The sequence below is a fragment of the Osmerus mordax genome, chromosome 22 (assembly GCF_038355195.1).
Source record: "Osmerus mordax isolate fOsmMor3 chromosome 22, fOsmMor3.pri, whole genome shotgun sequence".
In the NCBI taxonomy this organism is placed as follows: Eukaryota; Metazoa; Chordata; class Actinopteri; order Osmeriformes; family Osmeridae; genus Osmerus; species Osmerus mordax.
Window position 1 is genome coordinate 6,748,451 of NC_090071.1, and position 143,045 is coordinate 6,891,495.

Consider the following 143,045-nt stretch of genomic DNA (forward strand, 5'->3'; position numbering starts at 1 on the left):
TATTCTCCTGTATCTGTCTGCTTTCATTGAGAAGTTCCTCCGGTGTCATGGGTAGTTCCATGGTGTCACGTATCATCGTTGCACCATCCAAAGCCCCTTTGCCCATCACAGTGGATTTCACTTCCCATGTATATTTCTTTCCATAGCGGTCGCATATCTCTTGGAATGACAGCGTATATAGCCTCTCTGTATCTGTAGATCAAAAGACAATATGAATCACATATGATATGCAACAGTAGTTTCTTATTATAGTATGCCTTCATACCTACTTAAAAGCTAATTCGTTACAAATGTTTTGTCATATATACGCCATGATATGTCACACAAGTTAGGTGTAGTGTAGCTACTGTGACTAGCTGTTGCTGTGGAAGATGCAAGTGTCACTGACAAACAGCACATCACAACAACAAATAAAGAAGACACTACTAGCTAGCTAATGAATCAGTACTGTTGCTGCTAGCGCGTCTCTCGCTACCTTGTTTGTATACCTGTCTCTTAATGTATTGTATAAAATGTTACTGGACCTAGTAATAGTCCGTCCATGTCGAAAAGAACGTGACTCGCGGGTTTAAAGGTCTGTTTTGATACTGACATGTCTGCTTTTCTCTATTATTGAGTTGTTTAGCTAGTTGCACACGTAGCAAGTCCTACAAGCTAGCAATGTTTTGAACTGAGCTGTGTGTGACTGCATATTCAAAGTTCAATGGACAACCAAAAGATGGAAGTAATTTTTACTGCGGAAGTGTTCGATATCTTCTTAAAGCATGTTTCAATTAAACATCATTAGTCATTTGATTTTCATTTGTGGAGGTTTTAACTATAACGAGAAATATATAAGTGTTACGTTCACCTGCAAAATAGTTTCTGAAATATGGACAGTATGTAAAGCTTTATAGTCGTCCGAACTCTCAATGGCTTATGGGAAATGAAGTTCTACAATCATCCCAATGTTGTAAGTGACGTCTGTTTTATTTATTTTTGAGCGTTCATTGTTGTGAGTAACCACATGAATATAGCCTATTGTAATTTTATTTTATCGATATAATTTTTTTTTCTTTCTGACCAACAAACAAGGTTGCTGATTAAAGGTTGCTGATGCATGGGTTGACTGACTAGACCTGTATGTTATGTGCTCTTTTTTGAGCATAATTCTCAAGGGGGAATCACATCCAGGAATGGGTTGAAGATTGAATTAGAAAATCTTGTGGACCAGTTTTATACTGCCACAGTGAACAAAATAATTGGAACCTCAACGTTAACCAAATTTGTCTTGTTAGTGTAAAATAGATGTCAAGGGAATGAGGGACTCCTCCAACCTGGCCGGTCTAATGAGGCTATGGATTTCAGGTCTCTAATTGGGTGAGGGTGAAACTGCGGCTTTGTCTCAGTCCTGCAGACTTGTTCTCTATCCAATTGTGTTGCATGTACCTTTTGGGGGGATTGCTCAGCCTGAATGTTCTCTTTCACATGAAGTTTTAAATGTGAGTGGAAGGATAGGGTTCAAGTTAATTGCCATTCATAACAAGGTACAGGTACATTGAAATTATTTGGTCCTGTTTTTCTTGTCAAACCCTAATGGCCTATCTAAACCTATAATAAATCATCTAAACCTATAATAAATAGGGTTGGATCAAATAACATCTCACAATCATCAATTCAATCATTTTTCAATATAAAAAGTATAGCATTGTCTACTTATCATGTTATTGAATGTTATTAAAAGCTATTTTTGACAAGGCACTTTATTTAGAATAAAATATTAATATATAAATATCAGGAGTTCAGTAAACATTTCTACTGAACATGCCAAGGCTTACATGGCTTAAATGTTTTTATGTCTGTGTTGCAATGCTACAGTAAAGACATGGGGTACATTTGTTTCCCTCATGGAACACAGGATGAAACTTGGAGTCACCTCCAGTTAATTGTATTTCTCCCGTCAGATAGGATACGAGTCCTTCATATACAGGGAAGGTCTAAAGCAATTAACATCTGAACTATTTACATTATGCTGATAAGCTCATTAATTGTGAGTGGCTGATTGGTATCAACCTTAGCAGCATTTTCCCCATCATTCTTTGGCCTCAGAGAGATGTTGGCAATCACCATTTTAAATGAGGAATAGTGAAATGAAATGCAAATTCAGCAGCAAAGATCAATATAGTTTGCTCCAGGGAAAGCTAACCAGAGGAACTCTTGCATCACATGTCCATGCTGAGGAAGTGCTCAGTGAAGGCCTGCTGTAAAGTAAGTGAAAATATTTTGTGTTGAGAAAAATGAAATATTTAATCTTTGAAAAATATGGTGCGTTTTATTTGTTTGAAATACTTGTTGTTCTCAATTGAACATGTATAGAGAAACAGTTAAAAGAACAAAATATACCATTTGTAGTAGTAGTACATTTTAGTAAAATGATTGAAGTACTTAATCTTTTTTACAGATGGGTGAACGATATACATTATGATGTACTGTATGTGAAAAGACTACACATTAACTGTAAATCCAACAATACATACTGTATGTAAAAAAAGTCTATGTTAAATAGCATGAAGACAACACAATGGCTGTAAGTCAACCGTATAAAGTATTTGCTGTACAGATAAAGCTACTTTTTCTGTCAAAAATAAGGAAGACTGGATGCAAATGATGGCCCAGCATGCGTAGCTTATTTAGCCTTTTCTCCCATGGTTGAATCAACCATAGACGTTATACGCACTTCACTTGAAATCAAACAATCCTCTCATTTAACTAGTCTATGTTACTGATAATAGTGATTAAGGCCTTGGTTGACATCTCTTTACTTTCAATTACAGGGTAAATTCAATCTCTTTACTTTCAATTACAGGGTAAATTCAATCTCTTTACTTTCAATTACAGGGTAAATTCATGATATGCCTAGAGGACTGAGGAAGGGATATCAGGTTTGTTTTGTGATCTTACTTAGTACTGTATCAGGGAATAGTCTTGCTATATTTCTAATCTTATGTAGGCTGCATTCAGATGCCTCTGCCTATACAGCACATATGCCAGAAAGGCTATGCAATATCATCAAGAAGAATAATCATTATCCTTTCATTGGTAATCCTTCAAATCATGGGGTTGTTCAAACAACCATCTCACCCATGGTAAATCCGAACAATGTTTTTTAATTCCGTTTTCAATGTCTTAATAGATGATTGATTCAAATTAAACACAAAGGAGTAAGCTCAGCATACTGTTTGTGTGTTCTCAACAACTCTAAAGACGAAAGGTTTGACAGGTTTCAAACTCACCACAGAAGAATTGGTAATTGGTCTCTGTTGTCTTCCCTGGTCCAATTAGAGCTCAGCCCCTGCATGAATGTGAATCAGGATCTATGCACCTTTGAAGAAACACAAAGGTATGATTTTGTAACCAGTATTAGTGAAAACCCACTAGGTGTATCAAGGCTCAAACATCAGAGTGGATTGTTCAACACTGCAACAAAATCATTCCTCTTAGCAGATATTTCATTAGATTAACCCAGTAACTGTTTTGTTCTGCACTTCTGACAACAAAAATGTGAACACTAAACAGACTTGTTGTGCTTTGAAAAATACAGTACATTGACTCACAAATGTATCAATCATCCCCCCCCCCATCCCCCCCAAAATATAATTTTTTAATAAACACAAAGTAAGACCCATCAACAGCTTAACTTGCACATAAGGTGATTGTCATTACAAAATCCATCTTTTTATAGATTTTAGTGTACTGGTGTGTGCTTTCTTGTTTCTGTGCTCTGCTGCAAACCTAAATTCCCCAGGTGGGACAGTAAATAACTTTGACACATCTAGGGGATCTCCTTTCTTTCCTCACATCATGGAACCCAATCTGCACTAGCGGACCAGCGGACCATCACCTGACATACTGAGTCGTCAACACTGTGTTTTCTTAGCTACCTTGAAGGTTCATAGCATGATGATTATTATTTACACTGTCTTTCTATTAACATATGAATAAAGTAACAAGAGCACACCCATTTTTTGCACAGCAATCTATCAGACTTTAAATTTACGTATATACAATATTATATATCTAAAAGCTGAAAGGAATGGTAGATTATGTATTAAGAATGAATTTTAAATGATAATAAATGGGTGAGCCATCTACATTAATACTAAGCAACCAAGTCCATTTTGATGCGGAAATTACAATCACATTGATGATGTGGTGAACTTAATGTTGAATGAAGGGTGACTACTAATAAGTTTCAATCCTCAAGAGTAGCTTACTATACTGTAGTTGTTTGCATGTGTATATGTGCATGAAAGACAGAAAGAGAGAAGAAGAGAGAAAAGAAAGAACAGGGGTGCCTGGCGACTGTAGCCCTGAATAAACAGTGCTTCAGTCTACTGCACCACAGATACATCCTGCTTGATATGCCACTTGATTTACGTGCCTGTCACGGATGACATGCACCGACCCATGAGCACTCTGATAAAATATTCATATCTGTGGGGGGCACACTGGTGTCCTTGTATCTACCCTGGCTATCTGCCTTAGTCAAAACATTAGGCTCTTTTTCCTTTACACCATATATGAAATATCCTGTGTAATACCACATGTGTATACAGTATGGCAATGTGTGTATGCATTTGTCCATGTTTTTTTGAGGAATCACCACAGCCCGAGGGCTTCTGACACAATGTAATTACATGTGTCAAATGAACCCACTGTCAGGACTCTGGAAAAAACGGTGTGTGTCTAATTGAGCCTGAGTAAAAAGCCTCAAGGCAAGGCTCTCCATTATGTTTTGTGGGAGGCATCAAATGTGTCACTCATTCTACAGGTGTACTTGCTGTGAAGCTTTCATACTCAAAACGAAATGTTCAGGACCAGTTTCTGAATCATGGTGATGACAGATGACATAGACAGTCTATAAGTCTGATGATATGAATAACTCAAGTGTATTTGACTTTCTTTGTTGTCCAACAGTAATTAACAAACCTCAACCAATCTGATGCCCATCTGCCTCATTAAGTCCACATAGCCAACTGTATCCATCTCTCACACGAGATCACATATTTACACTCCAGTAATTTGAAATTAGAGAGTCAGATCTTCGTTATTGCATCTTTTATCAGATAGATTAATTGTCTTGTCACAAGTGCACTATTTCATTGGTTAAGTGGAGGCAAATGAATGGAAAATACAACAGTGGGACCAAATTATTAAATTATTTTACAGTCAGTCTGGCCGTTACAGTGTTTTAATCACCAGATTGAATTAATTACATTTAAAACAGAGAAAGGGGGTGGGAAATTGGACAGATATGTATTAAATAAAAGGGAAAGTAAGTAATAGATCAAGTGGGCTGGATAATATATCATATCATATTCATTGTAAAAAAGAGCATAATGACATCACTCACAAACAGACCTACGTGGAATGGAGCTTCCTCTAATCCTCTCTTGTATGCTCTCATTGAAGGAACACAGAGACACAAGACACAAACATGGTATTGAATCAAATCAAATGTATTTGTATAGCCCTTTTTACACGCAAGCATGTCACAGAGGGCTTCACATACGCCCATAGAACTGCCCCTCAACCAACCTAAACCCTCAAGGAAGACAAGGAAAAACTCCCAAAAAACTCTCAACAGGAGAAAAAAAAAAAAATGGAAGAAACCTTGGGAGGAGCAATTCAGAGAGGGATCCCCTCCTCCAGAGACGGTTGGTGAGAGAGAGGAGCAGAACACAGGCTAAACATAGTCATACAGTGTCGATGGGTTTTGAAACACCAAAATCCATTGTTCAACTGACTGACGACCAGGCAGGTGCTGACAACTCAAACCCCCCACACCACAAGGGATGTGTGTGGGGGGGGGGGGACAGAGAGAGGAGAGCAGGGATTAGAGAATGCCAGGAGCAGCTAACAGTTACAGTCATAATAGAATGAGATCCCCACCGGTCAAGTGTGGACTGGTGCAGCAATTTGAACAGAGTGAAGTCGTCATCACAAACAATAGTTGCGACATGCCTCTTCTCATTGATTCAAACACCCGCCCACCCCTTGTCAAGCATCTTACCAGCTGCATGGGATTCCTGTTGCCAAGAGTGAATTTTTGCAGAATGGCTGATCATAAATGACTAGAGCTTCCAGTGGGTGAAGACAGGGCTTTATTAATAGCATTTCAAATGCATTGTGGTGTGTGTGTGTGAGTGTGTGTGTTTGCCACCTCGCATGTGTATGCGTCTGCGTGTGTGATTAAAGGGAGGATGCAGAGCATGAGTGATTAATATGGTCATAACATAAACTCAAGGGGAATGTTGAGTGGTGGAGGCTCCATATGAAAAATTGGATTAAATATACAAGGGGACAACAACAAACTATCAAGTCATCATCAATCACCAGGTAGAACTCACATTTACGCAGGGACAAGGCTTAAGAAATCCCAATTTAAGAAGTGGGTCACTCTCCAAGGTGCTGAAATTTATGACAGAGACGAGTAATTTTAATTACCACTGCAATGATTTCAGTTAGAAAATATGAATCCCTTTAAGCACCCTCCCCAAAGATATCCTCATGCTGTCTCCCTCTTGACAGATAAAGGTGGGCAGAGAGTACTGCTGTGGCCCTTTGAAAAGCCTAATAATCAACTTATCTAATTAGTATCAACACTCCAGTTCTCTGCACAAAGACTCACACAAGGCCCTTTTCTTCAAGACAAAAATATAGCTGTGTGTGTGTGTCTTTAAGTGTGTGTAAAAGAGAAACAGAAAGAAGCTACCATGATGAGAGTGCACCATGTTGTGTAACCACATTGGCTGATGAGTTTTGAATGGGCCACCTCCGGTCTAGAAAGTTCTGCAGGGGGAGTACAGTGAAGTTGAGTAAGGACATGGTGCATCTGTGTCTTCTTCTCATTAACACCCGGTTCACTGGTCACTCTTTTTTTAAATAATGTAGAGGCCAATTAATGAGAAGAGGCGTTTGGGGTAAGAGTCCCAAAGAAGATTCACAAGAGCGTTTTACTCTGAAGGTCACACTTATTAATGAATACAGCAAGTTCAAAGGAACGACTTAATGGCTCCAGTAAATTCAGAAATAATGTTGAGAGTCAAGCTGCATCCCCTGCATCTGAGCTGGGCTCCAAAGATTTACACGATGGTTTTACTAAACGACTGACGCCGAAATAATTTTGCTACTACTTATCCAAGCATGATTACGAAAAAGAAAAAAAAAACGTCATTTATATCAAAGAAATCTTCTCCTGCATCTTCCACCCACGCTATCATCTGAGATACTTCAATGTACCATATTTAGTACAGCAGCAAAAATATGTAGGAAATGACTAATATTGAATTATTAACCTTTTTCAATTAACTCTCTCCTGCACACACCATATGGATTGGCAGACTTAACACTTGTGTAGCAGTAAAATTCCTTGTGTATAAACCTGTCTGTTCTTCTGAAAGGGGTGTAAAGCAAACTAAAAGATAACATTAAAATGTGCCCAGTCCCCTGCGGCATCATGTCTTTACACTTACAGACAAAATCTTTCTCTAAGCCTACCACATATTCAATTATATTACATTTAATTTAATATTAATTTTACCATACAAGCAACATACAAGTTTTATTTCATTCTATTTTTGTATGAAGTAAGCCTACTGTTGGACTTTGTGTCTTTCAGATGGCACCTGGACTTCACATTCTCCAAGCTATCCTGGAGGGATAGATTCGTGGCATCACCATTTAAACTGGAAGAGATCAATGACAACATTTCAGAGAAGGGAGAAATGAGATGGCTCTAACGGTCAGATTTAGTCTCTGCTTGGGGTACTTCACTGCTTTTGCAGTTGGGTTGTTTGCATGTAATATTACTTTTAAACTCCAAGGGGCTGAAGATCAAATCAAGGAAGACAAGGAAAAACTCCCAGAGAAACTCCCAATAGGAGAAAAAATGGAAGAAACCTTGGGAGGAGCAATTCAGAGAGGGATCCCCTCCTCCAGAGACGGTTGGTTGGAGATAGGAGCAGAACACAGGCTAAACATAGTCATACAGTGTCAATGGGTTTTGAAACACCAAAATCCATTGTTCAACTTTATAGATGTAGGACAGGACCGGGAGACTCGCGACCAGGTCCCAGCGTTGGCCGACCGACGACCAGGCAGGTGCTGACAGCTCAAACCCCCCACACCACAAGGGATGTGTGTGGGGGGGACAGACAGAGAGAGGAGAGCAGGGATTAGAGAATGCCAGGAGCAGCTAACAGTTACAGTCATAATAGAATGAGATCCCCACCGGTCAGGTGTGGACTAGTGCAGCAATTTAACAGAGCAAAAAGGGGTATTTGATGCAGCCCCACACACCAAGACAGCGACAGCCCCCGTCGGTTGGAACATGAAATCTGTTCCAGGGGAAAGAACTCTAAAATAAGTTATACTTATAGAATAAGGATGGAAACAACCCGTCCCCCGTTGCCTCCAACTAGTAACAGAAACAATAACAGTAACAGTATACAGCAACGGAAACTATAACAGTAACAATATACAGTAACAGATTTACTTTATTTGTAACATCTAGATGTAACATCCAGATGGGGCAATGTGAACATATAAGCTATAATTACAATTTAAAAGTTACATGTTACATGAAGATATAGTTCAGGGTCATGAAAGATGATAGACTTCACTCGCCTCGCTGGGAGGAGTATTTAGAGAGGAATGGGGGATGGCAGGGAGGGCGGTATTAAAGCACTGAGTGTCTCACACGTACAGTTGTCAGAGATGCCATGACCACTGAGCACTATGTTACATTACATGTTTCAACTGCCATGAATGACCTTGAAACAAAGAAAAAGAGACGTGATTTTTTTAAAGATGTAGCCCACTCTGTTTGAGGTTCATGTTTCAACATCTCATTTATTCTGTTTCTACGCATTCTGCAGTCTGGAGTGATACTCTGGAGTGAAGGGGTACTTGTGTATTACATCATTTAGGGGCACTATGTTCTTGGCTCAGATTATCTGTCACCAAATATCCAATCATTGCCTTTTAATTCAGAGGGCTCATGAAATATGCATTTGGGTAGCTGAAGAGTGGTGAGTGAAATATGGTGCATCGTGTTGAGGAAGCTGTGGCAGATTTTTATTGCTCTGCGAGAAGCCAAAACATCAAGGCTGATCCCTGGGACAGAGATGGAGCGAGATGCCAGAAAAGCAGGACTTCCACCAGTCAGTGTGTTTGCAACCAGTCAAGCTTTGCGTGTGAACTCACAGGGAACGACCACGCTGGCCCCTGCAGGTGTGCTTTACACATTCCTGAGCTGCCTGTCATCTCAGCTGTAAATATGAACCTCTCAAACTAAATCTGATTGCTTACCACAACCTCCCTCCCCCCACACACCTCCCACCCCAGATCAGTTGACGCGTGGCTCAGGGCCCAGAATATGGCCACTAAATGTTCTTGTTTTTTTGATGCAGAGGTACTGTTAGGGGAGCAAGTGTGGTTTCACACATTGTAGATGGCACACTACTTTATTGTTATTTAGTGACTTAAAGATCTAGTTATAACTTCCCAAAGCTTGTGGCACGTTTTGGGTGTTTCTTGGCATTCTTTTCTGCAGTCTAAAACTAATACTACTGTAAAATAAAACCCATAACACATAACATTTTATAAAGGATAAAATATGTGTGGGAAATGAAGATGACCAAAGGCCTGAATGTATATTTAAATTATTTTCAAAGATTGTTTTGAATTGAATGAATTGTATGAATTGTTTAATAAATCTACTTTTGAACAATATTTACTATACCGTGAGAAAACTGAGATTGTTGCAAAAAGGCAGATTACAACTGTGAGTTATTTATCTATCACTGGAACTGATAATCAAGGTCATTAGACCATGTGGCATGGCGGATGGGAGTTAAAAACCTTGAAGAATGATTATCAGACAGCATATCTATAGAGGAATGAAGTGATACACATTAATGGTGATTCTGTTAGAATCGAGACATGAATCGCATAACATGAAGACATTACGTAACAGGAAACACTAACATCTTCTTGTCCTTGTGTCCAGGAATATGTCCCTGAGAGTTATGTGGTGTTATTGTATTAGTAACATACAGTACATTATTTAGACATGTCCCACATTAGATGTTAGTCTCAGATTTCTAACTATCAACAATTGTGTTTGGGAGACACCCTCATGCATAGTGTGTCGAGCATGATTGGGCAGTAGGGCTTGAAACAAATGGCACAGTTAAAATCGAAGTTGTGAAGTGTATCTACTGTTGGAAGTATGGAGTCATAATTCTTACATCCCCTCTGACATAAAGTAACGGCAGGCAAGGCGAAGATAGTTATATTCAATCTTCAACTCCTCCATTAGGTTTTAATATAAAATGGTCGGGAAAATTCATTACAGTCTAATATTGCATGTTCCATGATATGCTTTTTCTGTGATCTCCTTATAAAATGTATAATTCACTTTGCCACCATGGGGAGCCAAATGATGATATGAATGTGCTTATGTGAATGTTTTACAGCATTGCAGTGTGCCTGAAGCAATGCCCTTAAGATGAGAAAGAACTACCAGCACTATGATTACTATGATTAAGAAAGGTTTTTGAATACCGTCGACAACTTCACAGAGATTTTGTTGTTTATGCCCCAAAATTCTATAAATCTAAATTATACACTGACACTTACAACAAGTCACAAACAACCCCAAAGAACCAAGAATCAATATGACGATGAAGTGAAATTCATCGAACTGGACTCCAGCAGAAGATCAATGAAACGTTAAGTCCGGAGAAAACCTCAGATTTAATTTGGAGTGGTGAGATCGACTAGGCAAGCTATTCCATCCACAGCAAGGGCCTAATGTGAAGAGTTGCTTGGGGAAAGGGGGAAGCATTTAGAAAGACCTGGTCCCTCAAATGAAACAAGAGCCTAGAGTGTAAGTGGGCCAGTTTAAAGTTCAAGTCGATTGCAAGGTGCAAAATTACCTCTTTTTGCCAAAGGCAGCCCAACCCTACACATTGATATGTCACTTAGAGGTTGGATGAAGGGGAGGGCCGGTCTGCTTAGAGATTGGGCCTGTCCCTGTAATAAAGGGTCCTGACACTCAACACTTCTAAAGCAGGGAGAGCAGGAGAGTTCTTTTAGTGGAGTGCCACTGAGATTGAACGTCTGGACAGGACGGAGAAAGCCAAGTCAGTAACTGTGGACTCTAGGGAGAAACGATTTTATCGATTCGAGCCATCCTCTTTTCTGAGTGAAACCATGTGAAAGAGAAAAAAACAGAGAGAGATAAATAGGTGTGTATGGTGTGTAGGTATGTGAGAGAAAGATGCCCCCTCTTCACCTAACGTTTTGTAAACACTGTGAATGTTTTTAAAAGGAGGCCTTGTAGACTATACATGAAAGCTGCACATGTTCTATTGTGCTTCTAACTGCTGAGATTATGTTTTATATCTAGAACTTTAGCCAAAAACCATGGTGATAGTTTAAAGTAGACTGTCGACAACCATGCCTTTAAACTTAAATATACTGTATCTTTTTCTATACAGAAAGCATTTATGCATATATATATATATATATATTAATTGACATGTCATTATTCTGTTATTAATCATATAAACATTAATATAAATCACTTTATAAACATCAACTATATATATATATACATATATGTATATTGTTAACATAATATATATGATGTTTTCAAAGTGATTAATACCAGAATAATGACATGTCAATGAATGTATTATTAAATGGGTGCTGAACTGAACATACTTGATTGATAGCAATATGACATCAATTTAAAAGACACAGAAAACAGGTGGGTTCTATAGAAAAAGAAAGAGAGAAGTGACGTGGAAAAGGGGAGAGAGATAACAGTGGCCTTAGTATGCTGTTTCATGTCTGCATCTTATGTGGTTCACTCACCCACTATCTCCACAGCCTATTCTGTAAGTGGTGAACATCAGAAGAATGTGATAGCCTTCATTCTCATCACACACCACCAAGGTCTACATGTAGTTAAGACCGTGTTGGAGAAGCTCCCATATCTTCAAATCAGAGTGCCTTTTAAAAACTCATTCACAGATTATAATTAGTTTTATGAGTTGAACACATTTGGCAGAAGTGAACTCTTTTGAATCCAAGCCTTGTGTTGTTGAAATGGATCGATATGGTCTGGATCTCTTTGTGTTTACAAAGAGAACAACGTCAGGATGAAGTCCCCTGTCAGACTTGCTTTGTCTGCACTATTTCACCTTGTATTTACAGCACCAAGGCGAATCAGTCTGCCAAGCTTTAAGACAGGCACAGTCGTCTTTACACAACATGTTTCTCAGCAAAGGATGTTCCTTGGCACATCTCTGTCTCTCAGTGAAAAGAGATGTTAGTGAGTCTCCTGTCTTAAGAGTGGTAAAGTGAATGAAAGCCGCCTGGAGAGTGCTGCATGCATTGAGTGGTGCAAGCAAGAGTTAAGGGAAAGGGTCTTAATGCAGTGTCACTTAGGGGACAACATCAGCGCATACAATTCATTCATTTTCTGTACCTTTGAGAAGCAAATAGAACATGTACATAATTTGCAGCACATGGAGTGTTGGAGTCTGTGTAGCAAATGTTGTGTGGAACCACAGTCATGTGAGGAGTAGCACTGTGAAATTACAAAGCCTGGTCATCTAGCATCTCTGGGACTACAGTCTGGACGTAGAGGTTTGGGTTTCCATGCAGAAGGACAGTGGTATAATCAAAAACACAACGCAAACAAGTGTCTATTTGAGAAGAACTCAACATGAAACTAAATGTGAATATCTGACTCACGTTTCACTAACAACATCGTTTTGTCAGCATAATGTATTTCCTTGTGTAGCCGATGTGAATTGGTAAACTCACTCCTCAGTTTAAGTGCAGTACATCCGTGCCAATGAAAAGTTAGCTTGGGTGTAAGTGACTCTGACGAGCAGCTTGACTATCCCCATTGGACTTGGTGAGACGTTCCACAAGAAGTGCACCAAGTCTGACGTATGTGGATCGAGACCCAGTCGAGGAATTCCACAAACAGTAAGAGCTTCACTGTCCGAGAACTTCTCCAAAATTTTTCAAAATCAATCGTTTCTCACAAATGATTGTAAAAAAAACTGAAAATAAAAAGGAGCCACCCACAAATCGTGTTGTTGATAGAGGAGCAGAATAGTTGGAAAAGATGGTGGAGTTTGCTGACCTTGTGAACTTGTGGTAATTAAGGTGAAGCGCTTACTGATTTGTATAAATTAGCAGTTCGATCATTGTTTTTCAAGACTTCTATCTCGCTCAATGAGGAACAAAAAATATCCCCCACAGCATTTTTTGACAGCCCTGAAATCAAAGCTTGGCAGTGGTCCCCAAACATCAATAATGCTTTAAATATCCCATTGTCGTTCTTAGATACATAATTTGCATGCCTGTGTCACCCTTTCCAACTCAATAGTGTGTCTAGAGTACAGTATGTGTGCACACAGATAGGGTGTGGGTGGGGGAGAGCATTTCCCACTAATGAGACTATTAGGTATAACAATTAAAGGACTAGAGTCAGAATTCTAAATATACTGTTCATCTGCCTCCCTGGTAGCTCAAACAAAATAAATCCCTAATGATGTGCTTGAAGAGACAGCCTGGACATATCAGGCCCACAGTTTTGACCTCACCGTTACAGAGGTTAAATAATAATCAAATGCAGGTTGAGTACCAAGTTTGTCTGTCTTCTTGTTGCCCTGAGGTCACTCAATGACTGAGACTGTAAGGAACAACGGGAGTTTGTAGTGTTCTACAGTACATTTGTAGGTCTTTAAAACAGCGGATGAATCAGGATTGCTGTAGGCGAGGCGAATGAGAATGTTTCCTGCTGTTTTTAGTGTGCAGGTTTGTGGTCAGTCCGATTGTGGGTTTCCAGGCAGGGTAAGTAAGGCCTTTAGGGGCTGGGACCATAGATTAGAGAGCAGCTCTCAGAACCAGATCAGAGCCTGAGCTTTATCTGATCACAGATCTGGCTCAATGCTTCTCCATGTCCTCCTCAATGAGATGGGAATCTTAAACACTCTGTTGTGTTGGCTTTTATCTGAGAGGCCATTAATGGGCCTCATTACTTCAAGAAACAGACCCTTACAGTCACCACACATTTCGTAGTCTTATACATAGATTAAGTCAAAGCATTTAGCGTTGTTTTATTATCTGAGTTGTATCCTGTCTTCAATGTGAGCTTTTTGTCGACAAACTTGGTTGCCTCTAGGAGGCTTCTCAGGAGTAAAACACACAGCTGTGAAAGTGGCAGAAATTACTTAACACATCTGTTCCAAATGTATTCAAACTGTTTTCTTTGCAAGCCCTCTCGAGAGGTTCTAGGAAAGGGACTCTCTCACCTTCACATATTCCTGGGGGAAGTTTGAGATGGAGGAGGGCATCGCTTGGGAAGGTGTGAAAGCTTGTTTCACAGCAGAGTGCACACCAAATAAGCACTGAAATTGGTGAGTGTGCTCCAGAACAGATTGCAGGAGAAATGCAGTACATTCTCCCCTCACACAGCGGAACTGCAAAAGGTACTGGAAGCTGATGGAATTCACAGTTTAGCAAAGGATGGAGGACCAAACGGGCAGTGTGTCCTTTGCACCTCAATTGTGGTACATAAACCAGAACAGCCAGCACACTGGAAACAAACACCGTGGAAGAGACTCTTGTGGTTTGGCCTTCAAGAAGTTGTTTTTATTTGTTGTGTCATAAATAATAAATGCCTCTCTCTGTGAGTGCTTCCAAATGATATCAAGTCAATTCCTGGACCATTGGCTTTGACCTTTATCCTTTTAAACATGTTGCCTAGCTGAATAATTAAAGAGTTCTCAACACGAGCTGTTGGATGTAGCAACACTGGTTACCTACCGCTCTTCTGAACTAGCTTTGCCCATTTCTTAACAAATTAACAGCATGATGTTCCATAGTCATGGCAAGATGGATCGCTGCCTGTGATTACGGGACATTTTACATTCATAGCGAGATCACCCTAACAGCACAGACAGATATCTGAAGCGTCTTTCACGTAAGTGATTGTATTACGCCAGACGAAGGTAGAAAGTACATCAATTTCAGAGCAATCCAAGGTTCTTTGGGTTATATATAGCAGAGGAACTGCATGTTTAAAAATGCACCAATACCAAAGAATCCTGAATGCAACAGAACTACTGCTCCTCCACATGGTAGAGATAGGTACTGCCTCCACCGCCTTTGGCAGTAGCTTTTTTTGCTATCAAAAGGGGGATGTCTCATAATGAACGCACACACAATCACACACCACAGTTTTCTGCCAGTGGGGGTACATTACTTCATAAACTTGTGCTGTATTTTTTTTCCAATCCTCAAGATCTTTAAAAAAAACGCAACATGTAATTCCTGAACAGCTTAATGTTCCTTGACTTCAACTAAACAGGACCGGTTGTCACTCTGTTGGTGCTATGCAGAAAATAGGATATTGAGGACACTGCCATGAAGAACATAACCTTGTCCAGTTCTGTCCCTCGTGTCTGTCGACATTGCAAAATCTCCTTGCCTCGTCTCATATAAAACCTAGATCAACATGTTCCTTAAATACTGTATGACCTTGACTTGTCAACAAGGAAGTACTGCCATACCAGCCACTAAGAGCTACGGACGGCTCACTGGCACGAATCTGTGAATAATAAATGCCCTCAGCCAAAACGGTCTCAATGAGCCTGCTAATATTGTAGTGTTAATCTCATGGTCAGAGCCATCACTGCTGTGGTCCGCTGGCACACAAGCCCGGCTGCCTTGGCAACATTAAGATTTGTGTTACATAAATGTACAAACACATAATGAGCCAATCTTAAAAGTCCAGTAGACAAGTCATCTTTGTGGCCACAATTCACCCACATTTTGGTATAATATTGTAGAATAATAATTATGTTACTTAATGTTCTCCATGGTATCCATTCTTCTCTCAGTGAAGTGTACTAAATACTGACAAACTGTTTTGCTATTCAGTACTGTAAGGACATTAACATCTCTACTGTGTTATGTCTCTGGAGAGACTATATATACAAGCACATACCGGTACTGTAATTCATTGTCAATGAAAACATCTGACACCAGTTCATTAAGAATAGATGCCCATCTTCCAAGAACCCTTTCTTACATATAATAAAATAATATAGAAGTTCTGAAATGTTGTACCAAGTCCTTCTGAATTATAGAACAGTAGATTTGAGGTGGAGAAAATGTGGTGGAGATGGATGTAAAGACAGTAGAGTAGGTGATCGCCAAGAAAACACAATAGATACCCAATAATCCAGTCACTAGCAGTAGCATAAAAGCACTGGAGAAGTATAACATGAACCCAAAGCTTGATTGAAGATCATAACTCTGCTTAAAATGTTTCCCGTCCATGTAGAATTCCGATTCCTTTCATGACATATCAGCCTGCTGAGCGGCTGTGCTTTTGAAATGTTGTGGTAACCCATCTAAGCACCAATTATAGTATCTGAATCCATAAAGAGCTCTACAATTTTTTCCTTAATCCATAATCAATGGCATCGTCAAGAAAGAACCTGTGTGCCTGCAACCTTCAACAAAACATCTCATCGCCAGAGTTAATGGCTGCCTTGGTCTCTCCCAGTACCGATCACACCCCAGAAAAACAAACATGTTTATTAGACACAGTGAAAAACTCTAGAATAATGGCCTATTAGGGGCTCTTTTGTCTTTTGCTAGTGTTAGTGGAAAGATTCCATCCATCACAATACACATACTGTGCATCAGGTCAGTGTGAGTACTACTAAAATGAATCACTCAGAGGTAGACTTTCTCTGCTTCGTTTTTCTCAAATGTCACTTCAGACAACATTGTTTGTCTCCACCTTCATATACAATTCTATGAGAAAAGAAACATTGCAACGCAGGTGTGTGTAAGAAGTCTGAACGTTGTGTTAGATCCAATCCAACACAATAAACCATCCAATACAATACATCCTGTGAAGCGAAAACTCCAATGTCATATCATCCAATTAAGACAACTTAAATCTATTTAAGTTGGAGAAGAACCGACAACAAAAACAACAATAACAACAATGTATTCACAAGCTAGAGTGTACTACTGAGGCCCCGAGTAGGAAAAGGCTCAAATGAATGTGTCTGAACATAAGGTATGAATAGAACAACATCATGAGACACAATGAGACAGCTGTGTAATTGACAACATAATCTCAAGTATTACATTAAAAAGTGAGACGCTCATTTAAAATGGTAAATGAGCTAAGCACATTATAGTAAATCTGACTCCTTAGGGTGTTCCCTGCTAAACTACCATGTGCATTGGTTTCAGCAAGCAAGATACAGACCCAGTCTAAGGTTCATCAAGGTTCTAAGAGATATGTTCTAAGCATTTAGAATGTAGCTGATGCTGTTTTAGTAAAACCAGGTTGTCAGGTACAGTGTTTGTCAGAGGACAAGGGATGATTAAAGCCATTTTATTTCATCTTCTGCATTCAGAAATAGATAGTTTTATTTTTGGAACAAAAGATTAATATTTGATTAGGCCAAAAACCACAGTGATGACCGAGTCTTGCAACAAGATTTGAGGGTTGAGAAAATGCATGATTAATGAACATTTCTTTTTGATGTTCATTTCATCTTCAAGAGGTTATGACTCAAATGAAAAATATATTTTACAATATGTAAAAACAATATGTTTAATGTGACACTTTTTCCGTGAGTCAGTTCATATCTTGAAAGTTTTCTCTTGATCAAAAGATGGCTCCACTGAAAGGTTTATTGCAGTGCATTCAGCAGTCCATGCAGTCTTTTTCAGAATTCAGGGTCACAATGTGAACAAATTGCACATGATTACCATATGAAGTATAATGCTCTTTGACAACAGGATTACAGCAAATCAAAAGGAAAAATCAATTACTGCCCAGAGTGACTTAACCCCAGGTCAGTTTTTAAAGCTTGCTTTGTAAATAAGCTGTAAAGAGCAGACTTAAGGTTTTAAAAGAAACATTGTTTCCCTTAGCTTTGAATCAAGGTGTGGGAGGACATTGCTGTTGTATCAGCTCGAAGACTGACACTGTAAGTCTTGTTAGTTGGATTTGAAGCTACCCAATCACAGAGAGGGACAAACTTCTACCCCTTTCCTTTCTTGGAAACTTCTCCCATTTCGGAGAGTGATTGAGTTTCGACTTGGTCTAGGCCTAAATGTGATATGGAGCACTTTTCCTGGCCCGAGCATCCGTTCAGAGCATCACAGTTACTGGGTTTTCGGCCTGCCTTCAGAGGGATATCCAATTTTTCCTTCCTTAAATAGTTTGTCCTTATTTTATCTTGAGGACACAGTAAGATTATAGAAATTGCTGAAGACTTGTGAGGCCCACTGCATATTGCTGTGGTCACTAAAGCTTTTCTGTTGTGATGGGTTTCCTTTACCTGTGCTGTAAGCGTTTAAAGCTGGTACATGTAAGGCTACCTTCACTGTTTTCCTGTTTTGCAACACGACAACGCAAAATATGTCTGACACTGTTTTAGATCTTGCTAGTACTAGAAGTACGTATGTACAGTCATCTGGTAATGTATGATTCAGTTCTACAATCTATTATATTTAAAGTATTTCTTTGACTGTACTATATGATAATGCACACTCAATCGGAAATCTATAGCCTACACTGCACCTACTTTCATTTACATATCTATATAAAGATCCCTGGAATATTCACACCTTCAGCCACAGTGCATATAATGGCCTGTCATAGATGTGACACCTTTTCACCTGCCTCGGTCACGTTCATCTGCCTGTTGTCCTTCCATCCTGTCCTCCACACTGCTTTCCATATTTTCTCGTTCCATATCCTGCCCATGAATCACATTCCCTTTCAATCAACAGGAACCATTTGATCTTTTAAGAGATTTATTTTATCAGCACGACCTTGATTTGTCTTTGCCATGGCAGTTACACTTGTGAGGATGGTGAATCTTCCTCCAACCTCAAAATCCTGCCGTAAAAAGCTTCAGAGTTTATCTGTAAACCCCGAGAGCAGTAATTACCTCTCATTTTCAGGCTCAACACAGGGCAAAGAGGGTGCCACTCCCCAAAAATCTTTTTTTTTAGTACAGTGTCTCTTGTCTGAATCATAATTAAATACTGATAATAGGCTTGGTATCTAAAATTGGACTTCTCTCATCCTTCACCATCAATGGCCACAATCCAAATTATTTTTGATGAGAAACAAAAGGAAGAACATTTGCTAATTTTGCTAATTCTTCAAAACTTTGTACTAGACTAGTCAAGTAATACTGAGTTGCTTCCTTGATTCATCATTATTCATGTATATTATTTTTTAAATTAATACTTTCAATAAGAACACATTCAAATGATCCACAAAGGAATTATTTTGTTCCTCTATGTTGTAACATATCTTACCACTCCTTTTCCTTTGCTGTCCTACAAATCTACAGAAATCTCCAGTACCTGAAAGTTGAAACCCTGTTAGTTCAGCCACAAATAAATATTTTACCCTTGAATTTCATAAATGTACTCTGAAATAGTATAAATATACTGTTCCAGAGTATGGAGGCAGGTTCTGGAACAAGTCAGATATTATTTTCTCCTGTGTTTCAAGGATGACAACAAAAAAGGTGTTTACTGCCTCGCTACAGATAATAATGAAAAATCTTTACATCACCCCAGAAAAATGATCCATTATTTACAATATTTACAACAGTTCATATCACCCAACCTCCAATACTGTAGGTGAGGAGCTGTGCCTTCTCCAGAGAGCTTAACCTGCCTAATGCACATTATACATAACCATAAGCAACACTGAAAAAGCAGGACACTTGTGCTGACACCAAGTATGTTGTGCCAGACTTGAGAATTCCCATTGTTCTGGGTCCTTGGGAAATAAATGCTGACTGAAGTTGTTGCAGAGGAAGAATTGCACTCAAGGGGCAGTGTTTAAGGGAAGAAACCGAGCCAGTTTGATACTTGAAGTTTGTGTACTAGTTCATTATTTGACTCACTTGATACTTGATAAGGTTACCTTGACCCTTGGGAGGGAACTGGGTGGTGGTGGGGGGGAGGGGAGGGGGGGGGGGTCGCTATTAGAATGATTAGGCTAACTGGTTTGAAATAGTGCAGTACACATATTAGGTGGCGAAACACATCTCAAGCATCCATAAGAAGACAAATCAAAAATAAATGCAGTTACCGGTAATTGGGAATAACAGCGACTCAAAGTGTTTCCTGTAATCATGGTCTCACCAGGCAACAGTGGACTATTTGTCGGACCTATATTCAGAATTCTTATCTGCAGAAATCACAGACACTGGTTCAGTTCCACATCATTAATGTGCCCGGTATATCTTTTTTTTAACACTGTCTGACACGTCTGTCTGGCCGTAGCCTATGCAGTTTTGAAAAACTAAGCTAGTGGGGTTGGAATTAATGTTAGCTGGCAGCTAGTTAGTTTACTCATGTTGGACAGCTAATAGGGTAGCATAATTGCGTATTATTATTATTATTTGGTAATTAAGCATACCGAAAATAGAATGTGTTTACCATATTGTTAAACGTCTGAGTGTAAGACTTTTATTTTGAAACCATTTTGAATCCATTTTGAAAAAAACGGAAGTTAACTTTCAACATGCTGAATTGCTGTTCAGACTCGTGAAGCAAAAATGCAGTCATAGTCATGAGGTATGGAAGCTTCACTGCGAAATCATCACAATTGTGTTGTGCCAGACAAACCTATGTGCAATCTATCCAGATTATTTAACTGTAAAATCTAATATCGTCGAGTTAGGCAGCCCAGCTATTTGAGCTCACGAAGGCAGCCACGTTGTCTACTATTAAAAATATGTTAAACAATGTGTAGCCTTATCAACGAGTTATCGTGGTCTGTATCACATAACCCGTTGGATTTCTATTTCCCCATTGTTTTAGTGGTATTTTCCAATTTTATGCAGAGTGCAGTATGGCAGTGCTGAATTTGTCATTTGCGGCATGTGGATTCCTGGGAATCTACCAGTTAGGCGCTGTTAGAGCCATACTGCGGCATGGAGACAAGCTGCTGGGCTCTCTTAGGGCATGTGCAGGGGCATCTGCTGGAGCCCTCGTGGCTGCAGTGCTTGTCACTGCTCCAGACAAACTGGAGGTAAGGTAAAAAAAAGGTCACAATGGTCACCTACAGGTGGCTCAGTCAGATGTCCAGTCTCTTTCTCTATCTCTCTCTATCTCTCTCTCACATAGTGATCCATAAGGCTATCCCTCTTTAAACATCCCCTATCTCATACAGTCTGTTTAGTGGATTAAAATAAAGACACAAGGAAAGTCTGTCAAGGCAAGGTTCAATCATTATTGGATTGAGGTCAGTATAGTAATGATGTCTTTGACTTTGTCACCTACCAGAATTGCAAAGCTTTTACATATAGATTTGCCAGTGATGTCAGGACCAAGAAGCTTGGAGCCATGACACCAGGATATGACTTCATGCTCACCCTTAGGTACAGGAGTACACTTTTATCATGACACTCAAAATTGTTTACAATGCTCTTTTCATGTATTCCTAGATCAAATAGGAAACATCTGTTTAAATGATCCATTTTAGAATTAGCATGTTACTGTACATTTGCATAGCTACTTACAACACTATAATAATTAGGATATTACCTAAAAATACTCAATGCTAATAATTTATACAACTTTACACATGAGCATCTGCTGCTGTGCCTCTCCAGGGAAGGTATAGAGGACATTTTACCCAGTGATGCCCACAGCCTGGCAGGTAATCGCCTTCATGTCTCCATAACACACTCCAGAAGTGGCAAGAACAGGATCATATCCAGCTTTTCCTCCAGGGAAGAGCTCATAAAGGTATACTGCTGCCCACACATCAAGGGACATTTAACCTAGCTTATCATGAACTTCAGCTTTTCAGATCAAAAATTGTTGTCAAGTTTTATGATAACGGCAGCATTGTTTGACTTTTACCTACAGTACTGTCAGTTTGGCTGATATTTGCGATATTGTTGGTCCAAGTAGAGAACACAGGATGTTAGCAGTGGCTCCATAAACAAGTTGGTCTTTTATGTTCAAATGGCCCAATCGATATAGTTTGGCTGAAAGGATTTGATTATGTCATATTGCTTATGTCATTCTCTCCTACTGTTAAAGGCACTCCTAGCAAGCAGTTTTGTTCCAGTGTATGCAGGATTTAGCCCAGTGGAATTCCAAGGACAGGTAACTTTTTTTGTAATCAAAAGACTTTACAAGAGCGCTAAGATCAACTTAACACAACCCAAAACCCCCACGCTACATGTAGTTACACTGTGGCTGTCTGTGAACTATTTTTTTTCGTTATTAACAGAAATGGATAGATGGAGGGTTCACAGACAGCCTTCCTATTTTGCCTGAGGGTCGTACCATAACAGTGTGCCCCTTTGCTGGACCTCAAGATGTTTGTCCTCACCACAGAGGACGCACTAACCTTCGCCTCAAACTTGCCAACATGGACATAATGGTGGGTAACACAAATCATGCTTGGTTCTTTTATGTTGGGTTTTGTACACTTGCAGGAATAGTGTTATTTTTTCCCCCTTTTTTTCTTGTGTTGGTGCGTCCCCTCCTAGTTTTCCAAGGAGAACATGTTACGGTTGAACCAGGCATTGTTTCCGCCTCCGGCAAGTCGCATGAAAGAGCTCTGTCAGGAAGGATATGAAGACGCTGTGAGGTTTTTAAAGAAAGAAGACTGGATGCACCAGGATCTTGTTTGAGTACATTTCGTCAATCATTTATCAACATCATTAATTAAATGGACACAATAATCAGGGTCACAAACACTGAAATTATTTATCTTTGTTATAATTTTTTATAATTTTACCTACATTGAGTGGATTTTACAGTTTTGAACTGAAAGGAATGTAAATTAAATACATTGTTTTAGCATGTACCAGTTTTTGTAAAGTTTTTTCACATTTCTTCCTATTCATGTGCCGTGTTCAAAGGTGGGACAGTGAGACCATTTGCCCTCTCAACGTGTTCATATCTTCATATTCCTGAGGGGCAGCATCACCTGAGGCAACATTAAACCTCTTTTTGCTGGTTTTGCATTTTCCAACCTGTGGGTGGAGACACTAATTACATTGTGATACAAATTGTTTGCTGCACCCTCTTACCGTGATTTGAATTGTAAAAATGTTACAACATTTTAGAGCTGTGGAGCATATTATGAGAGACTATAAGTGTTGGTAAGATGCTGTACTTACTAGAATAGTTATAGAAGCCATTAGAGCTATACTACAGCTACCCGATAAAGCAGCAGCAACACAGATGTTCCACCAGTTGATTGAGTGTTGTGTAGCCACCGGTTGTTCTGTGTAGTTCTGGTGACCTGACACACACACAAAACAACATGAAAAGACAATTTGAAAATACCAAATTCTCACACATGGAGAGAGCCTTTTCCATTAATGGTTCCTAATACTTCATATGAAGTAAGCAGACATGATGGATATCAGTCTTCTGTAAACCTCTCTTACCATCAATTTCCAACAGAGTTCCATTTCCCCGGGCTAGTTCTGGCGGTGGGAAAATCACTAGCACTTCACACAAGTACATAACGCCGTCATGGAACTGGATGTCCTCCAGGACAAGGATGGAGTACCCCTTTGAAGTGTTACCATAGAAATGGATGTTTGAACTCTGCACAAGTTTCTCTGTACCCGAGGAACCATTTGACTTTCTCCGGTGCCATGAGACGTGCACTGTATTTGGATCATTTTTCTGGTGGTTGAACTCGCACACAAGAGCTACATTTCCCCCAGGGACAGTCCGGATCTTCTGAGGATACTGCTTTACGAAAATCTGGGATCCAATTGAGCCTGAAAACAACCAAGACACAAAGGTCCTGTTTCAACCCCCTGAAAGCCCTCCACAGCATCAAAGACATACTTAAGCATCCTTGACTTAATTCCATGGCATCTGTATCTTTAATAGTAAATAAACTCACCAATGATGATGGAGAGAAGCGCAACTACACACCTAACTGATGACATGAGAGAAGGCATACTTAAGATGTAGATCTCACTTATGATTCATAAGTGTGAGGACCGATACCAGTGAAAGACCAGATTTATTGTCTGACAATTTATACACAAAAGTATATTTCCTGTGTGAGGATGTCTGCCCTCTGACATGCATCGTTTCTACAGGAACTCATGTAGACAGAAACCAAACCAGTCCAAAGGTCATCCCTTTTTGCAGGCATAGTGAAATGTTTCTTGCAGACATACTATTAAATGGAAGTAATAGTCTGCGTTCTTCTAACCCACTACTTAAAAAATAACCAGAACCTTTACAGTACCATAATCTTCCAATTGGTATTACTCATGTTGTAGCCTCCTGATATGAAGCTTATCCACAGTTTCTTATAATGAGGCTCATTTTAGCCCACTCCTATTGTATACTTTACACCTGGGGGCAGAGATTTCCCATCTCAAGGTATTTCATTGTTTCGGTTCCTCTCCGAGGAACATTCAGTCTAAATCACTCTAAACATCAGAGGGTCTATTTGAAAACATCCTAACACCCCTTATCATTTGTTCTGGTAATTATCCTCCAGCTGACTCTAACACTATAGAAAAACACATCTGCACACAATTTAACACAGTTTTTGTTTTACAAATACACACTGATACATTGATTGATAAAGTGTACATCGCTGGATTTCTCTATGTTTTTGGAGGTGAATTAACCATTGTACAAATATATATAGCAGCACTCACTCACCCTCTGTAGAGTGCACAAGTGTAAATCTGTGAGGAGGGTGCTTTCACATTTTGGTAACTTCAGTATGAAAATGCAAAGTATCCTAAGCAGCAGTTCTTTTTCTAGAAGACTGAAGACAGATGGTCCTATGAACAGGCCTTAGAGGTATACTGCACGGCTCTCCATAAGTAAGAGTTGCAAAACCTCAAACTGAGGGACACGGCCCTGTGTTTGCCGGCTGGATATCTCGGGGGCACACATGTAGGTTTATAATGCTGCGAGCCGCGTTCCTCTGGTGTCCGGCTGTTTGTGATGGACCAGCAGCCAAAGCCGGGTCAGAGACGAGATAAACAGCTGGCTTCTATCAGCGCCAACCCAGCTGCAAGTCCAATACTGATCAGCCACCACGATTACAGCCCGGCTGTGGCGCACCTTGCTGTTGCAAATTTGATTTGTACATGATCTGCGGATATCAATCATACCTCATTACTACTGTAATATGGTTAGTAATAGTGGTTATGATAGGATGAATCAATAGCAGGAGACAAGAAATTGTGAGCAGCATATAGAGTGCTACCATGAGTCAAAATGCTGGTGGATAGTGGTAGCAATGCTGTCCATATTTGAATTTAAACCTAAACATGTAGGCTGCCACATTGTAATTAGAATCGTTTTGATCAAGGGTAGATATTACCCTCAGTCACAGCATAAGGTTCAAACATACCATTTGTTTTAGAATTATTATTTTTCACCGTTTTACAAATATAAACACATATTTGATATGACGGTTTACTGGCAGGCTGAAAAGAACCAATGAAGAGTAAATTTGGCTGCAACACACTTTACTGCACCAGTGAAACCCTGGCAAGATAGTTCTTCCACAAGGTCTAATAGGAGAAGTGCAACATGAAATGGCCTTTTCCGCCCCCCCCAACCCACGGACCAGTAGAAGTGTTAACTGGTGGGCTGCTCCTGTGGAGGGGTCGATATGCTGCGCTGACTGTCCCTCTCACATCTGCAGAGCTGGGCCAGGGAAGAGCAGCAGGGCTGCAGCCAGGGCTTCCACACCAGCTTCCCTGGGGTCATCTGGGAGAGGACAGGCACCACGGAGCCCGTGTGGCGCTCCACCGCCACCCGGATCTCCTCCAGCACGGCATGGAAGGCGGGCTCAGAGTCTGCCGTCAGGGGCGTGGTCTCTGAAGGGTCCCTGGACAGGTCAAAGAGCAAGGGGGGGTCGTGGTAGGTCACGTACTCTGGAGTGCAGAAGCAGGCGTGTGTGTGGAAGCAGCCGGTCCCGTTTTCAGGATAGAGATTAGGAGTGAAGAAGAAAGCCTTCCAGACTGAATGGCCTGAACAAAAAGAACATAATTTCAGTCTCCCATAGACATCACTAGGTTAAGTATGAGTCGTTTTTTCTTCATACAAAGGGTAGACTTTGTCAAATTGCTGTATTTAGACATGGGACAAGGCTTACTGTCAGGAGGGCACCACCTCACAGCATTCAGGTAGGCATTACAGTAATGGAAGAGAAACTCATGTCTTGACCTCTTGACTCTCCCCTGCAGCAAGGGCAGGAGGTCGTGACCATCTATTATTCTGAGAAAAAAGAAGACACATAACTCAAAGAAAAATGATCTTGGAGAAAAAGAAGACTTGGAAAGAACTAGAAATGATTTGCTGATGTCAATGGAGTCCAAAGACACTAAACATTTGATCAAAGAAGACAGATTATCCTGTTACCTCTTAAAAAACGATAAAAAAGATTCAGAACTTCACCAGCATAGATTTAGGTGACAGCTATTGTGAATATTACTGTCTCAGGCGTGATAGAAAAACCACAGAGAGCAAGTGTATTTTTCCACGGTGACCTAGATTCTAATCGACTGTTATTTTTTGACTGACATGTGCGGCTGCTATGGCGCTACGTGCTGTGGGCTCACCTATCCCCTGGTGTGCTCGCTCCAGCTAGCTTCACCACAGTGGGAAAAATATCCATGTTGCTGGTCGGCTCGTCGATCAGCTTCCCGGCGGGTAACGTACCGCTCCAACGCAGCACACCTGGGACTCTAATACCTCCTTCCCAATTGGTGGATTTCCCTGCTGCTTACACAAAACAGACAGATGGTTTAGCAAGCAGACCAGCAAACAGACAGTCAGGTAGACAGACAGACAGACAGACAGACAGACAGACAGACAGGCAGGCAGGCAGGCAGGCAGGCAGAGAGAAAGACAGACATTGTCACCTATCAAATTCACAACAAATTCTGCATATGTGAGGAGGCTGCCACTTAAGACAACCCGGCTGCTTGAACGGAGCATACTGCACGCTCATTACGTCTAAATACATTACCAATGTAGTTAGATTTGTTCCCAATGCATGCAATGGAAAATATGCACCACCTTTTAATTGGTTATTTATCATTTCATATTCAGTACCTTTGTAGATGCCATTCCAGCCCCGGTGCACTTCCCCCCTGACAGAGATCTCTTCCAGGTGGGCCCCCTGGTCTGAGGTCAGGTAGAGCAGTGTGTTTTCACTCACACTCAACCTGTTCAGGGTCTGCATGATCTGACCTGGGAACAGACAAACAAATAAGCTCTGGAGGATTTACTTATGAGGTACAACAGAGCAACATTATGCAAATTAAACATGTAAATTGTTTCTATGCTAGCAATCTGAATGATACCACAAGACAGCCCCTGTATACAATAGGCTTCTCAGAAACAAACAAGTCCATGGCACCCAAAGTGATTCACAAATCCTTTATAGGCAGGATAGTGTGCGGGTGGCATTTAGAATAATAATACTCACAATTCATTATAAATGCATTGAGGGGCAACATTATGAACAGTCAAGCAAATATGTATTTAAAGTCCCCATTGGTACTCAGGGAATGATAAAGACTCCCTAAGGCTTACCTTCACACAGCATAAATCTTCATTTCTTGGCAGGAAACAAGAACACATCCAAAGAACCAAAACTTTGTTTCTATATGTGACAAAAGTGTTGTCACAGTAGTAATTTGTGTAATTTTACGACCATATAGAACGTTTCCAATCCTCACCCTTACCCTGCTGTTATAGTCCTTTACATTTTAGGAAAAGGCATGCGTATATTTAAAATGTGGTTCTAAAGCTACATGGTAGTTTGGAAAATACTACTGCATCATGTGAAATACAAAAACAGACTATTATTCTCTTTTCTGTGGACTTGAGTATCCTCTTGTCTGGATACAATTTAACCTTACCTAAGTCAAACAAGACACTTACTCTGTGGGATCAAACGATTTTGTCCAAAACACTATGCTGGAGGGACCTAATGGTGATAGTCTGGGACTGAACAGTGTCATGTTATAACTCAAAGAATATGTGACTCAATCTACAAGTGCGAAAATAGACCCAGAGAGGAAGGCAGGCTGTACCTACCGACACTCCAGTCAACCTCATGGACAGCGTCACCATAGAGACCGTGCTGGCTGGTCCCTTGAAAGCGAGGCGAGGCAAACAGAGCAGTGTGCACTTGAATGAAGGAAAGGAAGAGCAGGAAGGGTCTCTCTGAGTTTCTAGAAAAATGGAATCAACACTTCTGTTAGTGCAGTGCATTATATTTTTGTTACATGTACAAGCAAATGGTATAGTACATCTTGGGCCCTATCTTGCACCCAGCGCAATTGACTTTGTCCACTTCAGACCAACCCATTTTAGATTTGCGTCAGGCGCAACAGTCATTTATACTGCCGGTATAATAGCAACAGCGCAGGAGTCCCGCTCACAAAGTTACTTGCGTTTCGCGTTTGATACATGCGTTTCAGATTGTTAAAATGGAGCCCCTTATGTTAAAACATTTGCGCATTACATTTTTTGGCTTAGGTAATAAACTTCCATGTATTTTCATATTCTTGTACTGTAATCATCAACTGGTTATTTTTATGGTTACAATAACAGCTACTGTAAATCATATTGCAGGGAAAATGTGGTACAGGAAGCTTGTATTTTGATATTTTAGGTCACGTGTCACATATACAACAATGCAACAACCTCATAAAGTAATGTGAAAGGTCATGAACATGAACAGACACACACAGGGAAAGTGGTTTGGCCTCAATCTTATCACCAAACAGATAGATCTGAAACAAGATAAGATTTAAGAGAAAAAATAAACACCTTTCAAGAAACTCCACAGCCTCGCGTGTCATTCTTTGGGTCAGGTTCTCAGAGACATAAGGCTGTTCAACAATGTCTTGGTTCCTCATGAGGAAACAGTTCAAGTTGGGAAACGTGAGGACAAACATAGTAAAGGATGCCGCAGCCACGCCCACAAGAGATGCCAGGCACAGGGCCAGCCTCCTCCTGATGGGGACCACGCCCCTGATGTGCAGCAAGGCCACGGTGGCCACCCCCACCCCCAGGGCCCTGTAGGGGATGTGTGCGAGGACGTTTACGAACACTGTGCCGTGGCCCGTCTGGCAGTCACGCAGGTTGGTCATGGTGATACCGTAGAAGTGGTCAAATCCGTGAACGCTGGGGTGGTGACAGTGATCATTGCTCCACTCACAGTTAAGCCCCAGGTGCCATTTTCCTACAGTGGAGAGACAGGTGTTAGGGTAGCAATATTACCAATAAATGACTAGCAGTGACTCAGCTACTAAGGTCAGCTGGAGGGTTAGGACAGTGAAAGAGGAAGATTTTGTCTCACCTATCAGTGCGGTCTTATAACCTTGCTGTTTGGCAATCTTGGCAAACGTGACCTCTTGATTAGGAAGGCCCCCAGATGCTGCGGAGATCACATATACTCCTAGCCTGCCTTGACCCACCATGCCTGTTCAAAATGAAAGCAAGGCATTTGATTAGAAATGACACATTTTGCTAAAGGCGAGTCCTTGCAGCCTATAGCTGATTCTTTAATGTAGATGAATCACTGGAAAGGATGTCAGTTGACAAAACATGTATCACACCACAGGGTGGTTAATAAGTTGGTGAATCTGTTCCCCCATCCTGTGAGCCTGTTTATGCTTCAGTAACTGAAATGAATGCATTATAATACATGACATACGCACTCATAATTACTCATCATGATCTACTGCATGACGACTGTGTGGTCATGATGCTAAATAACTAGTCAAAGATTTTTCATGATTAATTACAACTGTCTGTGTAGCCTTTGATAGGTGGATTACATACAGTGCAACTCATAATGAAAGTGTTTATAATACATTATTTAAAAGGGTTGGTGACCTTGATTCCCCTGGTGGTCTCACCTGATCTTATTGGGTATCGCCCTGTGAGGAAGGCCGCCCTGCTGGGTGTACACAAAGGTGCTGCGGCAATGTGCTGTGTCAACTTCACTCCCTCCTGAGCCAGCTTGTCAATGTTGGGGGTCCTGCAGACAACAGTAATTACCACCACGGTTATTTCATCACAGCCAATCATCAGTAGGGGGGCTATTACACTTCAGTGAACACAGCAACAGTACAATGAAATATTAATCTGTCTGGTTATATGAGTACTGCCTCTGACCTAAGCAACAAGCCTGCATACTCCAACATTCAGACTAGTTATGCACTAACAAGCTTTACCTCAGGGTAGTGTTCCCATAGCACCCCAAGTCTCCAATACCCAGATCATCAACCATCATCAAAACAAAATTGGGTCTTTTTTCCAAAGGTGAAGCACTGCCTGCCTTGAAGAACAATATACTCAGGCAGCAGGGGATCCATGTAGTCTTCATTTTCAGGGGAACCCTGGGAAGACATGCAGCAATAACGTAATTATACTCTGTTCAGGTAGCACGTCTTTAAAGGATAAGCCTACATGTTGTAGCCAGTCTGCTGGACTATAGTTATTATGAAAAGGAAATAAAGAGTCAGGGTACAAAGTCTAATGGGGAAAACATTCTCCACAGAGCTTTCCTGGTTTACACGTTTTCATCACAGCTAAAAAATGGTCTAGAAAGAAAATTAGGAGTTGACTCAAGGGGTTTGTTTATTTATAATGTACCCTCACGTAATATTTTTAAGCCTAAACATGCATGCTACCAATATAATTAGAGCGCAATGGCACATGTCCTTGTATAGATTATGATTACCGACTAAACCAATTCCAAAAGACGCATTTTACTTTCAGATTTACCAGTAATATCCCGTAAAACGAATGTACTGAACTTGACAGCTAAAATTGGAACTTCATTCAATTTCAGATTGTCGGTAGGTTCAGGAAGTAGTGTTTTTGTCATGTGATTAGATCACGCATTTTCATTGGATACAATTAGTTTCCAACTTTCAGTTAGGGTTGGGGTTGGTTTTGCTCCAGTTTGTCTTTTAGTGGGCTTAGTGGGCGTTGAGTTGAATAGCTGACCTTTTCTTCTTAATACAGAATGTATTGACGATTTCTGACGACGCTTGTAACCATACTGATGGAGAAATACTGGCATCTATTGATTGAATCTTACATTGCAGCGTAGTAGGAGAGACGTAAGAGTCCATCCAAAAGTAGAGTTTGGAATGAGTAAACCAATAGACAAATTCAGTTCCTAGCTGTCCTCTGAGATTGAGTAAGCATTTTTCTTTTCTTTTTCTTTGTATAAAATGAAACCTGCAGTGTAGCACAGGATCAGTGTATGTGAACATGTGTAGTAATGTGTCTATGTCTGCCCCACAGATCATTCCTCTATGTACATACTATATACATTCAGTCTGTTTCAGTAGATTAAATCAGTATGGCATGACTCATGCCATAAACAGCATTAGCTTTCAAGTCACATCCGATTGGGTGTCTCGCCCTTGCAGCGCAAGCAGCATTAAAACACCACTCGGCAGTTGTATCAAAGCATTAAAGCCAGTTCTTCCAAGGCCCCTTCAAACGAAGAGATTCATTGACAGCGTGCGTTATCACAAAGACTTGTTCTTCTCAGCAAGCACACTGAGATGGTTGCAATCTTGGCTACTGGGGTTGTTTGTGCTCACATAAAGAAATGGAGAGCACTACTGGTTATCAGATGCATTCCAAAGCACTCACATCACAAATGCTGCTTCAGACCTTGCTACGTGGAATGTAATCCTAAACTCTCTATCTCTATTTCTCTTTTTCTCTGTCTCTCTCGATTTAGACGTAAACACATTATAACTTCCTTGGTCTTTAACCACAGATTATCTGGATGTTATATCTACATGATAGAACCGTTGCCAGCAGGGAGCAGTGTTGCTTAGCAAATTCATGAGATCATAGTTATTTGGTCATAACATATACATTTACATGTGTTCATTTAGAAGACACTTTAACCAAAGCGACATAAAAATAGTCAATAGATCATTAGGCTATTTAAATAGACAAGAGAATATCTTAGACATTGTACCATATGTTCATACCATTTTATGAGTTTGATTATACATGACTAAATCTAAATTCAACATGCAGTAGTGTGAGTGTTTATGAAAATGTATTACATTTTTCAAACAATAAGTGTTTAAACCAATTTAAGTCAATGTCATTTTAAATTTTTGGGGTACAAATTACTATAATTCTGCCATTCGCAGACATCACCCTTCCCCCAGCAAATACATCTAGCTAACTCACTCACCACCTTGTGAGGTCCAGCTATCTGCTGAGGCCAGGTTTCATGACAATGACTGGCCCCTTCTGACAGCAGATGAACTGTCGAAATAGGCCTGGCCCCCAAGGGCCCTGAATCTGTCCCTAGGGCCCATCAGCCCCATGTATGGCCACCCAGCATGCCAACAGACAGCTCAGTATCAGGTTAAGGACCTGCCTTTCTGTCTGTTTGTCTGTCTTACCTCTCTCTGTCTACCCGTCTTGCCCCCCTCCCTCTCTGTGTATACTCACTGACCTCCCCAAACAGATCTTATCTCTCAACGGTCACTGACACCACACCTGGGAGACTGTTTGGTAGACTTCTGGAGGTAGTTTGAGAAGATAGTTTATGGAGGCTTTGTATCCAGTCAAGTACCATGTTTTTTGTCTTTTGAAATAAAAAGTAAGAAAAAGAATCCTGCTTTATGTACATGATGAATCAAGGCAAAAGTCAGAATCAAACTGTTGGAGTGGTTTACTGTAACACATCAGGCTGAGTCAAAGGTATTGAGGCAAACGGTCTAATTCTCTTGATGTTTGAATCAGAGAAAGGCTTTTGTCTCATGCAGAATGTCTGCTACCCTCTCAAAATGTTAAAACAACAGATGGCAAATGCTTTTGATTACTTCAAAGCCATGAGAGGTGTTAGCTATAAGACTAATCAGACACCCTTAATAAGAAAAGGCATTATGAAACCTACATTCCCAATAGTGTGTGTGTGTGTGTGTGTGTGTGTGTATACACAAAAAACAAATGTGTCTGGCATGTTAGATTTTTTGAGTGATGTTTTTCTGTGTGTGTTGTCCAGGCATAGCCCGAGGCTATTTGGTGGTTTTCAGTATAGTACAACAAAACCTCATCACTCACCACCAGGCTTTAGGTCGACACCATGAAAGACACACGCAGCCTCAAGCTGTCAGGATGAGCTGCATGTGTGATTGTCAACAGAATGAGGGCAAAGCTGGGCAGCAGGGAGGACGTGCTTCCACACGTGCTTGAGAATCAATAAGGGACTGCTGTGTGGCATACATGTATTACCAGCTAGAAGTAAGCACCTTCCATGAGAGCTTATTCCTGTGCATTACTTCCACTTGAAAACAAGTTGTTTTCATTTAGATTCATAGTCACCCTACGACAGTCCAGATAGGCCTTACTTGCAGTCCTTTAATCTCAAACAATTGGAGTAAAAAATAATAATAACTGGACTGAAATGCCTGAAACCAATGATTGTTTTTTAGAGAATACAAATTTGGAGTCAGTTCATGCAACCTTCACATTATCCCGTACCCTAATGCAAAGCACGCCAAAGACAGTAGGTGAAATGAGAGCAGCTTTCAGCTCAGTGTGTGATTTGCCCGCTGGCTGTCTTGCTTATGTGTACGGAGGTGCAAATGGATGCTTAACGCTCCAAGGGGACATCCTTTCAGTTTGAGTATTCATATTCAGCAACATGCAACCAGGCGAGGGGGAGATGTTGGCCCACTTCCCCAGGGAGGGGAGCAGCGGGGTGGGGGAGAGAAAAGAAGAGAACAGTCCGGGCGATCAGAGCACATCAACACCCTGTGGCGGAGGACTAGGAAGAAAACTTCATCATTTACTCTGGAGAAAAGGGGAAGGTGTGAATGGATGGTTTGAGGAATGCCAAGCACATTTGCAGCCTCAATAGAAGCATTGTTGTGGATGTTATGTAAACTACTACATGCTAGAAAAACATATAATTGTTTTTTGGTGTGACATTATTGAGTTGATGTTTATGCGATGTCTATTAAGTTATAGTGTAAAGGGTTTTACACATGTATTTGCCGTTCCAGAAAGGTACATACTGTATCAAATTTAAATGTTTTATTATTTGTAAACATGTCTGTTGTCTCTCGGTTGTGATAAGCCCAAGGCATGTCTCTCAGAACCAGGCTCCTAAGTGAGTGACACTTGGGAGAGCATGAATACATTAAGCTGTCAACATGTCTGCCCTCTGTGCAGTTTGCTTTAGATATACCATAAAAAGTACAAGTACAGTAGGCTACCAAAAGTAGATTTGAATGCATCAAATTTACTATTGCTCATTTGCTCACTCACTGTGACCTATGCAGTGGATAAAAGGATTGTAGGTACATGTGCTTTTGACTTGTTTGGTTAAAAAACAAAATCGAAATAGACCTTTTGTGAATAAAGTCAAGAATGAAGATTCAAAATTATCTGTAAAATAAGACACTTTAGCATACAATGGCTTTGTTTTTTTTCCTTTTTTATTGGATATTTTAAGATTTCCTGGGTATTTTATCTGAAAGAAAACAAACCATTGAATATTATGAAACAATATGTGGGTTATGTCAATAATTATGACTCATAGGATCCATTAGTTCTTAACTGAGCTGTGTGTGAGACAGCACACCCTTTATATCGACGTACACACAACACATTTGGGGCTGATGTATTGCTAGTGATGGCTGACATAAATATCAATACCTCATGATTAATTGTCATTAGGATCACACTACCAAGAGTAATAATGAGATCAGAAAATGAATGGGCCTGCAAAGCTATCCATCACTCGCTCACAATGAAGGGAACAGTGACATTTGGCCCAGAGCAGAATTTCTGTGCCTGCAGTGTGGTTTTGAGGCAAGGAAGTCTAATGTTGGAACATAGTGTATAACCGTGTTGGATGGAGGGCATAATAAACAATTTATGACACCATTCCTGTGATCCTGATATGTGTAACAACATCATTAGAATGAAAGAAGAATACAGCCAGGTGACCCTGCCACCAGATGATGCATCCATTATCTCTTAACAAGGCAGTTTGGACTGTATTATCATTCAAAAGAGCTGCATGTGATGTCTCTCAGCTGAATGCTCGTTTTTGCGTGTGAACAAGGATTGCTGTTGTTTGCATTTTTGTATATATATTTTCATTTCCCAGATTCTGTCCAATTACATTTATGTTTACATGAGGAATTATGATGATTCAATGATATGGAGGAAGATCATTCTAGAATCCTAGTTCATAGCACATAACAGGAAGAACACAAATTCAGTGCCTGTATGTGTAAAGGACTTTATCTCCACCATTTGTGCGGCTCACTTTCGATTACTGGCCCTGGCAGTCTGATTAATGAAATCCACTGAGAATCAGCCAAATACCATGCAACACCTTCTCCATTAAAACTGTGTCAGTATCCATCTGTTCCGGCACCCACTCCTCAGCTGAGTTCATCAGTGTTAGAAGCACCATTTGCTTTGGGAGTATCTGCTACAAGGCCTCTTCCTCAGTCTTCAAGAGATCCAAGTTATGGATCCCCAAAGGATCATGTGCAGCATATCCGTCATGAAGCATTAATTCAAAATAATTCAAAAACCGCCAAATGCTTTTTCCAAAGACTTCACTACTCTTTCGGGGATTTTAGCACGCGATCCTGTGTCTGGGAGAATGTGTGTGTGCATACTTTTGTGTGTCTACATTTATGCGTGGTTGTGTGCATGCGTAGACTTTTGGTATCAGTTTCACACTTTCAGTGATATTTTTCATCCATCTGCTACAATACTTCAGTACTTCATGTTCGCCGATGAAAGGGTTTGAAAATGTGGCACAAAATGGAATGCTTGTTTGGTCCAATATCTTAGAAGGCAGAGCAATCTAGGGATGACACACTTATTCTTTAGAAACACCAAACATATACATGTACTGTATAGTACCGCAACCACTACTATGATATTTAGTTACTGGTATACTGAATGAGCCTTGAGAATAACAAAATCTTGCGTACTGCTCATCTCACCCAAAGTTGAGTGATTGGCACTCTGCAGTCTGTGGGAGCGCAAAGGGTTCTAAACCATTTTTACATTTTTAGTCATTTAGCAGACGCTCTTATCCAGAGCGACTTACAGTAAGTACAGGGACATTCCCCCGAGACAAGTAGGGTGAAGTGCCTTGCCCAAGGACACAACATCATGTGGCACGGCCGGGAATCGAACCAGCGACCTTCTGGTTACTAGCCTGATTCTCTAACCGCTCAGCCACCTGACTCCCCACCATCTTTGTACCACAGAGCACATGAGTCAATAACCATTTCTGATGAATTGGCTTGAACATTGATGTCCAGCATGGCTGGCTTGTTGCTAAGTGATAGGGACATGGATCAATGTATCCAAGGTTGTTTCCAGCTGTGAGATTTAATGTGGTGGCCTTTCATTATCACTAATCAAGGACACACCAGGCTGGCTTATGAAACAGTTAGGAGAAAATACATAAATGCGTGGCTTCTTTCATTTTGAAAAAGCAAAATAATCATTGCTGTTGGACATTTGACTTCCATCTTTTCTGATTGATGGATTTGGCACCTTGTTCATAGTGTGACATGACAAGGAATGGACTTGGTTCTCCACTCCACTATAGATATCTCCCCATGTGAACATGCCGAAGGGTGAAACCTGGTATCTGATCATTTCAGTGTGAGAAAGGTTCAAAGTTTCCATTACAATGTATTGATGGGAGCTGCATAGAGACTCCAGGAGGGTTAGGAAGACGTCCATTTTTTGTTTATCACCCGGAGTATTCATCTCCTGTGACCCTTGCCAGAGCCTCTGGTTTTGATTAAGTGTCAGTGTGTGCTTTATCAGCACTATCACAGTAGCCATCTCTCTCATGCTCTGGTTTCATCTCTCTTTTTCTGTCTCTTTCTCTCTCTCTCTCTCTCTCTCTCTCTCTCTCTCTCTCTCTCTCTCTCTCTCTCTCTCTCTCTCTCTCTCTCTCTCTCTCTCTCTCTCTCTCTCTCTCTCCGACTCTCTGTTTCACTCTTTCTCTCAGACTCAATTTCTCTCTATTTCACTCTCTCTCTTTCTCTCCTTTTCTCTCTCCCCCTCTCTCATTCTCGGTTTCACTTTTCTTCTTTCTTCCTTTCTTCCTTTCTTTCTTTTTTTCTTTCTTCACTCTCTCTTCTTCTTTCTCTTTCTCCAACTCTCACTGAGGTAATTAGCTTTCTTTCTTCAGTTTCCACAGTACCATTGTTGGAAAACGTCAGAGTGGAACACCGTACTATAGTGGAGTGAGTTGATCACCTTTGACATGGCTTCTCCAAAACAATGGGAGACAGTGCTTGAAGGTGAAGTATGGAGTTCAGCTGTCTACATCCAATCAAAGATGGAGTGAACTCGTTTACTCACTGCACAATCAGATTTACAGACCCCAGTGTCAGCATACACCTAAAGAAGGGAACTGCATCTGTCTATAATGATTTGTTCTTTTACAAGCATTTAGTTTTCCCACATTTGTAAGGATTATAGTAACTGCAATATGCTGACAGTTTATGCTGCTTATTTGAGTCTGTTCATTTGGGAAGTATATAGTAACATCTGCAAAAACCCACGTTCCATGGTAAGCTTATAAAAGTCAGATATATAGCACTGTTTAAGTCTCCTTCTCAGTGTTACGTTGGATACTGTACACTCTAGTACCATAAAAGTATGGGCTTGTGTATTACATACAGCATGAGCGATAAATCACTCTGTGGCCTCTTGTTGAGTCTGAAAACAATGAGCCATAAAACGTTTCATAAATCGAACCTAGAATTTCTCCTCTACTAAACTGCATCCCTTTGATAACAGCGGGTAGAGTGAGGTTGTATCGGCCAACTGTCCGGGACTGGTTTGTCCTGCCCTCTTTAGGGTTGGGGCTCTGAAGAAGAAACACTTCCATTCAGCAGACCAAAACAATTCCAGCTCAGTTGTTGGTTATTTTGCTCTTAATTGTAATGGTTCATGTCCACAGTGCAACAGGCAGAAAGAGTGTAAGAGAGAGCGAAAGATGGAGAAAGACAGCGAGAAGGGTAGAGGAAAAGATAGAAGTAGCATGAAACAGAGGAAAGGAGGGGAGAGGAAAAAATAGAGTGGGAGAGAGTAAGACGGGGGAGCGAAAGAGAGAAAGAACTACTCGTCGGGAGCACAATCCTATTAGATTACACTGTAAATATAATTTCCATTTCAAGGACTTTTTATTCATTAGCAGTGGAGCATTTGTTATTAGATAATTTTGTCTGGCATGCCCTTGTAAATTGTTACAATGTTTATTACAATCAAGTGGGGTACTCAGAAAGCATTGCAACAGCTTCAAGTTCATCCCTTTCACAAATCTGTCAATGTCTGTTTGGATTCGTATTTTAGTTACTTACTTTTAGCTCTTTACGTATTACGTAATGGATACTTTTCCTTTATACGAGTGAATGACACATTCTTGAAACACATCTTCTATACATAAAAATCAATTGTCTATATTTAAAAAAATGATTGGGATTGTGTGGGAGGTGTATTCTAACACTTCAGGCCTGCGTGTCCGCAACACATGGTAAACACACTTTGAAGAATTTTTTAATCATCACATGAATCCCAGTCTAGAAAACATTGTGACATAAAGCATTCCTCTCTCGGCAACATACTGGCCTGGGCTTTGTGTGCTGTCGGTACATTTTGATTCATTTAGGACATACATTACACACGGGGCATTTCAAAACATGCCAGAAGTACTTTGAAGTTCACACCACAGAATGGGTTTGAATGAAGTTCCTCTAAACCACACAAGACTTTATGTGTTTTGGAAAACGGCGCAGAAACAAATTACAAGAGAGATATTGAACACTTGGAATATCACATGGGATATTCTGTGCTCGGAAATCCTCCTGAAAAAATGAATTTGAGAAAATAATTGATAAGTCAATCAATCTATTTGTTAAATAGATTGTCCTGTAGATTTAGTTGGCATGTCACAATGATCACCCGTATTCAAGGGAACAAGGTAAGAGGCAGTTGATTTAGTAACTGTTCTGTGTTGAAGTCTGTTCAATTATACAGTACATCTCATATGCGATGCAGGTTTCTGACTCTCTCTCTCTCACTCCCTCCTTTCCTACTCTCTCTAGGGAGGGTCATAAATGTGCCTATACCAGTAGAGGAACCAGGGCCTTTGAACACCCATAAATCCTTGGCAAAGATAGAGGGCTTATGCTCCCAGCAGGACAATTTTTTATCCAAATGGACTTTGAGTGCAGTGTACCCCAGGGCATTCATCCATTTTACCTTCATTCAAGTGCTCTATATCATATTCCATCTTGCTGAACAAATCTGATGGACATCATTTACGTAAGTGTAATCATTTCCAAGCCATTTTATAGGACATGCTGTACAATTATTGATTTGACAAAACAATAACAAAGCATCTTGTTAGACGTGTTATGAATTAGTGATGTGCAGCTCTGGGTAAGTGTGTGAGTGTTAGCATACAGTGATTTCATCCATTAGACCCACTGGAGAGGTCATGTAAATATATATTGTTTTCACGTTATACAAAATGAAAGATTAACATTGCAGAGTGACATGAACAACATGTATGCCCACCCAACCGACCACTCTCTTTCCCTCTCACTCTATCTCTCTCTTTCTCTAACACACACACACACACAGACACACAAACAAAACACACATATATAAACACATACTCAATTAAGAAGTGCTATATTTCCATGCATGGACAGCAAACACCCACAGCCAGACAAACTTAAACACAAAGACCTGCTTCAGTCTGTGTATGAGACCATGTGTGTGGAGCAATGCCTGTGTTCTCTGTGTTGTACATACCAGAGCCTATGAAGCTTGGGCCTACTGTTTCCACACTAACCACTGCATGGTGGTGAACAGTGGTTTCAGAGTTAGCTTTTAGATGTCCATACAGTCAAGGTAATGAAGAAAAGCTCTCTAATTAGAAAATCCAAAACCAGAATAAGATGTGTGTTTAGGGATGCACAACAGCCTACACAATTTAGTTCTATACCCTTTGGAATGAACTTTAATAAAAAAACGTATTGTTTTACAGGGTCTCTCACAGTTTACAAAAGGGCAAATTAGAAAGAAACTCACATCCAGTGAAAGATACACAATAACAGTCTACTGTACAATGCTTATCCTTACATATGAATACACCACTACAGACATAAATAAATACCGACAAGCACTATTATGTACAGTATTTACAAAGCAGATGGTTGGCAGTATATAATATTCAGATCTTTGACAACATATAGAGTAACATGGTCATCATAGTTCTGTTGAGTGACAAGAGGAAAGTAATACAAAAGGCATCATGCCAGGAACATTGGGTTCTTTCATGCCGGATCACCAGACTGACTGAGTAAACATCATGTAATATAAGCTATTGTTTACCATAAAACATACTAATTAACATGTCCTCATGCGAGTACAGGGCTTGTTCCACAACAGACACACTATGGGGTATAATATGGTCATCGTCATCAGTAATGGGCTGGAGCTGTGTAAAACCAGAATGCTTTCCTTCTTCAATCAAAGCGGACCCTCATGTTTGACAAGATTATTTACTCTCTCAGAATGGCACTATAATTTAACAACTGTGGGTGTGGGGAGTTATTTGGCTTGTATCTGAGGTGATTTGGGCATTAAATTTGAGCCATTCACGGTATCTCTTTCAGAGGCAGTACATGTCGTTTTTTTTTACAGATCAGTTTGTGAGGGAGAAACCTTTCAGTGGCAACACCACTGGTAGTTAAATATCTCCTGGATCTTTGTTGTGTAACAGGTAGGCCATTCAGTGCCTCTCTATCATAGGCTGGTGCTGCTGGTGATGTTTCCTAAGTCTGGGTCCTGAAAGACACAGAAAGTGACTTCAATCTACTGATGAGTAACCGGTGGCAACATGACCGTGAGGGGCTGGGAGAGACCGAGTCATTGTATGAGTGTCTGTGTGTGTGTATACATGTGTGTTTTCTTACGGTGCTGCACAGCAGGCATGGAGATCGGGGTGTGGAAGGTGCGGGTGACGGCGGGACCCTCCCCTCCTGTCCCGATCACCTGGACCTCCAGTCTGTAGAGGGTGGCCAGCCTCAGGCCAGACACCACCAGGAAACTACGCTCCTGGGGAGGAGGGGAGAAAAAGACGTGAAGAATGCGACAAGAACTACGAGCAATATGTTCTGTTTCATTTCGAGAACGAGCGGCATTGTCTTGTCTTGGAGGGCTTACCGGGGGCAGGATCTGGGACTGGGAGATCAGGCTGTTGGGCAGGTTGTTGTGGCGGCTGGAAGGGGAGACCTCGGCCCATGTGACCTGAAAGCCGGTCAGCTGTGGGGAAGCAGGAGGCGGGGCCAGCTCCCAGGCGAACACCACTGTGACGTTTCCTTTGTGAGCCATGAAGGACGCCGTCAGGTTCTCCACCTTGGTTGACAGCTTTGGAGGGGTCACCACCACTGGAGCAGATCATGAGAAGGAGGGAAGATAGAGAGTAAGTGGGTGAATCCACAGAATAAAGGACTCCTAGGTATATGAAGGGACAAGATGTTTTGGGTGTTAAGATTTAGGCTGCCACAGCTCACCCATTGCCCCAGGACAGGCGATGGTTTTTGGGCTCTTGGCTTGGATGGTGGCACAGGAGGGAGTGAAGAAGCTGGTGCTCTCGACTTGGGGCCGACCCTTGGTGCCCAGAGGCTGGAGGAGGACCTTGTACTTACAGGAGAAGAGCAGATCTGGAAGGCTGATGAAGTTCTCCTGGTCCAACAGAGACAATAAAGAAAATAAAGTGGAGGTCAGCCTCCAGCTTAGAAACACGGGCAAGCTGCATTGCCTCATGCTCTTTCACCGGGTTTGTTTTTTTTGTTTTGGGTGGACTTGGGTTACCTGGGTGATGACCTTCTCCATAGGCGTGGTCTGGTTGTGTCTGCAGTATTCTGGGACCCACTGGACACGGTAGCGCACTATAGAGGGGTCTGAAGGAGAAAAACACGTCACTTTTCTAAAGGACCATGGGAAATGCATGTACAGAACAGCACAGGGTGCAAAATAAGGTCAATTGAATACAGGAGGACGTAAAAAAGGAAGCATTAAATCTGATTTCCTCATGCATGTGTAATACTACAATGTGTTTACTATCTTAATCATTGGTTGGATGGCAAATATGACAAGATGGCAAGGAGGCTGACTCTCTGAAATCCTGTTCATACACATCACAGTCTCAGGTATCTACTGTACCTTACCAGCTTTGAACAAGGCACCCTTTGTGTCAACGGCTGTTAAAAAGGAATTATAATCTCTCTGTTTACACGACCACAGAGACAGGCGGTGTTCTGCGTGAGGCTGGAGGATTTCCTCTGGGACTGTTGTGGATTAATATCGGGGCAGGGTTATGTCTGGGGTTCCCCTCGCAGAGCCTGGCTTGTGTCGCAGCTTACCTGGGCTGCTCTGCCAGTACACTCGCACCTGCAGCTGCCCGCCCTGGTAGAAGGGCGTGCCCACATCAAGCACGTCTGATGGGGGTCCCACTGGCGTAGTACTGGAGCTGGCTCGCCGTTCCTCCTCTGAGTTTTTCAAAAAGGACCAACATAAATCTCATCAAATCCAACATTGTGATTTGAATGTCCAACCTGCAACCTTGAAATTGGAATCCTAAAGGCTTAAGCCGGTCTTGTCTGGACTGGATTGATCTGTGTACATCTTATTTGAGTACATAAGTGAAGACAGGTTTTTAGCTGGGTGTGTGTGAGACATACTGAGCTGAGTGGAGAAACGGAGGCTGGCCTTGGGGCTCTTCAGGGGGGTCTGTCCCCAGTAGGACACAGCCTGGACCTCCACACTGTAGCTCCTGTTGGCCCGCAGACTGTCCAGGTCCACATAGTCCTGCCACTGTACACAATACACACACAGACACTCAACACATTGATGTAATATGTGTATATTGAGAACAATATATGGATGAGTTTCTCATGGAATTCCTCTTCTTTCTACATTCACAGTCGAAACTTGTCTGAAAGGGCCAATAATTACTGCGAAAGAGATAAAAGGTAAAGTAACTATTTGCATGCTATTATAATTTCCTTTTGTGAAAGAGAGCTGAAAGAGAGCTGACTTTGGCTATTCCAGATCCATAATTTGCAATGAATTTGCCATAGGGGACAACAATGTGGTTTCAGTTGGAAGCATCCAATTCAACAGTTTCATGCCATCAGAACCACACTCTTGTTGTTTATCTTCTCATTCTTAATTGTGGCTCGAGGACAGACAGGATTGGCTGAGGAACAGACCTCCACATTAGTCCTTCCCCAGGGGAAGCTGTGATGTGCCAGCGTGTCTGAACAAAACAAGGAGAGACAGGGACTCACCCCTCTCACAGTCTTCCTCCTTTTCATCTTGGATGATGTGGTGGCATCCTCGGTGGCAGTCCAGCTCCAGGCCACCTTTATGTGGTGAACGGGGACATCCAGGTCTGGGGACACAGCCCACTGCACCCTGACGAACACAACCCGGCCAGTGCCAAAAGTCATGTTGGTCACCCTCAAGTCAGATGGGACAGGGGGTTTGGAGGGGTCTGTGAAGGATATCACTGTGTTATCAATTGTGAGTCACTGTCAGTCCCAGGACTGGAGGAACCAATAAAATGACAAGCAAATGTCCATTAAAGCCATGTAGGGTAACTGTGGAACTGTCGATGGCTAGCAGCCAAAGTAATTAGTCTGGATTCAACTTCATTACAGTCAGTGCATATTGCCTCAGGGTGTTTTAGCCCATCTCTCTGTCTCTTTCTTTCATGCTATTCTCTCTCTCTCTCTCTCTCTCTCTCTCTCTCTCTCTCTCTCTCTCTCTCTCTCTCTCTCTCTCTCTCTCTCTCTCTCTCTCTCTCTCTCTCTCTCTCTCTCTCTCTCTCTCTCGCTCGCTCTCTCAAACACACGCACGCACACGCACTCAAACACACAGACAATGACCTTTTCTGGAGTGGATGTGGCGACTGGGAGTGGTGAATCCTCTTGTGCCATGGATGTTCACTGCGGCAACTCTGAACTGGTACCACCTGCCAGCACGCGTGTCGGCCAGCCAGGCTTTCTCCTGCGTGGTCTAGGAAGACAAGAATGGAGGGAGTTGTGGGGATGCAGAGAAAAAGACAACAATAACTGAACAAGCAAAATGAAGACAAAAGTGTCACCTGTGCTGCTGTCTCCCAGGGGGTAGCCGCGTCCTCGCTCGGCTGGATACCGTAGTTCCACCTCCTCTGGAGGACATAGACGACGGGGTCGGCAGATACATTGAACCTAGAGGACCAGCGCACCTCCAGTGGGCCTGAAGGAAGCTCCTGGAAGATCAACTCCTTCCTGGGCTTCAGAGGAGCACCTGGTCGGGGGGTTAGAGTGAGCAAAACACACCTTACATTTGGAGGGGCCTGACATTGCGTAAAAGTTCCCCAGCGTTTGAGTGTTCAGTCCTTTGACACCGTCTGCCTGTGGCCTCTCTCGTTCTACCTTTGTAGAGGTTCTTGGGGGGCTGGCAGGTGTGCCCACAGCCATTGGAGCAGCACTTCTTTAGGGTGGAGCATTCTCCGTCCTCCTCGCATGACTCCACGCAAGCCGCCGCGAAGCCGCTAGCTTTCTCCGGAGGGGGGCACTCCCCCTGTTTCACCACCACAACCGACTGCAGAAACTCACAGCTCGTGAGGCACTCCCCGTGTTTCTTCTGGAAGGAGCGCTGAAAGGGTGCGGAGGGGGGCAGGGAGACCAAGCACATGTGCTTTACTACTAAAGCCAGATGACTTATTAAAAGAGAAAACTGATAGAAAAGATCAGTGTCTGATTACTTTGCTTTCTGGGAATAATAGTGGACTGAAGAGGACTGTGGGAAAATATTTTTAACATTATCACTTTATTTTGCCTGGATGGTATAATGCTTTCGTTAAACACCAACATGTTTAATGTATTATTATGTACATATGACAAGTATGGCACTGTAAAGCTTGTTGATAGGTCATTCACAAAAGAATGCTACACATTATAAGACAATAAGTAAGAGTGTTATACCTCACAAAGGTCCCAACACTGACTTCTCCTCTTTATCTCCCAGGAATCCTTGCAGGGCTCCAGACACTGTAAGCAAAAAAGAAACTCTTGACACCGTTTGAATTGTCTTAACTTTAATACTGTTGAAAATGAAATAAAACAACATCTTGAAGTGTGTTTAGAAGTGAGTTTGGTGTAGCAGGTTGTCGGTCAGAACTGTTGTCCTCTCCCTCTGAGAGTGTCTCCCTGCATGAGTAAGCAGGACCGCCAAGGGGAATACTCCTATTTCCAATTTCATGCTGTAATGAAACACAGTGGTAGCCATGGTGGAGGTGGAAAACTTTGCACAAGGGCAGACTGTACAGAGACCATCTAAATGTTACTGTGTTGCCATTGAGTCGTATCCCCCACAGTACAGTACACACCCTGTGAACATGTAACCCTCAGACATGTCTTTTAGTATTATGGAGGCAAGAGGGACACAGTGACGTTTTAGGGATGTTTGAGAGTGAAAGTAAGAAACACGTTTGACTTTTATTACAGTCGAGGAGTGTGTATAAGTGTGAATGTGAGTGTGTATGTGTTAAGGTGAGAAAAGGGAGAGATGGGTGTTGTTATTAGCGATGGTTGGAAACTATGAATAATGAGAGAGAAGGAGGCGTTTAAATGCAGCTGAGGTGCTCACTTTATGGAGCAGGAAATGCAGAAACCCTGCTGAGCCCCAAGGCCCCATGGCAAGGACTGAGGGGGGCTGGAGGGGTATCCTGACATTGAAATAACTGTTCCATTCCAATCATCACTCCTGCAGCACTCCGACAAGGTCTAGCTTCCACATCAGTAATGCTCATACATCACTCCCAGGCTCCTTGAGAGACGTCCCTGAATAGTAGCTCGTACAGTGCGCACCGACAGATCTCAGAGTGTATAGAATCCCAGAGTCTGGCATTCTCGTGGCCATGTCTGCTGTGAGTGTGCCAGTCCTGCCACCTCTTATCTAGCCACACTGGTCTCTATGAGGAGATGGCTCCTCTAATTCATACTGACGGTATGCCACCCCCCCCCCCCCCTCACCCCCACCACTATTGTGCCCCAGCGTCAGTTAGTTTTCCGCCCCATTTCAATCTCTAACCGACCATTTGCTTTTACCGACGCAAATAAAGCTGACTTCTGGGACTCTGACTGACAGTGAGTGGAGGAATGCGAAGGCAGATTCTTTTTGTCCTTGGTGCATAAATTGGATGCGAGGCTGGAGGTCAATCCTGATTTAACTGTTCACTTAGCTCGAAAATGTTGACCTGCTCCAAATTGGACAACTATGCTCACTCTGCAGTGTGCATGTGCCCATTCTGCCGTGAAAAGGAAAAACAGCTCTCTGTAAATGTCCAGCAATAATGGGCCGAGCAACTTTCTTGCTGATCGAGCATAACGTTGCTCTTTTTGGTGCCGGCACTAACCCACAACAATGTTTGATTCTCTGCCTAGATTACGCCCTAGAGGAAAAATCCACTGTCTATGTCGTTTCTTCCAATTTCTCCAAATTGCACCAGCTTTGAGTGGCTTCCAGAAACCATTCTCATGTCAACACCAATCTACAGTTTTCTGTTGAGAATACTCAATTGTGTCATGCAGTACGGTCATGTTTGAGGCGAAGAAATGTAGCACCAAAAATGGATTCTAGGCCAGGGAGTGTGAGGTGACTAATGGATGCCAAACATTGTTGGACCGACTAAGACAGTGACGTGGTATGCGCTAATGGTTCATATAAGCATTCTTACTTAGGGAGCTGAGAGGCCAGTGTCATGACATAGCAATTACGACAGTCCGTAGCACATAAATGAGGAGTTAGTATGATACTCCCATAGCACGCTAAGCTCCCAAATGAAGAAGTGACTGGACTTAGAGTCAGAGTGTGCTAATCATCCACAGTAGCTCTAATTGACTGTCGGCCTGGAGGAGATAGTGACAGCAGGATTAGCATTCAGTCATTATCACAGGACTCTGCAGACAGCATGACATCGGGGCAATTGACCATGGGCTGAGTGAAGGACTAGCTGACAAGACATAACTACCATGTAAAACAGTTAAGGTTTTTTTACAACATTGCTTTTTCCACTACTTCTGTTACACATGCTGTCAATTAGGAGAGTCTTTGGTAAACATAGTTCACACACACATACATACAGTATGCGGGTTGTGTTACCATCAAAACAACATTATGCATATTGCAAAGGAACAAATTGAGCCAGTTCACTTGACATGCAATGATTTCTTCAACGAGAACTCCTTTGATCAAATGCTGCAACACATGAAAGGGAGTGATATTTGTTTGTATTTGTAGAGATATTTTAGGAACAGGACAGATATGAGTCAAATCTTGGAAGCCTATCAAATCCCTGTTGAAGTAGTATTACAGGTATTGCAGGAATAGACTTAGTAAGAATACATGTTTTCTCAACAGTCTTTTATGGCTTAAAATTAAGCAATTAGGTGCCATATAATTAATTTCTATTTTCAACAGGATTTTAATTGAGAGGGCTCGTTCTTAATGACTGAATCATTAGACTTAACTGAACATTGATTGTGAACAAAACAACGAGAGCCAATACACTAGCATGGCCCAGAGACGACAGAGGGAGATTTGACCTTGGAGATGAGGAGAGATGTAGAATACTTGCTGAACAGTTGGACACAATTATTTTCTCAAACAGAGGTCAGGACCTGACTTTTGGACCTTTGAATCTATGGGGCTGTCATATGGACAGCCACCACCAAACAAGCTTTTACAGCAAAAAGAATAACCAATCGAGATGCCATTAAAACTGACAGCATTTTGTCTCATAACATTAATTAGGTACAATTAATGGACTAAATCATTCACTCTGTGATGATCTTAATGCAGACATACATCTGTATCTGCAAGAGGGAGCTTTGATAATGCAGTTTATGGGAATAACCTTATCAGCAACATGTCGGCAAAATTTCACAGTCTTGTAGAGAAGACGTGGTTATCGAACTGAAGGCCTGCTACAGCAAGTTAATGTCTTCATTAACACAAATAAAAATACCTCATTAGTCAAACGGTCAATTTGACTATATTATGGTATTCTGGGGATGGCAGGGGTGAAATGCTGAACCTCTATGCATCTCTATCCATCTATGCTGAATCTCCACACATGACACATAATACTGTATATATCCACATAATATATACGTTGTGGAGAAATGGCGCAATCCCAGCCTGCAAAGCACTTGTTTGTGCCTGTAGTGGTTGACATGATGAATGAATGTGCACCCAATGGGCCTAAATGTGATGTATAGAGGTACAGTACATTACTGTACCTTGTTCGGTGATGTATGGTATTATGCTCTTCAGAGAACTAGGTAATAGCAGCAATGGCAAATGCTTGTATAGTGATTTATGGTACTATTTTCTATCATGGTGACTTACCCTGAGGGTTCCTTTCTGAAAATAGACTATTTCCTCAGATTATTTCACAATAGATATGATTTCATTCAAGCAATGGTTTTGTATGGTATGATGTTTAAATCATGTGTGTTACCTTAGCACATTGTTTATGGCTTTGACACCAGCTGAGGGACCCGTTGACCTGTAGAGAGCAAGGAGAGGATGTGAGAGGAGAGAGGGAGAGTGAGAGGAGGGAAAGGGTGTGATGAGTCAGGGTTAAACTGTCAAATACTAATGAAATCAAATTAAATTGTATTCTGTAGTACCACTGATACAAGATTGTAATATAATCTGAAGAGACAGGATAGAAAATAGAGCATGACTGTAGGAGGCCAGAACCTCTTCTCCGGAATTATACTCTAGTGATATTGACCACCAGCATATCATAGTTGAACATTCTATGAAACACATTCTCTTTCAAAACCCTCAGACAGGAGCTTATCAATATGGAATCAGTGAGAGTTCTAAGCACTGAACTTGCTGGCTGGAATCTGAGGAAACCCGAAGATACTATCATCTTAATTATGTCTGACAAAAGATTCAGTTTATTGGCCCCTACTGCTGAAAATGAGCATTCCCACTCTGTCAAGTGGTAACAGTCAGTCATTGTTATGCAGTCTGACATAGTATCCACTGCAGATAAGGACATATCTGATCTATGTCCCTCACAGATGGAGAGGGAGGGATTGACTCGTCCATTTAGCAATGACCCCGCCACATCCTTCCAGGGTAGTCATAATACCCGTCATGTCTTGACCTCTGCAAAAGGTCATAAATGAATTTGTGGTTTCCATTCCTACGATAATGTCTTTTACAAGTGTCACTTTTCCCTGATACTCTATGGATATACAATGCACACTATGTTTCATAATAGGCTACTGGGAAAATACAGTACATTCTTGTTTTGCATTACAAAGAATCTAGGGCTACTTGTTATAGTGGAAGCAACTTTGTACTGTAAATAGGCCTGTAAAAAGTACATATGTTTTGTATGGGTGCATCTCCCATATGTAATGGTGGCCCTCAATGTGATCATGCATGTCTTTGTCAGCTCTGTGTGGCCTAATACAAAGATGGACCAATGTTTTTGCAGTAGGGCACATATCTGGCTGAGGGGATCGGTATGGATGTAATCAGGATAACAAGAGTGTTTTTAGTCAGGCCAGCATACCCCAAATGGAAAAAAAGTATGGAAAGAACTTTTAATGAGGCATATACACGTGCAAACGCACATACAAACACAGGAGGCATCATCATGTCAACATCAATCTGCTTGAAGGTTTGAGATTTTCGCCATAGCTGTCTGTTATGGATAAGGGATGGATGAAATGTAATCCACGTTAAGGAATTTATCAAATGAGTATTGAATTATTTAAAGCAAATTCATAAACACATGATTTAAAGCACATTTAAAGCAAATTTAATTGGGATATACTTGAGCCTTTAGACTGTCACACATAAATGATGATGAACGCATACGTTGTGATACTATTATCCTATAGTTGGGTCGATTTCAGTCAAATTTACAGGAAAGTGCACGCGCTATTTGAACTTACCTGAAAGTGTTTGGAGAACGTCGTGATGCTCGTGCTGTGTAAACTGAGGCACCGTGACGCGCACCTCGCGCGGAAAATACTATTCATAGACGAAGAGTCGTCCTGCTTCTTAGCATAAACATTCCCCAGGCTCAAGAAGAAAATAGTCCACAAACAAAGTCTCGTAAAAGCATCTATACCTTTAAGCAACATGATTTTGAAGCACTGTTGTCTTGCGTTGGTGTAAGCAGGTTGGGATATCGGACATTTAGTGGATGCGGTCAGGGACTCGGATGAAACTTCAACCATCACTAAGGGAGGAGCCACCATCCCAGGCCGAACTTCCAATGGGAGTTAAGAGAAACGCTGAGTCTATTCAGGTATTTTGTTTGCAGGTTTACCTGGTTGTCCATTAGGGCTACAGTTTGGACTCCCAAATGCTGTTGGTGGTATCTGTTTCAGCCAGACCACCCAACTCATTCCCCAAATCCCGTTTGAGTTTTGTGTTGTTAGGAGTGTGAATCTATGAGCTGTAATGCCCCACTTTTACTCCACAATTATTGCTGAGTCTAGGCACCATTATGAAGGTTACATTAACGCAACAAATGCAATTCTATAGATTCAAATGACTCAAAGGTGGTGTAGGTTGACACTAAAGTGTAGGCCTGTTTTATACACAGATCTTGTTTAATGAAGTAAGACAAGAGAAGCATGCATACAAATAAGAACAAGTTCAAATCATTGTATTCAAATGAACTAATCTAATGTAGGTATTTCATACGTTAATATGTGTGTCATATTAATCTAGTTATCTAGTTCATCTATATTACAGAGGCACGTGAATATAGATGTTTGTGTCCAACAGAAACCTTTCTAGCAGGGAGGAAGTCCTTTTTTCCAGGGAACCCCATAATTTTCAACGGTAGCTGCAAAACAACTATTTTACGGAGTAAACCATAAAACTAAACACTACCATATCTTGCAAGGTATCTCTCCACATTTTGGCACTCATTTACCTTGCCCAAGGACAGGAGGAAGCGTGACGTGTAGGAAATACTGAAGAAATCCTCTTTCTCACAAGTATGCTGTAATGGCCCCTGCTTTGTATGGGAGTTTCCTAGGGTGTTAATGAGGTACCCATTCCTCTGCCCTCTTAGGATTTATGGGGCAGAATGCTTCATGGAATCACAGCAGCTGTTCTGTCTGCAAAGTAATGAGCGTTTACAGGTGAGGGATTTTAACACTAGATTTAGAGCCAGTGTCGGGTCAGCTGCATTTACCTTCTTCACTGAGAAAATCAACAAACCAAGTGTCTCTAGACCCTAGTGTTGCTTGGTTCTCAAATAACTATCTTTGGGAGCTTTGCCTGCTGTTAGAATGCCATGTAGCAACTCTCTAATTCTTGAGAGTTGCTTTTTCAGATAAAGCTGTAGAATAACGATAGGCATGGCTCCCCTGGTGGTCAACCTCAGGTGACTGTGAGAAATGCATCACTTCATTTTCTCCGACTTCTCTCCAGTTTTGAAAGTTGCTCACAGTATGTTTTTCTTACAAATATAAAAAAAATAACTTAGGGGGGGGAAAAATTTATGACCTCATTACGGTCCTGTGTGTATGCCAGTTATTATATAGTGTTTAATGTGCGTGTGTGTGCGCAGACCTGGGGTGGGGAATCCTAGCAGGTGGTGGAGGGAGCATGGTGTTGGTGTGGGGTCCTGGGGTCTCCTGCTGACTGCTGAAGGATATTTCCACATCCCTCCCAGCGCCCTTAAAGGGGGAAGCCTCCTTTAATAGAGATCTCAGCTCATAAAGTTGGGGATCCCCTGTGATTATAGGAGTGTGCATTATGACCTCCTTGGGCGTGACACAGGTTTGTTAGCTACTTCAGCTCTCATTACTCTGGTGGGGGGGGATCTCTAGTGTGGTGCCTTTACACTCACACAGAAACAATGTGCTAACAGTAGAGTATTCCGTAAACAATACACAATTCTGCTTTCTGTCTTGTCTAGGAAAGGTTACAAGTAACATTATACTAAAGGCTTCTTGTGATGTATGTGAGTAGTTATCACTCAATATATTGATACTGTAGTGACATAATTATTGACATGGTGCTTGTTCTATGAGTAATGGCTTGTGGGCTTCAATACAGTGTCCTATTGATTGTAGGAGGCTGACATCTCCATAGGAAAACAGTTTATCTTCATAAGCAGGGTGAAATATTAATGTATTAATGTGAAGTTATTTAGATAATAGTGATAATCACAGTGCCAATCTTAAACACTCTATATAAAATTAATCCTAATCAAGCATGAATATGTGAGACACAAGGCCTGATCTGGGCAGTCTTTATACTGTCTGGCAAAACAGTGTGACACGTTACATTTGTAAGAGCTCTATTGACATCTAGTGGACGGAAGGTGTCATCATAGTTTTCAAGGACAGCAAATATTAGTCTGTTACATACTGTATGTGATGTGGCATAATGACAGGTATGACACAGAGGGCCCTCTACTTTCCAGCCACATATGTTACAGTAATCCTGCTCCAGCCAACTGCTTCTTTGATTTATTTGGTGAAACCACTATCAATCCAACTCAAACAGGAAGAAGGTGAGAAAGATCAGACAAGAATGAGGTGCATTTCTCATATTTGAATTTATATATGACAATTTTGGGGTGTAGTAAGCATTAACACACAGAGAGGCTAGAATTCTATGAACTTGGAAAATTACAATAGGTGTAATTCATACATGTAATGCAGTCAGATAATCTGAAACGTTCCTTGGTCATCGATTGAAAAAAATGGATCAAATATCATAGATATTTATCAGTTGCAGCGATCAAAAGAGCAGCATCTGACATCGATGCTGGAGTTAAGTCCCAGAATTGTACAATCTGATTTCTTCATGCATCTCTTGAAATATGAGATAGCTGAGGAGGAAGAAGAAACACAAAAGGTTAATACACAATACAACACAGAAACATTTTATACTTTAAATAGTACTGGTTTACCAGTTACGTAATCATTTGTGACTGGTTACTACTGTATATCAAGGACAATTCTGCTGTTCATGGATAATACAGTTACAAAACTATTATGATATAAAAAACAAAATTAATAAAATACATCACTGTCATCTTGGTTAATTACATTCCTTGTAATGTATTTACATGCAACCAAAGTGTCTGTGAACCGAGTCTGTTATTTTATTGCAACTGATGAGATACATTTTGTATGCTGAAATATTTTGAACTATTTCAAATAGTAATTAAAACGGGCCTGCTGGGACTATACACTATGTTGACAGAGTTAGATAACTGTACTTACGGAGTGGAGGCTTGAAAATAACCGAGCCACACACGTCAAAGCCAGATGGGCAGGTCTCTATGGTGTTCGTGCAGCGTGAGCCTGGAGAACCTGGGACACATCGATTGCACTTCAAGCTGTCTCCTGGAGAAACAAGAAACCAGCCTTGTCACTTGCAGCCTAAGGAAGATCATATTAATCATAAACAAACTGAAATAGCAGGGGAAAGTGAAACTCTTCTAGAGTAGACTTACCATAGCTAACTGCCAGGAGGAGGAGAAGGAGAGCCGAATATACAGCTTTCATCTCACTTGCTATTCAGGACTGTCATTCCAGAAATAGAGAAAGCCATGAAAGACTTGCCACACAGAAGATACCATGTATTATTAGTTTCACAATGGCCAGTCACAAAATCTTTTGACAACACCCAAATAGCTCATGAACACATGTATGTATTTGTTCAGCTCATAAATTTATGTCTTGGTGCTGCTAATGCTGAATGCCTCTGAGGATTTTCTTTTGATTAGTAATTTACTATTTACCACACTGATCAAAGTCATGGAATGATTTGTTGATGTGATCTGTCATTTAAATCATAGTATTTATAATATTTCTGATCTCATTTCTGATCTCATAAGGCATGCAAACAACATAATTTTAAAAATCACAATATCCTGATTGTATTTATTTGTGAAGACGTCTTTGTTCTTTCACAAATAAATAAAACTTTGTACCATGAAGTTAGTGGTTATCCAGTTTTAGATAAGATATAGACAGGATCTCACCTAACTGTTCTTCTTGGATGAGTGAAATGTTTTCTGTAGTCTCAGTCTTTCAACTATATATAATGTTCCATGTGACTGTTGACACGTTATCAGAAAATGAGTCATGGAATGTTCAGGTTTGTGTTCATGTCCGAGTTGCGGGGGAATTCCAGTATTGCACAATAGATTGAGCAAGATACAAAAGAAACCAAATATTGCCAAGAACAGTGTACACAATACGTTAATTTATAATGGGTAACATGAGTAGGTAAGTCACAATCAAATACGATGACCCAACCTTATTGAACACTGAATTATGATTTGTAAAGTGGTTTAGTCACTTGCATATGATGTTACATGTATTCAGTTTGTGTTTGTGTGTATGTTCATGTCCCTGATCATTGCTTTTAGAGTACCCTAATAAGGTGAATGAAAAAACCCAGATATGAGGACAATCAGAAGATGACAATAAATCAACCCTATATAGGAAACATTATAGCATAAATATGCATATCACCATGCTCTCATTATCACTTTGTAGTGTTCTGTTGAGCCGCTTTCATGGAAAGTAGGCCTATTCTTTCACAAGGACACTTTCAAGAGGCTCTTCACAAAAGGTCACATTAGTCACTTTGAGTCCAGCTGACTGAGGCAACACACTTGCAGCTTATTAGCACTTTATTTATTGTTACATCAATGGCTGTGGCTCAGACAATCCACAGATAGGGTATAGATAATCTTTTAAATAAATCTGGCTCTAATCTGGTCAGTATAAAACATTTGGTAATTTGAATTAATGATGGCAAACCATCATATTCATTATTTTGTGAAAAATAATGCATGTAAATTCTAAATGACAATTTGTCATCTGACATATGGTTTGAGCTGTTTGTTCTTTACTTAAACTAGCACAGTGCCTGTTTGACAGACCTATTTCAAATAGATGTGTTCATGTTCACAGTTCCATATAAAACCACTGGGAGGCACTGCAAGGCCAAATAGCCTAATTGAGCATAAGTTACATTAAAAAACTGTTACGTATTTAGTAATTTAGGTAGTAATGTACTTTCTATATGGTACTTATGTCAGCTATTTTCATTGCGCCATTTTAAAATGAAAGCACCAGAAATGTAATAGCTAACATGTTGTTATTTGCAGCAATTTTATAGAACCTAAATAATATAACTTTAAAGGCAGAAACGAAAGAAAATAGTCCATAATTACATGTTCCGTGACTTGTATTATTGATTGTAACACATTTGAAACTACATTCTTCAGTGTTCAGAGCTACAACAAACCCCTTATATATTGCTGACACAAAACAATAAATTACTGAAGTACATAACATTGGCAAAGCAAAGTTCTGTCGCAAAAAATAAATGCATGACAGGGCACATACATAAAACACACTGCTGTTCAAACAATCTTGGCAACATCGTTTACTAAGAGTTAATCTCTGCAGTCCAATAACTGCAGTCAAACAATGCAGTTAGAAGTCAAACTAATACAGTGCATTGATCTTTACTATTTACGCAACCACCATGGAAAAGCGAGGTACTTATGACATACTGTACAGTAAAGTGCTTTTGTTAATGTGACTACATTTCAACTAGTTTGTTTGAAACCCTCCCTGTGAAAGCTTTGACTGCCTCCCAGACTCTGCTGCATTGTGCCAGCTGGGAGACATTGGGACAGCCAGCTTTTCTCTTTCCTCACTTCCCCTTCACCCTGCTGCTCTGGCAGGCCTGCTGATCCCAACACAAACAGACACATCCTCTCCCTCTCTCCCTGCTCCGTACAATGCAGTAGCTGTGGGATACGGAAAGGACTACCCTTACAGACGTCCATTGCTTGCATCTTCATTTAATTACTCGATAAAACACAAATCACACATTGGCCACATTACAGTACATTCACAGGCCTTTTCTATATAGATAGCCTTTGTGTGCTCGTGACCAGTTTGTGTTGAGGAGTATGAGTGCAAGACCAATTCCCTCGATGTAGAGTACTGTCCAGGTGGTCAGGTTGATCTCCTTCCTATGGAGCCTCTCCTTCTCCATATAGGGCCATTCCCATGCTGCCTGAAGGCACGCCTGCTGGGTCTGAGTCACTGGCCCCTGTGCCAGGGAGCACCTTGGCAGTTGGAAGAGTGTAAACACTCGACACTCTCACCTCATCCCTCTTTCTCAGAGAGCCCCGGAGCAATCATAGGATGACACAGTGGTGTCTGTGAGGTCCGGTGGATCTCTCGGAGCGCCACTTGGTTTTCTTCTTCTTCTTCTGGGTCCTGTCTGGGATCTCCTGCCTTGGGGGAGAGGTTGGGACGGGAGGTGGCAGGGAACAGGGTGCAGAGTTAAAAAGGGAAGTTATTTTAAATATTCCTAATCAGAGGATTTCTATTTTTAGCAACCATTTATTGGCCAGTTTCAATTCAAAGTGGTTTCAACTTACCTGATGACTCTGACAAGCTCGTGGAAAGCCTTGTCAATGTTCATGGGGGGGTCCTTGGCACTTGTTTCAATGTAAGCTATCTGTCAGGGTGGAATATCACATTTTTATGAAGAATCTAGTCTGAATTATGAGAAGAATTGTAGGTGCAATAAAACCTTTACAGGGATTCTTTTACACTCACATCATGTTTAGAAGCCATTTCCTTCCCCTGGTCACTGGAGATTTTCCGTAAGTGCAACAAGTCCACTTTATTTGCCACTAGAACGATAGGGAAAGATTCCCTGCAAAACAAGAACAAGTGAGAGTCTGTATAGTTTCGTCCAAGTCAGGTCAGTGTCATTCAGTAGCACTTCAGGTCCAAAACATTTGAATTATAACATGCACATGTATGAGGTTTTAATTCAAATGGACCTTTCCTGTCAGAGAGGTGCACTATAACTGATAGTGTGTCCTAGTACACTGGTCTGGCCCTGTTGGGACAGACAGGAGCCTCACCTGTCTTTCACCCTGAGGATGAGCTGGTGGAAGCGATCCACATGCTCAAAGCTGGCCTTGTCTGTAACAGAGAACACTATGAGGAAGCCATCGCCCGTCCTCATGTACTGTTCCCTCATGGCGCTAAACTCCTCCTGGCCAGCAGTGTCCAGAACTATAGAGACAAAGACATAGACTCACGCATTGACACTTACACACTTTGAAGATACACTTTAAAATGTTTCAGAAGCTTTATGATTTGACTTACATTAACATATAGTCATTTATTTAGTCATTTGCATGTACTTGCGTGTGCTTACCATCTAAGATAGCCCACTGGCTATCAATCTCAGTGTGTTTCAGATAAGAATCCTCGATGGTAGGGTCATAATCAGGGACAAAGATCTTCTGAAAAAACTGGATGGTGAGAGCACTCTTCCCTACGCCCCCATCCCCCACCACAACCAGCTTATAAGTGGGTAGATTGTCACTGGGAACAGCACTGGTTGCCATAGTGACAGTTATACCTGGAGCAGAGCGAGAAGATGATGTCAGTGAGCCTGGTACAACTTGGATTAGGACATGGAGTGTAATTCTTAGGCACCTTCTTAGGCATTCATATTTGCAATTGAATGTTTAATAGGCCTACTACTTGCAAAGCATGAAAAAAAAAACCGAGATCACATCAAACTACACTAAATGTTTAGGAAAATCGTTTACAGACAACTAAATGGCATAATTACACAGCGTACTGTCAACATGTACAAATGTGCAGTCTACTATGTCCTTCTTTATGGAACACAAAGTGATGTACACATTTCCAGTAGAAAATCAATTAAAAACAAATGCGTTCACTATTATTGATGTGCTTAATAAGACTTCTTGAGTTCAGTAAATGTAATTAAGCTATTATTTCTCCATGTTCAGATTTTTGAAAAGGTCTGAAACGGTCAAACACACTAAGCTGATAGTCTCAAACATTTTCACAGGGAGAGCAAGACACGGCCCTCATTCCCCCGTTGCATTGGAGAAAGTCTGATATCAATGGCAAGACATTCTCGCTCCTCGTCAACAAAATCATACTGTATCTCCTCTGCAGAACAACACCGTAGGAGTACAATAAACAGCTCACCCTATGTCTACTGTTTTGTACTACTGATGTGCTAAAATCATAGGGACAGGTTATCCTATTCTCTGCTATTGGAATCTATCATTTTGTTCTTTACACTAGGGTTCTCATGTTTCTACATTGTTTTAGAAAAGCCAACTTCTGCTTTTGCTGCACTGTATCATTTATCTATGTACATGCAGCCTTTAACAAACAATACAGCACAATTGTGAGTAGATCTATTTCATACTATATTTTAGTCAAGCACCTGTGTCAAAAAAAAGGTTACCATATTTGTACATTACAGATATTATGAATTAAAACCAGTTTCCAATATGGAAGCAGTTGAAGTAGCACATTTCATTCTACGTTTTTAAACTCTGCCCCTTTGTCAAACAATTCAATCAACACATTGTATTGCGCTCATTTGAGATCATGCTGTTATTTGGCTGAATTCTTCTCTTACTTTGTTGATGGCCCCTAAAGTGTTAGGTCAGAATGTAACAAATATTTACGATTCCAAACGGGAAATATGGTGCCAGTCACCAAAATTAAGTAATGTATATTGGTTTCCATCGTCAGTCAATGCAGAGTAACCATTCATTTGATTCTGTGTTGTAGGCTACTGTTCAAATTATGAGCACAAAGTATATGAAATAGGCAACATATAATTGCAACTGGATACGTAGCTTATGGTAACACTGTAAATGACAAAACCCTGAATTTACATTGAAAACCGGTTGTACAATGGTGCTGATAGGGTCACACGGATGTCCTGCCATCAACAATGGTGGGAAGTTGAGTGTTTCCTCTGCTAGTCTAACTTGTGCCTCGGTCATTGGCCTGGACCCGAAAAGGGGAAAGGGAGAAGAGGGGATCCGGGCAACAGCTGTGGAAAAGGCCCTCCCTGTAGGCAATAGCATTTAAACATAGGTCTTCCAAGTTAGTTGCAACAGGGCCACATGAAAAAAACTGATCTTCAAAATTAGATCTACTTTTCTCAATTCTAATAGGATTCATTGATTATTATTGGGTTTCATAATCCCATATTTTGTCAAATATAGGTTTACTTGTATAGGCATACTAAGGTGAGAAGACAACGTACAATCACTTCACATACAAAAAGCCCATGACCCCCAATAAATGTAAAATTAAGTTATTTTGCACTGTACCGTTTTTATCTAGTTTTTATCACGGACTCATGCAAAACATTACGTTAATGTTTGTATTTCATAGATTCTTACTTCTACCTTCATCAACGATAGGCGTATCTGTCGAATTCTCTATAGGCAATGTAATAGCCTAATCATGTAATTTGAATACTCTCATATCGACTGCGTTCCTCATACAATAATCCCAACTCTATTTGCACCAATTCTGTCCCATGCAAAAGACAAGCGTACCTTTAAAAAACTTACCAAGATGTAACTTCCTTAAAAAGTTACGTGTACATGTCAGTTAGTGAACAGTATTCCATTCAATACTGACATGACTTCATGTGTTCTCTTGTAGGCTAGAAGACGCTGCTATCCCAGAGCGATTGTACTCCCCTTTCAGGAGCGTAAACCATCTTCTCAGATATTTTCCCTATGTCTCCACCCACCGAATATTTAAGAAGCTAATAATGTGTGTATAGCTTTGCCGATGTAGGGTATCAAATAGGCTTATTGTATGAATTACCTAGTTGCATATGGCTCTTGCGACACGGGAATGTATCTTATCAAACGGAAAATGTGTTTCTTAAACTGACCACAGCCATCTGATTACGTTGACGCAGTAGTTGATTTTGTCCAGTAGATGGCTGTATACACACACAACAAAATGGAAAAATCCAGTCCTCCTGAAATTCTGTCATATTGAATATTTGACAGCGTTCTTCCTCCAGTAGCGTTAATGTGCTTCTGGCCTAAACAAAGCCGTATTCTTCTTCATTTGAGGATACATATTTATGAAAAATAAAAAATCTTCAGAGAAAAATGACACGCCTCCTAACTAGTTTGACACCACCCCCGCTCTAGCCTAATGCAGAGTTTGCGCCATGAATATCGGCAGACAAGCAGGACTGGCTTGCAACATTGTTTCGTTGCGGTCTTTCCGCTTCTGCTGCAAAGTCAGTGAAGTCACAATGATCAAAGCCGCCACTGATTGTCTCTGAAGGCGTTGGGATCAAGACAGGCTCCTTCAACGTAGCCTACTGGTTCTGTACGGTAGCCTACCTGCTCTTGCTAACATTTAAGGATGTCTTCATGACGTTTGCAACGGACCCAACGCATCCATCGCTGTTGCTAGAGACCAGTGGGGCCGCGTAGCAAGTGTAGCCTATCGACTGTTAAAGAAGCCGTCTGGCAAGCTATGCTGGCCAGCACCATAACGAGGTGTATGTGGGTCTGCAGCGGCGAATAGATCTGCACCACCTCTTCTGCTGATTTGGATTCCTTCATTCAATTCATCCTTCAAAACCTGGACTCTATCGGAGCTGTTTATGAAGGTAAGCGTTCGAAGCAGAACTACAGCTAATATTCTTCCTAGGCCATAGGATTTTAAGAAATCCTGTAAACCTGGTTTTTAACAGCTCAGAGGCCAGCAAGTTAAGTCAGGATACAATTAATAGTTATATTCATAGGCCTTACAACACCCCACATCATGTCTGATATATCTGTTTTTATTAATATTTGAATGATGATACTGTTAAACACCTGAAAAGAAAGGGATGATGCTCTCACCAGTTGTTTTGTTGTCATATAGCAAACTGTAAAACAAAACAAAGTGGGCCCTTTAGTATTAGAAGATGAACATTGTCTTCCAACCACACAAAACCATTATGCTGGACTAGGTTTTTTGAACATACCCCAGCCCCTGTATATCCTGACACTGGTAGTCAGCACCTTCTTAAACAAACCTATCATATCACCTCATCCCTTACCCCTACCACCACCAACTCTACCACCACTGATTTCATAGCATTCCACTTTGCCTCCTTCCTAAGAGGAAGTGGAGCAGCCATTTGCCATCACATAATCTTTACCATCTCTCTTATAGGAACTGCAGGGTTGAGAATGAATGAAGAGGAGGATTGTCTTCACTAAGCTCCCCTTTTCATTCTTAGCGACTGGGCTCAGTTAGTCCAATCCGTGCTCAAGACTTTTCCCACTCGTGAATGAGAGCTGTAAAGAGGTTGTGTGATGCAGCTTTATCTGCCAAACCCTGCTGTAGATGGTGGAGAAGTGGTGGGCTAACCTAAGTAACAAACTCTACAATGCTGTGAATCGCCGTAGCTGATCAAGTCCCCTCCTCCACGGCTGGAGGTTGTGAGATAGTCAGTGGTGAAACCATGAATGAAATCACCTTGATACCTAACCCTTATCTGACACGGAACACATGATGAATGAAAGTATCAAGCAAGTGCTGTTATGATTAACAGTCTTTGATTGTTCACTTTATTTGATCAATTTGGTGGCATGTGGCAATGATAGGGAGTTCGGTATGAGTGTGTGTTTGTGTGTGTGTGTGTGTTTGTTGTGGTACAGAAAATGTTCGCAAGAAGCTGAGTGACGTTTATGTCGCTCAATGTTCTTCCAGTGTTCGAGTGGAAAGATACTGTATCAGCAACCTAGGTTAGACAAAATAAATTGCTAGATTGTCCTAATAGAACACTGGGTTTCATTTTGAGATGAATGTAAGTACATCATTATATCTCCCTTATCTACAGTGATTGCTGTGTCATCTGGTAAACAGTTTTATTGTATCATCATTCTATGAGTACAGTAGGCACATTCAGACAATGCAGGTGTGGTTACATGTTATAACAGCAGCATCAGTTTAAGCTCTGTTTGAACTATTATAGCTGATTGAAGAACATGATCTGACCCAAACCATTTCAAACTATAGGATTAGGCTTGTTGCTCATCGTGTTGACCACCAATGATAGTGAGGATAATAACACTGTATCGTTACCCAAAAGCAAAAAAAGAAAAGAAAAATCTTTGTTTGTTTATCCGTTCTGCTTGTTGGAGCAATTGATGTAAGTTGACTGATCTGTTTTAAGCTCCCTCCCATGGGGCTAGGCCTCTGGTCAATCAGAAGTGGTTCCCTACAGGGGAATGTTTTTCAGGAGCATTGGTTGAGTGATTCTACAGAAGGCCAGTTGTGGAGTTATAGACATGCAATGTGGGCTGTTTGATCCAAAGGATTGAACACTGTCCTTTTACCATACTACTTTGCTTTTGCATATCCTCCAATCTTTGAAAAAGATGGTCCACTTTTTATCATGATCAGTTCAAATTGACCTCAGCTCTCAGGGGCAAGTGAAAGAGCTGTCCGCTGGTAAACAGTCCCACATGACTAGAAGTCATCCAGCCTAGTATTGATTAAAGTAGCAGTGCTTAACATGTACAGTAGAAGATGATGAATAGCTTGTGTCTGTGTAGCCTGTGAGCAACAGAGACCCATGACAGTATGTAAAGCATGTGGGAGTTCCAGAGAGGTGGCCATTATGACAGCCCTTCAGTGTGGCATTGTGCATTTCTGTGACATTCACAGAAAGCCATTGTCACGCACAAAAGCTCAGCTGGTGTGGGATGTTTGATTTCCAGACCCTTCTCTCGTATGGATGATGTCATGCATTAAAAAGGTCAAAAGTGAAAAGCATTCCCTGATACTGTATATCTTGTAGGTAAATTAGGATTTTACTTGACATGTAATTGTGGAGTTTAGTTATTTATCGAATCCATTTTGACATAACTATGCAATAGGCTAATGTTGCTAATACTCACTGTGTTGTGTTGGTTAATGTTCTCATGTTCTCTTCCTTGGCTCTCTGTCTCTCTGTTGCAGACATTGTGTGGACAGTAATGACCGCACGCTTCCGGTTGCCCGCTGGCAGAAACTACAATGTCCGAGCGTCGGAGCTGGTACAAGACAGGCAGCACACAGAGGTGGTCTGCAGTGTACTCCTGCTGGATAACACAGTTCAAGCCTTCAAAGTTGATGTAAGTATGAATAAGTCTGCATGTCTTTACGATAGCATTCAATCGGTGCTACAATCATAGCATTCAATCGATGATGCTAATTTCCCAGTAATGCATAGCCTTGTGAACGGATGTGCTGTAATATGTAAGAGCCTAAGGCTCAATTCCGTTTTGATAGGACATAGATGCTGTCAAACGTGACAAGAAAACATTGTTATACAGATGTAACGCTACAACGTGTGTGTTGTTGTGTGGAAGTAGCAGCAAACTGCAGGACAACATTTGTGGGAAGCACACATGCGGTCCTGCAGTCCACAGGAGCAGCTGCCTCCTCCACCCTGGTCAGTGGGGTGTGTCGGGGAATTGTACAGTTGAGGCTTTTCATGGCTGGACCAGGGGCTTGGGTGGGCAGGTGGGGAATATCTGGGGTTGGGATGGGGGAGGGGGCAGCAGGCCCAGGCATTAGTGTGTTCCCCTCTGTGAACTGTCCTAATTACTCCACACGCTGCAGACACCAAACACACCCTGCACCTCTAACTGGCCCCAAACCTCTACACTGTGCCCGACTACCCCTTTTCTGGGCTACATCTGCTCATCCCCTAATCCCTTCGTTTTGGAGATCTGTTACCAAAGACCAAAGAACCTCCATTAGAAGTCTTTTCATATGTAAAGGCAGGACAATGGCAGTGATACTAGGTACATGTTTGTTGGTCAATGGTAAGGTCACAATTACAGATCAGATATTTATATTGATTGCTTTACATCTATAGGGAGTGTTAAATGGTATTGACGCAGTTTTGTATTTGTGCATAAGTGTTCAATACGCTTGGTCGGCTCTGAGTCCAGTTCTATCCCCTGGGAAACAACCATAATGCTGCTCCCTGCATTATGGGCTAAACACACATCTTTTCAGGCTGAATGTCTTCTCAATATCCGTCATGATGCTGAAAATCGGGTCAGCTTACATGCATTTCTGACAGAAGTTCTGTTGGAGGAGGTGCAGTCTTTCAGTCCTCTTAAGATCACGGGTTGGATACTGTAAAACAGCGAGCCAATAACTAATTGCAGTATTGTGAAACTCTGCATCATTGGCCTCAGTGGACTGCCCACTCTCTTTATAAAAAGACGAACAAGACAAAGGAAAAGTTGACGAGAGCATTGCAGGAGTTGGTCCTACACAGACTGGGTGGTGTTTACTTATTCATACAGACACGACGCCTTCAGTTGTTTTTCATGTTCTCTGCATAATGGACGACCCTGTGGCAGTGACACATAGGCACTGAGGAGGACCTTTCCAGAGCAGGGTGATGTCAGAGCGAGGGGCCTTTAAAATCAAACAAATCAATGTTGTTCACTAACCATCAGTTATGTGCTAACTTTATCAAATTGGCTAGGGACTGATTCAGTCAAGTCCGTTTCCACTTTTATCTTGACCTGGTTGAGTCAGCTGCATCACTGAGTTGTCATTGGCTGCTTGACTAAGGAGCCTGAGCTGAGAGGTACGGTCCACAAGGCCCCTCTCAGACATAGGTCCAACCATGTTGGCCAATCAAATACAGACTGCAGAGGAGGATTGGTCCTTTCAGTATGTACAGTAGTACACAGTATAGTCACTGTAGTCTGTAGTCTCTCCAGGCCTTGGCTAGGTGTTCATTCCCCCAGAAGCTTGTGAATAATACATTGTCTCTGGTCCAGAGACCCAGTGTTTGCACATTGCCCTGACACTTGCAGAAAGCTGTGACTTGCTGCTTGCTCTAAAAGGCATCCATTCAGAAACCCACTTTTGACAGTCCGGAAGTAGGAAGTTGTTGTACAGAGACTTACAGAAGTACTCACAGTTGGACAGTAGTTTGTTGTTTTGTAGAACATTGGAGCTCTGACCATTCACCTCCATCCTTTAGGTGGTTTTCGTGGTGCACAGTTTGGCGGTAATTCTTAAACATTCCCAGGACATAAGGATAATGCGCCTCCCTTGATCTCTCCTCCCTTCAGAAGCTCGATCAAGGACAGATCCTGCTGGATGTAGTGTTCAAACACCTGGAGCTGACTGAGAGAGATTACTTTGGCCTGCAGCTGGCTGATGATCCGTCTGACAGTCAGGTGAGAGTTCAGCCAGCATCCTGTAGCCTTACAGCTAGCAGGGCTCATGTCCTGTCAACACAAAGAGGTAGATGCAATGACCAGTTATGATCTGCAAACAAAGCGTTGAAGCAGATTAGTGGATTTATTAGGTTGTTAGATATGTTTTTTTGTAAGGGTTCGCAAGTTTGCAGAGCAATAATGATGTTGTGTTGTTAGTGTGTTATTATGGTGTTTGTAGACAAGTTGGGGGAGGGGATTTCTTGCTGTTATTTATTTTTAAATATATGGTTATTTCTCATAATATTTCTTCTCATTTTACAGAGGTGGCTTGATCCATTAAAACCCATCCGGAAGCAGTTGAAAAGTATGTTGTTAACCTTCAGTTTCAGAAAACACTTAATTGTGATGTTACTTAAGTGGTAACGTATTGTATGGGATACAATTGTTTACTGTTCTTTTCTTCTATTAGAGGGATCTCAGAACTGTTTGAACTTCAGAGTCAAATTCTTTGTAACCGACCCAAACAAACTTCAGGAAGAGTACACAAGGTGAGCGCTCAAAGGGTTGATCTAAGCAACTTCATTTCAGTTTGTGAGGGTCTTGTTATTGACCCTACTCTCTTTTTGTCTTTCCTCAGGTATCAGTACTTTCTTCAGATTAAGCAGGACATCCTGAGTGGAAGGTGAGTGGAAGGCTTAGAAAGAAACGCTTCACCGTAATAGTCCTCAGCTTTGTTTGAGCAGGAGTGTGACTGTATCCCTCTCTGTCTTGTCTCAGACTGCCCTGTCCCTACAACACTGCAGCTCTCTTGGCATCCTATGCTGTTCAATGTAAGTGTAATTCTTCTAAATGACCAACACTATTAGACTATTGCACTCAGTGTCAACTAAGTCAAGGGCATGATCAGTCTAGCAGGCTTTCCTGCACTGGAAAATACCAGGTTTTCCATGAGTGCATGTTAGTGAATCTGTGCCAAAGGATTAGTACCTTCTGAAGCATTGACTGCCTTAGCCCCGTACTGTATTTACCCCTTTCATTAGTCTGGCACAGGGTCTTTGTTTACAGATTGACCCCAATACGCTTGGAAAGGGGGAGAGAGAATACAATAACCATACAAGCAGGGTGGTAGCAAAAGCCCAGCTCATTGGTTGTTTACCTAATAGGAAGGCTGTGCCCTCACAACGCTGTCAACATGCTGTGTAGGAGGTAAATAGGTCACGCAGGAAGTGGTCATGGCACCGCACTGCATGAATAACTGTTGCCGCGTAGATCATCTCGCATTTTCCAACCTGTCACGATTATGAAGAGAATATGTTGCCCTATAAACACCTCCTACTGTTTTCACATAGGCTCGTTGCTCCTGTTACTAGTGTGGCGTTGAAAATTGTGTGGAGCAAAAATGAGCAGAAGCAAAAAGGGAGCTGTAACATCAACAACTGCCTCATTTTAAATAAATACTGCAGCCCCTGAATGGCCTTGTCCCCTTTTCATTCCAGTCTTTTAATTTTATTTAGAAAAAAGGTGCTAAAGCATTTCCATTCAGAAGCTAATTCCATTCCATTCACTTCTCTTATTGCTGAATCTGTCTTGAACCCTTGGAGTCCATCTTCAACCTCAGAGTTTATTATCTTTCGCTGTGGGAAACATTCTCCACAGTGTTGAATCGATGAGTAGGACCCATCTTCCTCAGTTCCTTTTCAACAAAAGGCAAATGTTTGGATCATTTAAACTGCAGAAGACCCCCTTCTTTCTTGATGCACAAAGGCGATGTTTAACCAGAAAATGAGTGAATGGGTGGTGTGCTTTTCCTCAATTTGCACACTGTGCTCACACACACACATACACACACACACACACATACACACTGTCCGCTTTGTGTTGCAGCGGAGCTGGGAGACTACAACCCCGCTGAACACTTGCCTGGTTACCTCTCAGAATACTGTTTCATCCCCAACGCGCCACAGGACTTTGAGAAAGAGGTCGCCAAATGTCATCAGCAACACACGTAAGCAGGCTTTGGGAATAATGAATTCTCATGGTGAAGGATGTGTGAGTCAAAAGCTATTCCTGTTTATTTTCGAAACCCTGAAATGCTCGGTGTAAATGTGATACGGAAAAAAAATCGAACCAATCAATGATTCAGTTCATTCATCTCTAAGTAGCAAAGCACACACACACACGCACACACACACTGTCTCTCTCTGCCACTCAGTCAGTGGAGGGCAGCTGAGGCTCTGGCTGAAGCTGCTCCAACTGGCCCATGTCAGAACAAGCCAGCTCATTGTTAGGCTCTCTCTGGCCTCTCTCTGCTCAATGGGCTGGATGGATGGAGCCCGAGTCTGCCAACTTAGACCTCTCTCTTTCTCTTTTTTTTTCTCTCTCTCTCTCTCTCTCTCTCTCTCTCTCTCTCTCTCTCTCTCTCTCTCTCTCTCTCTCTCTCTCTCTCTCTCTCTCTCTCTCTCTCTCTCTCTCTTCTCTCTCGCTCTCTCTCTCACTCTCTGTCAATCTGTCTTACTCTATATATATGCCCCTCTCTCTCTCTCTCTCCCTCTCTTTCCTTATCCTTTCAGAGGACTGTCTCCTGCCCAGTCGGAGTTCAACTATCTAAACACTGCACATACACTGGAGTTCTATGGAGTAGAACTGCACTATGCCAGAGTAAGTATCAAAGCTACCACTTTACTTCTAGTGGGACACTGTGGACCAGAACATAGTCGAGAAATCAACATGAAGTTCTCACACTGAACAGAATTACTATCATGATTATATCATTACTTCTGGTGTTGCATCAGATGAATGTGGCCAATGTTTACCACATCATTTAACCTATGTGGACTTCAGTTTGGCCACCTGGTACCATTGGTCCAATAGAAATTGTGCGCTGTCCAAATAAACAAGAGAGGAAGTCAATATTTGTGTAGATAGCATGTGATGTGTACACAGCAAATAAACACTGACTGCCAATGAGGTCCACACTTTTAAACATCAAATGTAAGACTTTTCTGGAAGATCAGGAAGTCCTTTGGATTGCTACCCAAGCAAAACCATACACTGTATATTTCATTTAGTTCCAAAGGTGTGAGATTAATAAAAACCAACTCAGCTTCCTCAGTGTAGCGTCTCATACCTCAAAGGGATATTCCTATTCACTGCTAGTCTAATCAGGGCCCGTTACCTACAACAGTAAAACCTCCTCCATTCTAGTAGGCTCTGTTGTCAGTGTTTTCTTCCTCTGCTGTAGGATCCAAGTAACACAGAGATATTCATTGGAGTGATGTCTCTAGGCATTGTCATACATAAGAACAGGCTACGAATCCACACTTTTCCATGGTAAGTAATAACACAGTTTCACGTACACAGTTGTATCAAACCTCTATTTACTTTAAAATAAACCTTTTGTGGGGTAAGATTGTTTAAAAAAGAAAAGAAAATCAGCCTTGTTACGCATGTTGTACTGTATGAGTCCATCTATAAAATGAGACATAAAAAAAAAAAGAGTAATAGACTAATTATGGCAGATTGGGACTGTCTAGTTTATATTTAGGCTGTCTCTGAGTCATGCTTAAAGGAAAGAGTGAAATAGGTCAGGCAAAAAAAGAATTGTCATTTACAACCAAAAGATTTACATGTCTTTGAACATGCTATTCTTTTTATGTCTTTCAGGGTGAATATAGTGAAAATTTCATTCAAATGTAGACGATTTTTTATTCAACTCCGGAAAGATTTAGTAAGTATTTGGACGATATTGACTTCCATCTTCTCTGTGCGTGTGTGAATTTTCTTTTTGCAATGGTGATGAGGATTAGGATGAAGATGAGGATGGGTGTAATGATGATGGAGGGGAATGACACCCTGCAAAATAAGCACTATCGTTTTGGTCAAACATGTGCTCCTTTTATCAGACATGGGCTCTATCCCCTTAATTTAGTTCACTTCTCTACTCACTCAGCCAGTCCAAAGGGCATTTAAGGTAAGGGATTATTATGGCTGACACAATGGCGTCCCATAAGGCAGCATCGCGTGTCAAATGTGAGGTAATCAAGTGAGATAATCCAGGACCCACACTGTCCCGCGTATGCAGAGTTTAACATTGACACCCCCCTCCCTCCCTCTCTCTCTCTCTCTCTCTCCCCCAGCCTGAAAGTCCTGAGGCTCTGCTGTGCTTCAACATGGCCAGCTACCGGGCTTGTAAGAACCTGTGGAAGGCCTGTGTGGAGCACCACACTTTCTTCCGCCTGGAGAGACCCCTGCCCCTACAGAAGAACTTCCTCACTCACTACTTTACACTGGGCTCCAAGTTCCGCTACTGGTAAGTGACAGGCGACTTTTAGCACCACAAGGTTTCTTTATTGTGGAAATTTGAGGGGGTCCAGTTGGAACATGAACATAATCGTAAACATAACATAATCATAAACATACTGTATTCATGTATTATTTCCATGTTATAATTATAATTTGAGAAATTATGTTGAGTTATGTTGAATTGATGGCGTCTGTTTTGTATACCCCAAACATCGCTTCTCAAATAACTGAAATGCATCCGTCTAAACCTCACAAGAGAGCCCATGACCCAAACATGAACTCATCTCATCCTCTCAATGTCAGTGCTGAGTGCGTCAGCTACAAACAGCCATTCACACCCCCTATCTCCCTAATTGCTGTCAGCATAACACACCGTATGTACTGTGTCTAGAAGCCTATTTGCAATTTGTACACAGCCCATGGGATGCACTTGACCTGCAGAGCTGCTGTATCACAGCCAGTGTGTGGGCAGGATTGCGTAACGGTCGAACGGAATATCTTTGGGGGCCATAGAACGTTGCACAATAGCCATCGAGAAAAACCGTTTCCTCTCACCGGGATATTATTTCTTAGAAGAGTCTGATGTGGCTGGTTCCTTCTCTGGTGCCTGTCTCTGATTGCCACATTTCCCCATGTCCTCCTCGCTCCACACACAACAGCCCGGAGAGGGGAAGATGGAGGTGGTAATGGATGATGTGTTTGTGTTTCCCCAGTGGGAGGACGGAGGTCCAGTCTGTCCAGTACGGGAAGGAGAAGGCGGTGAAGGACAGAGTGTTTGTCAGGTAAGACCCAGCTCTGAAAGCCCCTGTCTGCTCTGTAACCCCCGTACATGAGAATATCTAACAGAGAAACCTTAGCTGACCGAGTCATCGTAACACACGGTAGAACCACAATTCAATTAAGTTACGGAGATAAGAAAGGACGTTTACTTTCACCATTTCAGTCATTATCTTCGATGTGGTACTTGACTGGTGGTATGACAACTATGTAAAGCAGCCACACATTTACATTTAGTCATTTAGCAGACGCTCTTATCCAGAGCGACTTACAGTAAGTACAGGGACAAGGCAAGTAGGGTGAAGTGCCTTGCCCAAGGACACAACGTCAGTTGGCATGACAGGTACTCGAACTGGCAACCTTCGGATTACTAGCCCGACTCCCTCACCACTCAGCCACCTGACTACACACACAGGCTATTGCACGAGAGGGATCCTCAACCACTTCAGTGAGGTTTGGCCTCGTAGAGCACAGGAAGTGACACTGCCAAAACCACAGCCTAGAAACCGGGTCAGGTGTTATAGCGCAGAGAGCGGGGGTAGCACAGAGAGCAGGGTCTCTGCAGCGTAGGCTTTGTCTCCGATTTATTCGATACCCACCTCAGCGTTTAGACATGCTAAAGACCTATCCCGTGTCGTCCTCTCGACCACCCAGGTCTCCCAGCAAGCCCCTGATACGGAAGCTCATGAGCGGGATGGACTGGGAGTCCGACAGCAGGACCTCGCTGCAGGAGGACCGCATGGAGACGCAGAGTCTGCCCACACGCTCCCCTCCTGGCACACCCAACCAGTGAGTAGAACCACACACACACACACACATTAACACGCACACACACAAACAAATGAATGAATTTGGATCCGTCTCGATTTTTTGGCCCGAAGCACAGTAATGTGTTTCCTGTCCCCTCCCAGTACGGAGTCCCGCCCTCGCCCGTCCTCGGTAGGACACCTGCTGGATCACGTGATCAACACCTCGCCCCGCCAGGTGTTCGCCAATCACAAGTCAGCCTCCTCAACCCAGGCCAATAGCATCAGTTTGGACTCTACCCTGTAAGCATGCTCTCCTGTATGCACTGTATACAGTCTACATCAATACTGTACCCACACTCACATACACATGCATCCCTACAGTATATTCACGAGACATTTAGCAAGATCCATCCATTTGATTAGTCTATATTAGCTGGTCCATGGTTCTATGGAGGCACATGCATTTTCTCAGCACAAATGATATAATGCTAGTATTGAAAATACTTATTATTACTGCGGGAGTCAGTTGGCTGAGCGGTGAGGGAGTCGGGCTAGTAATCCGAAGGTTGCCAGTTCGATTCCCGGTCATGCCAACTGACGTTGTGGCACTTCACCCTACTTCACCCTACTTGCCTCGGGGGAATGTCCCTGTACTTACTGTAAGTCGCTCTGGATAAGAGCGTCTGCTAAATGACTAAATGTAAATGTACTGCACTGTAAACAGTAACTCAAACTAGCATGAGCGAAATGAATGCTCAAACACCTTTCCCCCCTGGGCTGAGCACATGATGTTAAGTTGTTCTGCCACTGTGCCAGATAACCATGGCAGACATATGTGCTGTGAAGTCCCTTTTGATCCTGTAGGACAACAAGAGGTTATGTGATGCATCTATGTTCGACAGCACGAAGCCATCCTATTTCCCAACCAATAGGAGGTCCCGCTTCCTCTTTCATCAAGAGTCTATTGGGCTGAATTTCCTCTGCCTCTCTTTTCCCACCCCAATCTCTTCTCTATTCTTCTGAACCATTTTGTTTTTATTATGTAAATAGCCCGGGGCGTTAGCACCAAGCCGTGCCTGGAGACCAGAAAATAGACTTCGTTCATGGCTGTCATTTAGGCATCCGTAATGAGATTTGAACTTGGCAGAGCGGAGAAGTCACAGTTTAAGCTTGAGGCACATTGGTTAATGCTTGTTATGCTAATATTCCATAGTGGGCTATCTACCATTCAAATGTTGTCCTACACCAGCAAGACATTATGGGTTTTTCTCAACCCCTCAGAGTTTCTTACTGTCCTTTGCCTGCCCTTTTATGACAACAGATAGATGTACAGTAAATGGCTTTGTTGCTGTTGTGTTAGAGAATCTTGTTTAGTTAGTTTTTCTTCTTATTGTTGGTACAAACGCAATGTCTTTTTTCCATGGCCTTAAAACTCCATCTGGTTCTATCAATCCTGTGACACAATGGGACAGAACAGCTGAGTGTGTTTGTGTGTGTGCATGTGTGTCAGCGTGGGTGTGTTGGTTTGTGTGTGTGTGTGTGTGGGCACAGTTTACCCGAGTGTGTGTATGACAGCATTTTCCTAACAGCTGTCCCTGGCTCGGTTGGCCCGTGGAGGTTGCGATCTCAAAGGGATGCTGAGACACAGAAAGGCTGTCAGTCAGGACTGGGACAACTCTTGAAAAGGAGCTCAACTCTCTTGGCTGCACTCAATGCTGTCAGCTTTGGTGAAATCTCTGCGTCAGCCAGACCAACCAAACAGGCAGCGAGCACCACGCCAACTGTGTGTGGTGCGTGGGGGTGGGGGGTGGTAGTGTGTGTTTTCCTTGCATGGGAGTGTTGTGTTGTTTGTCATGGTTCATGAGGTACATCGTTGCATCCTGACAGTAGGCAGGGGGGCTCTCCTCCTGTCCCTGGAGTCCCAGATGGATTCCTGGCGTTTTCTAGGTCACATGATTTCTCTCTGTCTCTCACTATCTCGTTTCCTTCTTTCTGTCTTTCACTCTCTATCTATCCATCCATCCATCTCTCTCTCTCTCTCTCTCTCTCTCTCTCTCTCTCTCTTTCTCTCTCTCATCATGTTGTCGCTCACAATCCTTCCTCTGACCCTGTAAATCCACCCCCACCTCCACCCCGTCTTCAATCTCTCCTCACTACTCCCCTAGCCCTCCTCCTCTTTTTCCACCTCCACCTCCTCCTCCTCTCCTCCTCCTCCGCCCTCCCCCTCCCCCCAGAGAGAGTCATAGACCCACAGCAGGCTCATAGCAGCCCAGTCTGTTTGTGTTGGGGGTTGGGGGGGGGGGGGGGGCAGGGGGGCGCTGTCTCCGGCAGTTGACCTCAAACAGGGCTGGTGCTGCGCCGCGCTTGCAGGCCGACGGGAGGCCAAACAACATGTATGTGCCGTGACTGGGGAGGGGGCATGACCCCATCAGGCTGAGCGTAATGTGTGCTGCCAGCACACCGACTTTCCACGGTCTCTGCTCCCGCACACCGCCGTTTTCCTCCGACCGAGTCGTGTGTTTTGATGCCAAATTCCCCCCGAACGAGTGGTGAACCCGTTGAGCGCCTGGTTTCCACGTCGAGATTCATGTTCACAGAGAGCTTCTGCTGACGGTTTGGGAGCTGATGTGTGCCCTGTTTGTTTGTCTGTTGGTCGTATGTGTGTGTGTGTGTGTGTGTGTGTGTGGATGCATACATGTGCATGTCTGGCTGCGTGCGTGTGTCCAGGTCACCTGATACCACAATAGATGGCCAGCCCCCGGCCCTGCCCCCCAAGCAGAGCAGGAGGACCCTGTGCAGCCAGACCAGCCAGTCGGCCTCCCAGCTGGAGCTGGACAACCACATCAACGAGCTGTACAACGTCCCCGGGGCAGCAAACAGGACAGTGGTGAGCCAGATCAGTGCCTCTCCACAGCACACGGACTGATGTTCAGACTCGGCACGCCTCGTGGTTTTGGATGTTTGTAATTTCGCCTCATGAAATGGACTGGGACTTTGATTTTGATTTGAAGAAAAATATACGATCCCTCTCACGCAAACGATTTGCATCCTAAACGGTTGATTCTTCTGTTCACCCCTTCAGTTGAATGGAGAGGTTCCCCATGACAATCTAGTGTTGATTAAGATGTGCCCTGACGAACACGGTCGATTTGGGTTCAATGTGAAGGTATGTGCTTGACAGACGATCATGACATACCGTGAAAGTAGTCCACAGACGCGGGATACCAACCTCTTCCTCCTCCTAACCCCTCTGTCCCTCCCTTCCTCCTCAGGGTGGACTAGACCAGAAGATGCCCGTCATCGTGTCGCGAGTAGCCCCAGGAACAGCGGTACGCCGACAACAGCTTTTGATCGAGACAAATAATTGCATGCATCCTCCTTCACCTTCTCTCCCGGCTCACGCTGTGTTGTCCCCGCCCCCCCCCCCCCCCCCCCCCCCCTCAGGCGGACCTGTGTGTTCCCCGCCTCAACGAGGGGGACCAGGTGGTGCTGATCAACGGCCGAGACATCTCCAGCCTGTCCCACGATGAGGTGGTGCTGATCATCAAGGCCAGCTGCGAGGAGCGCTCCGGGGAGCTGCTTCTGCTGGTCCGGCCCAACGGTGAGAGAGAAAGAGTGAACAGGAAGGAGAGAGAAAAAGCGAGAGAGCCCAGTAGCCCGTCAACATCCTGCTCAGATGCTTCTCCACTTGAGACCTGGTTTCACTTGCTTGTCATTGCTTCGGCGTGTGCCTTTGCTTATGTTTTCCGTTCTTTTTATTTGCATGCTTGAAAGTCTTTCTTCCTCCTCATTCCTCCGCCTCTTCCTCCTCTCCTGTCCTGTTCAGCCATTTACGACGTGGTGGATGAGAATCTGGATTCGGAGCCGCAGTTCCAGTACCTGGCAGAGAGGGCGCCCCAGTACCCTGCCCAGTGGGACCACGATGCCTGGAGGGACTCCATGCTGCAGCTGAAGCAAGGCCTGAACACCGGGGCTGTCCTGTCACAGTTTGATGTTAGTCTGCACAGACAGCACTCTTGTTGTTTATGTTGTTTCTACTCTTATATGTTCATTGCTGACATCTAACCCTAACCAATCTCAGAGGAGAAATGTTACATTTTCTCAGAGGAGAAATGTAAAACTCTGTATGAACTCTACCCATAGGCTTTAAAGCACACTCTCATGAAGAATTCTAGAGAATGTAATTGTCCAACGGTTTTTACAAGTTCAGCATTTCACAATCCAATCACAAGTGGCAGACCAGTGTTTCAACTGAGGGGAAAATACCTGCGACAGGAAAATATTGTAAAGCTTTCAAAGTATATTGCTTCCTGTTATTGTAAAATATGAGCTAAATCGTTTCCTGTTTGTGTCAATGTTGTGTAATCATTGAGAGGATTTGAGCAACTCTGTAAATCATCACTCAGCTGAATCATACTTATCTCAAATCAACAAACAATAACCATTGTTAATGTTATTTCACAGCAACTGTACCGGAAAAGACCTGGACTAATGATGTCCCATGCCAAATTATCTCAGAACATTTCCAAAAATCGATATAGAGACATTTCTCCATGTGAGTATTAGAAGAGACCTCTCCTCCTCTCAGATAACTTCTCTATGTCATGATGCATTGACCTCATTCCCACTCCCTCCCTCTCTTTCTTTCTTTCTTTCTTTCTTTCCCTTTTCTCTCTCTTTCCCTCTCTCTTTCTCTGTCTCTCTCACCTCAGACGATGCAACACGGGTCATTCTGAAGGGCGAGAATGACTACATCAACGCAAACTACATCAACGTAAAGACACCCTGCCTCGTTCTTTCTCTCCATCGAATGAGTGAAATCACTGAATCAAACAAGATGTCCACATGTAGGCTCAACCCCCCCCCCCCCTTCTGTGTGATCTTCTCAACCCTCAATCAGATGGAGATCGTGGGAAGTGGTCAAACCAACCGATACATCGCATGCCAGGGGCCCTTGCCAGGGACGTGCCTAGACTTCTGGCAGATGACCTGGGAGCAGGGCTCCACCATGGTGGTCATGCTCACCACCCAGGTGGAGCGAGGACGGGTACGAGCAAGCACTGTGTGCTTCCTCTCCACCGCACCGTTTTGGCTAATGTGCTCTGGTATTTTGGGTGTATCTGGGGTCGAGACAAGCTAACAACTAACAACTACAGCATGTTGTGGTATCGGCCATTCACACGACAAACTCTGTGGTGTAGTCTGTGTTGATTCCCATTATTTTGATTTCTGCAAGCAATAAAACAAATTTGAGATCTCTTGTCATGTAGATACACCTCCCTGAATCGTAAAGCTGGCTGTCAGCTCAGTCATCCTGCTCCAACTCTGCTGAACGGCCATCTTGTCCTGTGTTCATAGGTGAAGTGTCACCAGTACTGGCCCAATCCGGACAACAGCACCACCTATGGGAGCTTCCAGGTGGCCTGTGAGTCTGAAGAGGGGGATGCAGCCTTCCTGGTCAGAGAGATGACCCTCACTCACCTGGAGGTGAGAGAAAGAGACCTGTTTGTGTGGATTGTATATGTCCATGTGTGTCCCTGTCTGACAATTTACCTGCCAATGTGTCTGTGTGTTTGCATTTGTGTGTGCGTGTGTATATGTGTGTATATGTGTGTGTGTGTGTGTGTTTTCAGAGCCAGGAGAGCAGGCAGCTGACCCAGATCCAGTACATGGCCTGGCCAGACCATGGTGTGCCGGATGACTCCACTAACTTCCTGGAATTGGTGAGCCTGGTGCGCAGACGGAGAGCAGGGGGGGAGGAGCCAGTGGTGGTCCACTGCAGGTAAGCTCTGTCGAGAGAACACGGACCTCAGATTTATTTATGTTTTGTTCCTATTGGTGGATAGAACCTGCATTTTAAAACGCTGCTGGCCCTGAACTCCATTTAAAATAATTCTTAACGTAATCATAGCTCTTCTCCTCTCATCGCTTTCTCTCATCTCCTCCGTGCCTCGCAGCGCCGGGATTGGTCGGACTGGGGTTCTCATCACCATGGAAACCGCCATGTGTTTGATTGAGGGCAACCAGCCAGTGTATCCCCTGGATATCGTGAGGACAATGAGAGACCAGAGGGCAATGATGATCCAGACCCCAGTGAGTCAGTTGCCCTCTGTCTGACCCCACATTGCATGCAAATGATACGAGATGATGATGCTTAATTGTCAGGAAAGGCTGGAATACAGGAAACGGTCCCACAACACAGCTGAATGTCGTTAGTGTTTAAATACATTTTGCATTAAATATTCTGCCTGGGGTTTTAGGGAATGAAACCTAACAGTTTGTGTTTCGCCGTCTTCCAGAGCCAGTATCGCTTCGTTTGCGAGGCCATCCTGAAGGTGTACGAGGAGGAGCTGGTGAAACCGCTGACACCCACAAGCCCTGTAACCCCCCCCGAGACCCCTGCAGTCTGAGCAGAGCTGGAGGCAGCCTGGGGCCAGCAGGGAGGGTCACAGAGACACAGACCCCAGTCAGACTGTCTCCCTGACCATCAGGCTGGAGCCTCCAGCACAGGCAGGAGATCTTACTGTAGGGTTCAAACTGGAAGAGGAACCAAGCGCTGTTGCACTTTATGTTGACAAACATGACTCGGAGGTTGACAAGGGAAAGCGAGAGACGTCGTTGTCCACGATCAGAGAGAATTTGGAAGGATGTGGTGCGCCCAGGGTGGAGGTCTGGACATCCCTGTGGTGCCCCCAACACAGGTGAGCCTTCAGGAGAACGTGGAGGCGACGGACTTCCATTCTGCCGATGCATCACCCCGAGTCAGAGTTATAGGATGAGATGTTGCTTCTTCTCTGTTCATAAACTCCACAGCCTTTTTCTCTTGGAAAAAAAAGAGATTGTGGAATTTCTTTTTAAGAATCCAGATGATATCTGATTCTCTGTGTTGTCTATTTTTAAGGAGCGTTGAGACGTGTGCTTCAGATTGGCTTCGATGTGTACTCTGACATGTACAGACGAGACATGGAGGTGTACACCATGGTTCCACTCTGATCCACCCTCTCCCGGAGTCACCCCGGCTATAGGCATGAATCCCACCGTGGGATTGGTCCTTAGTGTCATACATACGGTACATGCAGCTCCTGCTGATCAGTGGACATAAAGTGCACAGGTGTTCAGGACTCGAAGCTCTTTCATATCAGGGGCAGCTCCCTTCGTAGGCCCTGCAGCTGCTGTAGCTGTTGTTGTTATTGTTGCTCTTTAGGCAGCTATTGAACTATGGTTCAGATTGCTGAGTTCGCTGGTACACTGGGCTCACTAAGATGTTCTACAGTCCTTGACTAGAGGTATTATACCACAAGAGGTATCGTTTTTAGAGTAGAAATAAAGTTGCACTCTTTTTTGGGGGGGGGAAATTAAGTGAAGACTTCTAATATATTTTGTCTTGTGCTATTGAAATGAAGATGAAACCAACTTCTCCTTTACTCTGAATCACAGTTGGATGTCATAAGGAAAATGAACCCTTTCTGAATTAATAGGTCGACGGCAGGCATTCTACAATATTTTGCATTTGACAGAGCAGCATATTGTTGGTACTGAAGAAGTTGTCATAATTTAGTTTAGAGGTTGTTTATTTTGATCTGTGAAAGATTACAGTGAAAGACTATAGGAAGAAAACATTACAGATTATTGTTTGAAATTAAATTGAAAAGTTATTCTAATGCCATGCCTTGCATCAATTTGCAGGGTTGGATTTTCATATGAGACAAATACTGGTTATGAAGGTCAGTGTATTATGACTCCATAGTGGTGTAGATACGTAAGTAAATGCCTAAATATGCTTGCATTATGGTATTAGAAACCTCCAGGATCCATTAAACCTAAATATCTAGATTGACCATGTTGCATATGGCTGGATTAGGCATTGAATCTATTCATATCATATCAACCCACCAGTTATGATAGATATTACAGCTCGAAAGTCTTGCAAACATTGACTCGAAAGTTGCTTTTGTACGATTTGAAAGTTCATGTTTAAAATGGATAGGAACTTTCTGTTCGTTTTTGTTTGACCATGCTGATTTCTGACTGGACAGCGCCACATCTTTTTTTAGTCACACTTGTAAAATACTGTATAGGCCTAACATGTTTCAGATCTGTCTGAAAAACAAACTGTACATATACAGATGAGGATTGGGCTTTCAGGATTCATACTGTATGTTCATCCTTGTGAATGTTCAGCAACAACATGTCTTCAGAATTAGCCAAGTGTTGGCGAACTGTAAGCTATGTTTGCTTTCAATATTTTTATACAATATGCAACCTTGCTTCTTTGAAATGGACAGCACTTGGCAAACAACTAACGGGCAAAATTATCAATTGAAAAGTAAAGAAAGATGTGAAATTAAGACTTATTTTTTATAAGAACCAAAATGTTCAAGATTCAATTTTACAGACATTCAGTCCCTAAAGTGTGAATAGCATTGATAATTTAAAAATAATGGAGTTTGACATTTTTGGAAGCATTGCAGTGGTTTTATGCAATTAAATAGTCCTCTTGTTCAGTTCCAAAACACCCACAAAAGTTGGGACGTGCAGCTTAAAGCCCTGTACGAATACAGAGCATTTTACAAATGTGTTTGATTATGAAAGCTGGGCCATTTTTGCCAATGAAATATAATTTGTGACCGTAGATTTGCTTGTGCTTTCAACATTAGACATCAAGCTTGGCATTTGTCCAAACTTATTTGCAGAGACCTCTGAAATGACCTCATACAATTATATTGACAATGTTTACATTTTATGAATACGTTTGATGAGCGTATGGATGGATATTTACTCAAGATCAGTCTGTTTACAGAAGCTGCTGATGCTACATGTAGGGGAAATCCACTGTCCGGGTGTTCATCCATGTCATCAAAAACATTTGATGGAGGCACTGACTGGCTTTTTTTGTTTGTTTGTTTGTTTGTTTTTTATTGCACAGTGCAGTTGCACCTCCTCACCTCTTGGTACAGTATCAGACATTCTGCACAACTGTGATGTAAATAAGCTTCATGTGTGACTAGTGGTAAAAATTGTTTTTAAGATAAAAGGCAGGAGATGGTCATTGGTGTGAAGCTGTACAGAAATTGAATGTATCGATATTTTAGGATTTTAGGAAAACTTATATGGGATGTACAATTTTGGCTTTTGATGGAAAATATTTTTCATACTACTTGTAAATGCAGGTTAATGTCACAGATTCACCTGGTTACTAAATCAATGGGCTCGTTTTATCTGTGCTCTCGTGTTTTATGTTGTAAATAGGAGAAATATTAAGTAAAGTGCCAATGTTCTGTTAGTAAAGTCTAATTTCTGCTGTAACAATTGACAAGTCTTTTCCCTTTCTATGTGGTACTGTACACAGCCCTAGCACCTCTATTATTAACATTGTAAAGAAAAACATTCTGTGCCCAAATTATGTCCAGACACAATTAATTGTTCGTTGGACGTTTATTGACAGTGGCGTGGCCAATAAGGTGATGTATGTAGCCAGTTGGTGACCAGGAAAAAGGGCTGGTATTGGATGGTCGGTACAGTAAGTCTTGATACAATTTAGTGCTGCAATTCCAACTAAAAATAACTAATGCATGTTCTTCAAAGGGCAGTGTTGCTCACCTGGACGAGAAGGTGACTCCACACAAAAAAACATACCACAAAAAAGAATCTCTGCTTCCATCTAGTGTTGAATTGTAGAACATGCAACCTCTAAAAATATGTGGAAATGATAGGTACAGATTATCCAGCACTCCATCCAAGACAAAATGTATTCCATTCCTAGATATGTTAAGTGTCTGTACGTCTGTCAACCTTTTTATGTTTTGAACATCCTCATATGTTCCAGTAGAGGGCTCTCCAAGCAATTCTGTGAAGGCTGAAGGCCCCCCAGGCCATGACGAGAAGTAGTGAGGTAATGAAATGTGTAAGAGGTTTGCACTTGGTGAGACCATCCATCTTTGTGCTGGATAACCTGCCTCAGTGCTTGACACGTTTGTGTTAACAGACTGTTGGGGACAGAGAAGGCCTCATCCATTCAAAGTCAAGGTGAACACGGCTGGAATGGCCATTTATGACTCTCATAAAGTCTTTTGGTGTTGCTTCACTCCCACATCAAAGGCCGGGTACCAAACCAGGCAGAGGCCACAAACATGGAGCCCGTCTGACAAGGCCATAACCCTGACAGATCGTCCCGTCTCCCATAAATAGCGAATAACACCTTGGCTAACTGCAGCTCCCGTCAGATGACATCTCAGAAGGTTCCAAAGACGATTAAGGAGGTTAGGGTAATCATCAGGCACGACACTGTCCCTCCATTTGGGGACATAATTGAAGGTTAGAAGTTGTGTGTACAGTACAATGTCATGTCCTAACAGCACAACCATCTGCTTCTAATGCGAGATTACCAGGGGTTGCAACACTTTGTTCTAAACTTTGGGCGTTCCCCAGCTTTGAAATGCAAAAGCGATGGTAAACAGTTAGTCATATCCTGCACTGCTACTCACATACCTTGTGGTATGGATTACAGGGATACATGGAATAGATTAGCCTATATTTTGACAAGAACTTTCAATTTAAATATTACATCTTTAAATCATCATAATATACCTGTCAGGCCCATAGGATTATCAATTTGAAGAGCAGTACACACACAGCAAGTTTATGTTCTTTATTACCAAACGTATACATATTTTGTGATAAGGAAAGCAGCAGAGAATCTTATATTGTGGTGGTGGAGAAAGTGCACTAATATGGTGGTTCACACAAAGAGGGTCTGGATTGCAAATCACAGAGGAACATAAATATAGATTCCTTACATTTCCAGGATTATGAATCATGTGTACACACTTACACGTACAATATAGTACACACTTTGATTGTTTAAAATGCAGTAACAATGTGTAGTGGAAGACAATATAAAGGATTACAAATATAAAGGGCCCACCCCAAAAGCAAAGTAATTACACTTCTTTCTGATAATAGACACACACTGAATGTCTTACTTCCAAAACGCACAGTTTACTGTATTTAGTGATTGTCTTTGTGATGTTATAAGAAAGGTTGAGCAGGTAGAAGTTGGCGCTGCTGCCCAGTACAGTGGAGTTTGAATCAAGAAAGTCCATGTATGAGGCCCACCAAGGGCAGCTAGTCAGAGTCCATGCATATTCAGAGCTAGTTTCTGCCAACCAAATCCCTTCACTCTTCCTGGGGGAGCTTTATGAAAATGGCATCCTCGGTAGACACATACAACTACATGACTATAGTGAGGGACAGCTGTGTACAGGTGGATGATGAAGCCCGTGGATCCATATCAATGCTAGTGTACTGTACATACTGTACTGAAGGAACAATACCCATAAAAAAAAGAAAAAAGGAACAGGCTTAGTTCCCTCCAATGACATACACAACACATCATACAAGAAGTTGGTGGTGCCGTCACACGTTGGCACTGAATAAGAGGCCTGTATGATTCTGTACAGATCGGTGCTAACGAGAAGGCAAGGAAAATCAGTACGCGGTATCGGTAGGTTTGGCTCAGTCCGTTTAGCCCAGGCTGGTGTTTGGCATGGAGGCAGTGACGCCTGGATCAGATCAGAGGATGACACATTTTCGCTTCTTGTTTCTGCCGCTCGGTCCGTTCTTGTCCTTGTTCTCTGACATCTTCTTTTTCCGTACCTCACGCATGAGATCAAAGAAAACCTGTAACAGAAGACAGGAGCTGAATTTAAAATCACATTAGGCCACTACAGTAGAAGCCTCATCAATAATGCTACAGCTGCACTACATACTTAATCAGGACATGTAATCAACATTAGAATTCTTGTATGATTAAGAACACTAGGGGCTACTAGTGGATTGTAACCTAAACTGGTCCCGAATGACCGTGTAGCATACCTTGTCAACGTTGGCACGCGTCTTGGCAGAAGTCTCCACGTAAGGGACCCCCCACTCCTGCGCCTTGGTGGTCGCCTCATCTACGGTCACCTTCCTGCGATCCTCCAGGTCCGACTTGTTCCCCACCACCACCAGAGGAATCATGCCTTCCTCCTTCACACGGAGGATCTGCTCCCTGGACACACACACACACACAATTACTCCCCAGATTGCGGATCCCACTCAAATAAACCATTTGTTTACCATATAAACAGTAACAAAAAACAGTCAGGTATAACATTAGGACATTCCAACAGTATTTAAAATTGCAACATCTTTGTAATCAGGAAGTGTGAGGGTGTGAGAAGAGGACTATGGTGGAGTAAGAACCTGCATGAATGGAAATTGAATCACTGACCTGAATTCGGAAGTGGCAGTGAAGGACTCGTGCTCTGTGATGGAGAAGACCAACAGGAAGCCCTCTCCACTGCGGAAGTAGTTATCTCTGATAGCAGCATAATCCTCCTGGCCCGCAGTGTCCAGAATATCAATCTGGACCTCTTCCCCGTCCAGAACCACCTTCTTCCTGTAGCTGTCTGCTTTGGTGGGCTCATAGTCCTCCACAAACTAGTAGGAGGAGGAGGAAACAATCACTCAACAGTCAGAATGTCACAGGTACATGCTATAATGTACCACGATAGCATTACAGTAGAACTTCAACTTCAAACAGCCTGATAGTCCAAAGTTATTAGAACTAGCGGGGTAAAAAAAAGAAAGGCTGCATTTCTACTTAGACGAGGCTTAGCACATATTGACACTCAACTTCAGCAGTTGGTTTGTTTGCGTCTCACCTCATCATACATGAACTGTAGCGTGAGGGCAGACTTGCCCACTCCCCCACTGCCAACCATGATGACCTTGTGCAGAACCAAGGAGCTCTGGTTTTTACTCTTGTTGGCTGCCATCACTTCAGTCAACACCAACCCAGAGGACTGCAGAACGCACAGTGCAAGCGCAAAACCACACGTTAAAGGCTAGCGTACTTTTAGCTACCCTCCGAGGACAAAACGATGTGGGTATAATAACAGTGTTGAAGACACTAAGCAAATGTACTGTACAAAATAAATGACGTATTCTGACGGCCTTACAGGGAGGCCGTTGTAACAACACGAAGGTGTCATACAGTAGCAGTTATACAATATATAGGCCACATTAGTTTGGACGAGTCAAAATATTTCAAGCTGTATGCTGAGATCCCAAAAAGAGGAACACTGAAAGCCAGGCAAAGTTTCAAACTAAAGAAACGATCTTTTCTTTTAACTCTATTTATATCGTGACGTAAACTTGGGGGTTAGCTTGCCATCTAGGCTACAAAATCCCACAATCTCAAAGCTAAAACCTAATATTGATTTATTGATTTTATAGAAAATTTACTTTCTTCCTGCTTTTTTCTGGACCCGCCTCTGTACGTCAACGTGCAGATCGGCTTTTGATTGGGTCTATGCAAATTACAACTTTACAACTACAGTGTAGTTGGCTTTTGTACTGTCAATCAAGAACTCATGAGCGGTATGTTTAACGGAGATAAAAAAGATAGTAACGATCAAAATATCCCACGACAAACTAGCGATAACGTTGTGTACAGGAACACTTCATGCTAGCTATTAGCTCACCTCGTAACGAGTTTGCCTTCTGTTGATAAATCTGACATAAAATAAAACGCTGAAGTTTCAACAAGTGAGGTTTTAACTTTCACTGCTTCACCCACCCTTCTACCGAAGAATAGAGCTTTCCGAAGTCCTAAAGCCTAGCTTGGCCGGATGGGACGTCGAGAAAAAAACGGATACAAAACAGGATATGATGTAGCTATTGATTTTTATTGGCCGTATCGATTCCATTTGCAGCCTTTATCTATTAATTTATCGCTACCATACATTTTAAATTATAGAGAATGTTTGTTATTCTTCTCATTTCTTTTCAATTTTATTGTCAATGTTCTATTACCGTCTTTCACTAAATCATTTTCTTATTAAACACGCTGAACTAACAAAATGTCTAATGAAATTATATTCATTAATAACATTCCATAGGTTACTCTCGCTCTACCCACATAGGTCCTTTGACTCAATTATATTGGCTATAGGTTTATGTAAATTGCATATTTAGTTTTGAATACCCTTTAATAAGTTGGAAGCTTGCTCGGTGGGTGGCATGAAAATGGTTGCATTACCATTTGGGAATTTTGTCAAGGCACAAAAATGTCCTCTCTTGCCATTATTGCGTAGTAAGCAGTTCATCAAATGGACTGCAGTTGAATTCGTTAAATGAAACTTGACCGAGACTTTAAAGAAATTAAACTTTGTGGGGGCTAGCCTGTACGGAACCAAATAGCTAGGCAAAGACTAGGGAACATATTCGACGGAATAATAAATAAATGTCAAAACTTTGCAGTTGCAAAGTTTAGAAGAAGGGTGGCAGTATTTCATAACTTTCCATTCCATTATCCGTGAATGCTGTTTTAAGTACACTTCAGTTTTAATATAGCATGCTGTCATCGATGCTGGAAAGCCTGCAAATACTAAACCCAACCAGTTATTTTGTTAAAGTAGACAATGTATAGCCTTTATAAAGTTTGTTTGGTAATAATCAACGCTGGAATGGACAGAAAAAGCCTAGCCTATACGTTCTCCAGGGCATCTTGATTTACAGCAAGATTTTAGCTTGAAATACGTTATATCATTGTAATGTTTTGCCTCAAAATAATCAAAGACTAATTTTCAACGAAAAACATTTTGATATGCTAAATGTCATGCATCTTGAAATGCATAGAAAATGTAGACTTGAGGACTCTTTCTATATTTTTCCACACGTAGTCTTAGACTTTGCCTATTTGCTCTTCATCCTATTCATTTTCCCAGATGGGAGATGGTATTCTTTACTTCTAAGTAGCCTATAATCTCCTTCATACGAAGCATACGAGAGGTCTAGTTGGTGGGACGTCCCACGTGGTTTCAACTTCTTGTATAAAAAGTTTAGTAGGGGCTCAGTGTAGGGGCTCCAAGTCGAGATGACATGGTACAGGTCCGTCTGATGATCACACCTCTTTGCGCTGAAGCACGGGGCATTTTGACACTGGAAATAAGATCGCTTGAGTCGTTGAGAGGAGCCAATATCAAACTCTAAAGGACGCAGGCTAAATAAAGGCTAAATAGAACTAAATGACAACCTGGAGGCTGCGAATTCCGATATTAAATATTCGATCAACCATCCTGCTTTTTCCCTTATATGGAATATCCTGACTTTTGTTCATCAGCCATGGGTGCTTCCCTATTCGTTTAGTTTGACCTCAACATTTTGCTTCTAAATGTTGTTAAATATAGACTGCAGTTCAATGAAACCATGGCATGATGTGCCAGGTATTGAACTAAAAAGCATTTGAGTATATCTTACAGCGTGATGATTGAGCTGAGTTAGGCATACTTCAAAGCCTGAAGTGTAGACTGGTGCAGCCAGTCACTCTGGCACTCAGACAAGCAAAACGGAATTGACTCCTTATGCGCCTCTGAAGTCATCGGAGTGACAGATATTGAGAATGACCAAAGACGAGATGAACGGAATTCTTCATACGAGTTGCTGCGAAAGGAATTATAATATTTAATTCCTTTATAATTGAAATATATTATCACACGCATGGAGGACAAGCAAGCAACTGTGACATTTACAAATTGACTGGATATTACAACTGGCTTTTTTATATCGATTGTTAAAATATTCTGGACCGAAGTTAACAACTTTGAAAGGACTCTATATAGCTTACCTTGATAGTTTAAATAATTATTCCGCGCCGTGCTTCAAAATTATAGTGGTAAAGAAAATGAGTAGCTGTATAATTAAAGTGGCATTGTTTGTGGCTTGCGCGCTCTCCATAAACTGCACGGTAGCTCCTGGAACTGAGACGCACACTGTGTCCCAGGATACTTGCACGTCGTGTGGCATCGGCCAGCCAGAAGAGTCGGGGAGGGTGGACATCGACTTTCTGGAGGCAGTGAAGAGGCATATCCTGAGCAGGTTACAGATGAAGGATAGACCCAACATCACCCATCCCATCCCGAAGGCGGCGATGGTGACTGCGCTTCGGAAACTTCACTCCGGGAAAGTGCGCGAGGACGGGAGAGTGGAAATCCCGAACCTTGACGGACATGCCACCAACAATGAGGTCGTGGAAGAGACCTCTGAGATCATCAGTTTTGCAGAGACAGGTGTGTAATTGATGTAACATTTACTGCACGAAAAAAAAACAGCCATGACAAAACACTGTACAAAGCGCGTAAATCGATTTATCTGTTGAGTAAAGTTATAGTCGTAACTCATCACGTTGAACAGCTCGTTGTTTTTCGAGGAACAAATTATTGATTTAAAGTCTCCATTCTCTTTTTGGGAGGACTCTCTTGAATTATACAACATTGTTAATAACATGAGTTTTGGTGTTAAATTACCAAATGACCATGGATCTGGGTCAAGCACCTTTTTAATCTGCTCTTAACACACATTTTGAAATGACATAAAAATGCTATATGGAGGCTACTTAACAAGGAACCTGAAAATATATCTCTCAAAATTAATGTGGGTGTGTATATCAACATGAAACAAAAATAATGTGAATAATATTACTATACCATCACTTTCTAATAATGTAAGCAAAGGTTTTAGATTAAATTGAAATTTTACATTCAAGATTAATCCAAACCTTGGTTGGCCAGCTACATGCTGTGTGGGTCGTGTAGCAGTCCCTGCACCTCACCATCTCCCTGCCAGTTGGCAGTTTAAGCCATGGTATAGTGGCTGCCAGCTGGGCATGGCATTGGGACAAGCTCAAAGAACAAGTTACTCAGAGCTCCTCTAAAGGAGCCGGAAAATGATCAATGGTGCCACCTGCTTTGCCCACGTGTGTTCAACTGTTGCCTTTCCAAGCACCAAAGCTTCTCTGTAACCCATGTGTTTTACAGAACAACATCTTTAGAGAAAGCGACTGAATTTGCTTGTGAAAACAAAAAAATGCTTGAGACAACTTTGCTTTGCAAAGACAGACAATCTTCCAAACTTAACTACCCGTTGAATATTACTGGTCTGCATTATCAACCTCTGTATGCATCTCAGTCCCTCTGCTCTTTTGGGAGGGGAGAGGGGGAGGGGAGGGGAGGGGAAGGGGGAGGGGGTACATGGCCATGGGCATGAGAAAGCAGTATGTAAAGAACATCACATGGGTCTCCATGAATGAGTTTCTTCAGCATAAGGTCAATGCTTTGTGTCAGAGCCATGCATGCTGAATGTAGATTGAAATGGGGAACTCCCTGTCCCTTCTTCCTATTAGAATTCAGGATGTGTTATGCGTTCCCACATGTAATGCAGGGGGACTAGGGTCCTTCACAGATCCTTGGCTCCATTCTTGGACCTCGTCTCAGCTGTGTAGGTGACAGATACGGCACCGTGGCCCTGATGAAAGGAGACAGAATGAAAGGAAGGAAGATGCACAAAAAGCAAATCAAGACTTTTATCAGTCAGCATCCAGTTCACCTTTTTGTTTAAGACTTCAAAGGAAATGCATCAATTTTGTGCCCACACGATCAACACGAGGACGGTGTGGATCAGCGTGCCGGGTGTTCACTCTATTAGATGGCTCTAGTTGTCTCAAAGCCAGATCTCTTGCCTACCAAACCAAAATAACGTTCTAATGAGGTTCAAAGCAGACAGGGTGCACCCCCCACCTCCAAACATTAATATCACAGATGAATGTCTCAGCACATATTTTGAGGGTTTTCTTTTCGTGTTGGTGTGGCAGTGTGTGGTCCACTTACATCTAAGCTGTTGAGTGTTAACACAGAGCTTACCTGAATGTCTGTGGTGCTTGGTGAGGCACGGCAGGTGAAGACTCGCTCCTGTTATTGTTGCTTCAGAGGATGGGCCTGCAAAGGAACGTTGCCTACATGTGGGAGTCCCTGTTTTCCCCTCAGTCACCTGACAACCATAGTTCAGATCACTCAGTTGGATTTCGAGTGTGAGCCTGCTTGTTCTGCAACACCAGCCAGCATGTTCAATTTCAGGTGACAGGTATCAGGTTTTGGGAACACAGCCTGTAGTAATCCCTTTACTCCTTTACTTTTAACTTCCCGTTGACTTCCCACTATTATTTATGTTTCAGGGACAGTTGAACTCATTATAAATGTGTTAATTATGTTTTGTGTTCCTATATATAAAAAAAAAAAACAACTACGAAAATCATACATTGACTAGACTAGAGTTTGATCGTTGTAACTAAAGCCACATACTACACAGCTGAGCAGGGTTTCTGGGGTGATGGTTGGGAGGGCCTGTGTCATGTAAATGTATTTTTTGCTTCATCATTCTTTTCCTGTGATGCCACAGCAGCGCTCTCAATGTCTGGCGGTAGCATGCGTTGTTACTTTACATCACAGGGCACACATTGTGTAACCAGTTAGGCTCAGTAAGCTGTAGTTTTCAGCAGCATTCACAGCAAAGCCTTTGAAGCTTTGTGCTTGGCTCTTATAAGTCCCCTTCTCATATCCAGCCTGAATCAAGGCCAAGTGGGCTTGAACCCAGAGTTGTCTCTTTGGGAGTCGTGATGGGACAAAGTGAAGGCCGGGTGGCTTCCTAAAAGCTGTCCCCCAGTTTACACGGTTTTCTCTCAATCCTTTTTGGAGCCATTCTGAAGCAGCAGTTCACGTCACTGCCTCATCCGTTTGCTGGGGGTGACAGCCAAACCGACTTTGACCTCCCTTACCATGGTAACTGTCGGTCTCAATTTGAAACCAGTATGTTGAAATGTTCCCAGTTTTGTTCATCGGATATCAGTCCAACCCTGTGCGCACACTGGGTGGTGGCAGACCCCAGGCTAGCCTTGGTATTTATCAAGAGGGTTATTCATCTGCATGGTTCTTCCTCTCATTCTGTCTTTCAAGATATCTGTTCAACCATATTCAACTGTTCTCCTACTGTCCTAACTTAGTCTTCTTTTGTCTGTGTTTTCTTCAGATGAGCTGGTGTCATCAAAGTCCAGCCTCTTCTTCCTGATCTCCAATGAGGGGAACCAGCACCTGCAGGTGACCCAGGCTAACCTGTGGCTCTATTTCAAGCTCCTGCCCCCTCCCTTGGACCGGGGCCCCACCAGGCGGAAGGTGACGATCAAGGTCTACTACCAGGAGCCTGGCCTGGGCAGCAAGTGGAACCTGGTGGAGAAGAGGGTGGAGCTGAAGCGCAGCGGCTGGCACACCTTCCCCCTGACGGAAGCCATCCAGATGGTGTTTGAGAAGGGCGACCGGCGGCAGAACTTGGACGTGCGCTGCGAGGGCTGCGAGGACCTGGCCGTGTTGCCCATCCTGCTCAACCAGAACGACGAGTCCCACCGGCCCTTCATGGTGGTCCACGCCAGGCAGGCCGACAACAAGCACCGCATCCGCAAGCGCGGCCTGGAGTGCGACGGCAGCAGCAGCCTGTGCTGCAGACAGCAGTTCTACATTGACTTCCGCCTCATCGGCTGGAACGACTGGATCATCGCCCCGTCGGGCTACTTTGGGAACTACTGCGAGGGGAACTGCCCAGCCTACATGGCGGGGGTCCCAGGGTCAGCCTCTTCCTTCCACACAGCGGTGGTCAACCAGTACCGCATGAGGGGGATGAGTCCAGGGTCCATGAACTCCTGCTGCATTCCCACCAAGCTCAGCACCATGTCTATGCTCTACTTTGATGATGAGTACAACATCGTCAAGAGAGATGTGCCCAATATGATTGTGGAGGAGTGCGGCTGTGCTTGAGCCTCTATTCTAAGTGGACTTAGTGACCTTTGTAATCAGAAAAAAAAACAATATTACAAAATAATTATAGAAACAAAGTAATATTTATGGACTATTATAAGCATACGCACATGCACACACAACCTCATTCACACATATCTACACACTCTCACATATGTCTGCACAAACACCTGTATATATATTTATGTTTGTTAATTTTCTCTGGTAGAAAGCCTTTATTATTTCTGCCATTGTGTAATTCAATCCCATTTTGTAAAAACATGTTTGCAAAGTCATTTTGGTTTCTGTTTCAAAGGGATTTGAACAAAATGGTTCCAAGGTTGCTGTTTTCTATTCTGGAAATGGAAAGTTCTCCACTCTGAGGAAAGTGGATAAAGAAGTTTTAATGGAGAGCTTATATTCCAAACATTTCATGAACCTATCTCTACAAACCCCTAGTGAAAGCACTGATGCCTCACCTCCAGTACAACACCACAACATCAGCACTTCCAACCAGGAATACACCTTGGTGACTGCAACAACGCAACTGTCCATTATTACAAACAAAATACTGTTTCAGAATTAAGCCTCCAGAAATACAGAAAACTTCATTGCAGGTGAATTCATTTGAAAAATTAGTCTCCGTATCAGAAAATGATTCGGACAAATTTCCATCAGCATCTGCTGAAGCTGCCACCAAAACATGAGTCAGTCTCCCTAACCTGAGCGTACATGTCACCACATCCTACATCTAGTTCTCTTTTGCTTCACTTCTGATATCTTCTACAGGTCAAACACTATAGTATGTTCATTCTTCTCATTTCAGTCAGCAAAGTAAAGAGTTGCCATATTGCTCAGTTTAGTTATGGTGCAGCTTAGCACTTCCTAATGCACATTTGATAGCACTTGCAGATTGAAATGCCTTTAAAGAGTGGTGCACCTACCCTTGCTCACAATCCTTTAAAAAAATAAGTGCCGCATGAGCTATGCAATGTATAGTATTGACCCACACCAGACAAACTGAACTTTAGTTCTAGTTATAAACTATTACCAATACTTGAAATGTAATCTTCTGCTTATTCTTCAAAGCGAAAGATTGTTACCATTTTTGCACTGAAAAGTTGCGTGATTAGTAAAAACAAACTGCCATTGAAAAGTTATTTTTATAGATGCAAATTGAGTGCTGTTCAAATGTATTATACCTAATCATGGAACCAAAGAGGCCAAGATTTTGAGCTATTGTAAGATGGCAATGCCATCACATTATTTTGTAAATTACTTGTGACCATATAAGAGGCCTAAACACTGTATCAGGGTACAATATTATGGATTCCATATTCAGATCAATCTCTTTTCTATTTTGTACCTATAGACAAATGGAATATTTCATATTTTTTCATCAACTTATAATACACCTAGGTTTTCTAGTTCTTGTTCCAGAATCATTTAGAATCAAATACATGACTCTATGTACAGCTGATGTAAGATATGAATATGCTTTTAAAATATTTTGTTCTTTGTAACTGTTGAGAAATAAATTTCTTATTCTCCATTACCTAATTTCCCTCCTGGTTTTTGTTTTGGGAAAGGTACTACTCATGAGTTAGAAAAGTACATTCTACATAAAAAAAAAAAATCCAATGAACCTCAATAATTCGACAGGCTCTCCAGCTCTCCTTCAGCTGGTAAACAGGTGATTATTCAGACACACAGAGTCTTAAGCAGCGCTAATTAGGGCAGAGTGAATCCGGGTAGGCCTTAAGGGGTCAAGTGGCATGTCCCAGGTCACACTCTCAGTGATTGGGAAACAGAAGCAATTATCTACAGCCTGCGCAGCATTAGCAGATAACATCAGATTAGGTTTCTCTATAGGCCTTGTTTGTTTAGAAACTGTGGTGTGGTTTAAGACCACATCATTCAGTGTCAACGTGAGTGTGAAAAAAATAACTCCCGCATCACACAGGCAAGGCAGGACTGAACAGCACAGCCCAGGAACATAACGATACACAACTCTTAGCCATCAAAATACAGGAGATGTCTCCAACATTCATCACTGGTATAATTGCCTCAAATGTATCCATTAGTGTCTGCCAAGGCAATGAAAATGTGTTTGTCAGCTGTGTGAAATGATATGCTTTAGAGAAAAACAGTCCATCCTAATCTGGCAGTGAAAGAATGAGTCAACACTATCATCTGGTGTTAGTGAGGAATGAGGGAGAGGGGGAGAGAGGAATAGAGAGAGAGACAGAGAGAGAGAGAGAGAGAGAGAGAGAGAGAGAGAGAGAGAGAGAGAGAGAGAGAAAGAGAGAGAGAGTACGGGAGGAGGCTGGTTGAGAGGAATAGAGTGAGATGGGTGGAGATTTCCTGAGTTCCTGGCAGTAAGTAGTTGTTAGTGTTGTGAGCAGCAGGCCCAGGGTTTGTGGAGTGTGCCCAGGTGACAGACGGAGCTGTTTTATCACGTAGAGGAACATAAGAAGACCCACCTCAGCTGCAGGAATGTTAATGACACAACAGATCCCCGGGGCCACAGTGATCTTAACGCAATTCAACATCATGTTTCCAATGCAGGCAGACTGACAGTTTAGTGTTTTGACAGCCTGATCAAGCTTGAATCACATGGAGCAGCCAGCCATAGGCCCAAGTGATATTTAATGTTGATTTATGGAGAGTCATTCTCCAATCAAATTTTTGGCTTGAGAAGATCATAAATTCACAGAGCTGAAGAAACAATACTGTGGCCTAAAGGGAATTCTTTAACAAAAACTCTTAAACATTTTTTTGACAAAGATACACTTTCCTTTTATAGGCATTTGACCACTATTCTAGTGAGAACTTGACAAGTGTGTAATCCAGGGATTCTGACAGTTCTCTCATCTGCTGTACATGGCATTCTTCTTATGATATCAGCAGAAAACTACCAACATTTTGAATTAACATTAACATTATTGACAAATGCATCCAAAGCACGTGCTCGTCACAGTAACATCCAGAAAAACCCATCAAAACCTCAGACCCCAGCAACACACCCATCTGAACACAGTCACCCTGTCTGGCCTGAGGAACTTCTAGCTACTTTAAATGGGATTGATTGGAAGGTACAAAAAGCAATCGCCTTTCTGTCAACTGAAGTGGTAGGCCTGAGGGACAAGCCTGTGCTATTGAAAGCCACAAAAAAAGTATTTCAGTCTACGTCCATATATGACTTGGGGCTCCTGATGAAGGAGGTGTATGGGGGGGACAAAGAGCAGAGAGTAACAATAGCAGAGTCACTACTTGACAGAGAGGGAAATTCCAAACGAGATGCCCAGATACATGGTTGAACCCAAGCAGAGGGAACTTTCTAGATAATCAGAAGAAGTCATTTCCCTACTCCCTCGTCGTTTCTGCACTTCATTTGACTCCAAAATAACTTCTACTTCCCAGCTTTTGACAAAAACATGGCGGATAAGCAATAACAAAGATGAGATGAGTGCTATTCTTCACGATTGTTTTTCAACTCCAAATGCACATAATGGAAAACACACCATTAAATACCAGTAACATTTCATGTGGCCATTTTATTGAGCCAAAAGGGCAAACAGGATAACAAGTCCAAAATACCAGTGCACCACATTAAAGACCTACCTAAAAAGGTAGAGCTGAAGCTAGAGGCAGAATCGCAGGATCTTGTTTAAAAGGGTGTCACCACGTTCTGGTTCTTGTTCTTATGAGTTTATTGAGGAGAATGACAGGAATGTTCCACTTGAGTTATCAAAGTATGTACATCTCCAGACATTTTATCCCTGACATCAACAAACCACTATTGCTCAAAACCCCAAACATTTTCGAAACCAAACAAATTTCCCCTTTTCTTGAGTTTCATCCTTCAAAAACGATACAAGCTAACAACTGTTCTCAGATAATATGACCTTCTCAAACTCAAACGATCCCATGGAGGCCACACACAATGGAACATTTCTTAGTTATTGTGTCATTACAACCACAACACATCACTGACATAGCCTCAGGAATACCGGGTTGGTACTGGCTACCATACAAACTTTGATAAAGACACACAACGTACTCTGGGGATTCATGTTTGATGATGGAGTTGTTATTCATAGCTTCTCTCCATCATCCCTCCTTGTTCTGGTCAGGCAACATCGACGGCATCAACATGGCTCTCCAGTCAGACTCCAGACATTCATTCCACTTGATTGCAACCCAGGTCTCCGGACAAGGAACGCCAGACAGCCAGCCATGCCTCTCAGCTACCCCGCTCCAAACACTCAGCAGAGAGATGCTTCTGGAGCAGCTTGCTATGATAAGGACAGGATGAGTCATGGCTATGATGTCTTCACCCTCTGAAAATAACCTGAGACTCCAGAACCAAAACAGCCCCCACTAGGTATGACACATGTCTGCAAAGAGCACATGTGCTGATTATATTATTAACATTATTAAAAGTCATGGTCTTTTAGAGGATCCTGAGAATTATATTAGACTTTTATAGCAAATTCAGTACAGAACCATAGAGTGAATCATAATTACAAATTGGAAAGCTAATAACCATGCAAAACATATTTAGTGATGCTTGGGGAGACAGATCAGGTGGAACCAGATACTTAGCTAATACCACCAGCTAATACCACATTAGTCTGTGGACTGTACCATGCTTGGCTCCATCATGAAATAAGGAAAATGAACAGAACAGCAGACTCCAGAGGCTCCTAGCATGTCCTTTTCCTTTCAGAACAAGTTGGGTACATTGTGCAGCTAAACGGTCCAGATGGTGTGCTGCTACTGTTGGACCACTGAGGCCAACTGACCCCCACACTGGGCTGCCGTTGAATGGCAGAGCAGCATCTTCCCCTCATGAATATTCATACAGGACGCTTGTTGGGAGTGAAGATTGCCTCGACTCATTAGAATATTCATATTGCTCAGACCTCATGAGAATGACGTCTACCCAGGCTAATAAATATTCATGTGAACTGTCCAAAGATTTTTGGGAGGAACAGTACAGTGAACATCTTCTCTCCTAGCTGGTCAACACCCTTAATAATGAGAGGTATTCAAACATGTATAGAAGCAGGCATTGTTTTTTGCCTGATGAAAGCACATGCTTATCCCCTTTTCTAGGTCACAATGAAGCATACGAAGAACGTGGTCACAAGGTTGGGGCTGACAACTTGCTGGTTGACAAAACATGAATAGGAAAATCATCGCCCAGATTATGTCAGTTTGGTGAACCACAGGAGAACTCCATTAAACCATAATTTGGCATGATTTGGTATAATTGACCAAATTATGTTCAGTACTTTGTCCAACCCTTCTTTCAGAAGTTACTGTTGTCAAACACAGTATGCAAGATAAACTAGGCCAGAGTATGTTAAGATGGGAGATGCAGTGACGCAGTGGGCCACACTTTTCACAGTAACCTTTAGTCAGCCATTGTTACACACAAAAAAGGCTTAGTGTAAATAATTTACAATGATTGAAAGGGGAGAAAAGCTGCATAACCAGCGCAAACATTAAACTCATCCCAAAAATCAGGTCACATGCCTCCAGGCCAACATTATTATTATTTGGGAGCTTTTACAGTATGAGTGTTGCATCTGTTATGGTTCTTGAGAGCACTCCTCAACATTTGAATTTACTGCCTTCCCCTGAACGTGGGGGTTGGAACGGTTTATTCACAGCCATGAGGTTGAACAGGTCCCTACATGTTTCTAGACTAAGCAGCATCAAGGGTTAAAGTTACAGAAGAACGCATGCTTTTTTTTTTCTCTTCCTGATTTGCTCTTTTTCTAGGGTGCGAGGGTCCCAGTGCTGCTACTGGCTGCAGAGGCGGATGCGTCTCTAGGGCACATACTTCTGGGACACATATTCACTGCGTCTCATTAGTTCCAGAGATTTGGGGCCCTCAGGGTGCTCCTGTGCACATGTGTGGAGAGTGTGGTTCCCATTGTACGCCCCAGCCTGATTGAGCTGCTGATTGCCTTAACATTAAGGGGTTGCAATTCCTATGTCATGCTTAATATATGGGTGGTGCTGGGAAGGCAACTCAAACATGCACACACACAACTAAAGTCAGTGTGAGAGAACTTTTGTCCTAACACCTGAAAGATGTGATGATTGATACTGGTTTGTTAATTGCAAGAAACACATAGCAGCTAAACCTACGCTACTTCACATGTGTTTACTATGTTTTGGATCAACAAAAGCCTGCCCTGCTATTTAGAGGTCAAAGCCTCACAGTTCACTAATCTCTTGGTATGAATGACTTCATCAGCTGAGAAGGCAGACTCCAAAAGACTGTACTTTGCCTCCAGTATAATTAAGAGGCTTAGATAAACTTGTGAGTGGGAATTCAAAATGCTATTAACAACTTAAGTGATTTCGTTTTGAAATATTTTAAAGCATACTTACTATAAGGTCATGTCAAATGAAATAACATTTGAGCTGTAAAGCCCTTTACACAAACAGTGTCAAAGAGGACATAACTTATGCCCATATAACTGCACCTAAACCAACCTTCGAAGAAAACATGGAAAAACTCCCAGGAAAACTGAAGACATCTTGGGAGGAACAAGTTAGTGAGGGATCCCCTCCACCAGAGATGGTCGGTGAGACAGAAAGGGGAGCCACAGGGTGAATACAACTATGCTGTAAGAATAGAGATAAAAGTTTTTATTTTTTATAGTGACGTGTGGATAGTGAAATACAGATATTACAAGTTCTGAATTAGTAGATCATTAGAAGATCACTTAAAGATTATGACTAGGATTATTTTGTCTTGAATCACAAGAGTGTGGTATGTTGTACGTCGCTCTGAACCAAGCAAGATGCAGTCACCTCTCTGTCAACAGCACCCAGACTTGATGCATGAAGACTAAAACGAAAAAATAATTCTGCTTGAGGGCAATCCATTCGATCATCCTCTGGCACAAAGCTGTCTTATGTTATATTTTGTATGGATAATTGTTTTCAAAGGTGGCCAGCCATGTCTCAGACGACATATCACTAATATAACCTCCATTGTTTTGCTCCCTTCTAATTGCTGTTTGACTCAGTAATTGCACGTGCTAACATGTGCGAAATAAAGACAGCTACACACCATTCTCCAGAAGAGATGGCAACCATTCAAGAAGCCAGCTAGTTGAGGAGTTGCCGCTAATCTGTTCCAATTCACGATTCATTACTGGTTTCAAAACCCAGCTCAATGAATGACATCACTCTCAGTTTGTGTTCATACAAACCTTGGCCAGGCTGAGATCTCAGTTGAGGGAACTAGAACAAATATTGGCAGGGGCCTGAGAAACGAAGGCTGTCTCTGTCTCTGGGGAGAGACAGGGCTGCTCACTCGCTCCCCCACACTTTCGTAATTTAGATGGTTCTACTATTTAGACTGATCAGCATTGAGGCCTAATAAATGGCAAATGTGTGTGCATGTGTGTGCATATGTGTGTGTGGATGTGTGTGTGTGTAAGAGAGAGTGTTTGTTTTTCAGGGGGCCTGATAAGAATCATGTGGCCTGTTTCTGGTGTGTCTCCAGGAACACAATTGAGAGATTTGTAGGGGGCCCCGGGGGCCCCCGGCCCCCCATGGGGCCAGAACAGAGTGGCTGCAGTCAGTGTGCTCGACAGGCAGGGTCCTAGCACACTGAGCCACTGTCTTTCCCTCAGGCTCCGTCCATCACTCTCAGCTCAGCACAGCCAAACACTGTCCATCACAGTCCTGCTTCCAAACCAGCATGTAGGATGGGAGCTTTCATACCCAGAGAGAGAGAGAGAGAGAGAGAGAGAGAGAGAGAGAGAGAGAGAGAGAGGAGAGAGAGAGAGAGAGAGAGAGAGAGAGAGAGAGAGAGAGAGAGAGAGAGAGAGAGAGAGAGAGAGAGAGAGAGAGAGAGAGAGAGAGAGAGAGAGAGAGAGAACAACGCCAGCACTGGATCTCCTCTCCAACCTTTACTCAGTTCTGAACATATGTTTTGTGTCAGAAAACATATTCACAACTTGTAGAGCAAAATGAAGAAAAAAGTACCACTAGGAAACATGTCACATATTCAAATATGAACAGCTTTGACTACGGCAAGGAACATGCACAGCAAGCAGAGGTATGAAACAGCCCAAAGATCTCCACTGGTGAAAACAAGAACACTTTGGACAGATGTCATGCTAGGAAAATAAATCATCATCAGAATCCGCTTCACCGATTGTATTGAAAGAAAGGGTTTCTCTCTCCCAGCCTTCTAATCAGTTCTAGAAGGATGGAAACCAGCTGCGCGGCTGATATGAAAGGGCTCGTTTCATGAGAGAACAGGTGAGAAGCCTCCCTCATGACCTTGATGAGATGGGGGGACTTCTAAACAAAATACAAGTGGCTTCAGAATGTTCCCATAGCAAGAATGAAATATCACCAAGAACACAGGGTAATTGTAGTGTTTTGGATGACCTAGGAACCCATGGCTGTCTGAATCTGTACAGAGTACAAACTCCCCACCTATGAATAAGTATGCATCCCCTCTCGTGTTTAGAAGAGTTTCTACTATGCACACATAGAACAAAGAAGAAAGACAAGCATCCTGTAAGTCACATAACTCAAACTGAGAGCATAACTCATGAGTTTATTATAACTTACACAAGCAATCGGCCTATGGTGATTATACTACATACACAGCATTAGGTGAATGACTTACGAAGGGAAGGCGGGTGGTGGGGGTTGCCTCAACTGAGCTGTAACCAAATTGAGTTGGAAGGCCGAAAGAGAGAATTCGACCGGTAGTGGGCTGGATTCCTAGTGCACATCGCGAAGGCCAAAGTTTAGAGCAGTCTGTGCTGAGAATACCAAGCGAGTGGCTCTCCGCTGTCAGAACAATGAGGGACTGAGTCTGCTGCGGTGCCCACTTCATTCCCAGAGAGCACGAAGGGAAAGCACTGCCCATCTTCCTTCTCCTCTGACAGGCACCACGGAACAGAAAACGGAGATGGATCAATATCACCCCTCGCTGAGCCCTTTCCCCATCCCCGAATCCCCCTGCAAATCCCGGAAATATTCCAAGACCTCCCAAAGGCTCTGGGAACGCTGTATCCAGGGTGTGTTGCAAACCTGCACCAAACTGGGGTAGTGTAAAGCACAGGCACCTGAAGAGGCCTGGCCAGCTAGGTGAAGCTAGCGGCCCCCAGCCACGGGAGTTTGGGGGTTAGCGGGTGAAGATAGTTCGTAATGACAGCTCTGAGATCAGGCAGCGGCCATGTCCTCCTTGCTCCGGTCCACGTGTCCTGTGATTAATCTGCCAGTCATTAGGGCCCGCCGCTGAAACCTGATCCTTTCACTGCTCACTTTTTTTGTTTCTCGACTCGCTGCTGAATTCAAGGGAGAATACATTAGCATACTAAATACTTACTATGCCCAGTCCGCATTATCAGAGACTAGTCTGTCCTTCTCAAATACTCAGAGACGCTCAGGAATTCTTCATTTTCAAATCACGTTCCTCATGTGCTCCAGGTCAAACTAAATCATTTGACTTTGTGACCACTGTGTAAGTGTTTGAGACACAGAAGTCGGGACACAAATTCAAGCAAAGTGTTTTGCAACTGGAAGAGACAGAGAGATAGAGATAGAGAGAGTAGTGGTCTTTTGAAATGTAAGAATGCTCTGTGCAGTTAAAATTAAAAAGCACAGTCACATGAGAAATACAAATATAAAGAGATAAATACATGATTAGCATGTGCACATAGATGCCTACCCCCTAAAAGGAAAGGGAGGGTTCATTTCAATGAAAAGAGCAGCACACCAAAAGCCATTTTGCCTCCTTTGTTTCAGCTAAGCAGCTGTCATTTGCTGAACATTATGCATTTTGCATTCTTCTATGCTAATTTTTGGAAGGACAATTTTTTGACAATAAGCACTCAGGCAACTAACAGAAAGCCTTTTATGGCACAGACCCCAGGGTGCTCTAAGCTGTGCCAAATCAAACAATGGCTTACTGCTCCAACTGAGACCGTCTCAGCCCTCAATAAAGCATGAAGTTCACAGCACACTGCCTCCAATCCCCACACACTCAGCACCTGGCCCTACTACTTCTGGCAATTAATCAAGATATCAATCAATATTGACAAAAAGAGAAAAGGAGAATCATTTGAGGATGAGGTATCAGTACACATACAGTGAGCTGAATCTTAGATTTACTACTTAGAACTAATAGTGTCATGTCCAATGGGTGGGACACCCTTGTCACAGAATTTTTGCCAAGGTTATTTGGGATTCTTTGGTTATTGAACGACCCAAATTTACGAAATGAAATGCTCACTCCATTGGAGATGAGATCAGCACATTTCATTCCGCACCATTTAGTCTAATAGCTAAGCATCAGCAAGCTGCTGGTTGTATTATTCGTTTTAGACATATTTAGTTTCCATGCATTTAGGGTACAAATCATTTACAATACATGGGGTGTGGGCAGAGCTTCAGTAGTCCACATTGCATGTGGGTCTAATGTGAGTGTTAGTGAGGGTTAAGTATTGTTCCATAGATGCCAGATGTCATGATTTATGACACAGTTTACAGTTCCTTTTCAGTCAAAAAAACCCAGAAACTAGATATCATGATGGCAAAGCCCCCAAAATGCCCTGAATTAGCTCACTCCAGCACTTGAAGCGTGTGTGTGCGTTGTGAGTGTGGACGCACAGATGTTCGTTCGTGAGTGCATAATGTGTGTGTGTGTGTGTGCGTGAGCGTGAAAATGTGTGTGTGCATGTGTGTGTGCAGGCGTGTGAGCGCACACTGCCGTGCATGACTTGGGGTGTGTGGGTGTGTGGGTGGGTTATGTTTGACTTCATTGTGTTCCTTGAATTATCCCACTCTGTTGCCTGGGGGTATTGCTCTCCCTGGACAAGCAAAGTCAACTCAAATTGGGTTATTGAAGACCTCAGGCAGAACAGGCGGGCCACCAGGAGTCCAAAATAAAGTGGCAGCTCTCCTCCCCAAAATAGAATAGAACCGTCAGCTCGAAATCAGGTTACATCGTGAAAACTTCTCAAGGTTTTTACTGACTTCTTAGAAATGTATGCTTGCATGACTGTTCTGACCCATGTGAACCTTGCCATTACTCAGCGACAGGGGGAACATGTCAAGACGAGGGTGATATGATTTTCAAATCAACAAACAATTGTGAAAAGAAAATGTTTTAGAGGTCACCCTGTGACCCTAAGGGCAAAGTGGCATTCATTGTAAATAGTACAAGAAGATAATTCCTCTGAGTCCTCTAAGAAAATGTGATAACTAAAATAACAATTCAACTCTTTTATTCCCTTCCATTTCTGTCAGCAAATATGACGAATCGAAGAAAACAGCCAGTGCCAAACCTTGTATTCCATCATTAATGCATACTGCATTACTCTGTCATGTTTAAAATACGCTACTATAGATAGCAACTGCCTATAAGTAATGTTATTCTGATCCACCCAATACTCCATCAATGTTTTCACAGACATAATTAAGATGCAAATTTCTCATGTCATTCACATGATAATCAAGCATGACAGCATTTCGTACGGCCTGTGTCACATCACAGGTTAGCGACTGTGAGAAGCGGCTAGCCGGGTGTTTCTGCTCCGATTCTATACACAGGCTTGTCCCAACATCTTGTCCAACTCTGTCCTGACAGTGGGATTATATGCACCTGCCAGTGACACAAAGACAGGACTCAGTGAGGATGAATGAGATACCAGCTAGCCAGCACCCATCTACATCCCATCTTGCACTTCTACTCCCAACCCCCTTTTCATATCTGTGGGAACTTCAATGTGTCATTCAGTTCAATTCTTGGAGCGCTAATACTAAATGAGTGCCTTGGTCTGCTGATCAGCTGCAATTCTTTGCATATCAGATCAATACTACAGACTGTTATAGGGAGGGGCTAATGAACTTCAGTATTTGGGGCCAGTGAGGACGCACAGTACAGCTGTGGCTCCCTTTAGGGCCCGGAGCAGAGGATTGGCCCAGGAGAATGATGTGACACAAATCCTAATGGGCCGGGAGTGCGAGAGGGGGGGGGGGGGGGGGTAGGTTTACAGCCCCTCGGGGGGAACCCCTCTCCACAGCTCTCTGCATGGTGCCTGTCCCTGGCTCTGTCCTCTCTGATTGAAAAGGCGGCCCAGGGGTCAGTTGAGCGGGGCTCCTCGCCACAGGCTCCGGGCACGTCAAGTCAATCTGCCTCGGTCCCAGAGAGGGAGCGGCGAGCAGGGGGCAGAGGACACATCAGGTGCTGCACTCTCAGTCTCCACGCCTGCCAGGGCCTCCCACACCAATCATCTGATGACTAAAGAGCACTGAGCCCACACTGGGCCGGGCTAACCCGCTGCCCGCCAGGGCACAGGAGCCTGGCTGAGTCTGTGAAGCAGTGGGGCTGAGTCCCCGCGCCGTAAAGGAGGAACCATTATCTAGGATCGAGATTCTGACATGCGCTGCAGCTGGACTGATTCAAGCATGTGCATGTGCCAAGCCTTGTTAGACCAAGGGACCCATTTCATTCCCTCAAAGGTGCAGCAAGGTCTTCCCAGTTCCCCCAAACTGTCAAACATGAGCACTCCCTACTGCTCTGTGTAGGAAGCCCTCGTTTTATCCTTGGGTGGCTTTCACTCCCCCCCCCCCCCTTGCCGGCCCCCCCCTCCCCAACCCTCACACCCAAAGCCCACCCCCCCGCCCTCCCACACCCACACACACTCACTCATTCCCTCCCCTCCCTGTGTTTTTTTGCTTTTCTGGTCCAGTTCCCAATTGGGAGCCCCGGGGTGTTGACAGCAGTGTATTTGATCGTTGGGGTTCACATGCACCAAACCCAGCTCCCATTTTTGGGCGGCAAGAGCAGCAACTCCCCCTCTGCGACCGTCCTCACGCTTCCAGTAATCCTTTACCTCAACACATCAAGAATGCCTTTGATCCCATTCTCTATTGATTAGGAACATGGCGAAGTGTAAACAGTCTTTGATTGGTTGCTCATCTCTCAGAGTCGGTCTCAGGGTAGACAAGGTTATCTTTTTCTCTTTCTACACCCAGGGCCGTTCAAAACACAATGTGTAAGTGTGTTTTGATGCAACTGTCATTTCCTCTGAATGTTAATACTGCTAGCCGAATGCCCAAAAATGTGGATTTCCCATACACAAGACAACTTATTTCAGAACCGTTTAACATCATTCCAAAGTTACTTTGAGGTTGTTAAAATGCTAGATGGAATGCTTTTACAATACACTGTCAACTTGTGACAGAATCTACTTTTCCAGCGAACTGTCCCAACACATAAACTCACTACCTTTGATCAACTGTACAGCTCACATGAAAGCTTGGCAGGCCTGGCCCAGATGTGAGGGTGCATCACTCAGGCATGGTTAGGGTTGGATGTTGGGGATCTTAACTAAGGGATGGGTGTGTGTGTGTGGGGGGGGGGGGTTCTCACACACTGTGCAAATTAGAACACTATACCAAAATTCGAATCAAACTCCGTTTCTCAATTAGTCGTGGATGTTGTTTGAGTCAAGTAACCAAAAGTAAAGTGACCCCTGAGGGAGGACATGTACCTTGAAGGTTAAAATGGCCAGCGGGGGGGTCGGGGACCCGCCTAGGAGAAGACCACGGGACTACGAGAGATCAAATACAAGGCCCATGAGGTCATACAGGAGAACAATGGTTTTATCAGTTACAGAGATGAAGCTGATACGGATCAGAAGTTAGTCACTAATGTTTAATGTCAGGCACTAGGTCATAGAGAATTATGACAAATACATATTTTGCTCCTCTGTCAACTGTGTAAAATCCATGTGTGTAAAATCCAGTGTGAAGCCCATGTTTGGGTCTCTGAAGAAGTACCTCTTTGTCCTACAAAATGTTTTCCTCTCCATCCAAGCTAAACAAAAGCTAAATTGCAGACAAAGTCAAAACAGTATGCCTGATAAAAGAATACACATGTGTAAATGTAGTGTTTTTCCATAGAAATGTTGCAGTCTGCGTGAGATAAAGTGGTTGGAAATACTCTAAAGATGCTGAAAAATATACAAAGTGATAAAATTGCTGTCAGTCATAACAATAACATGGGATACATACCAAAAACAAGCCTGCTCTCTGTTTAGGGAGAATTGGACCCTGGCTTAGGACAGCACTGGCGCTTTGATCAGGCCATCCTCAGTGACGATCAACAGTAATCCAAACCCAAGAGATTAAAATAAAAGCTAAACCACATGGTTTCAAACATTCCTAAAACCATCAATTGCGCATTCACCGACAATTTTAATAAGCAGACTTTTTGATCTTCATGTACGCCCTCCATCCGTTGAGTTCAGCGAGGCTGGTGTCTACTGCTTGGGTCATAGCTGAGCTGATGGCTGTTTACATGTCATTGTGTCTTTGCTTTCACTCTCTTAAAAGACCATCAACACAAGAATGAATTAAGCGGCAATTTAATTTGTCCCTGAGGAACTTCCTTCTCCCAGTAGAAAGCTCAGACTAGTCTATTACATGCTCATAGGTTTCTAAGGGATATTTATGTGCAGCCATACCTACAATGGTGGGCTTTCTTCCTGGGACAAGGTGAAACGCGGAGAGGGGATGGAAAAGAGGACAGAGGAGAGGGAGGGCCAGCTTGAAGAGAGCTGCTCCGTCTCTGATTGTCAGAGGAGATGCCCAGAACATAAGCTCCTTGGAGGAGAACAAAGGTCACGACTGAGAGGACATCCTTCAGCTCATTGCTCCTTTCAATCAGCTCCTTTTTTTGGTACTTACTGATCCAAAAATCTCACCCCCACCTCCCTCTCTCTCTCTCTCTCTCTCTCTCTCTCTCTCTCTCTCTCTCTCTCTCTCTCTCTCTTCCCTTCTCTCTTTCCAGAGTGATTGTAGTCAACCACATCTTGGCCTGGCGCTTTGTTGTGTGGGTTTGTGGGTAAAAGGCTGAGCCCCCTTCAGTGTGAGGGGCCTAACCTCTCTGCAGTAGCCCTACTGGCTCCATGCTCCTCATTAACCTCACAAGGATCTACTGCCAAACCAACAGGAACAATACGTGGACTATGGCACAGTAGAGGGGTGGGGGGATAGAGGGGTGGGTTGATAGAGGGGTGGGGGGATAGAGGGGTGAGGGGGTTAGAGGGGTGGAGTGGTAGAGGGGTGGGGGGATAGAGGGGTGGAGGGATAGAGGGGTGAGGGGGTTAGAGGGGTGGAGTGGTAGAGGGGTGGGGGGATAGAGGGGTGGGGGGATAGAGGGGTGGAGGGATAGAGGGATGGAGGGTGGGATTTGTGCCTTTTTTTCACCTATTGAGCCATATCAAAAAAAGAAGAAAAGGTTATCCGACTGTCCAGCTAGAGAAAGGTGAATTGATGTTATTCAGAATATCTTGGTTGACTTGTTGGTTGAGTAGACCTGGAAACATTATTGACCCTTGGTAGAAAATCCCTCAGTGACATCCCAATGGTCAAAGTTCAAACCCATGTAATGCTCGGTTAGCTTGATCACTCCGATCACTCCCTAGACTCTAAATGTCAGACCCATGAGGCAGATTAAAGGCCTATTCAGATAATCAAATGGACTGTGCCATCATAATGCTTACATTTCCCCCTTTGCTTACAACCGCTAATTGGATACAAAGAGGCAAATTGAACATAATTCCATTTCTAAATGACACTGTGTCTTTGAGGGAAGGCGCATTTTTGTTTGCAGTGAAATGTATTTAGTGAGAAAATGCCCATACAGTATGACAGCAATTCCCTCACTACATGACAATATGTTTCTCATCCTTTTTGGTAGATATCAAAAGAATTATCTAGAAATCGCAATCTCAAAATCTTTTATGGAGATTGCCTTCCAAACCTCTGATGTGGAATGAAGCAGTCACTGGATGGTGCTTTGTTTCTCACAGATTCCTCTAAATAACAGAGACACAAGACCCAATAGCAAAGGACATATTTACATAATTTATACACTTTCAAAGCTTTTAAAACTATTTCTATACAAGTAAGTGACCTTACTAGGCCTCTGTACAATAGGCCACACAAACATTATTAATTAGGTCTCAGGTCCCCCAGTTCCCAGTTCGGCTTTTGCCTCTGAGGGGAACACACTGGGCTTGGGAATAGGCTTGGTGGACATACAGTATTCATCCATCATAGTCAAGGGTACTAGATCGGGGCCATGCCTCACTTTTTATCCCTAGAGACATGGTGTTCTACTGAAGAAATGTCCATGTTTGGCTAATTCACATGTAACAAGCTGCTGAGGACATTACAAAGTTAGTCATTAGACCTCTTGTGCTTGAGGAAATGGTGGCAGGTTACAAATGCCTCCGTCAAGACACTTTTGTTTCAGATAGAGGGTACGCAAAACATCTCAAATTATAGGATTGCAGTCATCATAAATGTAGCTGTTGTTTTTTGTTTAGCTTGTCTGGGCTCGGTTCTAAACCATATTGCTCCCTTCACACAGTTCTGCTAATGAATATGAACACTCTTGATGTCTGTAGTCTCTGGTTTATTCCAAAAACATAGATGTTGAGACAACATCTCTATGCGCTGCGGCGTCTTTGAATTTTGTTTCTATGAAGAGAGAAAAGTGTATTGAACCTATGGCCTGGAAATCACAAATTCAATCATCGCCACAGTAAAGGAGTCCCATTTGAAGAATATTCACTCAAAAGACGGCTTTGTGTCTTTCTGTATTTCAAGTTGAAGATGGGTTTACAATAGATTACCAAGAGTGCCAACTGATTTCACTGTCCCCAACTCAATGAAAGACTATGCAAATACAGGAGTCTACAAATGCACATCCCCAAATAAAAGGAGATGTCTGCCTGTCTCTGACTGAGCCTTTTTAACTCGTACCATTCACCCTCTTTAAATACTAAAGTGGATTTTTACAGTGGCAATACCAATATGCTAGTGTGACAGGGGAACTATTTCACCAAGGAGAGAAAGCAAAGGGGTCAAATACAGCCTGTTTGTGTTAGAATCCTGAGAAGACAAAGGCCATTGAAAAGCTGACAAGCTTGTGCATGGAGGACTCAGCGTGGTGAGGGAAGCGCTTGTTAGCGATTGAAACTGAGACAAACAGGAAGAAAAGGTTGTGTATTCCTTAACTACTGTAATCTGGGCTTTTAAAAGCCTGTCTCCAGTCAGGCTGTGTAGCTTCTCTTCAAGAGTGGTGTAGAGAGAGAGCGTGGACAGGGAGTCTTTGAGAAAAGCTCTGCTCCACCTATGGTGCCTGGCCTCAAACATCTGATAACCTCTCTCCTTTCACACAGCTTTTATCTCAGAGCTGAATAGAGTAGAGCCAGCCTTATTAAGAGCCAGGCTGGATCATCAAAGCAGCCAGAAATCCACAGCAACTTTTACCTCTGTTACTTTACCATATGCTTCATTTAAATGTAATTGCCCTTCAGTGTGCGGTTGATAATGTAACCCAAAACTTTTCATTTTTAACTTCACGATGAATGCTTTTATATTTTTCCTCTTAACTGTGTTGTGCCAATTATCTTTGGGGCGCGTATTTGAAAATTTTAACGGATCCTTTCAAGCTCTTGCGCCATAGTTTGCTCACTTTTTGATGGAACAATAAAGGTGTTTGAGCAGCAGGAGATCTTTTAGACGTCAACCTTGTTAAACACGGTAAACACCTTGGACCCTTTCAAAGTAGATTATTATCAGGTCAGGTTCCTTTGACCTTGAATTGTCATTGGCATATGTTTGACCATTCTGTTGAAGAGGGTCCACAGAGGTAAAACCTTACCCAAGGTCGCTAGTTGAGAGGTCAGATTCTGGCTAACCATTTTATGAACTGATACTGACCATGAAACTCCTGGCCTTAGCTACAGTACAGCACATGGTTAGAACTCAAATGGACTCAGAAACATGACAAATTGGATACCAACATGTACAAATGCACCTTAGAAACTGAATGTGGTCCATCAGACCCATACAGTACATGGATATGTTAATGTATACCTTTGCCTATTACCTACAGTTGGAGTCTTGCAAGATTGTGGTATTCTCTGTAATTGCTTCTAATTACACTAAAGGCTCAGACAAAGAATTATTTGCACTTTTGGCTCATGAAACACATGATGAAAGGAGTGGCAACCACACTAAAGGCCTTGCCAAACCATAAGCATCCTCGCGATGAGAGCAAGGACTCACTACCCACTTCCCCAACAATTATCTACAGATGGTGATGATTTACAAAACATGAACCAAGTATTCAACACATTCTGGTGACTTTGAAGTGAGTGTCCCCACTCAACACTTGTTGTGTCCTCTAAATACTTTTCTCTGCACCTCAGAGGGTCGGCGTGAGTTCTAAGTCATGAAAGAAAAATGTAGAACAAGCACTTAAAACTCTCTCTTGGCCCACTGGAAAACTCTATGTAAGCGACATATTCTAGATGCTCTCACTAAGACACAGCTGTAGACAGAGTTTCAAAGTTTCATCTCAAGGGAACCTAGTAAAGCCTTATCTCCAGACTAATTGCAATGCTACAGCTGTTGCAATCAACTGTACAAAAAAACAAACAAATACATGTTCTGGTCAAGGCTTAAAATTAATCAACAGACTCAATATGAACACCAGAACAAGAGAAGAGGGATATTCTCGGGGTAGTATCTTTGTGTTACTCTGAGAAACATTATTCAGAGCATGAGAAAGACATAATGTGCATGCAGGTGGCTGATTACTGTACATCCACAAGGTTACTTAGAGATACAGGTATCTCTGCAGAGTAGTCGTAACATCAACAGGAAAGCATTTGCATGTAAGTTGTGATCTTCCTTCATACTGTGAGCCCTATGACCTCCAAATAAATTGTAACATCTCTGCCTGGCCTATTATGTATTGAGAGAGAGATTGATGTTCATTACAGTATTTGGATATTAACAGTTAATAATAATGTTCTGATATTGACTGGCATTTGTGCTGGGCTTCAGGCTTCAGTATTTAATTTCACATAGAAAGTACATATGTGACCTCTATGTGACATATAAGACACATTTATTTCAGGACAATAAAGTCAATTTTATGTTAGCTGATAAAGAACCACCCCATTTTCAAAACATGAACTATTTAGCAAATTTGAGCTAAATGTTGTTGAGATATGTACAGGATGACAACAACTCTGTTGTGCGTTAGCTGTGGGCAGGTGTGCACTTGATTCTGAAGGATGTGAATGTGTTTTTACAACTACAAAGGTTCTGCTCAGACAGTGATGAAATAGAAGAACACGTGCAGTGGACCCATATCTTCCCTAAATGTGGTAGTGAGTGGTCTGCTTTAATGTGAGCAAACAGACATGAAAGAGACCAGTAATGGGAGTATTGCATAGATAATCCGTTTTTTTTAAACCTTGTCCAGTTAGTGTTCTGCCACTAGAAATCTTTTATTCTGCTCATTAATTCTGTTGGAAGGTTTGAATTCATTCAATTCCCCTTACCTCCTGACAACAAAGTCTAGTTTAACCTAACCTATACCAACTGTTGTCAGTTCTCTCCAAACACATGCATCAACACTAAGGTGAGGACTCAGTGTTATGGCATGTCTATTGTTGCCTTTGTGAATCCCTTGGCCATTAGCGGGCAGGTCCATTCAACGTGGCACAGAAAGGGTTAATAAACACTATTGCACTAATTGGCAAAACTGTGCTTTTCCCACGACCTTACTATACATGTTATTAGCCTTATTGTTCTGTCCACCCCACATTATCATATACCCCATACGAACTATCAAATATCAAGCGTGACTACCAAGCAACTAATTTATGAGTAAAATGGAACTGACCCAAACTTCAACTGACCTTCACCTTGATGAAAAAGAACTACCAATGCTTATTCCCACATTCAACATTCAACACGACTCATAGACGAGTAAAGAGTTTGTCAAAGGGACATGCTCCTGTCCTGCATGAGAAAGGAGTAGACGCTTCGAAGCAACAGACTTTAGGAAGAGACAAATAAGTTGTATGGCTTGGCACAAAGATACAGTTTAATGTCGGTCATAGCTGGACAGAGACAAGTCCTTTCCCTACTGTATTTCCACTGCATGGTCACCTCTCCAAGACTTGACTCCTTTACTCGTGACCTAGCTGCCCTTCGTCCGAAGCAAATCAAGTGTTGTTCTAAAAACGACCCCTCGCAGAGAGAATCTCTCACTTTCTCCGCGGTTCTGGGAGGCACAAAGAGAAGAAGAGTAGAATTGACAAAGCTTGAAAATGTGAACAAAAAAGCATCTGTGAGGAGCAATAAAACAAAGTGCGCATGCATGCCGTTCCTGTATGGCTCCCCCCCCCCCCCTTAGCCACGGCAACTGAAAAGCATGCATAGCTAACGCCCGGGATTGTGTGAAGTCTTTTGTTTGCCATACAAGCTCTGCAAGAGACCTTGATTACAGAGTTTGGCATAACACCCAATCCATTATTTGCAAGTGGGCTGTTGTACATCATTTACATGCATAATATGAAATGTATTCTCAGGCCTCAGCAGTTAAATTCATTTTAAACACTTTACCCTGACAAAACAATGGCTGCCGGCCACGCCTGTTATCTACCGATTTATTACAAGGAAGAAAAAAGTTGGCAAGGCCGAGTGGTAACAGAAAAAGCGGAGGCACTGTTCACAGAACAGATGCGCTTAAAGCTCACTTCTTTCAACATCATTCCTTTGCTTTTTATGCTTAGAAAAAAGAAAAGAGGTCTGTGGCATCATTCAGATTCTTATTCCCAAGAATGTATTTGTGTATGTATTTGTGAATGCGTTTCGCCTTTTTGCACAGTTAAGTCTTTATTCGGATCACAAGATATCTTCTGAGATAGGACTGTCACTATTTTATTATTTTATTTGACCTGAGAGGTCAATTTGAACTCAGTGGGAGATATTTGAGTATGTATAGTTACAAAATACTTTTGTTTATAAGGTATTATTGGCAAACAAATGTACAGTATGTACATAATGAATCGCCCGTCTTGGTTACCATCATGTGAACCGGAATGATACATACTACATATTCCTCAGTCCAAGCAGCTTCATAATGTTAGAGCGTATGGTACACACACCCAGAGAAGACCTTGATGTACAGTAGTAAAACCAGCACGATTGAAGGCTTCAGGAGGCTCGCAGCTGTGGGAGAGTCTTTTGACTGTTCGCTGTGTCTACGCTGTAACACTCCTCTCCTCGCGGCTCTCAGAGGGGCTGACTGACGGCCTTGAGACGGGGTCGTCTGAGGACATGGACCATAAACAACCTCTCATCACCTTCTGCTAGTAGGGCCTATGAGAGGAGATACTCCGAAAGACTCTCGAGGGAAACACACAGGGCACTGGCACACATGCGGACACGCAGGAGAACACGCTCCTGCTGAGCGCCTCACACTCGCCTGCGTGCACGCACACATCCCGAACCGCGTGTGCATACACACAATAGGAATGCTTCAGGAGCTCTGCACCCCCACCCTCTATTGCACAACCTTAAAAAATGACTAAAGTGGGGGTGTAAAATGTTGTAAGAGGACATTGCATGACCAGAGCATATTCCTGGGAGCAGAATAGTGCAGCTTTGTGGTCGTATGGGCTCTTAAGGTCACCCTTTTAATGCACTCCTGCAGCACACAGCACAGTTTCCCAACAAACACACGTCATCAGAGTGGCCCCCTGCTGTCTTCCTATCACCATCACCAGTGAATCTGTGCACTCAAGCAACAACGCACCCCCACATCTCATCCTCTTGACCCTTTATGGACAATAAACAGCATCTAATTACAGACAAACCCATTTCCACCACTAACTGACTGTGCCTCCGCAAAGACATTTCATATTGCTGGGCTAATTGTCTTAAGTTTACATTTGTTGGCAGATTTTCCGTTCGGCGAGTCTCGGCTCAGGGTTTTGAGCTCGTTGCAGCTCGGCTCACACAAAAGGTCAGGGCTGAGGCGGGCGGGCGGATGGACGGGCTGCGCAGGGGGAAAATCAAATAGCTTCTTGGTGGACATGGCGCCCCGCAGAGCGCAACATGTTGCCTCATCCTCAGAAGGCTTTAGGAAAACACATCCTCTGTGTGTTTACCACACTCCGCCTTCGCGCTGGCCATCTGTGCCCCCCTCGCCTGATTGTGCAAAAATGTCAATATAGTTTGAATTCCTTTATGGCCTCTTTCCTGTGGCCCTGAAAGGGATGCGGTTGAGGGGGATAGTGGGGTGCAAACACAACTCAGATGTGACAGCAGCCATTTATTAATGATTGCTCTCCCGCCCGGTTTTCAATAGGTGGACTGTGACAACAATGCCTGTTGTTGGGATGTTGGAGGCCTACCAGGTTCTTTTGAAACGGCCGGGCTGCTCCCAGGTGCTGCTGAAAGGACGGGTAGGGTGTCGGTGCCCCTGTGCCCTCACAGGTGTGGGGAATTAGGGGGCTGGGAACACCTGCGCTGTCCTCTTCTTCCTCTTCACGCCCCTGATTTCGCCGTATCGCTTTTCATAAGCGGCTGCTCGTGCGCCACGTCAGCGCTAAAAGATGTGGACGCAGGGTCAGCGACGGACCGACGCGCTGTCAACAGGCCCGCTCGGTTCTACCGGGTGATTGTACCAGACAGCATTCCGTGAGGGACATCTGATTCCCAGGACAGCACAATGCCAAGGAGGGAGGAGACGGCGAGCAGACGGCCGGAGGAAGACAGGCAGCCATGACAGAGGGATGATGAATACGGGGCAGTACGCTATACTTGGGTGGCATCCTTCCCCTTGATAATGAAATAATTGGCCACAGAGGGGGAGGGGGGGGGGGGGGGGGGGTTTGAGGACACTCTTTATGCCTCATGTCAGTCTATCAATGCAGAACTAACATCCCAACGCAATTAAACACCCTATAGGACCGACGAGGATGAGTAAATAATTATTTTTTTGTTTCTTTCCCAATCTTTTCAGTCACCTAACTATGAATCTCCTGACCTGGAAAACAGCACAATGGCAACTTTTGCCTCTTGAGTCTGGGGGAAGGACAATGCGGGCATTCACGCTCACCCAGTTTGAGTGGCAGCACTGATGTCATCACGGAGCCCTGTCATTATCAACACAACCTGGTGCGTTCCCTCACTGCTACAGCCATTAGAGAGCGTCCTAACAACAACACAGCCATTCTTCTCTCTTGGAGGCCCCACAAAACTGCGGGCAGGACACAGAGGTGCCTACCATAGCGAGGAGGGCTTGACGAGCATTATCACTCCTAGGCTGGTGCCTCACGCCCAGGTTGAACGCACCTTAGCGACTGAATTTCCTATTCAAGCAGTGACTAAATCCAAACAAATAAACAATGAGAGAGAGGTGTCGCCGTGAGGGGCACGTTTCAGAGAGTCAGGCTGGGAACGGCCACAGACAGCCACAGCTTACATGGAGCCAGTGTTGTAGATTATCATAATTGGAGACAAAAGGATTCTGGCAGGCTGGAAACAAGCCAGATGTGATATTATGGCCCCCGACTGCTCAAACAATGGCCATCAATTCTCACATTCTCTTTTCAGTTGTCAAGGCAGAAGACATGGAAACAGTTGCCTCTTCACCGTCAGTCTGAGATCATCCGAGTCTGTGTCTCATCTTTCCAGACCGACAAAAAGTAGTAGGGACACACTCCTTTTCGGAAGTTCTGAACCAGCACACAGCACAGGGGACAGACACACTGTACAGGGTCGGAATCTTTTTTAGGGCAGGATCTCACCAACACATGTTCATGCTGCGAGGAAACTGGGGGGTTTAAGGAACCATCTGCTGACCAAAGCCTTTGGGAAGCATACTAAGATGGACTTAGGATATTGTTCTCTGCAGGTGGGAATGGTTGGGGCTACACGGGCCCCTGCCCAGGGTGCGGTGGGCCAGGAGAAGGGAGGTAAACGCAGGGCTTAGGAAACCAAGGGGAGTAAAGATGCTTAATTGCTGAGCCTCTGTATAATCCCATTTTCATTCATATCTTACAAGTAGGAATTAGAGGCGGAGAGAGAAAAATCAATGCAAAACAATTGAGGGAAGGGTGCTGCATCAGTAACTCGTTGATTTTGCTCAGCCCTCCACTTATTTGTGAGATTTAACTCACCAAAGGTCAAGGATTTAGACTCACATGGGAATTTACTGAACAGAATCAAATGAGGTATAATCCTAAACATTGAATTATTTCAAATATCTCGACACCCTTGGTGGGGCACTGATAAAGTGGTGGAGGTTGACCTCCTGTGGAGAGAAACCAGTCAAGACTAGACAACACTCACTAACCCTGACTATGGACCCTAATTGTTTACAAATCATCCAGAAACGTTCCCTATGAATCCCTATGAAAAACAGTCACTCAAGCACCACCATTTTCTTCTTTAAGAGCTTAAGCAGAGCTAATGCTTTCCAGACACTCTGAATCAGTCTGGGAGAGATCCTGGAGTGAGAGCAGTTGGCTGATAGGTCTTATTTGATAATGTGTGTCTTGTTCTGGCTTAAGAGATCATTTACACTCTGCTTTATTTACTTGTTGCTGCGGTTCAGCTTGTGTGGAGAACAGCGAGCTACAGGCTTTCACTGTGTATTTCACTGTGTCTTTCACTGTGTCTCTGTAGATCTGGTATAACATGATATCACAGCCAAATGAGATCAGAGTGGATAAGTCACATAAGCCCTAAGTAAATACCCTCAGTATACATATATATATATGTGTGTATACATACAGTATATATATATATATCATCAATTAATTACACATAAACAAATAGATGTATTATTTATGTCGATTCTCGATTTAGTAGTTTGTGACAGGGCTATTTACTGAATCATTAATGAAAGGAATCCAATGTATTTTTACAGAGCAGAGATGTACTAGTGGCATGGCAGACTGGAGGTGGGTGGAACTGTGTCTCTGCTGCTTCTGCTCCCCTAATTATCCTGCCCCTGTTGGAGCATGGGTACTGTTCTGCCTCCACCTTATCCCCTCCTCCTCCCCCTCCTCCCTCTCCTCCTCCTCCCCCTCCTCCCTCTCCTCCTCCCTCCCTCGAGATAATAAGCGATTTAAGTCGAGGAAAACAAATCTTTGGGGAACAGATTGCTGCATGGTTGTTGACCTGTCAAAGCATACAGAAATGTGCCACAGGATTGAAATTCTAAATCGGCATTAGAGGCTTTTGTTGGGCCTGCAGCGACTTGCCTGCACGCAGGCCTTTATCTCAGCAAAGAAAGGGGGGACGAGAGGGTGCTTTGAAACCCTGCAGCCCCCCAAACCCCACCCCCATCTCTCCCCAACCCATTCCCTAAGTACATAAACAAAGTCAGTGTCATGTCAATGTCAATACTTCTCTTTCTGTTGAACTGTTCTCATATAGCTCAACCTACTTTAGATAGGTAGGCTACTGTAATTCACAGATTCCGATTCGGCCAAAACAAAACACTGCATGGTACACCGTATAGCGTCTGTGTGTCTGTGTGTCTGTGTGAGTGTGTGAGTGCCTGTACTATATAAAGTATATTTGAGGAGGTGGGTGTTAGTTAGTTTTTTTGTTTTTATTTGTTTATTGTCTGTGTGATAACAGGACGGGATCACTGAACAGAACTGTTTCTGTCTTATAATCCCCCTGACAGTAATGCCATCATGTCCTGTGCTCCTCTTCATTTCAGAATCATCCATCTCTCTGACCTTCCTATTCCCTCCAGTCCCTGGGAGACGAGGAGGGATGATTGTTAGGAGTGATTGCTTTCTGCAGTAATTACATGGCCGGAGAGTGAAACAACATGCTGGATGGGGCTGTGAAACAAACACACTAAGGATTAATTAAATAGATGCGTCCTAGCTGCGGTCCCGCTGGTCGAATCTGAACAAAGACGCTTCTTATCAGATTAATAGCTGCAACATTAAGCCATTAAAATCTTAGCACATAAGTAATCATCTATCAGAGTCTCGGAATTCATTTATCTGCCATGAAGGCAGCTAAATCCTGATTAGCAGTTTTTCTTTCACCAGATAAGGATGCTCTGTGGAGCGGGAGTTTAAACAATGTAGTCAAGGGTAATTATCAACGTCTTGGTTGCTCTGTTAGTCATTTTTAGCAATTGAAACTGTTGAATTAACTTGCCTTCCGAATTTACAGGAAAATATTTATTTAATGATATAGGTTAATTTAAATAATACCATTTATTTAACAGTTAATACAATTATGTGTTATGTGTTTTGATACCTACCAGACACTTTGCACAGAACAACGGAACATTTAATTCTCTCTTCACCTCCCTGTCAGAAACATAAAGTACAGTTGGTCGGTGGGCCATGGCATGTGAAAATTAATGGATTCAATAAGGTCACGAGAGAATGGGGGACATATGAGTCACAATAGAAGCCACTCCCTGATCGTTATCCTTTTGTCTGACCTATCTCTCAGTGGTCCCATAAATCCTCTTCATTGCTTTTGCTCACTGTAGAACTGGAAATCTGTCAGCCGTAAGCATGGGACGAAGATTCGCAATCGGTGATATTGACACTGGATCTTATCTCTTGACCCATCATGGTGGGTGTTTGACTTGACATGGTGTAGCTACACAGTAAATCGTGACAAATGGTTTTAGCGCTGTCTACTCTGAGGTGGCCTCGTGGTACCCTCTTTGACGCGGGTCTTAATAACGACCTCTGATGACAGCTCTCAGTGTAAGCCACGCATGGCACGCTTTCTGACAGAACGCCACATCTCCCAGCTCCCTGGAGAGGTCTCTGGGTCTCACAAAGAAGACGTGAGTCATCCTTATCCTTCTCATCTGTAAATCTGTTTTGGTTTCCTGGCGACGATGGAGGCAAATGTAATACCTTCAGGTTGGACTCTCTGAAGTCAATGGTTTCATAGAAACCACAAGCCTACAAAGCATCTTAGTCACCAAAGCGTACACTGGTCGGCAGCCCAGATGAAAACATAGTTACGCCATGGATGAGTGAGTGGGCTAGGGGGGCCTTAGAGGGGCACAAAACACATTTTCCAGTGATAACTCTACTGATGCAGCCTAGTGTTACCTTCCCACCATGGTCTCTCTTTGATCTCAAATTGCTTCACAGTCCAGAGAGTGCACAACAAAAATACACCTCTGCAACATATACAGTACAACTGTAGGGGGCTTTGTTCATTGTGAAAGCCCCAGTGGCACACAATTGAAAACTTTGTGATTGAATGATTTATACAAAGTAATTTAATCTCGCCGACTATCTGGTGCTTTTAACTCTACCTTTGCAAATGTGGCTTTTGTCAAAGAGGAAACAATGAAAACCTCTGTAGATAGCCCAGAGGTTTATTTTCACCTGTATAGTGAGGGTATCCGATCCCAGCTCTGCTGCTGCCCTGTGGGTAGCATTAGGACAGTCCTGACTCCTTGAGGCTGTCCGTAGATATGAAGAGGTAAGCCAGGGGCGCGGAGACCACGTCTGTGTTACTCGGTTTTCACATCATCACTCAAAGTCAATATTTCTATTGAACTACGGATTAGCACTTCACTTCATGGGTCATCACGTTTTGCTAGTCTACAGTCTGCCATTTAAGATCCAGGGAGTCTGAGAGTGCAGCAAGTAGATAGAAACTTTGGGTTAAGTACCTAAAAGTACCTCTGTTCCCTTTTTCAACAGCTTGCCTCATGTTCTTTTAATGAAATGTCTGACATGCTCTTGCACGGCTGCCATACTTTGCTTTCAAAGAAGCTGCACCATCTGCGAGATCTAACAAAAGAGATTCCTCCTCTCTCCTGTTACTCTAAATCCTTTACAATAACTATTTTCATACAGTGCACATCAGTCCGACAACGTGAAAGAAGATATCTGCTACGCGAGTCAACAAAGTCCCTTTTAGAAGTGGTGAGCGGATGTTTATTTTCACAGGGTTGCCGATGCCTTCTCTTAGGACTCCTTTGACATTCGAGAGAGGTCCGGGGGCGGGCATTAAATATTGAACAGCTCTTTAGCTGTTTACACTTCCACCTTGTAAGTGTGTTCAGGTATCCCTGGCGACGTCCACTTACGGCTTAGTTCCGACCCCTAACAGCATGCTAACGCATCACCTCTGTCTAGACGCGAAGACAACATGGTCCAGAGCGGCCTTGACTCTGCCCAGAGACTGAGAACATAGCGTGTTCCTGGTCCTTTCATATATGTCTAAGTGATCTGGATATTACGAGAGATGTTCCGCAGGGTTCCATTCTCGGGGCTGTACTTTTTTCCATCTAAATAAATAATATGTTCTTTCTATAATTGTGATATTGGCTTGTGTTCGTTTTACCTGTGTTCACATTTTAAGTTTAAGAAGTTTTTGTGAAACATGGTGCAGACTGTAACTTCATACAGCCTGGTCAACAGAATGGGCAAATTAATACAAACTGTGTTACCCTGTCTCAAAAAACAGCAAGCTATTGTCTTTCCTGTTTGACTGATTAAAACTGTAATAGTTTATTCTTTTAAGATCTGACTAAAACTACACTATCCAATTGAAACATTTGAGTTACTGGTTACCACACAAAAACATCTGGATTTGGAACCCGGGAGTTTTGGCCGTGTGAGCATTGAGCAGGTCGATTGAGGACATGACCCCGTAGCATCTCTATAGAAGAGCCTCAGCCTCTTCTAATCACACATTATTTGACTAGACACTCGCTTCCACTGGAAAGAAATCAATCGGAGAACTTTCATCTAGCAGCTTATCAGCTCGACATTTTTCTCCCTTTCCGATTTACAAACGGTAAATAGAGAGCAAATGGAGTCCCTCTGCTTCTAACACTCTGAAATGTTCAAGTCACACCATCTGTTCCTTACTATAGTACCCTTTAATCATAAAAACACAACCTATGTTCCACACGTACTGTGCCAGGCCATCTCTGTTGTGAAAGTGTCTATTAATGTTGTGCCACACAGAAAGACTTACACAAATACACAGGTAACACACAAGTGCACACACACACACACACACACACACACAACCAAACACACATAAAACACACAACTGTGTGACAGGCAATAGTGAGGGTGGGGGTGGTGTCTGTGTCAGTTTAGTTGGACTCCAGTCATTTTGTTAATCAGCTTTATTAGTGCCACTAAAACCAATCTGTGCGGATCAGACACGCCAGCTGTCTACACTACAGGTTGATTATAACAGGATTTCATTTCATGGACCAAAAGGCGGGAATGATGATTTAACTGAACAATCATCCTTGCCATCTAAGACAGTGACTGCTAAAATGCAGCGGAAAATATCTGAGCAACACTTCTACATAGTAGAGATGGATCATGCTCTTTAAAACCCTCGCTAAACCTGGCAACCATTATGATAATCATACGGTATTGTTCATTTGTATTTCAATTTATTTTTTTATATTTTATGATCTGCATGAATCTACCAAAGGCCAATAAACTGTCAGCAAATAATTTGGCCCTGATTAAAGCCAAGGGCCATGGAGTCTGGGCTAGCATTACAGGAACAAGTCAAACAGCCGTTTCTTAAAACTCAAGTTGTTGTGTGAGACTACAGTATAGGGAAGTACACCTGCCACTGGTCTCTCATATCCAGGGCCTTGTGCTACTCCTAACAAAGAGAGTTTTCTCCTTCATACTCTTTAGTACACTACAAATCCTTGCCTTTTTCATCAGAAGTTGTCTTGTAGCATCTCACCAGATACACCAGAACATCCCTTTCCTTCATTTAGTCTTGGAACACATGTCTCTGATTCACTTGCTCACCGCAGTGGCAGGGGTTCAGATGAGGTTCAAACCACAACATACCACACGTTTAGAGCAGGCCTACCATGAAAACCACACTTCTCTCATCAATCGCCATAATCTAAACCAATGGGTCTATAGAAACCTGTTATCCCAGTAAAAAAATGTCCCTCTCATCATTTGCTTGAAGCTGTAACTAATTTCCTGTTAACACAAGTGTGCGGGCGTTGGGGCGACAACTATCGAGGGTATACACATCCATACACACGCGCACACACGCACACATGTACACACACACACATAAGCACATGCACAGTCAGACCAGTGATATATGGGATCAACCTAGTCAAATGTGTCTTCAAGAGAACAGCTCACCAGTATAACTATTATGGTTTGTGACTGGCACAGCTGGTCATCATTAGCTCCATTCTCAAGATAGCGTTGTGGCTCACACTACAAAAGGCCACTTATATCAGGATCAACACACACTTCGTGGAGGCTCTCTATTATTATTTTTTAAACAGATCCATTTCAAAGAGGCTAACTAATACACGCGCCTTATCGAAGTGTTGAGAAAGGACTCTCTCCACACTTCTTGAAAGACTTCAGGGTCAGAGGGGAAGTGGAGGCAGACTGAGTGAGTTTGCATACACTACCAGCAGGGAACTTCTCAAGGTTAATCAATAGAAGCATCTCAGAAACATGTCAATGTTTTGCCACTTACAGCAAAATGAGCTGTGGGATCCTCAGCTACACACATCTATGTGAACACAATGCTCTTGGGTGTCTCATGGCATGGTGATGCATTGCACTCATCACTCAGCCAAAACAAAGGACACTTCAGAAGGTTTTCCCATTTCTCAAATATTTTCTTGTAGTATGACCAAGTTTGGTTAATGCCTTTCCAACATGCCCTACTGACTGTCCATTGCTGTTGTGTTTCAGATAGAAGTCTGGCCTAGTGTTTGTCTGTAGTCCCCTCTGAACTACATCCCCCAGATGAGGTCAGGAGGAGCTTAGATCCATTTCTCAACATAACATAACAAATTAATAGCCTCTCAGTGCTCCTAAAAGAAGAAACGGTAAGCAGTGACCTGATATTTATTGTCTATCTAGGTTCTTTAGATAAGCCCTGAGGATTCATTGCACGCCACGCTCCTGAACTTGACCCTCTGAGCAAATTCATTACTCAAATACCGGTCAAGGCTGAGTGGCATGCGAACCAACTGGGACCCCCAGCATCCTCCCCCCTCAACACTCCATGCCCCCTCTCTTGATTTGTCTAATGAACACCATATGTTGAGTCCAGTTTCAAACCAACGGGGTGACAAGTAAGGAAGGGTTAATACGAGGCGTTTCATTAGCGACCCTGTGCTGTGACCATTTCCAGTACCCCTCCGTGCTCCTGGCACAATCAGGCAGGAGGGAGGGGGGGGGGAGAGAGAAGAGCGGGGAGATGTGATTGGAAGGGAGGAGGGAGGAGAAAAAAAGAGGGAACGAGGGAGCTGAGAAAGAGGCAGAAGGTGAAGAAGGGGGGGGGGGTATGGGATGGTGGAAAGAGAGGCAGAGGGAGGAGGTAGGAAGAGATGAGGGATGGAGGGAGGGCAGGGGAGGGGGGCAGGGAGGGTGGAGATGGGCAGAAGGCTCTTGGTTAATCAGAGGAAGGCACCAGGGCTCTGGCGGCAGACGCTCCTAACCTCTAATCCCTGTGAGGAGGATCTTAATTGTATCTGCTTTAGAAGCTCCTCAGGACCAATCCCTGGTACAGACGGAGGCTGTGATTAAAGACCTCGCTTTGAACGAGGGGGAAAACAGTTCATTTGCTTATTAAAAGTGGGATAAGTATCCTTGTTGACTCGCTAATAACTTAGCTCGGAATTCCTTGTTGTGAAAGTTGATTCCAAGCATTGAAGGTTCACTTGCGGATAAGTACAACTGCTTCACTCCGTGCTCGAGAGAATGTCAAAGTCTTTCTCATAAGGCCCTCTCTCTCCTATGGAGGGAATGATTCACAACTGTGATCCACAAACAATCTGCCCTAAACATAATGGCAATGAATAAAGCATTCCTATGTGCAGGAATTCATATACAGTAACAAAATGTTACTTCCAAAGCCTTTTATTTACAAAACCTTGTAAATTGTATTTTTCTACTGCAACCCATTTACTATATGGCATTCACTGTATGCCAATGTAAACAGAGATTATGTGGTATCTAAAAATAAGTTGCCACATAACCTTCTTGCTTTTATTTACTTACGAAAGAAATGGAGGTTTACAGTTTGTTACTTACTGCATAACTGACGCTTTATGGCTTAGCAGCAGATTTACGTTTCAGGGAACCGTAACATTTCTGGAGGATTAGAATGCAATCAGTGTTTACTTGGTATACAAATATAGCTATCTGCTGCAGGGTAATAAATACTAATGTTTTGGGACAGAAAATGATGTAGTCTAGACTTTGGTAGTGCTTTAATTGGATTCCTGCAGATTTACTATTCCTAAGCTTGCATGTAGTCAGATCCACTAACTGGGTAGATTTTCCTACAATGCAAATCATGTGGTTTACTGTTGCCAAATCCTGCTATCCTGTTGTTTACATCACGCTACTCTTGGCATTGGAGTTTTCTCCTTACAGATCAGTGACACAGCAAATACTGTGTGTAGACTTGCTGCCAGGCTCCTGGCAACAATGCAGGGACCTCACAACCAGACTGTTGTTAACTTGGCCCGAGTTGCTAAATGCCTACGTGCTGATATTCCCACACGCTACTCAATTTTAGATCTTATTTCCCGACGATTTAATGACAATTTCTTAACCGGCACTTAACTGTGAAGTGTAGGGTACTGTGGCCTGTCGTTAGTTGGGATGCTGAGGGTCGTTAAAAGCACGAGTTGTTGAAATCATCTGAATAAAATGCTGATGACACATGCGAAAAATGTCCCTCACATCCGGTACTAAACCAATCCTATCCAAGATCAAAACAAATAGTTAACAAGCCACATTAAGCAACCACATTAAACAGAGACTTAATCTCTCAGTGATCTTGTTGCACATGTCTAATTCCTAGTCCGTGATGCCATTAAAAATTGTCCATGGGGTGTGTGTTCACAGAAAGCTGCCCTTGGCCGGTGCATGTGCAGGGTGTGCCAAGCCTGGCTCAGTAGAAGTGGAGGCCCACGCGTGCTGCCCTGCTTTGGCCTGTCCAGTTTAAGAGGTGCTGGATGACAGGCTGCAATGAGAGGAATGCCTGCAGCAACCTGCAGCACCAGTAAACCTGGAACCACCGGAGGACTTTCCGCTAAGCTGGGTGGGCCCAGGCCTCACCCCCACCCCCCACCCCAGTCATAACCCACAGCGTTTTAGACGCCCTCCCCCCCAGCTCTCTCATCAACCCCCCCCCCTACCTCCCACCTCCCGAACCCCCAGCCCCCCTCCCCCCCTACCCCCCACCTCCCGACCCCCCAGCCCCCCGGGGCATCCACATGTTCGGCTCACACCCACTCTGTTTACAGTTCAGGTTTATAACATCCACGGCCAACATACTCCACATTCTTATCTCACCCATTCATATCCTGGCTCCGGGAAGAGCTGAGTGCATCTGCATTTATACATCACCTCGTCCTTTTCCCCCCAGGCCGACACATGTTTCCCTTTTAAAGTCACATTGTGAGAGAACATTTGTACTGTGGCATCAACATTTTGACAAGGAACCGTCAGTGGATCTCAGAGCTCCTCCTGGGAGACTCTGTCAGAACATTTCAGATACCGGCCAATTCCAGTAGTTTTAAGGGGAGGTTGGGGGGGGGGGGGGGTGAGTCGACATAAGTGGAGTACAAGGAAAGTCTCTCTTCCAGAAAAAGACCATAAAAAATGAATTAGAGCACATAAAATGTAAGCCAAACAGTGAGGGATATCTATATCAGGAGAGTATCTGCTGTCAAGGGCAGGTCAGAGGAAGGCTTGGCGTCGAGAACTGATAGAATCTCTGGAATCTCCAATGCCTTATCTCCCAGGCAGCCTCTACTCCTAAATACATCAGCAACAGCATATGTCTTACACAGGACCTGGACACCATCATCGCAAACCATCACCTACCGCACCCCAAAGCCCACACACACACACACACGCACATGCACACACATGCACACCTCCTCCTGCCTCGGGAAGGGATAGGCTGTAAGTGCTCGGCAAACACACAAACAGGCCTCGGCCCATGAGAGGAGTGAGGGTCTGAGAGGTCAAGCAGGACTAGAGTGGGTTGGAGAGGGGCCAGAGATGGCCTGATAACCCCCCCGCCCCAACCCCCCTCCCCGGCTCTGTTCGGGGGAGGGGGGGGGGGGCTGCCGTTACAGGCAGATCTCCCCGTGATACGGCCCGCAGCCCAGGTCACCACTCTCAGGTTACCCGCTGTGTCCTGTTGCCCCCCTCCCCCCCACCCCAGCCCAACTCTCCACTTCCACCCACCCCCACCTCCACCACCACCACCACCCCGCTCCCTAGCCTTGGACATGGACTTGAGCTGGGTCCAGACACCGACACAAAAGGCTTTAGGGGAGTGGAGTGGTGCTCTGGGAGCCCTGGCTCTAAGCACAGTGGCTCTGCTGTGGAGCCCGGCTGCTGAAGCTCTGCTTCTATCGGCTTCTGTCCGGCCAGGCAGGCAGGCTCAGGTCACCTGAGAGAACAAAGTGGCTCCGTTGTGCCCAGAAAGCTATACTGTAATTCTCACTCTGTAATGTTACTTTCCCAACAGACCTTTTTTTTTTTTTTTTTTACACACGCATACAATTCCCTGAACTTAAAAAGCTCAGCACTTAAGCTTCACCACTAAAGGTTTAGTTCGAGCTTTTGTTTGTTAATATAAAGGCATATTTCTGCTCAAAATTATATGTTTTTGTTCATTTACGACATGTATTTTTGGATCATGATGAGAAAGATGTTTTTAAACTTTTTTCCTCAGTTGTTTATATTTCTTGATGGCATGCCTATCTTACAGAGTGTGGGTTTGAAGCTATATAAACACTTAACCTAACCTTTGAATTCTGACCTCCTCTGACCTCTTTGGAAAGCTGAAGGCATGCTAAGCCCTCATATCAAAAATACTGGCCTACAAGTTCAGCCGGAAAGAATTCTGCTTATAACTCAAACCTGGTGACATTTTGAGAAGGGGGTAGTTTGTTTGTCTGGCAGGCAGGCAGGCAGAAAGGGCTAGACATTTATGACATGTCAGAGCTGTGTTATAAACTAGGGGGTGGTGGGGGGTGGGGGGTGCCTCTTGTCATCAAGTGCATCCGTCTGAGAAAAGAGCTAGCCCACCGCCTGCCATGAACTTCAAAGAGGGCCAGGGGAGGGCCGTGTGACTCTGATTCATCACCCCACCACGGCCGCCACCTCCTCTCCAATCCTCTCCGTGTGGGAAGAGAGAAAAAACAAAAGGCAACCTGCTGACCTCTCCCTGCGTCCCCTCCGCCTCCCCCTCAGCCCCTGAAGATGGAGAGGCAGCCGTTCCAATAGAGCCGATAGAGCAAATATCAAGCGTCTCCTTGCGAAGCGTCCCAATGACTCTGACCTTTATTTTGTCTTTGGGAGCCTCCAGTCTGCGCCAGAGAAGTCCGGCTTGATCACAAGCAGTCTCAGTGATAAAAGACAGGAATTCCAAGCCGGACGGTCTCTGACCATTCTCCAAACATCAAATACTAAGTTTGATTTCCTTAAATATTGGAGGAATTCCAGAACCTGTACACACACTAACACACGACCACGTTTCTACACCAGCCTTGTAGCCAAAATACATACATGGAACAAGGAGCATGCGCCACATTGCAATATCACAGTTTAATGAAACTTAGACAAGATGACAGAGGGGTTATGGGGGAAATGCCTTGATCTAAGAGGTCTGCGATGCATTATGGGAGGGGAAACCATGTCTGGCCAAACCATGTGAGCAGGAGCAGAGACAGCTCCTCTTCCTGTCTGTGTTGCTTTAGCAGACGTCCAGGTGGAGGTTCTGAAGAGATGCTGGACCGCTGGTTACACAAACACACGCCGCCTCCACTTTATCGGATGACATTTAAGACGAGATGCTTCTGCGGCCTGGAATGCGGTGACAGGCTGCCACAGAATGTTCCGGGCCACACCCGCTTCCCCCGGCCAGGACAAACACAGCAGGTCAGACTTATGGCATCACACACTCCTGCTCATTGCACTCTCTCATTCGTTTCACTCCATTTGACCCGTGATTACAATTACGAATTCTAATAAGAAGCCATAGAGGTAGTATTTCATTCACCGTTTATCAGCCATGATTATTTGTTGCGTAATCAATGTTCATTTGACCCATGTCATCCTTTTCATCCTCCTCATCACACATCACCATCATCCCCACCATGACTTCAGTCTCCACTGTGTAGCCCCCTGAGAGAGCGGGTGTAAAAACAGGAGTTGAGGAGCCAGAGGTGAGGTGGAGGTGAATGACGTGAAGAGAGAAGCAGTAATTAGGGGGCTGTTTTATCTGTCCTGGGCCCTCGGAGGCCTGCTCCGCTGGGCCCTGGCCCGACAAGTGACAAAAGGGGATGTCCCTCGGCTCTCACCTTTCCCTTCACTCCCCTCCTTCCCTTCTCACATTCCTCCTCCAGCCATTTCACAGCGCTGACAAAGAGAGGCGCTGCCATTGATCTCACAGGGCCACAAATGGTGCCAAGTAAACAAAGGCTGATTGAAATATCAGCAGCTGAGAGGAGAGCGGGCGCCGTGTGTGTGTGTGTGTGTGTGTGTGTGCCAATCTGTCTGTCTGTGTGCAAGAGCTGTTCATTCATTGATTGTACGACACACTGTTTTAGACTCAAGGCCAAAGAGTTTTCTGTGTTCATCACAATGCACACACATGTCCACCATCACATCCACATGCAGACACAATACAGAGAGCGAGAGAGAGAGAGAGGGAGAGAGGGAGAGAGAGAGAGAGAGAGAGAGAGGGAGGGAGGGAGGGAGGGAGGGAGGGAGGGAGGGAGGGAGGGAAAGAGAAACAGGGGGAGGGGAAGGAGTGTCAGGGGGACTCTGTGTTAATAGGTTATGACAGGCCACGCTGCTCTGCCATTGTGACATGAGCACAGTATGTGTCTGTGTGCATGTGAGAAGAGGGGGTGAATGTGTCTGTGACTGTGTGCGCGCGTGTGGGGGGTGTGCTCGGGTGCATGCTTAAGAGAGGTTCTGTGTGTCGGGGTGTGTGCATAAGGATATTTCATCTGTGTCAGTGCGTGTGTGTGTGTGAGTGTGTGTGTGTGGTACCCCCAACCTAACGGGAGGTCAGAACTCCACAGTCCCACTCCACTCTGCTGCTGACTGATGACACTGTTGACGGGCCACTCCTACCCCATCCCCTCTGCCTTCAGGGCAATGCCTCTCTGCACGTACACAGACATGGTGAGTCTGTGTGTGTGGAGGGGGGGTGGTGGCCTGTAGCTTGAAGGAGCCACTCATCCTGCTGACCACAGCCCAGTGCAGTCTTTAACGCTAATATTCTCATAATCCAAGTTCAGCCATTCATTATTCTCCCTCTCTCCTCCTTCCTTTCTATCTCTCTCTATCTCTCTTGTCCCCTTTATATATATATCCCTCAGTATCTCTCTCTCTCCCACACTCTGACAATACATCGGATGCTCAGTGGTGTGATATGTGATATCCGGCCTGTTCCATCCTGGGGTCTGGTCTGAATTTGGCCTGGAGTGCAGGCTGTCCCTTGGCCCTCTCCACCAGCCACAATGCAGAGGTCAGGGAGTCAGTCAGCCTCTGAGTGTTGGGAGAATAAATCAGGCTGTCGGACAGGGCAGCTATGGGGCCCTGATGGGCACGGCCTGGGGTGGGGACCCGTACCAGTGGAGAGGTCAGAGGTTAGACACTCTCATGTCGGAGAACACTTCACAAAGAGGCCCCAACTGCAGCGTGTAATCGGCAGGGTGGGGAGGCCCTGCTGTAATTTATACACCTGTCACAAGTAAGTATGGGGGCGCTGGGGTCACGGAGCAATTTGTTTAGTCATAGGGGTCTCGAAAACATCACTCCAGAGGTGCACAATGATCCTTATGTGTGTCTGCCTGGCTGCTGCCAGTCCACGGTTACCTGGGGAGACAGCCCTCATTATTGTGCATTCACAGTCCTCTTGTAGCAGGGGACACTTTTTGTGTAGGGTTTCTTTCAGGGGGTGAGAGAGAGACTGCAATCAGAGGAACAATAATGATAGTGATATATTTCAACAGCAGTGACCTGAGGTCTCTTTCAGTACCTCTCTCTCTCTCACACACTCGCTCACAGACACAAGTAGAAAGACACACTTGCACACTAAAACGATGGACAAATGCTAACGCTAAAATTCGTTTTGTGAAGATTACTGTTTCAATATTGGTGCTAGGGTAGAAAACCTGTATGCTATCATTTACTGTATATAATAATGTTCAGCTCTTTGGTGAATTGAGTGAATCATTTCACATTAGAAAGTATGTTAAAAAGGCTTGAGACAAATGTATATCCTAAAACAGAAAACTTCAAGTTCAATGTCTGATGGCACTCGATGGCTCTTTACTGCTCTCTAGTGGCAGAACTGATTCAAATTCACTACAATTACCACTGTTGCCCATGCCTTACAAAATCATGAGCAAATCTCTAGGAATAAAGTGTTTGTCTAGTCAACTCCACCTCAGTCTAACAGTTAAATGCATCAAAGTACATCTGCAGATCTGGAGAAGATTAAAGTTTCAGAAACATCAAATGATAGCATTCTAAGTGGTCATGCTATGATACGATTTAGATGAAAAGTCCACAAGCTCCGGGCCAACTGTCCAAGGGGCCTCCAACCATAACCAAAGCTTATGTCAACCAAGCCGACAAATTTTCTCCTCAAAAAGGGGGAAGTACGGTCAAAATAATGATGAAACGCCCAAGATTCAACAGAATGGAATGCTCGACAACCTAAAACTTGAACGGCGAGCCAAAAGATCAAAGTGTTTGCTTTTAAAAATTAGAACTGTGTTTTGTACACTATAGTCTTCTCCTTGATGTTACAACAATGTTCGCCCTGACAGCGTAGCTCTGTTCGTCACGCATGACAACGGTCTCCCCCAGGAACTCGACGTCCAGTTCGCTACAACCGCATTGACACCGGGACAAAGGGACCATTTGCCTCATCGTTCTTCACGCAAAACGTTTACTGCGAAGGCGTCCTGTTACATATCTGCATCCCCCTTATCGGGAAATGGAAACCCTGCACAGACATAGGAACATGTGTGCGTGTGTGTGTGTGTTGGGAGAAGTTAGAGGGGTTAACTCTGGGATTGCCGGGTTCTAAGCCTCTCAGGACCTGTGGCCTTCTCACAATGAGCGGCGGAAGATGTCCCACTGCTGTGTGGAAGCCATTTCCCCACGACAGAGTACAATGAGCCAGACCTGTCTTTATCACTGGGCTCTAATCCCCTTTCTGTGGCCCGTCCCCTCGCCGGGGCGCGCACCATTCAGGGCCCTGCCCCTCCGTACCACAGCCCACCATGCGGTAACTTCACACAATGGTGCTAATAACGACACAGAATTTCCCATCCTGAAACAAACCACCGTCAAACGACTGCGGTTCAAGTTCTTGTCTGGCGAACAAAATAGCCGCGTGAAGGGAAAGGAAGATAAGCGGGGTTTGAATGAGGTGAGGGATATGCAATTGCATAATTAAGACACAATGAAGTGTTTACTGCTCTTCTGAATGTGACAAACAAACACTCAGAGAGGTAGTGGCGCGCAGGCCTCAAAGTCCTGGGGAGAATGTGGAGGAGGAGGAGGGGAAACCAGGGGCTTTATGGGGCAGGATTAGGACAGTCCAGAGCCTGTAAAGATGGGACTGGACCCTCACAAGACACCCCCACTTACACTTGACATTCATCTACATGCAGATCAGTTGAGTGTGACTTTTCCCAGCGTGGCATCCCACTCTCAGCCATCCTACTGGGACCCATTGTCTGCCTGTCAGCGGGCCGCGGAGAGGAAGCACATGCACGCAGTGGACTGAGACCGAGTGCTCCAGCGTGCCGGCGAAGCGTGTGAACGAAGCTCCGCTGAGCGGCGTGGACAAAACACACTCCATCTGCGGGGCTCGGCCACGCACCCGCTCAGGAAGGAGCCGGTGAAAGCAGAAGCTTGGACACCAGGGAGCTTTCAACCGCCGGAACTGGGTGAGGTGCGCATGCAGTACGCATGCAATGGTAGCTCAGACACGACCGCGATCGAACCTATCCCTAAAGCATGCTCTGGGGGGGAAAAAAGGACTTCTGAGAAGATTGGATATGTTTGTGCGATGTTTTAATCGATTTAAGGGACAACAGACCTTGAAAGGGGGGGGGGGGGGGACAAAGGGCATGTTGAGGGTTCAGTGTCAGTCAGACTGGCTGAGTGCTTGTGTGTGTGTGTGTTCAGTCTCGAGACAGGCCCTTAGGAGCTGACCCTCAGAATGGTAGCTTTCCCTGGCTCTCTGCCAGTAGACTTCCTCAGTTCAGCTCAGAACCCTGGAGACTGTGGGAACCACCAGAGCTGGCTGGCCACTGAAAGAACACCCTTCCAGCGGCCCAACCTCCTGGACATCTTATGACAACACTGTGGAGCTGACACTGGTGCTGTGGAAGCATAACTGTGGCATCAGGACAAGACAGTGAAGCTTTGGGTCCGAACAGGAGAAAGTAACGCTGGAAACCCAAGACCGAAGTGTTGAAAGAACCTTACAGAATTTGTGTACTTAATCATTACCCACATTCTTAATACTATGAATTTGGGAGGGGGGGGGTTTCAAGTCAACAATCCCAAAAGTGATTATCCTTACGTTGTCCCAGGCAAAGTGTTCTCTGTGTATTTTACGTGCTTCAAAAGGTCCTATAGACATTCAACAGCTCTCACATTCCTCTGTGCTGTTTTCCCAATGATGTCACTTCATTCCTCCTTTGTGAAATGAGACTACAATATCAAATTGTGCCGGCGGTCTGCACAGTATATTAGTCTCACACCAGAATTAAGGTTAATAATGTGACTTACTTATAACAAACATTGCAGAGTCTAAGGTCTCAACCAATTACCAATGAAAACCTAAGGTCACAAGGGTTTAAGCAGGAGAGGGCATTGTTCATGCATTCGGCATATCTGATTTAATACGCATTCACAAAAGGGAATGAGAACTCCCCCCCCCAAAAAAAAAACTCACCGGATATTAAAAGTCAAAGGTCATTAAGCATGTGTTGGAAGATAAGGTTAGTTAAAACAAGTCCAGACGCATGCACTCAAAGCTGAACCGACACCCATACAGGTGTAAATCCAGCCCCTTGAGCTTATCTCCATGATTTCACTGAACACCCTTGAGTTGAGGTCCTCCAGTGAGTATTCCAAATACCACTAGATGGAGACTTTCACATAGTGAATGCCTGCTGTTCTGCCATGTCTTAGCACACCGAGGCTGGTGTATTAGCCTGAGATTAAGTGAAAACACAATGTATTTCAATGTTATGGAAAATACACTACATTTGCATATTTTATATGAATCTATTGTTAACCAACCGGCTTCTCTGCTGTCAAGGTGGAGTCTGATAGAGCAACGATAATACTGTGTGTCTGGGAGGACGTAGTATCTATGTCATCAGTATCAAGTCTCTTAGAACTAGATCAATATGTTTTAAATAATGATTAAATCCTCCCCTATGACACACTAGTGAGATGGAAATCCTCAGGCTTTCTGGGAAACACATCAAATGATAGGAATCTTTTTTTATTATTTAATTACAGTCCCCAAAAACCTAATTCTTTGCACTTGTACTTATCACATTTTATAATGCAGGTGTGGTGTGCATCACATTGTTTGAATAAACTTGATTATTGCCTTTTACTATCACTACAATCAGAAAAATGTCAACAGTGTGTGTTGGTAATGATCTGCTACAGTATGAAAACCTTAGAAGTGTGACCCAAAGCTGCACCCCCACATATGTTTTTGATGTATGTATCTTAGTGAGGTAGATGATAGGTTTAAAACTGCATGAGATCATGTGGAAAAAATCCCACAGCTATGATCTCACAATTAGACGTGAACTGTGTGCCACCGCACCCAAACACACAACGCCTCTCTGCCTCCACACAACTTTGAGACAGTGTTGTTTTTTAAGAACAGGATGTAGACACACTTGTTAAAATTCCTATCTTTTAAGACCTGCTGGCACAAGAAGGTAAATGCCACTTGCCACCTTGTGAACAAATGTCTCAACAAGCCCATACAGAGATCCAGATTCATTTTTAAGTCATGCCTTAATAGTAAAAACAAAGAAATACATGAATCAATTTAGTAAGAAGAAAGAAAAATACTTTTTACTCTACACTTTGGTGTTGGTGCTGACATTAAGGATGAGTCCAACTATAATCAGTAATACAATTAGATTGTACATGCAGTGCATCAATAACACCGCTAGATGTCATCATTCTATAAAGAATTGGGGCACTTCTGACCATTTCGTTTCTATTTATGGTAACAGCTAACAATAATCCCTCCACATTTTTGGGCAGTAACATACTACTATTATCGAATTAGGCTTAATGTAGTGACTTTTTAATGGGGTAATATGTGGGGACCTTACCTGTAGCTCTGACCTTGTACAGTTTCTGAGTTAGGAATTCATTTTGTTTCTGTGGTCAGCAAGATGTCCACACACCATTACAACAATACCTACAAATCAAACAAGATGTAAAGATATTCTAATACATAAATTCAATTGGCAGAGTATACAGTAATTATACACGTGGAACGTTGATAAAGTTAACTAAGTTAGAATCATAATTACATAAGGTAAATGGCAGCAGTACAAATTCAAGAAAATATATCTGTAACACTGAGTTTTTGTTCAATACAAGTGCAAAAAAGAAAAAAGAAAAAAAGAAATAGCAAATGAGATGACCTAATTGGCCTCCTAGAAGTGAACATAAATTAACAGAAGATAGCATTAGTAGTGTCTAAATAATTACCTTGAATTAACCACTAGTGGTCCTACCTATATTTCGAACAGGAGACAGAAGTTAAAACAAATGTATTAAGTCCATCATGCTAACTGCATTAAATTCAGTGGTTTCAGTTAGTGGTTGTTAATCTGTATTAAATAACAAACAAAGAATAGGCTATCCTTTCTCTATACTGATGTAGTAAACGTTTTATTTAAAACAATAGAATAACAATTTGAAGCCATAACCTTAATGGAAACAATTTGTTAGTTTGATGATTGAATGATACATTTAATCACATTAATAATTTTAACACTATACAGGCCTAAATCCTTAAAAACATTTGCGTGTGTGTCATGTATTCACTTAGTAGAGGCTTTATACATGAGCGACTCTACATATGTAGAGTCGATGTATAGATTCAAATAATTGAAATTATTTGATTGCTCAATTCTCCAAAATGATTCAACATCGTTGTGATTTAGCCCAACTTTTTCCCCTCGGTTTCACATCCCCGTCGCTGCTAGTCCGGCCCATCTGGTACAGCAAATGGTTGCACGCACCAGGGAGGTAGAGGGGAGTAAGAGACAGAGGGGGAGAGAAAGAGGGGGACCGGATTGAAAACAGATCAGCCTCGAGTCTCAAAAGCCTACTACACATCTGAAGGAGCAACGAAAGTTGTCTACAGGCTCGACCCCAATTCTGGCAAAGTTAACGAGAAGTTTTCTCCTTGCCTGTCTGTGATGGACTGGAGTTGAGAAGACGCAGAAACTCTCTGATGAACTTTATGAATGGTAGCCTGTCTTCGTGCGAAGTTCGGAGTAACTTTGTCAGTATTTTTTGCGTCTGTTAGACTAGACTGTAGATGGATTTCCTTAATATTTTGGAAGGGACGTGTTATTTCTTGCCTTTTCATCGAAAAAGTTAGACTTAACGACAGTTTTTGACAACGCTGAGCCTCGTACAAGACTTATTGGACAAGCTCAACCGAGGCACGCCGGGTCACTGACTGGACTAAAGCATCTCCATCGTTACTGAGGTAAGCAGCTCTACACACATGCATGTGGGGTATAGGGAATCCTAAAATAATTGTCCAACTCAAATTATCATTGAAAAAGTGTATTCTAATGAAATCACGTTATACACGCCTAGACGTTTATTAATATTTTAATTACTTGTGACTTTTTTTAATTACAGATGTCTTATAACATAATATGAAGTAAAGAAATAAGTACATTTAGAAAGTATAATGAACAGATGAACAAATAAGCCCATGCACAATGCACAAGACGAAACAGCTTGGGAATGACCTTAAATTGTATCTACACTTTCATGTGTTTTGACATTGGAATTTCAAGAATTCTGCCATGCAACTTGATATATTTGACAAGCATTCAAAAGGGGAGGCAACACACAACTGCTGTCACGTATTTAATTTCTTTCTAGATAACGACTTTCTCGCTTTAACACAAATACAAGTCTCAAATATACACTTCTCAAACTTTTTTTTTGCATGAATATGACATAGAGCACTGCAAATGAAGGATATTTCATGGGTAATAGATCTGATGTTTGAAATAAGTTTTGATAGTTTGTTTTGTGTTTATTCTACCATGTTTTATTAACCAGCAAATGACCTATAGAAAAACAGAAGAGGCCTGCTGTACCAGTTTACAACTTCAATTGATGCTATTTAGATTCTTAAGTCACTATTTATTATATCTTATTAGATGGTACTGTATTGCCACTTGTAAAGGCATTCTACAACTACAGTACTTTATTTTGCTATGTGGCCTGGGGTCACATTTGACCTTTCTATTAGGACATTCAGCTGTTACATTTTCTTCATTTTTATTGTTGTCAATTAGGGTTACAGATGATAAATCTGGGATTTTAAATGCTTTTAAAATACAAACACAAGCTTGTGCAGGGGATTGTCTTTTATTTATTTAAATTTATGTTTAAGTAGATTTATATGAGATATTTAATATGATATAGCACAGCATGAATATACAAATTATAAGTAAAAGTGCAGAGATAAATTAGAATTAGTCCATGTATCTTCTGTCCCACTCAGATTCTAAAGAGACTTTGGTGATAGTGGTGGGAAGAGGGTTTTCTTTTTATGTGAATGACCGGTCGTGGTCATTTGCATCAGAAAAAACGTTTTAGTGCATTTGCCATTGTGCAGAATGAAGAGTTCCAGCAGTCAGGGAGCTCTGAGTGAAAAGATGTAAAGGAATGATGGGCCTTTCACATTATTCAGGCTGGCTGGGACTCCGGTCATCATCCTCACAAACCTAGGACGGGGATGTCACTTTCATCTCACTGAGCGCCATTCTGCCACCATTTTCACACGTCTCCACTCCAGTCGGCTCCCTTTATTGATTTAGAGTTTTCTTCTCCGGGAGATCTGTGGAAAATTTAATGAACCAAACACCGTAAAAGAGGGGGGACTTTTTCTTGCTGCTTGAAAAACGTGTGATAGCAGAGGGAGTCTGGCATGCTGGAGGGTAGAGGAGTGGTATACATGTGAATGAAAAGTGAGTAAAGCTCCCCACTGAGAGATTTCAAAAGTCTCTTATCCCCACAAACAACAACACTGGGCCAATTAAGCTCTCTGGCTGAGGAAGTTGTTCTTGTGGGTTTGCCATGTGAATAGAAAACACCACTGGCTTAACACAAGGACTGACAGCTTGACTGGCACCATTGACAGAAAGTATGCTGTGTAATTACTGTGCTCTAACAAGTTAACAAGAGCTTTGGGGGTATTTAAGATCAGCCAAAAGCATCACCTGTAGTTTTTTGTTTTTGCTTTGGCATGGAGCAATAAATCACACACAAAATCAGTCTGGTTTAGTCTGTATTTCTAGACATGATGTTAGAATTTCAGGCAAACTATCATCCTTCTCACAGTATTTTCATGACTGTTGTCTCATATCTTTATGAAAGGGATCCTAACTGTACACCAGCACCATACCACACACTATCTTCTGAGCCTCTCTGAGCTCCAGTTTCTCACCTCCTCAGTAGGGAGCAGTAATCAGCTATACCTGGCAGGCATAGCGCTAATATGAACTGTCTCTTCCCTGAGGGATGCCACCATGATCACACACATACAAACACACACACGGTTCACACGCACAGACGAACAAACACACAGACACACACACACAGTCCACAGACATAATTTCACACATAGTAACGTAGAGAATATTTTCCTCCAAGCAATTTTCCGGTATCAAATCAAAGATGGACGCACGATATAAGACAGAGCATCCGACTGAAAGAGCCCACTATCACACTCAGGCAATTACACGAGATGAAAACAGAGCTGTGTTTCATGCGACGACATCACAGAAACACCAAGAGACAGCAGAAATCAAAGGTCCACAGGACACTTGGGGCCTGAGCGGCTCTCCTTCGCATAAAATGGGGTGTGTACTCATAGTTCCAGTGGGCAGGCTTTGATTCATCAGCTAATTAATTCCTGAAGGGGACGGCATTACTGGATGATCTTCCGACTTTCTCTCTGACAGCATCAGGCCCAAGTGAGTGTGTGATGTCACTGATAGACATGCCCCATGCTGGGACAAGAAGAGTACAATAAGAAGTGTGCAGAATATCAATGTGAGCACCAGAGAACGGCGCCTGCGAGTTGTTGAACTGTGAGGGATTTCTGCATAGTCCTATCGGGTTTAAGAGCTTCCACTTCCATGATTTACTTCTCCTAAGGAAGTTATCATGAGATTTGATAACTTATTTGTCAGTTGTTCAACTGCTAAATAGGAGAACAACCCAAAGGAGGCCTGCAGGCCTATACACTCTTCATTGGATCCATACCTGTAGAGATGAAATTGAAAACAATTGCTGAGACCCAGTAGGCTCCCTAACACAGAATAAAGTGAGCCATTTTAACATATGGTATTCACACAGTCATGTGTTATCCTTTAGCAATCAGTCCCTCCTCTCCCCACAAGGCTTTCCATGGTAATCAGGCGGGGGGTCAGGACCCGCCGGAGGTCCTGCAGAGGCCCTCCTCCCTCTGGGGAAGGGAGGGACTGTCAGAGGGAGAGGTAGGCCCCAGACTGAAGCCCTCTAACCCAGCACCAGGGCCTGCCTGGCTTCTTCTGGGTGTCAGAGCCTATTAGTGCTGCCTTGCAGGTGAGCTGTGCGCAGTGCTAAGCTGGTGGTGACCGGTTTGGGGCTGGGTTACAATCTGGGTTACAATCTGGGTTTTATCGGCCCTGGGTGGACTCACTGTGATGGGAGTTTGAGAGTGTGATTATGAGGTTAATATTGTGTTGATTAGGTAAAGTGAACAGAATTATGATTTTACAATTTCATACTGCAGAGGAGTTTCTGTCAGTCATGTAATATTTTAAAGTATCAAACTGAATAACTGTTTATGAAAAATGAATCGAATGATGACTGTATTGAAGTGAATGACTGGGAAGAAAGATGACCTCGCTCTGGTGGATATATAGATGTGCCTGGATCTTGAAGTTTCCTGCATGTTAGCTTCTAGCTAGCTAGCCAGCCCCCATGTTCTGTACTGAGAGAAGAACTTCCTGTCCTGTCTTGAGGTTCTTTTTTTGCTCTCAAGAGGCAATAATTCAGCAGGCTGAGTCAGAGAGACAGGCTAAATCCTACAGTAGGGGATTTCTCCTGTGAAGTGCAGCTAGAGTTAAAAACCTCACATCTGTTTGGTATTGGCAGGACCTGGGGAGATCACCCACAGGATATTAGTCTCCCAGGCAGGGGGTGGGCTGGTATCCACAGGCATCCCCTTGACCATCCGCCCCTCTTAGTCAACTCCACCACCACCACCACCCAAAAACCAACTCCTTCCAGAACACCAGAGACCCCTGTAGGAGAAAGCCAACCATTGTCTTTTTAACCACTGCACAACCATTCTTTCAAAAACTAGTGATGCTTCCTTGGTGTCTATTTTTGAACTGCCCTTGCATAGTGGCGATTGCCATTTTTCAAAAGGAGAATATGTATGTAGCTAAGCCTAGCCATAAATTCCAGAAAGAGCCCCTTCAGACCAATGCAGAGAGGCAGAGCAGAGGAATTGACTGTGTGCTCTGTGATTTTACTCCTGTACGCCGTGACCTTTCAGAGTTCAGACAGAGCCATTTGTTTGGCTGACAGGCCGTGGTGTAATAATTCAGGGTGATCGTTCGTGGGATGCGAGCAAGTAATACTCTGTGATGAGCCAAACTGCACTCCTGTAAGAAGAGTGCACCTGGAACTCCGACACATCCATTTTCCTGACACAGGGAATACCCTCTCTCTGCAGGCCATTTGAATTTCAGGACCCGGAACTTTCTGTATAAGTAATACTGTACATACACACTTTGTGTCAGAATACTTACTAGAAATACACCTGGGTATTTTTGTCGCTCATTAAGCATGCGATATCACAGTTCGTACAGTCAGGCTCTCTACAAACACACTACACTAGATCTGGGTGATATCATCAAATATCTATTCAACTGCTGAGTTGAATCAGGTATAGTTTATATCAGGGACGAAGGAATGAAGGAAGTATTCTTATAAAGCCTGGCCGTGCAGGTTGAAATCCAGCTGTGTTTTGTCTGAATGAAAGTGTTTATTTTCCTACAGGAAATGGGAAGTGGTTTAACCTGATCGCAGTCCCCTCTTACTCTTCACTGAGGCCGTGTACTGCGGTCTCTTCACAGGTTGATCTTGATCACTTTAGACGCTTCTGGAAATTCCAGGCAGTGTATAACAGTAGACTGGATTTAAAAAATATTTATACTGTTGCTGAATTATATCTTGTTTCAATGCATGGCTGGACACTGAACGTAGCTAATATTGCATCATATGAAGTCATTAGCGCTATCTAGGGCTGGTGAGGGGGGTTGGAAGACACAGGGGGCATACATAGATACAGTACCTGTTCAAAACTGCCATAGCTAAGAGGGAAGGGAGAGGAGCACCGTAGGGAGTCTGGAGGTCTTCAAACAAGAGATCTCTTTGATATGTGTTAGCATTCCTTTCTCAAACTCCTAAAAGTAAAGCCAGTGAACAGCAGTGTGGAGGACCTGGGTGAAAGGATGAGGTGTTAAAACAAACACGCATTGATTTCAACACAAAGACCAGGCTGAATGGGAAAGTCGCTTCAGGAGTTGTTGTTCTCTCATAAATAACTTTTTTTTGTGAGCCCGGCTTTGTTAGTTGTCTTGCTTAAATGAATCATTGTCTGGCCTCTTAGAGGTAATGATAGTTGACAATGGGAGGTAACAGCTCATTGTGCCTCTTAGGAGGACCTCTGCTGAAGTCACTCTCATGGTAACCAGCACAGTATGTATCCCACTGAAATGATAAAAGGAAAGACAAAACATATACTGTACTGGACACGTCTCGACAGTGGATATGTACAATATATGTATGTGTGCTTGTGTGCGTGTGTGTGTGGATGTGTCATAAAAATCTACACACGCTAATGAAAATGAGTCTGTTTAAACAAGCCTAGCAAAGCAGTCTACTTACAAAAACAATAAAGTCTCACTGACCCCCTTACCCGACCCCCACACCTGCTACACTGGCTCACAGTGACATCAGCGCAATAAAGACCCCAGACAAAGCTGTCCGTCAGGGTTTTACTTCCCGCCTTGTTCCACTGGCCGTAAAGAGAACTCACCATTTATACACTCACAGCAAAAGACTATTCAGTTCATTGGCCGGGTTTGTAGCCGAGTCTGTGAAAATGAGACTCCTAAGAATGTAATTGAAACCTGTGAATAACAGGAGTCATTGCTGTCGCACAGGTTGGGGTTCACAGTGAAAGTGGAACATACCGCAAAAGTTGTCTGTGTGGTTCGCCGCGGGTGCCGTCCTCCGGTTTCGGTGTCTGACACCTCTCAGTGCCCTGTCAGACCCTGACTCTTCTCCAGCTGCTCTCTCTCTCCTGTACCTGTATTTTAATATGTGACCGTCCCCATATCCTGTTCGATAACCTATTCAAACAAAAAGCCTTTGACTTATCACCACGTCGTACACTGGCTATGATGTACTTCAGGATTTATTCCATCTCTCTCTTTTCTGTTTTTACTGCACCTGCAGAGATAAAATAGTATTATTTCTAGCAAGCAAGCCACACAATACATTCAAACATTACTGATAAAAAGGTCTGCAGTCAAACAAGCTTTGATGACATGCAAGGATAAGCCCACCTGGCTGAGAGCAACACCCAGACCCTGTCTCTGGGTGTGTTGGTATAAGGAACAGGAGGAGGGTTTTCTTTCAGTATAAAACCACAACATGTTTGCTCTCCACACAGGATAATCTTGTAGGTTCAGCAAAGATAAACTGACAGGCTTCGGAGCGTTTTTCTGTTTAGATGACTGCTTGAGGACACTGACTGGGCACAAGTAATAGTCATAGGCTAGACTGGCCTGGTCCTGGGCCGGACATACTAGGGTACATAATGTAGTCCATGGCACATTGAGTCTTTTTCGAACACTGTATCCACAGTATATAACTTTCTGTGCTTTTGTTGTCTTTTTCTCAGAGCCCTGTCTGTCCACAATGGAGACCTCTACAACGACCACCAATAAAAAAGACAAAATGGAGGGAAGTGGTTTCACTGACCTTCCGAAGAAACCGTCCCCCTCAGTCCACCGAGGTAACACTTTTCACCTTCACAACCTACTGTCTATTTCTCAACAGACAGACGATGCCGAAGCAAGTTCAACTGTACACAAAGACGTCCCTCGCAGTCCCTTCTCACAGAACGTAACAAAAGCCAAGGTCTTGCAGAGACAGATAGGTCAAAGAGGGCTCGAACATGCCCATAAAATATACATTTCAAAGATAAAATGCTGTCTGGGGAAAAGTTGCTCGTGGCTCTAATCGTCCCTGATAAGGCTCCCCAAAAGCACCCGCACAGTCAGAGGTGACTTACAGTAAAGCACTGATAGGAATCCTAATGTAGCCAGCTGTAAAAGAGCATCATTAATACTGAGCAGGTAGACCACTATCTCACTGTAGCTCTGTCACCGGGACCAGGGTCCAACAGACAGGGAGGCTACCAAGGCCTGATTTGGAGACATAAACGCTGATCAATGCTTAATATGAGGAGAACAGCCAGTGCAGGTAAAAATGGATGTTTGTGTTGAAATTAATGGAGAAGAGCAGAGCTGTTCTTCCACAGGGGGTACAGACAGGGAGAGAATGCATGTTTTAAAGATGTCAGTGAATTTGTGATGAAAGCCTGGTATAATGAGGTTGAAAGACCTTGTTCTTACCTCCAGAGTATAAAAGTGATAAATTACTAAAAATGGCTGGTGGAGTTGTGGACGACATGGTCCTTCAGAGATTGATAAAGATGCAGATGGAAGGCTGCGTTTGAAGTGGTAATACAACTTGTGATTTAGTGACTTTTTTACTCTTTAATGAAGGTCTTGGTGGCCTGCCATGATAAAGAAATATTCATTAAATGTTAAAGACAGAACAAAGATTAAAATAGGCAATTCTTGCCTCAATTCTGGCATTGTTCCTGAAAAAAATGCCCAACTTGTGTATCCCTGAACTGATGTTTATAAGTCTCTTTGGTGCTACACGGAGTGAATTCGTTTTGTTGAAGAAAGATTCAGTAGAGGAAGAGGTTGACTAGAGTAACATTCTTTTAGAGGTTATATATTTGGTATTGGACACGCTTATCTGTAAAGAATTATTGCTGTATTATCCTCTACATCAATTAACCTCGACAACAAGGCAGTGCAACCGAAGTTACACTTTGTCAACAACAAAAAATCCTTCATGTATGGAAAATGTCATACTGTACTGTTGATACAATTGTGTTGACTACATTCATTTTAATGTTGATGAAAAAAATGATTTGTTTGGTTAGGTATTATATGACAGAGGATGAGACAGAGAGTACATGTCTTAAATATGTCAGTGAGTGTGTGATGACATCCTGGTCTTATGAGGCTGAGAGACCTTGTTTTTACCTCCAGAGAATATAAGTTATAAATTACTAAAACATGGCTGAGAGTGCCATGAAAGACATGGTCCTTTAGAGATTGACAAAGGGATTGAAGGTTACTTTTGAAGTGGTAATACAACTTGTGATCTAGTGACATAATTAATGAAGGTCTTGGTGGCCTGCCACAATCAAGAATTGGCAAAGAATTGTTTACAAGAGCAAATCAATGTAGGACACTGGACAAACAGATAGACAGAGACTTAAATGGGCAGTTGTAGGACACATGCATCACAATATCCTACTTTCACTTATACCAGACACTAGTTCGGTGACTACATGACTGAAATCATCAGTCCTGAGTAGGATGTATAGTGTGGTTTGTGATATGGAAACTTAAACAATTCACCTTTTGTTGTCAAGGATACGTTTCAGATCTTGAAGCATATGGTAATTAGGAAAACATTTGATCCCCTGTAGCCCCAGAATCTCAAGCCCTTTCCATTTAATCCCACCAGCGTTACTCAATGGAACCAATTCACACACATGCTGAGGTCA

General features: G+C 43.0%; 9 protein-coding genes across 10 annotated transcripts in view; 3 read left to right on the forward strand and 6 right to left on the reverse strand.

The window, feature by feature from the left end:
- The window catches only part of pudp (pseudouridine 5'-phosphatase), a 9,112-nt gene extending 8,466 nt beyond the window's left edge, over positions 1–646 (reverse strand). The window contains exons 1-2 of the mRNA XM_067260482.1: positions 525–646; positions 1–192 (exon numbers count right to left, since the gene is read on the reverse strand). The exon at positions 1–192 is cut by the window's left edge and continues 27 nt beyond it. Coding sequence (XP_067116583.1) covers positions 1–192; positions 525–594 — 262 coding nt within the window. The 5' untranslated portion in view covers positions 595–646. The remainder of the gene's footprint in view (positions 193–524) is intronic.
- A 20,012-nt stretch (positions 647–20,658) lies between these two features.
- On the forward strand, positions 20,659–22,977 carry pnpla4 (patatin-like phospholipase domain containing 4). Its single transcript, XM_067260547.1, has 7 exons — positions 20,659–20,715; positions 20,985–21,172; positions 21,427–21,521; positions 21,756–21,891; positions 22,192–22,257; positions 22,385–22,537; positions 22,647–22,977. The coding sequence occupies exons 2-7, from the start codon at positions 20,993–20,995 to the stop codon at positions 22,788–22,790; spliced, it is 774 nt and encodes a 257-aa protein (XP_067116648.1). The 5' UTR covers positions 20,659–20,715; positions 20,985–20,992; the 3' UTR covers positions 22,791–22,977.
- Positions 22,978–23,002: 25 nt separating this feature from the next.
- cd28 (CD28 molecule) lies at positions 23,003–24,338 on the reverse strand. The gene is made up of 4 exons (XM_067260548.1): positions 24,026–24,338; positions 23,556–23,897; positions 23,283–23,407; positions 23,003–23,135 (listed from the first exon to the last, which is right to left on the reverse strand). The coding sequence occupies exons 1-4, from the start codon at positions 24,081–24,083 to the stop codon at positions 23,016–23,018; spliced, it is 645 nt and encodes a 214-aa protein (XP_067116649.1). The 5' UTR covers positions 24,084–24,338; the 3' UTR covers positions 23,003–23,015.
- A 337-nt stretch (positions 24,339–24,675) lies between these two features.
- Positions 24,676–30,511, reverse strand: sts (steroid sulfatase (microsomal), isozyme S). The gene is made up of 9 exons (XM_067260546.1): positions 30,360–30,511; positions 30,042–30,163; positions 29,480–29,602; positions 28,948–29,362; positions 28,210–28,346; positions 27,220–27,357; positions 26,724–26,883; positions 26,258–26,379; positions 24,676–26,132 (listed from the first exon to the last, which is right to left on the reverse strand). The coding sequence occupies exons 1-9, from the start codon at positions 30,509–30,511 to the stop codon at positions 25,738–25,740; spliced, it is 1,764 nt and encodes a 587-aa protein (XP_067116647.1). The 3' UTR covers positions 24,676–25,737.
- Positions 30,512–40,972: 10,461 nt separating this feature from the next.
- anos1a (anosmin 1a) lies at positions 40,973–50,417 on the reverse strand. Its single transcript, XM_067260696.1, has 14 exons — positions 50,226–50,417; positions 48,764–48,811; positions 45,225–45,290; positions 44,673–44,895; positions 44,360–44,544; positions 44,142–44,271; positions 43,542–43,747; positions 42,933–43,065; positions 42,615–42,740; positions 42,064–42,152; positions 41,763–41,934; positions 41,413–41,648; positions 41,163–41,304; positions 40,973–41,034 (listed from the first exon to the last, which is right to left on the reverse strand). The coding sequence occupies exons 1-14, from the start codon at positions 50,415–50,417 to the stop codon at positions 40,979–40,981; spliced, it is 2,004 nt and encodes a 667-aa protein (XP_067116797.1). The 3' UTR covers positions 40,973–40,978.
- A 5,058-nt stretch (positions 50,418–55,475) lies between these two features.
- LOC136965825 (ras-related protein M-Ras-like) lies at positions 55,476–59,753 on the reverse strand. Its single transcript, XM_067260089.1, has 6 exons — positions 59,726–59,753; positions 57,520–57,726; positions 57,221–57,374; positions 56,907–57,006; positions 56,726–56,805; positions 55,476–56,579 (listed from the first exon to the last, which is right to left on the reverse strand). Exons 2-6 carry the CDS (start codon positions 57,710–57,712, stop codon positions 56,480–56,482), a joined length of 627 nt encoding a protein of 208 aa, XP_067116190.1. The 5' UTR covers positions 57,713–57,726; positions 59,726–59,753; the 3' UTR covers positions 55,476–56,479.
- A 688-nt stretch (positions 59,754–60,441) lies between these two features.
- LOC136965991 (tyrosine-protein phosphatase non-receptor type 4-like) lies at positions 60,442–80,485 on the forward strand. 2 transcript variants are annotated; one of them, XM_067260323.1, is made up of 27 exons: positions 60,442–60,795; positions 63,141–63,295; positions 65,267–65,374; positions 65,678–65,720; positions 65,826–65,904; positions 65,994–66,038; positions 66,134–66,186; positions 67,241–67,361; positions 67,927–68,014; positions 68,598–68,686; positions 69,020–69,083; positions 69,493–69,665; positions 70,372–70,440; positions 71,090–71,224; positions 71,347–71,484; positions 73,912–74,071; positions 74,267–74,350; positions 74,457–74,513; positions 74,629–74,785; positions 75,011–75,177; positions 75,649–75,739; positions 75,897–75,958; positions 76,085–76,231; positions 76,543–76,671; positions 76,818–76,966; positions 77,142–77,277; positions 77,484–80,485. In XM_067260323.1, the coding sequence occupies exons 2-27, from the start codon at positions 63,158–63,160 to the stop codon at positions 77,592–77,594; spliced, it is 2,793 nt and encodes a 930-aa protein (XP_067116424.1). In that variant the 5' UTR covers positions 60,442–60,795; positions 63,141–63,157; the 3' UTR covers positions 77,595–80,485. The 2 variants fall into 2 exon arrangements, with proteins under 2 accessions (XP_067116424.1, XP_067116425.1); XM_067260324.1 differs by lacking the exons at positions 76,818–76,966; positions 77,142–77,277; positions 77,484–80,485 and having other exon boundaries at positions 76,085–76,281; positions 76,543–76,636.
- Positions 80,486–81,817: 1,332 nt separating this feature from the next.
- Positions 81,818–84,848, reverse strand: LOC136965986 (ras-related protein ralB-B-like). Its single transcript, XM_067260313.1, has 5 exons — positions 84,711–84,848; positions 83,889–84,029; positions 83,456–83,664; positions 83,059–83,233; positions 81,818–82,863 (listed from the first exon to the last, which is right to left on the reverse strand). The coding sequence occupies exons 2-5, from the start codon at positions 84,000–84,002 to the stop codon at positions 82,756–82,758; spliced, it is 606 nt and encodes a 201-aa protein (XP_067116414.1). The 5' UTR covers positions 84,003–84,029; positions 84,711–84,848; the 3' UTR covers positions 81,818–82,755.
- A 2,063-nt stretch (positions 84,849–86,911) lies between these two features.
- Positions 86,912–91,090, forward strand: LOC136966152 (inhibin beta B chain-like). The gene is made up of 2 exons (XM_067260567.1): positions 86,912–87,296; positions 90,088–91,090. Exons 1-2 carry the CDS (start codon positions 86,912–86,914, stop codon positions 90,864–90,866), a joined length of 1,164 nt encoding a protein of 387 aa, XP_067116668.1. The 3' UTR covers positions 90,867–91,090.
- Positions 91,091–143,045: the final 51,955 nt, after the last annotated feature.

What these genes read in the sequence shown, in the direction of transcription:
- pnpla4 (XM_067260547.1), top strand. Translation starts at nt 20,993, where the DNA reads ATGGCAGTGCTGAATTTGTCATTTGCGGCATGTGGATTCCTGGGAATC. An exon ending in CTGCTCCAGACAAACTGGAG is followed by an intron (nt 21,173 to 21,426) that starts GTAAGGTAAAAA and finishes GTCACCTACCAG; the next exon opens with AATTGCAAAGCTTTTACATA. An exon ending in CAGTGGAATTCCAAGGACAG is followed by an intron (nt 22,258 to 22,384) that starts GTAACTTTTTTT and finishes CGTTATTAACAG; the next exon opens with AAATGGATAGATGGAGGGTT.
- cd28 (XM_067260548.1), bottom strand. Translation starts at nt 24,083, where the DNA reads ATGCCTTCTCTCATGTCATCAGTTAGGTGTGTAGTTGCGCTTCTCTCC. An exon ending in GCTTCTCTCCATCATCATTG is followed by an intron (nt 23,898 to 24,025) that starts GTGAGTTTATTT and finishes GGTTGTTTTCAG; the next exon opens with GCTCAATTGGATCCCAGATT. An exon ending in AACTCTGTTGGAAATTGATG is followed by an intron (nt 23,408 to 23,555) that starts GTAAGAGAGGTT and finishes TGTGTGTGTCAG; the next exon opens with GTCACCAGAACTACACAGAA.
- sts (XM_067260546.1), bottom strand. Translation starts at nt 30,511, where the DNA reads ATGAAGACTACATGGATCCCCTGCTGCCTGAGTATATTGTTCTTCAAG. An exon ending in TATGGGAACACTACCCTGAG is followed by an intron (nt 30,164 to 30,359) that starts GTAAAGCTTGTT and finishes TGTTGTCTGCAG; the next exon opens with GACCCCCAACATTGACAAGC. An exon ending in GCGAGCACACCAGGGGATAG is followed by an intron (nt 26,380 to 26,723) that starts GTGAGCCCACAG and finishes CTTTTTTCTCAG; the next exon opens with AATAATAGATGGTCACGACC.
- anos1a (XM_067260696.1), bottom strand. Translation starts at nt 50,417, where the DNA reads ATGTTGCTTAAAGGTATAGATGCTTTTACGAGACTTTGTTTGTGGACT. An exon ending in CGTTCTCCAAACACTTTCAG is followed by an intron (nt 48,812 to 50,225) that starts GTAAGTTCAAAT and finishes TGCTCTCTACAG; the next exon opens with GTCAACGGGTCCCTCAGCTG. An exon ending in GTACTGGCAGAGCAGCCCAG is followed by an intron (nt 42,153 to 42,614) that starts GTAAGCTGCGAC and finishes TTTCTCCTTCAG; the next exon opens with ACCCCTCTATAGTGCGCTAC.
- LOC136965825 (XM_067260089.1), bottom strand. Translation starts at nt 57,712, where the DNA reads ATGGCAACCAGTGCTGTTCCCAGTGACAATCTACCCACTTATAAGCTG. An exon ending in ATCCTCAGGGTGAAAGACAG is followed by an intron (nt 57,007 to 57,220) that starts GTGAGGCTCCTG and finishes CTTGTTTTGCAG; the next exon opens with GGAATCTTTCCCTATCGTTC. An exon ending in GAGCTTGTCAGAGTCATCAG is followed by an intron (nt 56,580 to 56,725) that starts GTAAGTTGAAAC and finishes CTCTCCCCCAAG; the next exon opens with GCAGGAGATCCCAGACAGGA.
- LOC136965991 (XM_067260323.1), top strand. Translation starts at nt 63,158, where the DNA reads ATGACCGCACGCTTCCGGTTGCCCGCTGGCAGAAACTACAATGTCCGA. An exon ending in CGAATCCACACTTTTCCATG is followed by an intron (nt 68,687 to 69,019) that starts GTAAGTAATAAC and finishes TATGTCTTTCAG; the next exon opens with GGTGAATATAGTGAAAATTT. An exon ending in CCTCCTGGCACACCCAACCA is followed by an intron (nt 71,225 to 71,346) that starts GTGAGTAGAACC and finishes GTCCCCTCCCAG; the next exon opens with TACGGAGTCCCGCCCTCGCC.
- LOC136965986 (XM_067260313.1), bottom strand. Translation starts at nt 84,002, where the DNA reads ATGGCAGCCAACAAGAGTAAAAACCAGAGCTCCTTGGTTCTGCACAAG. An exon ending in ACTGCCACTTCCGAATTCAG is followed by an intron (nt 83,234 to 83,455) that starts GTCAGTGATTCA and finishes GTGTGTGTCCAG; the next exon opens with GGAGCAGATCCTCCGTGTGA. An exon ending in CGCGTGCCAACGTTGACAAG is followed by an intron (nt 82,864 to 83,058) that starts GTATGCTACACG and finishes CTTCTGTTACAG; the next exon opens with GTTTTCTTTGATCTCATGCG.
- LOC136966152 (XM_067260567.1), top strand. Translation starts at nt 86,912, where the DNA reads ATGAGTAGCTGTATAATTAAAGTGGCATTGTTTGTGGCTTGCGCGCTC. An exon ending in CATCAGTTTTGCAGAGACAG is followed by an intron (nt 87,297 to 90,087) that starts GTGTGTAATTGA and finishes TGTTTTCTTCAG; the next exon opens with ATGAGCTGGTGTCATCAAAG.